We start from the raw sequence: 144,179 nt of genomic DNA, 5'->3' as shown, positions 1-144,179 counted from the left end.
TTGAATTGCGTTGTTCACTTTAGGTTTTAAATCATGACCATAGCATAGGTACACATTTCATAAACAAATTGTGCAGTGCAGTGACACAAGTTGCTTTGCTGAAGTTGCATGAGAAGGAGAGAGCAGGACTGCAGCATATCTACAAACAAGCATTGGAAATGCAATAGGTCTCGCATTTGATTGAGTTAGAGTTATTGGCGGTGTGAATGATAATGTCTTTTACCTAATAAGGAAGGAGGGAGGGAGGAGTAGAGAGACACAGAGGTAAGGTCTTATGCCTGGAACAAAAGGGAGAGGAGTAGAAATGATATAGAGGAGTAGAAAGAAAAACAGGGGTAGAGGGTCAGAAAGTAGTGGGCGAAGCGCTACCGGACAGTTCCTTGTCGGTGCTGGAACAAATTTCAGTATCCTAACAGATTAAAGATTTTTGATGGTGCAAACTCCATTTGCACAGTTTGAAGAACAAGTGCAAGTGTTCTCTGGAGTTCAGTTCAATCAGAATATCACTACCATATTTAAGAGTTAGGTACCATCTGACCAAAAGCGGCGTAGACGTGCAAAAAAGTGCTTTCTTGCATTACACCGAGGACCTTTGGAGTGGAATGTCACCCTTGTGCACTATACAGTTCAAAAGTCACATTGGTTCCACAGAGTACAATTACTCCTGATTACGCAATGCAGTCACACAGAAAAGGGGCGCTACTATCCGTCTCAAAGTATTACTGGCCTCAGTGCACTGGAGCATCACATTCATGCACATCAGTTCTGAAAAGAAATGAGACTGTCCCATTGAGGGGATTCCTGTATCATTACCGGAAGTCGCACTCCTGGAGTACTCATTTACGTACTCATTGAACCCTTTGTAAATCAGCCCCAAAACGTCCAACTCCCTATTAGTAAATGTGAAAGAGGGTACAGTCTTTTCTGTTTGTACTAAATGTCTATAAATATTTTCTGAATATTGCCATTTTATTTGCATTTTAGATATTTTGTGGCAATTCATAGAGGCATGTAAAAGGACATAAGAATGCTATGTGTCTCAAGCATAATCTAAACAAAAGCCTAGGATCCCTTTCTGAAAACCTGGACAACACCAAAGTCATGTATGGAAATGCTTGACCTAATATAATCATAGCTTTAGTGCTGCATTTTTGCAGACCAGCCACTTAATCGGTGATTCCATAATCAGTTTTTCATGACAGTATAATGTGGTTAATATTTCAAAGGACATGCAAGCACCACCACCACCTCATTGTCACCCCCTTGCAAAGCAATACATTAAGAGCCCACGTTACCATAGAAGCAAACTTTGAGCAATCTATGGCCCTTGAGACATACTGCATGGCTCGATAAATAGTCAAAACCAGTGATTCCTATCCAGCTATAATGAATACTTGTAGAATGCTTATATTGCCATTGGAGCCATAGAGGCATTCCAAAAAGAGAACAAAGGCTCCAAAAAGAACATGTTTTTCAAAATATTTCTCTTTATTTTTGAAGTTGTGGAAGAAAGTTTGTTCCACCTCTCAGATCCAAGAGTGATTTCATGCCTCAGCTGGTGCATCAGAATTTGGGAACAACAAAAAGGTTTTATTTACACAATATTAGAAAAGAAAAAAGCCAAAAGGTCTCGGCAATCCAAGAGCTATTGGCATTGTTAATGACAATGTATTCTAGCCATGTGTTAGGAGAGAAGTGGGTGGGTGTGGTGTGGAGTGGAATTATGTGAGTTGGATTGAAATTGTTTGTTGTGGAATTGTGAGTTGAGTGGAGTTGTGTAGTGGAATTATGTGGCATGGTGCGCAGTGGAAATATGTGGATAGTAATTATGTGGTATTAGATGTACAGGAATTATGTGGAGTGGTACCATGTGTCATGGAGGAGTGTAATTATGTGGAGTGGTATTATGTGTTGTTGAATAGCATGTATTGGAGTGGAATTATGCAGTGTTGTGTTGAATTTTGTGGTCTGATGTGTAATTCTGTGGTATGGTTTGGATGTATGTGGTGGAAAATGAACAGTTCCTATACCTCTAAATGAAGCAGGGGAACTATGACTCTGGTGGGTCAGGAGCTCTGCCAAATCATACCAGAGCTCCCACTGTATCGTCCTCTAATTGAGGTCATTGGTCAAGTTTGATGACAAGGGAGTGGGAAGGAGGATAGAGAAAAAATAAACAGGAAGAATGCGTCAGAGGGGGTATGTGGAAGGGCATGGAGGGATGGTGTTTCCTTGGTGTTTAGATGGAAATTTAAATAGTCTAATATATGGACATGTGTGCATTACAGTGAGGTGGAGTGAAGGCTCACGTTCATGTGTTCCTGTGAATTGAAGGTTTGTTGACGAATGTATGACGATACATAGCATGCCATTACTTCGCATGCTTTTAGTGCGATGTTTTTACATCGCAAATGGCATTAGTACGCATAATATTACTTCACGTACCATAACTTCGCAAAAGCTTTAATAATATAACAAATGTATTTTAATGCGCAGACCATTACTTCGCATTCCACTACTATACGTACATGCCCCTACACTACACATACATGACAACACTACACTGAAACCTTTAACACTACACACCACTACTCTTCCCTAAACCCTACATCACTACCGCCAGCACATCCCCCTACACTACAAAAACACAACACTCCCCTGAACCCTAATACACTACTCCCAGCACGACCCCCTACACTACATATTAACCAAAACACTACCTTAAACCCCTAAACCATAATACTCTACCCCAGTCCGACTCAGAACGACCCACCTACACTACCCTTAACCCTAAAGCACTCACTGACACTACACATACACCACAACACTACCCTAAACCCTAAAACACTACCCCCAGCACGACCCCCTACTCTACACATACACCACAACACTACCCCCACTATGACCCCCTACACTACACATACACCACGACACTACACTCAAACCTTAAACACTACACATACCCCTTAACACTACCCTCAACCCTTAAACTGTACCTCCAGCACGACCCCCTACACTACAAAAACACACTACATCCCCCTTACCTCACTCTCCTCGTGGTTCCTCTCTCCTCCTGGGACCTGCCTCACGTCGTCTCTGAGGGGCGGTGCACGTCGTTGTGAGGAAACAGCCTCAGTTTCCCTACAACGACATGGATCGTTTTCTTTTCTCGCATACCATTACTACGCATGCGTAGTAACAACACTTGCGATGTAGCAAATAGCGTGCTAATGGTACGCATTGTAACATCGCAAGCGTAGTAACACTTGCGAAGTAATGGTATGCGCAGTAGCAGCCGCGCACTAAAGGCTGTTTACCTTGTTGACTGATACATTAAAAATGAAAATTGCATTAATCCTTCCTAAATAGACAGAATGTGAACAACCTCATGTTGTGATATATTGATTGCAATCTAAATTGTACTTATCGTTTTCATGCAACAGCCTTCTTTTTAATTACACATATTTTTTATATTTATATAATTTGACATTAAATTACTAAAACTGGTACAACTGGGAGCTTCTTCCTGTAAGATTCCAAAATGTTGATGCCCTGCAAGATAAGGCTAAGTGTGTGGAACAACAAGACAAGTGATGACCTTCAACGTGTCAGTAGACTGCAGTGTGAGAATATCGAATAATCATGGGGAAATTATGCATGCGCTGCGACCACTGCCTGTCCTTAAAAAATATTTGCACATGCATTCACAAAGGGGAAGGGGTCCCCCCTGTTTGCGATTACTTTACCACCCTTCTGAGAAGGGTGTTAAACTGCGAGTGTTTTGCAACCACAATTGCGTTCGCAAAGCATTCCTACATAGCTTAAGGAGTCGCTATTAGGAAGGCACGCCCTTGGAACGCCCCTTCCTAATAGACAGTCGCTAATCCTATTTTGTGAGTCTCAAATTTATTTGGAACTCACAAATTAGGATTAGTACATGGGCCACTGTTTTTTTGCGGGCTCAAAAGTGTCTAAAACCCATTTGCGCCCGCAAAAACCTTTGTACATCTGGCCCTTAGTCCTTGCTGTGTGGGTGGAATGAAAGAGAAGAGGCGGGACAAAGAGGCAGGACTGACCACTAGCAAGCAAGGATGTTTAAAGGACACTAAAACAAACAAATCAAACACAGGGGGATGGCTTTAAGACCACAAGATTAATACACTAAAGTATACAAGCGGTCGTACACTTACGCTCCACCTAAAAAAGGGAGCAGCAGCTCTCCACCTAAAAAAGGGAGCAGCAGCTCTCTCCCCATGTCTTGATAAGCAATTAGGCTGCCTTGCACTGGAGTAAAGTGTTACGAAATCTGGCCCAAAAACCTTCACCAAATATGTTGCTTCTATCAAGTTTGGCTTATTTGAAACATTATGCATTATTGGATTGTTAAGAGCCTGGTCATAGCACTCACCAATTAGAAGGCAGCAGAGGAAAATAGCATGAAATTAGGTTCCTGGTATACGTGCTTCATTGAGTAAGCAGTTGTGTCGGGCTGACCTCGGCTTTGGCCCACTAAGGTTTTGCAAGTGATGGGACGGCTAATAGAGGGCACAGAAATTCGCATTTGTCACTCCAGGATTGTTTAGACTAGAAAGATGACAGTAGTAGGTATTTGTCTCTAGCGCATACTCCATAAGCATACTTGGGCACAAGGCACATATACATCCATCACTTACCTCATGTCCAGGCTTTTCCATAGTGATCTTTGTAAAAACCTTCATGACCCTTGGACCTGTGCCACATCTATGAGGCACTTTAAAACATATGAGCAGCAGTGCCTGTGCATAAACAGAGTGACCTGAGAGGGAAATGAGATATTTACAAAGTAAAGAGGACAGCAAGGAAAAACGGCTACCCCTCAAGGTTCATCGAATTAGAATGAGGTGTGTGTCATTGTTGCTAAAACTGGGTGCGACTGACAGGCAAGTAGTAAGGGTCGCTATAAGCTTAAGAAGGCATAATGAAAGGGGCGTGGCAAACCAGCAGAATAGATGGTCGCTACTTAGAGCGACTCTGTAACCCATCTTTCTTCCCCTTCAACATCCGGACAGTCATCCGACCTCCAACCCCGACCCATGAGTTTGTGAAATTGGCAGGCACCTGAAGACACAGCTGAGCACCATATTGCAGTGGATAGCAGCTGCTACGTGCTGCTATAAGAGTGAGGCCTGCGGGGTATGGTGAAACCCCGGCCTCTATTGTGGTTGAGTCGTGACTCTGGGGCCTCCCTGGAGCTGCGAGTCACAGACTCAGAGAGCAAGGCAGTCAGCCCCAAGACACGACTGGAGTGCCCGTGTTGGGCAGTGGGGGCTCCGGCTCACCTACACCTCGCTGGAATTGGCAGACAATCAGAGGCAAAGGCAAAATTTGCGTGGTGCCGCAGGAGCAGCTTCTGCAAGTACTGATCCGATCGCCCCAGGGAGCAATGATATAGACTGGAGTGCGGACAGGGAGGGTTGTGGTGTGTGACTGTCTCGCCCCCGCGCTGCCCCGCATCAAGGTGTGACTGGCTCAGGGTGGCAGCAGAGGACCAGGAAAGAAGTGAAAGCAGACCAGGTCCCATGCCACACAGCCTACAGGTCCAGTAGTGATACCCTTTGTGCTAGACCAGAGGACTAGTGCACCATTGTGAAGCTCGCACCAGGGTTTTGCTTTGTAGGGTGGTCAGTAACTCTGCAATTGGATTAATAGAGATACACAATCCTATTCATTGCCCTCCGGATATGTTTGCTGTACACTGTGCTTCAGTGGTCCCTGAAGCAGATTGCCATTGTGACTTAATGGTGGGAGAGTCTGGGCGAACCAGAAGAAACCTGACAGGCCACAGAGGAACGCTCATGCACCCTCAGGCAGGGAGTACCCAGGTGCATACCCCCCCTCCCTGTTTATGATCTTTCTCCCTTAGGGCTAATGGGGCAGAAGAAACATGAAAGGGACCCACCAGACTCAACAAGATAAATTTGCGCTGCCTATAGTGTTGGAGGGCCCGGGGGTCCCCAGAGATCAAATGTCCATTGCTGCACCTCAGACATCCTGAGGAGACACTTTATCCCTCCATGATATATTGGCGGCGATACAGGGATTTGAATAGCCTTGCAGGGGTGAAAAGACACTGTTACGACAGAGGTTTCACTGATGTGGGCAGACTTGCGTATTATGGGAACCAGAATTAGAGAGGTCGAGGACACAGCAACTGTTCTTCTTCAAGACACCAAGGCCCTCACAGACCAAATGAACAAACTCTAGGCGACCAGAGCGAACCTGGAAGTAAGACTCGAGGATTATTAGGGCAGGTCACGTCGAAACAACATCCACATCCTGGGAGTCCCTGAATGGGGGGAAGGGCCTGCCACAGATCTGTTCATCATCAAGCATCTCCAGCCCTGTGATCTGTCCATGTTCTTCTCCATGGAGAGGGTACACAGGGTGCTGGGTGGTCGATCCCGACCATGCGCACCACCGAGACCTATCCTAGCCCGCCTCCTCAACTTCAGAGACCGGGATGTGGTGTTGAAGACAGCCCACGCTGCTCCACCAGTGCACTATGACAACGCCAAAATTACCTTTTTTTCCGGACTTTACCCTGAAGGTGCAGAGACAGAGACGCAACTTCTTAACAGTTAAACAGGCGCTTAGGGAAAAGGGAGCAAATACTCCATGCTCTTTCCACCGAAGTTGTGCATTGAGGCTGAGGGCAATGCATGTTTTTTTGAGACACCAGAGGAGGTGTGGGCATGGCTTGATGGATGGTGAACTTTTGGTGGCCCAGCACCCAAGATTCACCATGGGAAATGGAGAGAGGGAACATCGCACCAAATTGAAATACTGCGATGCGAGAGGAGGACCTCCCAAAAATCCCAGAGGAGAATTAACAACTAAAATCTGTTTGGGTCCAATGGGCGCGACCCACTCCTGGAATCTCATAATACATTGAAACATCTTTATATGTTCGATCTTAAGTGAAAGGTTCTTTAGTAAGAGACCAGCCCTGTAGGCGCTACTGGTTGTTCATGTTCTCTTCTGATAACTGTGGCCTTGATGCTCCAGGACCAGTCCACTCACTCCTTTTGTATTATTATCCCAATAGATGCAGTGGGGGGGGGAGGGAATTCAACCTTTTCGGGGTGGAGGGCTGGGTACGCGGTAGGTCCACTGTCTCCTGAGTCTTCTATGTTGAGGGACGACGACAGGCGCTCTGCTGAGTTGGGGGGGCGAGCAGTTGTGGGTCCGTCAAGCAGGGATGTGGGAAGGGGGGTTTGTTCGGGGGGAAAGGGGGCATGAATGGGTTGTAGTTATGTTATTATACTTACACTATTCTTTGCTTATGATACGCTATGTTATTAAACTAACATTTAATAGTCATCACGTGACACCACATAAGACGGACAAACACACCACCAGGAAGAATGCACCCTCTGAAGTAGAGAGGTTTGACCGGGCTGGAATTCTGAGATCCCAACACCTCAATCTATACTCACTATGGCAAATAGGAATATCAATGAAATCAGTCTAGTGACATGGAACGCGAACGGTCTGGGAGACAGAATCAAACTTGGCAAAGTAATCCAGTTCCTAAGGAGACACTCTCCCGATGTAATCCTCTTACAAGAAACCCACCTTATGGGCAATGCCTGTTGAGCTCTAGACCGATGGGGCTACAAAATTGTGGTACTAGCTGGTTTTACTTAGGGTTGCAGGGGTACAGGGATACTCCTCTAGAAACTACTCCCCCCCCATTGTAGAGAAAGCATGGGTGGACAAGACAGGTCGATATGTGGCACTTTCGAGCACATGGGAGGGGAAAAGGATCGACATCCTCTCGGTGTATGTCCCACTGGCACTACACGGGGTGACACTCCCAGACCTGGGAGCCCTTATACTAGAACTGCCACTGGGACAGCTCTTACTGGGGGAGATTTTAATATGACACCGTGTGACATCATAGACCAGCTACCATCCAGGAAGACACCCTGCACAGACTCGCCTTGCCGAGTCCCTTGACGCGCTTGACCTGATGGATGTTTGGAGAATGCTTAATCCTACCAAAAAGGAATTTACCTTTCACTCGGTAGCACACAGGAGTCTCTCACAAATTGAACTCCTTGTTTCGTTAGCACCACAACTTCCCTGTTTCAGAGATGTGCGACATTTGGCACGGGGAATCTCTGATCACTCCCTACTATGGACGTGATACAGTGTAAAAAGGCGGCCGACCAACAACACCATTGCCATTAATCCCTTGTATACTAAAATACCAACGATTGGGAAGGGACTCGCCAGAGCAACAGACCACTACTTTAGGGAGAATGAACATTTGGTGACCTCGGCAGTGACACTTTGGGAGGCATATAAAAAGGTGATTGATGGACAAGCCCTCTCGTTAATAGTGGGTCACAAATGAGACAAGAGGGCAGCGGTAGAGAGGTTAGAATGCGCTATCTTAGATTTAGAGACATGACTGATAGAACTAGACGACAAAGACACATGGCATGTGTTGAGCCTTAAACAACAAGAATATAAAGAACTGACAACAGCAGCGGCTAGTGCCACAAACAAGATGACGCAGCACTGGGTGTATGATCAAGGAGAGAAAGCAGGGAATCTCCTCATGTGGCTTGATAAACAAGAACGGGCAAGGAGATTGGTGGCATCCATCCAATTGGAGGATGGGGAATGTCTTAGAGACCCCTAGGCAATAGCAGATGCATTTGCAGCCTTCTACGCTCATATTTACACTACAGAGGCAATAGCCACTACACGGGACTCCCTTGATCTCCTTAGGGATTGACCCCGCTTCTCACTTTTACCTACAGACATGCAAATTTCAGACTACGATCTTACGGTGGAAGAGGTGATACAAGCAATCAAAGTAGTAAAATCAGGAAAGGCACTGAGAGCCAATGGGATACCAATAGAACAATAGAAACCTACTGCGTCACACACTGTACCTCACCTACTCAAGATGTATGAAGAGAGCAAGGGTTGTGGCATGCAACCTAGAGACCAGAGACTTGCCTCGATAGTTGTAATACATAAAGAGGGAAAAGAGGCTGACCAATGCACGTCGTACCAACTTATATCATTGTTAAATGCAGAGGCAACAATCCTTGTCAAATTCCTGGCCCTCCGACTCATCTCAGTCAGTTCTAGACTAGTGCATGTAGGCCAATCTGGGTTCATGCCAGGGTGCAAAACTGCTTTCAATGCCTCCATGGTGTCTTAGGACGTACAAGCAGAATCTGGGAGGAAGCGGTGGTCTTGTTTCTCAATGCGTGCATGGCCTTCGACACCGGTCGAGTGGCCATGTCTTTTTGCAGTGCTCCCACAACTGGACTTTGGACCCAGATTTCCGACCTGGATTTGACTTTTATATACTGAACCCCTGGTGCAGGTGGTGGTGAATGGAAGGGTGTCAAGGGTCTTTCCTCTCCAGCGAGGAACCAGACAGAGCTGCCCTCTCTCGCCACTCCTATTTACGCTAATACTTGAGCCCTTGGCCACCTAGATCCGAGGTGATCCACTGATCTGTGGCCTCGGCTGGATGGAGGATTGAGAAGACAAAATATTGCTCTACGTGGACAACATTCTTCTTTATGTAGCGGTGTCCCAGTCCTCTGTAACCAGGATTTTGAACATCTTTGCCACCTTTGGAAGATTCTCAGGATACACAATCAACTGGTCTGAATCAGTGGTTTTCGTCTTGTGTGGACTGGCACCCTGTTTGCCGAGTGATTGTAAAGCACAGATAGTGACGGAAGGATTCTGATATCTAGGAATCTTTATCACAACCAGCCATGACCTATTTACTCTAAAAAATCTTCGCTACCGACTAACCAGACTGAAGTTTGATGTCTAACACTCGCAGTCGCTCCCACTTTCCTTAGTGGGAAGGGCTGCCCTATCTAAAATGATGGCGCTACAGCGCTTCCTTTATGTTCTGAAAAATGCACCTTTCCCTGTACCAGACTCCTATTTTAAAGCCAAACAAAGTGAGGTCAGAGCCCTATTGGTGGATATGGGTGCTTCACGAAAGGTCCTCAATAAAGTAACACAAGGCTGGTATGATGGTGGAATCCAAGCATATTACAGAGTGGCGCAGTTGACAGTTATCTATCAATCAGTGGAGACATGAACCATTGACTGAGGCTGCCTCTCGCATGGACTGCTTAGTTCTCCAGCCAGGGGGTGGGGGGGACCCCAGAGCACTATATACTACACCGAAGCACCTTTTTTGGAGGGGCTGATGGTGCTGGCATTCCAAATTTGGCACTCAACACTCTTTAAGCTGGGATGGAAAAATAGAATCACTCAAGCGACAGCTCTGTGGGATTTCGAGCTTTTGGGTGAAATGGGCAAAAGACAAGGGTTTGACAAATGGGACCTTATAGGTTTCTCAAAGGTTGGAAATGTATCCTCCGGAACAGAGATAATACCCTTTACGACTTACAAAAATCCCATAACTTGTCTCCCACCGAGACTTTTCGACATATACAACTCTGAGACGCCTTGCGGGTGTTAATACCCCATGGAGAGATTCTGCCAGAATCATCCCCCATAGAAGGTAGGTTGCTTGAGGAAAATATCACCCACAGGGCTATCTTGCTCACATACAAAAAACTCATAAACAACTCCCCAGACATGCTAGTCTGATTACGGGAAAGTTGGGAGAGGGATATAATGGACTTGCGAGAAGAAGACTAGCTAGCAGCCTTAGCTTAAACTAGGGAGGTAGCCATCATAACACGTTTCCGCCTAGTCCAACCTAAAATATTACATAGGGCCTACATCTCCTGTCCCACATTGGTAAAGGAGGGTAGGCGATCAGACCCACTCTGTCATAGAGGATGTGGCCAAGAGGGCACTTTCTACCATTTCATTTGGACCTGCCCCAAAATTCAATCCTGTTGGAACTCAAATATACAGTGCTTGAGCGGGATACATGGTGTGGCGCTGCCACTATCGGCCAAGTTGTGTCTGCTAAATGTGTAGGAGGCTACGACCTGGGGAGAGGAGATCAGATCGGGGGTAACCCTAGGCCTGGTGATTGCAAAACATACAATAGCATGTCACTGGGGGGCCGAAGCCATACCATTTGCTGTATGATAGCTGGAAAAACAGTCTTTGAAAACAGAGGCTGCCCCCAAAAATGGGGAAGGGTATTGTTAGACCTGGCATTTCTTGTCGTGGTTACCCCAGACTTTTTGCTTCCACCTCCTCTATTTTTGATGCTGTGATGGATTTCGTTTTGCTGGCTTAGATGCTTTGGGCACTTTGCCACTGCTGATCAGTGTCAAAGTGCAAGTTCTACCTGTATAAAGTGTTATGGTAATTGGTTGTCCATAATTGGTATGTTTGCCTTACTAGTACATTCCCCAGTAGAGTGCACTATGTGTGCCAGGGCTGGTAATGCAAATGTTACTAGTGGGCCTGCAGCACTAAAGTAGCCCTAAAAAGAGATCTCAGGCCTGCCACTGCAGTGCCTGCACGCAATTTAACTGCCTTGTTGTCCTGGCAAGTGCACCCACTTGCAAGGCTTTACCCTTCCCTTTTTATGCACATCAGACACCCCTATAGTAGGCCCAAGGTACCCACCAGGGCAGGGTGCAGTGTATGTGAAAGGTAGGACATGTACTGAGTTGTGTACCATGTCCTGCCAATTTCGTTTTTCACTGTTGCAAGGCCATCTTGCCCACTGGACAGAATGGGGAATGCTGTGTCCCATGTTTCCAGCATATCTTCCCATAGGCATAAGATGGAGAGTTGGAGTTTAGTGTGCCTGGACTCAGAATGTAATAACACATCTTTTTGTGAAGATGGTTTTTGAATTGTGCGGTCAGAAACCACGCTTTTAGAAGTGGCTGGTTTCTTGTCCTAACCATCCTGCATGCCTCTGCCTGGTTGTGTATTGACTGTCTGGGTTTGGATGTGACAGGGTTTGGGAAGTGTCCTGAAACCAGGGAGGAGTAGCCCCTTTGATGCAAAGAGGGCTGTGCTGTGGCCACAAAAGAATGGCTCCACCTCCTGCGGAGTGTCTGAAGCCCAGACTCTGACTATCAAAGAAAGGTGTGCACTGGCAGGAAGACACCCAGGTCTGATTTGGACCGGGTTCATAGCCCCCTGGACACAAAGACTTCAAAGGCATTTAGGGGTATAAATGTGAGAGCTGAAACCCTTGAACTCAAAACTGAACTCAAGACTGAAAAAGGATTGAAACTACTTCTTGATTAAGAGAAACCTCTGCCAAAGAAGAACAGCTCAAGAGACTGAAGAGAAGGATTGGCCTTGCTGTGTGTTCTGGGCCTGGCCTGCAGTTTGCTGATTTTACTAAGGAGAGGACAAGGGACTTTGCTGTGTGCTGTGTCCCCCTGATTGAAAGGAATTTGCTGTGTACTGTGTCCTGAAGTAACTTGTCTCCAAGGGCCAGAGAGGAACTGGCTCCCTGTTGTGGAAACACAGGAACATAAAATTTTCCAAGTGTGTCTCAGTGACGATGTGTGCGTGTGCATTTTGCAGCCTGAGACCTTCATGAGAATTGCCCTGTGACCATGTGGCCCGGAGCAGTCTTGCGCTCTACTTCAATCGACAGCATGACCAGAAGGGCTGTGATCGTTAATGCCATTGGCCCTGACCGTCGTCCGAAGGAGGAGCCGTGAGAAATCACCGCCGCCGGCCGGACCCTGCTTTTGCCAAGGAGAGACCTGTGAACCTTCACCATCGTGGGTCCGAGGTCCTTTGCCCAAGATCAACAGAGTCGCGCCAATTAGTTGCGAGGCAGTCGCCAGGTAGCCCGACTCTCACTGCGAGGAGCAGCTGCCGCCAACCCGAAGCCACACAGCGTGACACCCATGCCGCAAGAAGAGGAGAGAGAGACTGCACCCCCCCAGGTAACGCTCAGCGAGCGTGCGTGTATTGCCACCTGGGGCGGAGTGCGTGCTATGAGAGACCGCTCTTGGCCTTTCCCATCTTTGCAGCGTGATCCTCCGCTCAAGTCAGTATCGCGGCCCGTACTCGCCGAGGAGTGGCAGTACCGTGGTCAGATTGTGGAGCTCTACTTTGTTTCTTTCATAACAGGATTGTGGAGCTGTACTTTGTTTCCTTCATAACAGTATTGGGGGCGTATTTTGGCAGTCGCTGACTGCGAGTCAGCCAAGAGTGGCATAGAGACCTTCACTAGCACCACGATCGGTGCCGAACCGCATTATTACTTGCTTTTACAATCTGCATTAGTACTTGCATTACGAAGTACAATATTACTTGCTTTTACGTTCCGCATTAGTACTTGCATTACGAACTGCATTACTTGCTTTTACCATCTGCATTAGTACTTGCATTACGAACTGCATTATTACTTGCTTTTACGATTCACATTAGTTTGCATTACGAACTGCATTATTACTTGCTTTGCGAACTGCATTAGTACTTGCATTAAGGACTGTCTTATTTGTACATTACAAACTGCATTACAAACTGAATAACATTGCATTAGGACTACATTAGATCATCGTGAACTGCTCATTAATACCACAAGAATCTACAAGTGATTGTTGGCCTAATAACCGGCCAAGTGAAATATTACGAATACGCATATGCTGGATATTTTTTATCGTTTGGTCTCATCATATTTCTTCTAGATAAAGATACCGTTATTTTCCTAAATCCGTGTGGTGTCCATTTGTGGTGTTATCACTGTGTTACTGGGTTGCAAATACTTTACACATTGCTGTGGAGATAAGCCTGGCTGCTCATGCCAAGCTACCGGGAGGTGAGCAGGGGTTATCTAAGCGTGTGTCCCTCCTTTCCCTGACTAGAAGCAAGGGTCCCTATTTGGACTAAGGTACCTACCTCAGCCAACTAGAGGCACCCAGTTCTAACAGGTATGGAATAGATCGAATGAATACAGGGGTTTCCCATGTACCGCCCCTGGACTCAAACGCTACATTCCTTGGTTAATGAAGCCGACGAATAAATGGAGAACCTTGAAGGGTAACGGTGAATCTGTACTGTACTGGGATGAAAGGAGATGGAGAAAAGTATTCTGTGGTATTGTTTTGATGTATAACTGTACGATACAAAATAGTGGTGTATTACAATGTTTTAGCTTCTTTCCATCAATAAAAAGATGTTATTAAAAAAAAGAAGGCATAATGAGGGATAAAGACATGTTTGGGCTTAGGTGAGAAACTGACGATAAGAAAGGAAAGGATGCAAACATTGATCAGATGTTATGTTACTTCAAGTGAAGTAATGTTGCCGGGATGCTACATTTAATTATTTGGAACCTTGGGGCACCATCATGCCATGTTTTCTAATGTGATGCTTTCAGGTGGGAAGTTATGCTATTGTATCTTGTGTTATACCACACTCTTATTGTGAGAGCTTGGATTAGTGCATTGTTGGGTAAATACTCTTTCACTGAGAAATCGTGGACATATCCCTGATAATTTTGGCACAAGGCAAAGCATGTCCTCCAATAAATGCATTGAAAGTATTTACACAGCTCCAAAACAAAAATAAAGTTATACACCAATTCATACAGTTCCTAAACCAATTTAGTAAAAGGTTACATAAACCATCTTTTTGGCTTATTTACCAACCAGGAGACAACGAATACTGTTACATGGTGAGATCACATGGACACTCCAGCTGCGGCCATGGAGAGACCACGCTGCTGCAATCTGAGGGTGCTGCCTTTTCACTAAATGAAATTTGCATGCTCGTAAACAGGCACATTTTCAGATGTGAAGTAGCCACGCCAAGAAGCCTCACCCGTTTGGGAAAGAAAAAAATGTGTTTCTTTAAAAAACGTAAATGGTTAAAGAAAGATCTTGTAACAGAAAAGTTCGATTCCTCAGTGGCAGCTCGTGGTCGTGGGTGTCAGGTATTAGCTCAATGTTTCCAGACAGGTTTCCATTGGACAGGTAGCAGGGAGAGCGCCAACTAACAGGATTGTCATCTTATTTGGGTCTAGTGGATCCATCTCGCCACTGTAGAGACTGCTAATGCCGCACGTCTGTATCCTTCACATTTGCACATTCTGCGCCCGGGTGGGGGCCAAAGCTCTACTTGAAGGTGACTTCGGTAATGTGTAAAGTCGGCTTCTCAGCATGTCAACAATGGATTGCCTTCACATAGGTTTGGTGCACATTTTGGTTACAGCAGTTCAGGCCTGGAACGGTAGTCCTGAAACCATGCTCTGAAGACCGACTTTCCATCCACTGGGGCCTTTTGCACCACATTACTGTGGCCTTATTAAAGAGTTGAGCATGCTCATTAGAATTAGCTGCTGTAAACATGATGGAAGGAGCACAGCATCCCGATGTGCAGAGTCAAAATAGGCCAGGAAATCCAGCCCCAGTAAAGCAAAAATATGAGGAGACTTGGCAGAAGGAACAATTTCATTCCAGTTGTGTTTATGGCATTTTTATGTTATATTAGCTTTTGCGGTTTCCAAGTTGTATTATGTTAGTTTATACTATGTTACGATTGCAGTGTTATTTTATGTGCAGTTTTGTACATTTTGGTATGGTGTGGTATGTTACTTATGACATAGTGTTCTGTGTGGTGGTGAGGGATGGAATGTAGTTGTGCAATGTATTGTGTAATATGGTATTCTGTGATGTAGTGTGGAATATTGTGTAATTTATATGCTAAACTGTGTGATGCAACTTTATGCTCTGATCGTGATGGCATGGGATGATGTGGTATGGTTATGGTATTGTTTTCGTTATGATACTGGAAATACAAAGGAGAAGGTACAAATGAGTGGAAACATGCGAGAAGGCACAGATGGCATGGCAGAAGGCGCTGATAGGAAGACAGGGAAAGAAGGCAGGGTGAAGAAGGCGCATGCAAATGGTAGACTTATCCCTTCCAATTTTACTAAATGCTGTTACATTACACCAACTGGTTGTTTGGTTGTTTCCTTGGTAAAGTTTAGCATTACCCTCTCTGATGGACCTAACTCCAAATCTAAAAAGAACTGCACTAAACCACCCACATTAACTCTGGGCAATAACATCAGTGCATTGTCCACAGTGGAAGGTAAGGTATACGAACAGCTAATGCAGCCTTACATTTCACCCCTAGGACTATACTGAGACAATAATACACAAGTGTCTTTGGGGCGCAATTTGGTATTACAGAAGGGGCCGCAGACGCTTGTGCAGTTGGACATATAGCTCCAGCGATGTCTCGACAGGGCATTCCGTAATTGCATGGGGGCGTGGCCTCATACAAATGAGTGAATTTCTTTCCCTTTGCGCCTGTGCCATGTTATGGACATGGCCCCAAAGGCAAGAAAGCACGGTGATCTCTTTCCCCTCTCTAAAGTGCTGGAAGGTGCCACACGTGGTGAAACAGAGTGCAGCTGATTAAAGCAGCCACTCCATATTTCATTGAATGCACTGCCCCCAGGGCGGCCCCAAGCTCTTGTAATTGGACACACTGCTCATTTTGCTCCCGGCACACCTATTTAAAGGTGTGCTGTGGCGCAAACTTAAACAGTGCGCCTGATACAAATCAAATCAAATAATCTTTATTAGGGTATTAAAAATATCCATAAAAGATACATGTTATGAACAATCCCACTTCCATTAAAAATTCGAACCAATATACACATTTCACATAAATACAATAATAATAAAAACCCAGCAATATGAACGGTTAAAAACGGGACGATTCTATACAATATTCAGCTCGTTTGGCCGTGTAGGGTTTCCCCCATGGCATGGAAGGAGAGACCATATAAAATGCATAAGTCTCACTGCATAGATTGCTAGACCAGTCTAAATAAAAAATCTTTGAGCCCTTCCACCCTTTACTGAGTTCAGCATGGTTAATCCTCTCCTCTGGTCTTTCTTAGTTTAACTGCCAATCGTAAAAATTGTACTGTACTAAATAGGGTGAAAGGGTCGGAGGAGAGTTTAAGAAATAAAAGGGCCACTTTAGCCTGTCTAATTTTGGAGCGTCTTAGGATGGTTTTTAAGAACAGAGACCTTGGGTGAGCATAAAAAGGGCAAATTAGGACAAAATGGAGGGTATCTTGCAGAGATCTAAGATCGCAGCCGCAACACCCTTTTAAGCTTGCATCGTGTACAAAACCAGTTGGGACTGACAGGATGTGGTGCAGAAGATTTAATCTAAATCTGGTCATTAAAAATCTGTCCTGTCTATTGTTCATATTGGAAAGATAGAATTCCATGCCCAGACATGCTTTTGTGAGCTGATATGATCTTACTGTAGTTTTCCGCCCTTCTCTGTCCTCTCTAACCCTAGCTGAATACCGCATGAAATCTGCCTTTATAACACCCTTGTCTCTGCTAACTAGTGTGCAAGGTTCATTAAAGAAATTTTCGTGACCCAGACTGCTCAGGACGTCCCTTACGTATTTAAGCCAGGGTATTTAGGACCCCTTCTCCCCTCTCATACAATCCTCTAGAATTTGTCTGCTTAGACTTGCCTCTGGATTTGTCCAAATTTTTATCCAGCAAATAATGGGTTTAAGGCAAGCCTTCTCGCTGAGATAGGTGATACCCAGCTCCTCATGGACAATGAAGGAGGGGGTACATTGAGGCACTTGCAGAAGCCTTTTTAAGAACTTATTTTCCTCCAGTTGGATTTTTTCTACATCTGTAAAACCCCACACCTCACTCCCATACAGGGTCTTAGCGCAACATACCGAGCTGTATAGTTGTACTATTTCATTGGGTGACCAGCGGCCAAGTCTAGTCGGATAGCTCATAATCGACCCCACCGCGCTAGGCTACATTTATGCCTTACTAGTGGTTTAAAATTAAGATCTTTATCAAATACAATCCCCAAATAATTAAAAAAATGTACTTTTTCGAGTTTATGTGCTCCTATTGTAAAACTGCAGTTCTTACATGGCGTTTTGCCCACTTCCATGATATATGATTTTGAGAGGTTGGGCACTAAATCTAAGTCCGCCATAAACCTAACAAATCCACTAATAAGAACCTGTAAACTCCTTCCCGTGCGCGCCAAGAGGACCGCATCATCTGCATATAGGAGGACAGGTATACTTCTCCTCCCAATGCAGGGGCAGTCTGCCTCCAATGCTCCAAGCGCCTTATCTAGCCCATTTATGTAAAGCGTGAACAGAAAGGGCGCAAGGGCGCAAGGATACCACCTTGTCGCACCCCACCCCGGCACCGGAAGTCTTCCGTGAGGTCCCCATCATCAGTGAATCTGACCCGTGCCGTTGTGTTATAATGAAGCGTTCATAAAACGTGTATCAATCCTGGATCCACACCTATGGCTCCCAAGGTTTCCCACAGCTTTTTCCGTTGACGCTGTTGAAAGCTGCTGAAAGGTCCATGAATGCCAAATACACGGTACCTTCCCTAGCCTGAGTGTATTTTGCCACCAAGTGATAAAGATTAAGGCATTAATCTGTCGTGGAGCGCCCATTTCGGAGCCCATACTGGACGTCTGTGATAATATTGTTTTCATCAGCCCAGACCATTAAGCGGTTTAAAATTACTCTCCCCAAAACTTTCGCCGTAACATATATAAGGGATATTGGGCGGTAGCATTGCGGATCATTTCTGTTTCCCTTTTTAAAAATTGGCACAATAACGGCCGTAGACCAGGATCTGGGCATACCTACTTCAATGGCTGTGTTAAATACCCTGGTCAGTATGGGAGCCCAGAGGTCTACTTGACTTTTGAATAGATCGGGAGGAATCCCGTCAGGCCCTGGCGCCTTTCTCATTACCAGGCCATCTATTCCTAGTTTTACTTCCGCTACCGTGATGAGTGTCCAATCGCCAACGGGGAGTCCTGTAACTAAAGTTGGCTGCTCCTCTGGTTCACCCCGGTTGTATAAGCTTGTGAAGTGCGCCATTCATGCTTCTGGCAGAATATGGGACGCCACTTGTACTTTACTTGGGGGTTGAAAACACGGGTCGTTTAGTACCCTCCAGAAGCTGTTCATATCGTGGCGCTCCGCAGCCTCTCTCAGTGACTCCCAAGCCTGGGATTGTAGGGAAATTTTCCGCAATTTGATCGCCTTTTTATACCGAGTCCTACAGGCGACGATCATTCCTCTATCCTTTGGGACTGTTTTGAGTGCCTGCTTCAGGTTCCTGTGGGCCCTTGAGCATTCCTTATCAAACCATCTGGGGCAAAAATCGACCTGCGTATTTGTTTTGCTCCTCAAAAGGCTATCTATATGCTTGGCAGTGCCCTCAAACGCTACGATCAAGTCGCTCCCCTCTACAATGGGGTCCAAACACCTCCAGGTCTGGCTATCAATATTTGCAAGGAGCGCTCTATGGAGTGCTATCCCATCAATCTTGCTCCATTTGATTCTCCTGCCCTGGTCCTTTGCCTTATATTGGCCCACGGTAGTCCTTTTATCCACTTTAGTAGTAAAATCGGTGTCCCTCAGTGACAGTACCAAGTGATTATGGTCACTGAAGGCGCTGGGCACTATCTTAAATGGATAACCCTACCTATTAGTACATTTGATACAAAGATATAATCAATGATTGAGTCGCTTCCCCGTCCCTTAAAGGAGGGAATTATTGTGTTAGGCGACCCACAATCGATCAGATCCATCGTGTGGGTTAAGGCAAAATTGCCCAGAATTGTGCTTAGTGCCATGCCCTCTCTGGAGTGCTCTGTGTGCCATCCCTTGATGGAGGGGCATGCATCCCAAATTCCTCCTTCCCATTTCAAATAAGGACACTGGTGGCTGTTAAAATCCCCCATAAGAATCAACTGGGTGCTTAAATCCCCTGTATCGTGTAGGCCCATCAGTCTCTCCTCCAGCTCGGCCAAATTTGACATAGATTGTCCCGCGTTATAAAAATTTATAAAAATGAGCTTTAAGCCCTTCTTAGAATATCTTATACCCTGGAGACAGCCTGAGTCCCACCCCAAATCTTGCCAACTCCCTTGCAGCGTCAGTGCCACGTACGTTATTAAGCCACCTTTAGCACGGCCCATTGGTGATTTACGGGCCGGGACAAAAAACATTTTATATCCCTCCAAGAATGGCACGCTATTGTCCATCTCCCATGTTTCCTGGAGACAGATGACGTGGTATTTTTTGATAAAATCTAACCATTCTGTGTTTTGGATTTTAGCTGCAAGTCCTGCAATGTTCCAGGAAGTCATCCTCAACTCCTTGGGGGTTAGATCAAGGCCACTAATCCCTCCTCTCATCTTCCTTGGAGGGAAGCACGTCTCTGAGCAAGTTGCTTTCAGAGATGTATCTTCCACATCCCTCTTCCCTCTCGTACCCTACAAAAGTACCAACTTTTGATTCCTGATCGTGTGCCCCTAGTGGGCTTATATCTCCAGATTTCCGATGGGTATCTTGCGCCTGATACATAATAGGGGTCCAGCCAGCCAAAAGTCACTAAAGCATCCTTTCCACGGACAGCAGGCTTCTCCAGAATCTGCCCTCAAGCTGCTGAGGTCATTCTGTTCTCAGCAAAACAGTCTTCAAAACCATTCTACATTAGTGATGGCTCCTTCATTTCCTGCACGTTTAGAACATCTACTACTAGTACTACTACTACTATTAATAATAATAATAATAATACTGTTTTATTGTGTGGCTAAATAAAACGACGACAAGGCAACAACATTTTTTCATACACAGAATACATCTCAATTTAACAACGTAAGATGTACAGATATCAGTTAAATGTAAGCATTGAATTATTCCTAAAATGATGGGTCACCAAGGCCCCAAATACAATAGCTAAAAACAAATTAATCATAGGTGACCGTCAGTCTAACAAGTATTATTTTCCCAATAAGTGAGCACTCAATACGTTTTAATAGATTTTAAGGGTAAGGCAAGATAGGGCTCAAAGTTTGGAAGCTACAATTTTACTACCACCTCCATTCCAGGTTCATGCTCAATTGTGCCAAAGCAGCGTCCATAAATTTTATAAAGCCAATGAGACATTTCCAGATCTGATTCTTCAAGCAGAATATGATTGCTTGGTGACAAGATAGGATATTATATTGAAGAAACATTGGTTTTCACCATGTCCAACAAATCGGTAATAAGTTTGGGCAACCACACAAAACCTCAGCCAAAGATTCCTTTTTATATCCATTTAGACAGGAACTTGTCATAGTTTGAGAAACTTTTCACTGTGGAATGAAGTCTAACGTATGCAGGAAGTCGAATGATAGTAGGAGTAAATTCATCTTTAGAAAAACAAGAAACAGTAAAAAAGTATAAATGGACAGACGTTACCATGTAAGAGTTAATCAGTGACCAGGCATGAGTACTTTTCCTGAAAGCTACAATTTCTTCTATATACGTTATTGACTAGCCCATCAAGTGCTGCTTGATTGCCCTGTAGATCAGTCCAACCTTGTATTACAGTTCACAGCCAGAACACATGATATACTTAAAGAAACACACTATCATCTGCATATTTTAAAGACAAAATCGCTTTGAAAGATAATTTTGAAGTATCTGAGATAGTGCTTTGCAAACATTTGTTCAAATCGGTGATAAACAGGTCAAATTGTAGCAGGGCTAAATCACAACACTGTTTGAGGCTGTTAGTCGATAACATTTTTGGGGACACATGAGAACCAGTACTTAATATTATCCGGGTGTTCGTATAAAGAAAGTGATTGCTCTTAACAGAATGGCAGGAATCTTACAAATAGGTAACATTGACAACAGATAACCCATCTATCTAGTCAAATTGAGAAATCAACAAAGCAGCAATAAAGAGATAACTGTGGGTGTACACTTCTTCAATTAGAACTTGCAAGAATGAGATATCTGAGGTCCCGGTCTTTGGTTGGAAACCAGTTGTCGGGAGTTCTGCCACAGCTCACCTCTCTTGACTATCCCAATATACCAGCATGACTCATATTACTCCTCCCAACACTTATGAATGAACAAACGTCTTGTACCCTTATTTAAAGACCGTCCACACTCCTCCCCTTTGCTTAGCCTCTTTGCCTCCCACTTACCTGTTTCTCGGCTTCCAGGACTTGGTCTTGCCAGCTCCCTTGTTCTTTCCACTTTGACCTCACTGCAAAGGACGTCCCGCATCAGTCTAGCACCTGGATGGAAAAACAAGAAGAAAAGGAGAGGCGTATTAAAAGACTTGACTTCATTACTCACTGAGCTCAGTCGCAACATCGTGCTTGCAGGCAAGGTAACCAGTGTTTTTGTTCAACTTGTACATTTAGTTGGCAGGGCTCTGCCAGAAAGGACTTGGGTGAAGCTAACCCAGTCCAAATTAGCTTGTGGGTTTGATGCTGGAATCATACTCACTACAGTTTCAAAACTTTGATGAAGAAACCTCTATGGACTATCTCAAAACAACTGACATTGCAACTAAAGGATGGTTGAGATATAAAAAGCATTTGTGAGGTGATACCTTAAAAGATATAGTCAATACCAGACTAACGCCTTAACATTTGTTTTTTTATAGATAACATTTCTGCCGCTACCATTCATCAGACTGGTGTGAATGCCTTCTACAATGTTGTGGTTGAGTAGTCGAGCAACAGCATCTTTTTGACTCCACACGGTATCTCCATCCCAATGCCCTTCTCCCTGGAATTTGCCATCAGAGCAGTGTCTCTTTCTGTACACCAAGTGTTAGAAATGGGGGTCTCTAGTTGGCAGAGTTAGGTACCTTCGTCCAAATAGGGACCTTTGCTTCTAGTCAGGGTAAGGGGGATACACACTTTAGATAACCCCTGCTCACCCCCTTGGTAGCTTGGCACAAGCAGACTGGCTTATCCCAAAGGCAATGTGTAAAGTATTTGTACCAACACTTACAGTAACAGAGTGAAAACTCCACAAAAGGACACCACACCAGTTTAGAAAAATAAAATATCTAAACTAAACAAGACCAAAATGACAAAAATCCAACATACCCAGTTAAAATTATGACTTTCAAAAGGTTTCAAGAATTTGTACCATAGAAAACTATGGGTGCGTGAATTTTCACCAAAGTACTTGTAGTTGCGCCAAAGTTCACCAAGCCAAACAGCCGCAGCATTGGAAAACAAAGAGATGCGACACTCCTGAGACCAAGAGGAGGCGAAGCGACAGTCCCGCTGCACGCAGAGGAAGGGTTGCGCTGATTCTGGTCTGTATGTGGAGTGATGCGTCGATTCTTCGTGCTGATTCCAGTCTGCCGGTGATGCGTCTGGAAAGCGTGTCGCACAGGTATGATGCGTGGATCTTCGGGATGCGGTGGCAATCGATGCAACGGCGTTGTGCTGCATCGGTCTGCTTCAGCCGCGATCCCTCGAAGAGTCGGTTCTTGCAGCGATGACAGGCGCTGCGACGGTTTTCGCAGCAGCGCGGCGATGAGTGGAAATGTTTCTCGCGCTGTATAGATGCATCAGAAAAACAGCCGCTAGAAGAGCGATGCGTCGATTTCTGTAGTTCTTTGAGTTTCTTCTCTCTTCTATCTCCCAAACTGCAGCAACAACCTCCGGAGGCCCAAAACTGGCACACGCACCTCTTGGCAGGTCAGAACTCACAGCAGCAGAGTTCAGGGAAGCGGTGAGTCTTTGCGTCCCTGAGACTTCTGAACAGGAGGCCAGCTCACTTCAGGCCCTTGGTGATTTCCTTCAAGCAGGGGACACAGCACACAGCAAAGTCCTTCTCCTTTCCTTGACAGAAACAGCATTTGCAGGGCAACCCCAGACACATAGCAAGGGCAGTACTTCTCCTCAGTCTCTCCAGCTCTTCTCCTTGGCAGAGGTTCCTCTTGAATTCCTGGAATGATCTAAAAGTCTGGGGTTTTGGGTATGATACTTATACCCCAAGATGCCTTTGTTCTCCTTGTGCAAAGGGCTTTGAGCCTAGTTCAAACCAGTTCTGGAGGGCACTCTGCAAGTGCACAACAACATCCATTGTCAGTGTGAGCATTGGCTATCGACACACCACAGGGGGGCAGTGCCAGCATTGTGGAAGGCAGGCACAGCCCTATTCAGGTACAAGTGCTACTCCTCCCACCACTCTAAATGAAGATCAGCCCTATTCAGCCTTGTGCTGACTCCTCCAGACTCCTGGAGCCACTGCACCTCCCCAGCCCCTGTCACTCCAAAGCCAGACAGTCAATCCACAAACAGGCAGAGGCACACTGGATGGTTGAACAAGAAAATAGCCACTTTCTAAAAGTAGTATTTCCAAACACACAATTTAAAAACCATCTTTACTAAAAGATGTGTTATCACATTCTGAGTTCAGGGAAACCAAACTCCAGTTTTCCATCTTATTCCTATGGGAAGATATGCTTGTAAAATGTTACAAAGCATTCCCCATTCTTTCCTATGGGGCAAGATAGCCTTTCAACAGTGAAAAATGAAATTGGCAGTATTTCACTATCAGGACATGTTACACTCACCAGTACATGTCTACCTTTCACATACACTGCACCTTGCCCAGGGGGGTACTTTGGGCCTAACATAGGGGTGTCCAATGTGTAAGAGAAGGGAAGGGTAAGGCCTGGCAACTAGGTGCACTTTCCAAGTCCACATGGCAGTTAACAAACTGCGCACAGGCACCTCGGTGGCAGGCCTGAGACATCTTTTCAGGGCTACTGATGTGGATGGCACAATCAGTGCTGCAGCCCACTAGTAGCATTTGATTTACCCTCCCTGGCACACTTAGTGCACTTTACTAGGGACCTACTGGTAAAACAAATATGCCAATCAGGGAGAACCAATCACAATATCAATTTACACAGGGAGCACTTGCACTTTGACACTGATCAGCAGTGGCAAAGTGCCCAATGCATCTAAGCCAACAAAAACGAAATCCAGCACAGCATTAAAACCACGGGCGGTAGAGGCAAAAAGTCAGGGAAAACCACGCCAAGGATGCCAGGTCTAACACCAAGGGTAAGTCTCAGGAGGATTCGGGAACTAGCGTTGTCGTCCCATTGGAAACACCTAAAATCTAGGTAGGTGGCTTATGACCCCGTCTGATTGAACAGGACCAAGTTCTTCCTGGAAACCCACTCTTTTGCAAACAAATTAGTCTTCTTATCTAAGAGTGCAATTATCTTGAAATTTGTGGGGTCAGTAATGGAACATTTTTTGTGCAATGGATGAAGAATTGACCATTGCCAAGAATTGGGGCCAACCCTGTTTTCCAAACAGTAAAAAATTAGGGGTTGCAAAATGCTTCACCCATAGTCTGAATCAAACTTGAAAAGACCAACCAAAAGATCATTCACTCTGGATGTACTATCTGAACAACTATGTTCAATAATTATGAATTGATCGCGATTCAAATCAGCATTGGGTTCTTGGCAAGGAGTTAAGACTTCAGGGCTGGCTGTTCTCCTGGAGAAATACATAAGCACAACTTGTACCTTATAATTCCAATGTGGTGATATCTTTGTAAACAATAGTTTGCCTCACCTTGGGTGGTTCCTTAGGGGCCCGGTACTTCTACGTCCTCTAGACATTGCATTGTCTTGACCTGAGTCGTGGTTCATATACCACTTTCTTAATATATGGTTTGGTCACCCCCTGGGGTTCACTGTGTATTCTGTGCTATTTACGTGATTTCTATGCAAAGTATTGTGTGCATTGTGCATAACTCCGGGTAGGAGATATCTGAACTAGTTAGAGAGTATTATATAATATATATATGTTTTTAAATACCCTGTGTGGTTCTTTTTCATTTAATCTATACCTATAAGATTGCATTCTGGTAAAATAAGCTGCTTTACACTCCTTCTGGACTAAGCCTGAAGGCTGCTCTCCACAGCTACCACCTAGAGAACATTCTATGGTTGTCTAAGACTTCCTAAATTACCATAAGGGTTGTCTGAACTGGTGCAGGGTGTCCACTTATATCATATACCAGGCCAGCCTCTCACAATTGCTAAATTTGAAGTCAGGAAGCTGATAATGATGGGAGATCAAGAAGAATGAAAATGAATGAAAAATGACGCAATAGCCAAGGAAATCCCAAGGTAAAATGGTAAATTGTGAATATAACTCTCCTGCTCCCACGTGTTTGACGGTGCAAGATGGGCTTTTTCGACAAATTGTTTGCAGGATTAAATCTTTCACCCCTACTCTGTAGACAGCGCAACAGCTGACTATAGCATAGAAGTAAAGCTCTGTAGTCAGTGTAAAAATCAGGTAAAACTTTTTACTGTCAAGGTGAGAGCAGCCATGGGGCAGCTCCTCCAAAATAATTGTGTTGTTGTAGAGCGCATTCTGCTAATCTGTGTGTATGGCAAGGATCGTTTCCTGTCTCTTCACATCTGGCTTGTGTTTTTTAAATGTGTCAAGGTCCTTTCTTCAAATGTGGGTGAAAGTGAATGCAAGAAGCTGAGTGCAGTATTTTTCCATCTGTAGCCATCGTTTGCATACGCTTATGTTTGCAGCCTCATAGGGTGCACTGGCTTATACCACGTTTGCTTACACAGGGGCTAATTTACAAGCCCATTGTGCCGCTGGTACGTCACTTATTAAGACGCACAAGCGGCGCAGTTTGCCTGCCCATATTTCCAACACCCCGTAAAGCCACCTTGCGTGGCTTTTCATGGCCTTGTAAATATGGGCCGCTTTCACTCATTACTCTGCGTGAAAGGGGCATTCCTTGGGTGTTGCTGTGGGTGTTCCCAATCAACTTCCATGGAACCTGATGGACCTATAGTGCATGTGCGCGGGCGTGCGTGACGCGCTTTACTGCGATTACTTTCTCTTTTGTGGACGCACGGCAGCTTTGATGTTTGATCGCGATTGCGATCACTTTCACTTTCGCGGCCGCACGGCCGCTTGACATAGCCAATAGTTGTCGCTTTTGGGACCTTATAAGTATTTAGTTATGCAACTGTTGCATGGCTAAACACTTATAAGGTCCCAAAGGCGAGACCTATTGGCTATACCAATGCTTGTTTTCTTTTTCTATGTGTGTGCACCTGCAGCACACATACAAAGAGGAAACACCTCTCGTGATTGTTTTTGTGTCCCTTCCTGCACAAAAACAATCTCCCTTCCAATGCAGGCTCGCTTGCGCCAAGGCGCAGCGGTGCCTGGGATTGCTCATGGCAGCCCATTGTGCGACAGCACAGGGGAAAAGGTCCGGGATGTGCCATATCTTGTAGATACTGCACATTCCTACCCTTTTCTTTTGGTGCACGAAAGCGCAGCAGGAAGGCTTGCCATACTGCTGTGCATCAAAATATTGTAAATTAGGCCCTCAGTTATGAATAAACATGATGCCTCCAGTGTTGCTACACTGTGCTATTGTACAAGAAAAACACAACACTTGGGGAGGGCACTGAATGTTCCCATGAGCCCTTTCGAAGCCGAGTGCTATTTGCATCAACCTCGAGAGAATCTTCAGGACCACCCTGACATGACAGGGTGAGGGGCGTATTTGGACAATCATTGACCCTGTGACTCCTGTCACACTGTCCTGGCCTCTGCTGACAGAACACCAGCCTTCCTTTAGATGGGTTTCTGGAATCTTTCCCTAAGAAGGTCCACTCTGCGACTGCACCTCCTATGTGAGGAATTTAAGGAGCTCACTGGGAACCCCAATAATCCTCCAGAGAGTAATGCACAAGGGGCACAAAGTCAGCACGTCCCTTTACAGCGTTGTTGCCCATACCCCATGCATTGGCAGCACGGCACGGGGCCATGACAGCTTCATGGGGGTCACTTTGCAAATAAGAGAACCATCACTTCGTATTTTGTGGGTTTAAAATGTGCACCAATGGAATGGGGTTAAAAGAACTGGCCACAAACGCATCGGCTGCTCCCTTTGGTGTTATGAACTACCCCGGGAGTGATCAAAGAGGGTGCCATTGTTTACTGCACTCTCACAACACTAAAGTAGCATCACCCCAGGTCTGGAGTAGTGGTAAATCCTCCAAGTGTTCTGGCTTGACTTCAGAGGACTGACATTTCCTCTTAGATGTTATCCCGAGGAGAAAAGCGTGATGTGCAGTTTTGGTACCTTATTTTAGTACTGAGCCTGGCGGTTTGGAAGTTTAGGCTGAATGGAGTGCAAATGACTCTGGGGCACATTTATCGAGCTTTCATGCAGCGCAACGCAGAAAGCCACCGTGCTGCACTGCGCTGCGTGAAAGGGCAGAAATGCGCCATATTTAACATTACCTTTGTATCTCAACACCCTAGAGTTACTGTTTAAAAAGCTTCAGAAATACATAATTGTGTGAGCTATTATCTTGCCCTAGTAGAACTCGAAAGAACTCTTTAAAGAAACATCCTTGAGATTCGAGTTTACATTTTCATGCTTTCAGGTCTTTTATATGGAGCAACACTGCCATCTGGTGTCTCAGGATGATTTTACAGATTCAAACTTATGGGTTCGTTAGTATGCATCTGACCAGAGCTTCTCAACCTCAAATATGTACTGAAATCGATGGTAAGTGGCAGCCGTACTATCGCGGAGAAATGTGCAGGCAAAATGGGAGAGAACATGAATTAACTCTACACGAAGAAGGTTCAGGCTGGCTGAAGTGTGCTACAACTACAAAACTTGACACAAGTGCTCACCTATTAGCAAGGAAGCACGTTACCACCAACATTGGTGCCTTACTGGGGTAAACTTTAGAAAACATTTCACTCAGTAGATAGTGCATAATTATGTGATATGTTATGCAAAGTTCTTTCTTAATAATGTTGTTATGTATCTGGGCTAACCTTTTCTCAGCTCCTTCGAAGGAGACCACACAAATGTATATTTTACATTGAGCCCTTATTTTTAATTTTCTTGTTAGTAATAATTACTTCATGTTGCAGAGCCAAGATTCTCGGTTCCAGATAGCACACTCTCAATGAAACTACGGGCCTGATATATATGATGGTGAAGAAGAAACTCTGTCGTAGCGGCAACAGAGTTTCCTCCCCACCAATCAGGGCTCGAGTCGGGGTACCACGCGGGTGGACTGGACGGCTTCCCCCTACTTATTTTACCGGGAGCTCGATAACTGGAGCAAATGGAGCCACACATTCACTCTTTGGCCTCTCTGGGGCGAGATTGGAGCTCATTCAGAACGCTGCTCACGTGCTGGCTTCTCTGATGCAATCGTATCTAAGGGATGAGCGAGGGGAGGCAATGAGTCTGATGGTGCAAGCCACCTTTCGTGACGTCACTTCCTGTCGTGACGTCAGCGTCCCTCCAGTTCTTTTTTTAGGACTTGTGCCCTGCCACCAATACAGTGGTCTGCCCCCCAATTTTGATATGGGTGGACCTTAACTTCGGCTACAGCAGTGACTGCTCTGTCTCCACAGTAACCAAACTTCTTCAATGACCTGATGGAGCCAGAGCCGTCAGGGACTTGGCTATATGTCCTTCTGCTCAATTAGCTGTTTTTTTACTAACTGTCGAGGGACAGTGCAAAAAGGAAGAACTCCCCCTTAGTCATGGGAGATTACTCCCACGGCAAGGGGGCATTCTCTTTTTTATTTTCAAAAAGAAAAACCTGCCTCAGGATTTTCTTTTTGAAAATAGAAAAATAAAACAGTTTGGAGCAAGGTTCTGTTATTTTGATGGAACCTTGCACTAAACTTCTAAAAGAATTGACAGGAACCGCCAGAATTTTTCTAAAGCAATGCCAGTGTCCGTTCCTGCCAATGCTTTGGAAGTGACCGCCAGCTTGGCAGTGTCTTGTAAATCAGGCAGATGATGCCTCCACCACGGCGATGAAGTAAACTACTTCTTCGCCCTGGCGTAACAACGAGACTTCCTCCAGTATATAAATCAGGCCATATGTTTTATTGCTGCACTGTAATATGGCTGTATAACCTGTGGGTTCGACCTGGGTGGTATCACATTACTTTAGGTCACAGCTGAACTTATAAGTTATTTTATGTTTAGATCAAAGTGTGTGTATAGCATGGATGCACTAGAGAGTCAGAGCCAGAGTGAGCTGATCATGACTCCCTCATGGCATAACGCTGAGTAATCTTCGCTTTCCTATTGGGCTCGCCTTACATTCTAACTTGGAACGCTGGGTGATTCTAATGGTTCGCAAACAGGCACAAGTGGCTCTCCTTCTGCATGGACATGTGTTACCGTCTTGTTAATAGAGATCATCTCAATTCGAATTACCTCCAGTGGATTATTTTCCTTTGTGGTTGTTTTGACGACTGCAAAGTATTGGCAGCGCTTCAAAAGTTTGTGATCAATACTAATATATGTATTTCTGGAAACTTTTACCTATCTGCTATTTAGTTTATTTTTGAGGATTACCTATAAAGTTGGATTCACCTTCAGTGACCAGCAGACGCGTCTGGCACCTTTAGGTGTCAAGCAGAAAGCCTTCCAGAATGTAAACACAGGCGCGTGCAGCACAACTTGACATGGGTACCAAGTTCGGACCGGCCTACAGAGCAATCAGTCCAGGTTCAAGGAGCTGGTCTAAAGGGTCAGTGTGTGGGTCATTTATTTGGCTGTTTGAAGGCCTGTTTTGTGGTCTGTGGGACCGTTTTTATTGTTGATTTCCCTGATATTAAAACAAACATTGCCTGCTGCTAGCTCAAATGTCTGCAGTATTCCATACCTTGAAAAACACGTACACAGCTTATCTTTGCAATTCAAAAGGGCCCAAATTTGCCAACAAGAGCCACTTTTTACCTAGCTAAGTCACTAATGTGGGCCACTTTTATTTTGGTGCCCAAGAATTTTATTAGTGCCAGTCAGACCCTTCTGGCAGCGGTTAAAGTATAGATGTGGACATTCTCCCTAGGTTGACATAGATTTCTACTTCACTGAAATGTCCACGCAATGATGACTGCGAAGAGTAAGGTATCCTTTCTTCCATTTTCCCTCCTTTTTTAGTCACAGTGGGATCTGGTTGTGTGTGTATATTGCCTCAATTCATGGTGGAATGGGAAAGGCCTTCATTTTTATGAATCCCTTTATAGGCCTGGGATCAGCCAAAACCATTTGATTTTAATACAATTGTACATATATGATATACTTACTTTTAGGGGCTTCTGTCAGCCCTATTCATACCTTGGTCTGTTGTTGTGCTATCCACATGTTTCTTCTGTACCCCGATCATACAGCATGGGACAGTGGGTCACCCCACTTGACCAATTGCCTCCCGTCACCGTGAGCGGCAGCATTTTCCCCAACCACACATGTACAGTCACCCCAACCACACATGTACAGTCACCCCAACCACACATGTACTGTCACCTGAAAAGTAGTGCACTTCAGCGCCAGGGCTTGTAGGCCAATATCTGATTTAATGTATGCTTTTACTTTTTTTCGCTATACCTATATATATTTGTTTTTTTGTGGGCCTATTCTGAGACAGCCTACCCATCACTGCAACAGGTTACACGTATCCAGCAGCTACACAGATAAGCTTCTCTGGCTGTTCATTTGATATGCAAGAGCAGTCATTGCAGCCGAGCTTCAATGTTTACTGTCATACAAGGAAAAAGCAGCAGTGAGACAGCCTTCTTGTGCTGTTTTAATGTCATTTCAACCTTCTCCAAGAAACAATAACAGCATGTAGTGTTGCTGAGTCAGATCGGTAGGAGACTAAGCGCATGGGTATTCATTATTCCTCCGTCATCCATACATTAGCCCGTGGTGTTCCTGAACATCTCTGACTGCTACACATGTCCTCTTATTCTGCATTGAGTCCCAGGCCATAGGCTATTGCAGCCCCTTGCAGCCATGGGTTTCCTAACAAGAGTCCCTTCCTCTGTAAATATTGTTTTTAAGGAGCACTACATCATTCTATCAGGGTTGGCTGAATACTAGCTTTTAGATACAGATGTTTGTTAATTCCTGCTGCGCGCTGCACTTTTCTTACGTTTTTAAATACTATTGTTTGCATTGAATATATTTTTAACTTACTTTTAACTGTCAGAACAGACTTATCTGTTGGGCATTAATCTTCAATTGTTTTGGGAGTTTTTACTTAGTCACTTTCTATATGTCATTTTTGGGTATTTAGCTGTCTAGTTGTTTTCTGAGAGGCAGGACTGGAGGGAATGACTGGGCGAATAAAGACACAAGTGACACGGAGGAGCTAGCTTTTAGGTACAAATATTTGGTAATTCCTGCCGACACTGCAATTTTCTTAAGTTTTTAAAGACTCTTGTTTGCCAGTCAGTCAATAAGTCTTTATTCTATTAACATCATAAAAGACATACTATACATATAAAAAAAAGAGAAAGTTCATATAAATACAATATCATATCACAATACAAGGTAAGAATATTAAAATCATGTAAGATATTTCATAGTAGTCAAATGATAAAGACATGATGACTAAGCATGGTAGAATTTAATAAAACACACGCCAATCTAACCTAAAAGTCCATAGTGATGGCGCTAGTTTAAAAACAGCTAAAACCATGTGGGGGACATACCAAGAATTGAGTTTCCGTACCCTAAGAATCCACGCCCAACTAATGAATTTGGCAACACCTATTACAACAGGTTTTGATGTGTCTGTTTTCAAAATTCTACTGGCAACCTGTGCAGATCGGGTGCTCATTAATCTGCAAACGGGACGAAGCCAAACACGTCGAGGAAGTAGGTAAGTTGGACAACAGAAAAGAAAATGATCCATAGATTCGATCTTATCCACACAAAAGGGGCACTTATCACTACCAAGAGGACTCCAGCTTTTAGTGAGACCTCGCAGTGGTAGGACGCCCACTCTAAACTGATGGTACAATTTAGGATCAAGATGTTTCATAATGGTGTCCCAATAACCTTCATAAACAGACTCGTCCTTAAAAGCAAAAAATGTAGCAGTCATGGAGGTACCCGTAAGGGAGGCAAATCTCCTATTCTTAATCATACACCAATAGGCGTCCCTTAAAACATTTTTCGGCGGGAAAATTGCAGTATCTGGGTTGGCCCAAAGGTCACCCATCCCAAGGTCAGTCAACAGGGTTTTAATACCAGACAACCAAGAAATCCTATGCGAACCCTCCAGCTCTTTAACCTCCAAGAGGGCTTTAGCATAAATAGATAATTCGGGAGTAGTCCATAGGCGTCGCCAAAACGCCAGGGGTCTATACCCTGCCAAGTCCTCTAGAGGCTGGATTCCCAAGTCATATAATAATGGAATGCGCGGTGTTGATTGCGGAAGCCCTATTGCTGACCGGAGAAATTTATTCAGGGCAGTCATCAATTTGGACAGGTTACTAAAGCCCCAAATTTCAGCACCATATAAAATGGCAGGAAGAATCTTGGAGCCATAAATCTTCATTAGGGGAGCTATTGGTTTAGTTAAAGAATGTTTATGCTCTTTCAACAGAGCTCCACCTAATTGGGCATGTCTAAGGGCGAGGAGATCCAGCTGATTTGACCAGCTGCAAGTCTCGCTGAAGGTAACCCCTAGATAAGTGAACACAGCCGTTTGATCCAAACTGGCACCACCCAAACATACCCGCGCATTAATGCGCCTGGGGTCTCGAAAGACCATAAACTTGGTCTTCCCAACATTTATTTCCAACTCATGTTCGCGACAAAAAACCTCAAAGCGAGACAGGGCTAACTGCAAGCCCTGTCTCGTCTTCGAGATCAGAAGAGTATCGTCTGCGAACATGAGTAGGGGAATCTTCATTCCAGCCAAAGAGGGTGCATCAGTTGGGTGGTTGGAGAAATAGTCTATAGCCCTATTAATGAATAGTGAGAACAGAGTAGGAGCAAGCACACACCCTTGGCGAACTCCTTTGGATACTTTAAATCTGTCCGTCACCTCCCCTGGTTTGCCCCATCGAACACGGGCATACGTATTGTCGTGAATAATAACCAGGAAGGACACCAATTCTTTGGGCATGCCCATCTCCAAAAGTGCTCCCCATAACTTGACCCTCGGCACAAGGTCAAACGTGGACCGTAGGTCCACGAAGGCCGCGTAGAACTTACCACCCCCCAAGAAAACCTCCTTCCAATAAAGGAGTATAACCCTAAATGCTTGGTCCAGGGTCCCAATATGTGAACGAAACCCTGCCTGAAGAGGGGACAACACATTAGTATCAGTCATCCAGGATTGTATACGACCCAGTACAAGTCGGGCTATAATTTTTTGTACTGCGTCAATAAGACTGATTGGTCGATAATTGGCCGGGGCAGAGCGATCGCCTTTCTTATAGATCGGCAATATCTCTGCCCCGAGCCACGAGTCTGGGACAGCAGCACCACCCGCAAGGCCGTTTGCTAACACAGTCAAGACACAAGAATAAAGACACAAGTGACACGGAGGAGCTAGCTTTTAGGTACAAATATTTGGTAATTCCTGCCGACACTGCAATTTTCTTAAGTTTTTAAAGACTCTTGTTTGCACTGAATTTGAATTTCTTTAAACTAACCTTTAACTCTCAGAAAAGTCTTATTTGTTGGGCATCCATCTTCCATTGTTTGGGGAATTTTTGTTGGCCATTTTTACTTAGCCACTTTCTACACGGTATTAGGTGGTCTAGTTGTTATTTGAGAGTTGGGACTGGAGGGAATGACTGGGCATATAAAGATGCTAGAGGCGTGGATGTGCAGTGAGCGCAATGCTGGAGCGTCAAAGGTGCACCTAAGGCAAGCCAGTTTGCAACCGTTCGTGTCCGGCCCGCATCCAGCGCCAGCCCCACTCCAGTTTGGGGCCAGAATATCTGCAACCCCCTCTGCTGCTACTCTGCTCATGGATGAGATTTTAAATAAGCTGCCCCGTTGCGATGCAGCTTTTAATCTGTCCGATGTGGCCTGTCCTATCTCCTGCTTAAAATGTAAGTCCGTTTTTGTGGGGAAATGGGGAAGTAATGTCACAATGATTTTGCTTCCAATGCTCAGCAGGTGCTGTATCCCCCGAGAATTACTTCAACCTTTTCAAAGAGTAAACCCGGCATTTGAAATGGACAAAATGCTCCTGCCTGGTGGCGACTACAATCGAGCGCTCTACACTAGCGTGCCCGATTCCCGCTTGACGGGACCCACGCGTGTCATGGTGCGAGTATGGCACGCGGCTAATGCAGCTATGGGATGGAAGGACCGTTTGACCCGGGCGTCACCGTTGTACGCGTCGGAGAGGCTTGGCTCTTTGTGGACCTCGAAGGGCTTCGAGAGGTGGGACATGATAGGCATCAGTACAGTGGGAGATCTCTGGACGAGGGGAGGATTCAAGACATTCGAGACGCGGCAGGCGGAGTTCCAGCTGCAGGGCAGTGAATACTTTCGCTACCTGCAGGTCCGTCACGCACTGGGTTCCGTCTTCCCAGACGTGGCCTCCATCCCGGAGTCCTCCCCCCTGGAGGATAGAGTGCTAGATGGCCACGTTCCGGACAGCACGATCTCCCTCATTTATAAGAAATTGATAAATGACCGCTCGGGCTTACTGACTGGCCTCCGCGAGGCTTGGGTTGCCGATGGGCTGGAGTTGGACGACGAGGACTGGATTTCCGCGGTGGCCTCTCCGAAGGAGGTGGCCATCCCGGCTCGCCTTCGCTTCGTCCAGCTTAAGATACTCCACTGGGTGTATGTGACGGGGCCAAGGCTTCAGCGTATGGGCTATGCCGAGGATGGATTGTGTAAGCGTGGGTGTGGTGCTTTGGCGACTTTTTTACACATTCTGTGGGAATGTCCGAGGGTGGAGCGATTCTGGCGTGGTGTGCATGAGGTCCTGCGAGCGGTTACACATGTCGCGCTGTTGCCTGAAGCGAGGAGATGCCTGCTGAATGTGTGGGAACCGACTGATTACTCGGTTCCGCAGACGCGATGGGTGACTCTGGGATATATGATAGCTAAACGTGACATTGCTCAGCTGTGGGGATCTCAGAGACCCCCGGCGGTGTCGGCTTGGAAAGAACATATGGATTGGTGCATGTTCCGAGAAAAGGTGGTATATGTGGCGCGGGGTAAGCCTGGGGCATGGGTGAAGATATGGGGCCCCTGGAACGCTTACCGCGGGGGTATTTGCGAGCCGCCGTTGTTGCCTCCCGCTTCACCAGCTCCATCCCCATAGTTGACCCCTTCCCTCAGCCCTGGGCACATTGCTCTCCCAGTCCTGGATCAGTTTCCCTCCCCCCTCTGGATTTCTTTAGATGGTTGGGGTTCCCCACTTGAGGAGCACATGTCGTCATTTTTGATCGTGGGTTGCCTTGCGGGTGTGGTTTTATGTTGTTGTGTTGTAGAAAACGAAACCGTATTGTGGGTTCAGAGTTATGTGGCCCACGTTGTTGATACCTCCTGCTTTATCGTCTATGCAAAGCCAAGTGCCTTATCGTATGTATGTCATTTGCTTTTGTTACTTTAGCGGCCGGCCGGAAGGTTGTAGGCCCATACTTGTATATATTTGAGATTGCAATAAACGGTTTAAAAAAAAAAAAAAAAAAAAAAAAACCTTTTCAAAGAGTACTTTCCATGTTGGCTTCATTAATGCGCGCTTTCTCTGCAAACGTAGCCAACAAAATTATGACCTCCTTCCTGACCGCCACTTTGACTTCTTATTCATTACAAAGTGGTGGCTTAAGAGCTGGTCTGATCCAGATGTTGCAGCTGCTCTTCTCCTAAGATATTCCATCCTTTGCTGTGGTACGTCAGAGCTGAGAGATGGGTGCTCAGCCATTATTGTTTACGCCCAGTTTCAGTATAAGACATTCACAGTTGAGGACGTAAAGCGTGTGGAGAGTTTTGGCTTCTGCTTTAAATTAAGTCAGTCAAGTTCTTTTTCAGGAACATAAGTTCATTGTTCACCAGGGCCATGCTCTAACTTCCTGAGCTCTCTAGGAGATGCTTTGTCTCCCCATGGGTTACACTCCTCCAATATTATAGTGCTAGTTAATTTTAATTGTCATATTGATGAGCCTCTCAATCTAGAGGGCAAGAGTCTCATGGACAATTTTGCAGTGCTCGAGCCGTGTCAATGTGTGATGGGCCCAACTCACGTTGCCAGCCACACACTTGATTTAATATTTACTAATCACCTTTTGCTTTTTTCTGACACACCTGAAGTTCAGGTGTGGTCAAATTATTTGCTTATTCCTTATAATTTTACTAGCAAATAATGTTTTAACAGTTACTAGCTACACATGTTCCAGGAACCCTATTATACGGTAATGGGGTAAAATACCTTGTCAAAGTATGATCAGTCATCTGACTTGGTCCCTTCCACTTCTCACTGGAGAGTTATCTAAGCACCTGGGTTCATTTATTTGTTGGATCCTGAATGCAATGGGCAAAGTTGCCCCTATAACTGAAATTTTGTCCAGAACAGCTTAGTTAATTCTTCACCATGGATTACACCATCTCTATCTAGAGAAGATTGCATGCAAGCAGCTTGAAAGACAGTGAAGAATTCAGTGTAGATTGAACGACAAAGTGGGATATAGAGCTGCTTTGAAAAAGTATCATAACTTGATCAAGGAGGCAAATAAGTATTTTTTTACTACATAAATTGAGTATGCAAATAACAACTCTAAGAATCTCTTTAACCTAAAGCCTCTGGGAGTTATATCCTACCATCTAAAGCTTTATGTGATAATGTCTCCAAGTTATTTGAAGGAAAAATTCTCTATATTCAGATGATTTTTAACAGTAACCTTGATGGGACTGATAGTCCCCAAGGTCCAGTACAGGATACTTCGCCTTCAAAGTACATCTAGGCTACTTCCCAACAGTTCTCATTTCAGAAATCAGAACACGCTACTTACTTTGTACATCTGACTGCCCCTTACACCCATGTCCCCTGATTGTTTTTAAGAAACCAATTGAAGTTAGTAACACTCCTTAGGGTACTTAAGGGCTTACCTGAGGGTGGGTCCCTAGATTCGTCATGGGACACGATTCAATCCAGACACCACTTAAACTTCGACCATCTGGGCACTCGGGACTTCACTCTGAGGATCAAGGCTGCAACCGGGAAGACTCCTGCTGCTCCTGATCTCTTTGCCCTGCTTGTCTGCTGCAACGTCCGTGCCTGTGCTCCATACAGGAAACCGTCCAAGGCCTGTGGGCATTCGAGACTTCTGAAGTAATCTCCCTTAAAGTGAAGGTGTCACTTCCCTGTATTTGCAGGAACCACAACTAAGCTGACCGGTCTGCTGATCCTGGGCTCCCATGGACTCCAGAAGGCTCAGCAACACAGGTGGTTCTTCACATCCCTCGAAGCCATCCCTATCGTCTCACCAAGTTTGAGGCCAGTATCTCTCGTCGGAGCAACAGGAACCAAACCCCTGTGCACCTATTCGACTTGCGGTGACAAAGGCTTGTTGGCTTACTTCCTTCAAGATCTTCGGGCCCCAAATAGCCCCCACCTCAAACATCTCCAGTGACCAAGATCTTCGCCCCCACCACATCACTTGCACCTTGGACCTGCTTCTTTGGTGAGCTGCTTGAGGTCCTCTTGCGACTCCAGTGCCTCTGGCCTGTGGATCTGTTGAGGATCACCTTAGAATTCTTTGGACTTTCCTGATTGCTCGGGGCCTGCCCTGACTCCCCTGCTTGTGGTAAGTCACCTGGACCGTGGTATTGGTGCTCCCGACAGACTCCAACCCCTCAACCCTCCACATTGGATGTGGGACAGCTTTTGAATGGCTCCTGGTCATCCACAGCGTCGCCTGGTCCTCACAGCTGCAGCTTCAAGGTCACCATCATCTTCCCTGCAACACCCGACATTGGTGGGCACTTGTCTTCCGAGCCCCCTGGTCACTCCGAGTGACCTAGACTCTGCCTCCTCTGCTTGCAGGTACTCTTCACCTCAAATCCACCTTTGGGTTCCACCGGACACTTTCACCTTCTCCAGCAGCGGCACCTACCTGAAGTCGCCCATTGAGTTCTATGACGGTTTCCGACGCCTCTTCACACATATGATCCCGGCTTCCCTGGTGCAGGTAACCTGGTTCCAAGGGTATCCACGGGAGGGGTGGCTCTCCAACCTCTTGTCTTACACAGGGTTTCTTCAGGGTCCACTGGTAAGGGTCCTCTTCCTTTAAAATTGCAACCTCAACTTACACTGTGATTTGTTCGGAAAACGCAGTCGTATTCCCACACTGCTTACGATCTCCGTGGGGCTCCTAGATTCTCACCTTGGGTGGTTCATTGGGTCCCGACACTTCTACGTCCTCTGGGTATAGTATTGACTCGAGTTGTGGTTCGCATACCACTATTTCAGGATATGGTTTGGTCTCCCTCTGGGGACCACTGTGCATTCTGTGCTACTTCCTGTTTCTATTGAAAAGTATTGTGTGCAGTGTGTATATATCGGGCTAGGAAATATCTGTATGTGTTAGGGAGTGTCTTATAATAAATACATATTTTTATAAATACACTGTGTGGTTCTTTTTCTATTAATCTAGACCAATAAGATTATGTTCTGGTAAAACAAGCTGCTTTACACTCCTTCTGGACTGAGCCAGAAGGCTGCTCTCCACAGCTACCACTTAAAGAGCTTTCTAAGGTTGTCTAGGACCGCTAAAATCACCATAAGGGTTGTCTGGATCAGTGCAAGGTGTCCACTTACATAAGTCTACATCATATACTGAGCCAGCGTCTTCTTCTCATTATTTCCTCTAGCAAGAGAAAATGTCTCAAAGGATGTTTCCTGCCTGTCACAGTCAGAGGCGCTCTTACACCAGGAAGCAAGGGTGCTTGAGTTGGCGCTTCACAGTGCTCAGTGCACCAGCATTGGGAGAGAGCAGAAATGCATCATATCTTAGTAGATATGGCACGTTTCTGCCTCCTCCCTGTCATGCAGAGCAGCACAGCAAGTTGTCTTGCTGCATTGCATGACTTTTTGGTAAACCTGACTCTCTAAATGCAACAATGGTTCTCATTGGTATCATTTAGTAATGAATGTAAAATTGGGAGCTAAAGCAACCTCATAAATGAATGCCATAGTCTCACGAAAATCACAACGAGCACCACAGTTGTAGTAAATGAAGAACCATTTTATCTCTTCAATTATTGTACTCATACAAAAAACACAAAACAAACAATCAACTTCTGCAATGTGTCCTCAATGTGACACCCACCACAAAAACAATATACACCAATGAAAGCATACAAAAAAGGCTGACGTGTTTGTGACAAACAACGACTTAGAGTCAGACCGTTTTAGTAACGTATAGTAATTCTTTTGTTTGTTTTTATACTCATCTATTTTGACGATTGTTATAAATCGGGTTTCTGGTTGGCAAACGTACTCAACCTGTCCAAGCAGTAACCACAATCCTAGTCAGGGTAAGCCAGATACACACCCTAAATTAACCTGTGCTAACTCTCTGGTAGCTTGGCACAGAGTAGTCAGGCTTAACTTTGTGCAGCAATTTAAACAGTAACACAGTGAAAACACCACTAAAGGACTCCACATCAGTTTAGAAAAAAAGCTTTTTTTTTTACAAACACGATCAAAACAACAAAAATCCAATAAGTATATCTGGAATTGTGAATTTTTACGAATAACTGGACATATAGTGAATAAAAAATTAAAGCGCCAACCGGGGCATCTAGTCACGCTTGACCGAGGTAAATCCAAAAGTTCAGGCTGAAAACGATGGAGCACGGGCCGGATGTAGGGACCAGCCTTGGCCCACTGAAAAGTATCTGGGATGCGTCGTCAACAGAGTCGAGATACGAGAAGCAAAGAGGTGATGCGTTGGCGCCTAACTGCTGCATCGAAGGCAATGTGTCATTGTCAAGCAACACAAATCAGAGATGCGTTGTCGTCTAGCCGCAGGATGTAGGTGATGCATTGGGAACTGGAGGTGATGCTAGCGCAGTCAGTGATGCGAGGTCCACGGTATGTGCAGCAGCAGTGATGCCTCAGCATCAAGGGAGATGCGCCAGCTCTAATCGGCTCAATTTCGGTGATGAATGGATTTTTAGCAGTTGTAGCACTTTATACCAACTTCCAAGGGCCCTGGACTGTATTGACAACACGTCACAGGACAAAGTCCCGGTGCTGTAGCAGGTGGGTGAGAAGTCTTTGATGTCTCTGAAACTTATAACAGGGGGCAAGCCAGCATGCCCTTGGAGTTACTTTGGGTTCAACTGAGATTACTTCAGTCCTTCCACAGCAGGGCTCAGGATAGCAGTCAGCAGGGCAGCACAGCAGAAAAGCAGTTCTTCCAAAGCAGCAGTCCAGCAGTGTGGCAGTCCTTGTAGCAGCACAGAAGTCCTTACTCCTGGCAGAGTTCTTCACAGGTATAGTAGCATCTGATTAGATGGAGTCAGAGACACAGTACTTATGCCCAGATTTGCCTTTGAAGTGTTGTGACTTCTAAGAGGTCTTTGAAGTGCACAGAGGTCGTCCTTCCCATTTATGGCTCCAGGCTCACTACAGGGAGGTATGCAGCCCTTTGTGAGGGAACAGGGCATGGCCTATTCAGGTGTAAGTGTCAGCTCCACCCTCACTTCCAGCCTAGGATCGCCACTCAGTCACACCTAAGCTCCCTTTGTGTGTGGCTGTCTAGAGGAAATACACAAAGTCCAGCTGTTGCCAACCCAGATGTGTATTGGAGACTGGCTGCAGGCACACAAGGCTTAGAGCAGAAAAATGCCATCTTTCTAACAGTGGCATTTTTAAAAGGGTAGTGATATATTCATCCTAAGGAGTAAAGAGGATTTATCATTACCATTCCAATGATATGAAACAAGAAAGAGCCACTCCTTCCCAATTAGGAATTACAGCTTGTAAGTGTAATAAGGATTTCCCAATGTTAACCTATGAGCGGGGTAGGCCTTACTGTAATGAAAAACGAATTTGGGATATTCCAGTAACATGACAGTACAACTGCACACACAGGATCTGCAGTGGCAGGCCTGAGACATGTTTAAAGTGCTATTGGTGTGGTTGGCACAATCAGTGCTTCAGGCCCACTAGTAACATTGAATTTACAAGTCCTGGGCTCATGTAGTGCAATCCACTAGGGACTTGTAGGTAAACTAAATGTGCCAATTGTGGATAAGTCAGTCAAACAATGATTTAGGGGAAAAGCACATGCACTTTAGCACTGTTTGGCAATGGTAAAGTGATCAGAGTCCCAAGGCAAACAAAAATAAATCAGCAAAAATATGAGGCAAGGGGGTGAAAGGTTTGGGGAAGACCACCCAAAGGCTGTCAAGTATAACAGCGATGTTTTAACACTTACTAAGGATACAGGGGTCCGCTACACACAAGATGCACCGTGTTGCAAGCCGTCATCACCAGCTGACTGGACTACGGTAATGCCGTCTACGTAGGAATCATCGCACACCTTCTGCTGTGACTTCAGACCATACAGAATGCTGGAGCCAGACTCATCCTAGGCCTTCCCAGATGAACCCACCTCACAGCCCAAATCAGGAATCCCCATTGGCTCCCTGTACAGAAGAGATGTCAAGTCAAGCTGCTGACCCATGCACACAAGGCTCCACACAACCAAGGACCCACCTACATTAACCACTACCTGAACTTCCACCAACCAATGAGAGGACTATGCTTCACCTCCCTTTCACTTGCCCATACTCCACGCATCTACCCAAGCAGAAGTTGAGGATGCTCCTTCTCCCACATCACAGCAAATACATGGAACAGCTGCCCCACGCTCCTCTGGACCATCACCTCACTTCTGGAATTCCCAATGGCCTTCAGGACCTGGCTGTTCGAATAAGTCTCAGCGTCCTGGAAGAGTCTGGATACTCAATCGGGTGATTAGCCACGTTTTATGAATCCTGATTGATTGATTGATCAAGACAATGTGATATTGGGACATATGTAATGATTAATAAAAGATAATTAGGAAAGTCGGTGATCTGTATTGGACCAGACATATATGTCAGTGAAGGAGTTTACCTGATATCTCCTAAATAATAGGAAAATGCACTACAGTGTGAGTATGTCATTGAGGCAACAGCTATACCTCAATAAGCTGTATGAACAGGTGAGGTAATTAAAGGAAGTACTTACTCAGGGGACCGGTCCTGTGATGGTATGATGCTCAAAATTATTAAAGCATCCATAACAAAATAGTTCTAGCTTGAAAATCCATTGATATTTCAGGCAATAAATCGCATCTTTATATTGTAACCCACGGAGAGAAACACTCTTTTGTTATATCAGATCTTCCATCCATTGTCTCTCATGGATGGTCTCCCATATGGCCAATTTTTGAGACTGAGACGTATCTATACAAATAAAAATGATAACTTTAAGGCAGCCCTTACACTAAAAGAAAAATTGCTGAACAGAGGTTACCAAAAGAAAGTTGTGAGACCTGCACTTAAAAGGGCTTGGTATCACCACTGGCAAGATCTTTTAATAACTAAACCAAAGACAGAGCGCAATAAAATGGTGTGTGTTACCCCGTTTTGTCCACCTAGAAATAAGATTACAGTGTTTCTCAGAAAACAGTGGCACATTATAGAAACTATAGACGTTTCTTGAGAGTTACCACTGTTCTCCCTCAAAAGGGGCAAGAATATTCAAGATCACTTCGTGCATTCAGCAGGCACCGGGGTCCCAGAAAACGATACCCTCAACACTCTTGGGGGCCTTCCCCCGACCAAGGGTCATTATAAATGCAGTGGATGTGTAGTTTGTTAGTTACAACTATTTTAAAATTCTTTGAACACGATGTAATAAATTTGGAATTGAGAAACTTTTCTGACTATAATACAACAAATTTGGTCTGTTGTATTTGGTTCCTGCTTTACTTTGGAAAGATGACCCAATAGGTAAGATGTGCATGGGGTAAAAATGAAGCAGCATCCGCTGTGGAGTAATAACTGCTAATTTGGTAACACATTACATAGAGAAGCATCCTATGCTAACGACATCAGATGGCAGCTACTGGACAAGACACCAGAGAGAGGAGGAGATATGCAAATGCAAATGGATTACCATGTATGATTCAATTTTCAAATGGATTAAACTCTCTTGAAGAATGGAGGGGACTTGTTTTCTCTCTCCAAGAGTGAGATACGTTTATTTTCCTGGAGATGCTGTATTATTTCACACTTTGAGGGATAGAGATGTTAGTAGCTTGAGGAAAGACTTCAATTTCTAATTTAAAAAATAAACATTATGGACTTTACTCTTTTGAACATAATGTGTATTCATGGTTGAATTGTTTAAAATTGGCATGCTTTATTGTTTTCCTTCCCTGCCTCTCCACCTTTCTTTTCCTATCTCCACTAATCCTCTCCTTCCCCTTCAAGCATTAGATGTCAGGCTGAGCCATTAAGCATCTGATGACTGGCTGAGCCTGCCTTTATTCTTTTTATAAATGAAAGGGTTGGCTTTATTAATGCCATCTCTTTGTCCTCCTTTCCTTTTGTGTTCTTCCTTTTTAATATTCTTTAATACTAATTGGGTGCCCGTTATCGTTTTGCTGTCGTTATTCTAAATGCTGCCTCTCACATCTGACAGGCAGATCACACCATATGGGTGGATCGAGGCATAAAGTGCACACCGCGTTCCAAGCCTCATTTTAGAGTGAATCCGTCTGAGCGTGCGATCTTGCTCACACCCTTTGACAGGGACGATTCTCCTGTGTTGTCCTTCTTCCTATCGGAGCACTGCCTCCTCACGTCAGGCCTCACCATAGAGAGCATATAATGGAGCATTATCTCCTGGGGGCAAATCTTTACTTCTAAGTCATACCTGCCCTACATTACCCCGTGTTTGTTTGTTTATTTTTGAGGTACCCTCAAGGGTAAGTCCTCATTTTCATAATAAAAACGCGTTACTCCAGGGCGATAAAAATTCCAGAGATAGCGAGGTTATCGCCCTTTTGCAGGGAACATCGCTGGTTTTCCAGCGATGTTCCCTGCAAAACGGCGATAACCTTGCTGTTACGAACCTCAGGGTCCTATCAACATAATCCACCCCAATGTTGGGGATTGGTAAGTCTGCATTTTAGCAGACGTTAGTTTTTGGAGAAAACAGCTGTTTTCTCTAAAAACTTACGTGTGCTAAAATGCTGGGGCAGCCTTGTAAATATCGCGATGTGCACATCAGCGATATTTACAAGGTTGTCCATCTGGGATACGCCCAGTGACGCCCACTTTGCATCTCATTAGAGATACAAAGGGAGGCGTTGGGTAAAAGGGTGCTAACATGCGATTATGCATGTTAGCACCCTCTTGTAAATAGGGTGATAGTTTTATCCCCGCTTTTTGGTGTTTTTTAGCCAAAAAAGCGGAGATAATGCCCTTGTAAATATGCCCCTATATACTCATGGATGCTTTCATAATGTTGCGCATCTTACCTTCACATGTACGGTTCCCCTTGAGTAAGTACTTTCTCTACTTACCTCACCTATTCACTGAGGTGTAACTGTTGTCTCAACAGCATACTCATGCTGTAGCTGTTTTTCCTATTAGTAAGCACATATCAGGAAAACTCCTTCACAGACACATATCTGGTCCACTAAAGACCACCATCGTTCCTTAATTCTCTTTTGATAATCATAACGGATGTCCCCATATCCTAATTTCCTGATGAGATCCTTGAACACTTAGTAAGGGTTGAAGTGGTTGTTTGTTACAAACACCTCCGCGTTTTTTGTATACGTTCATTGGTGTATATTGTTTTTGTGGTGGGTGTCAAATTGTGAGCAAATTGCACATTTAGACTTTTTTTGTTTTGTGTATTTATGTACGGAAACAATAACTGAAGTTACAATTGTTCTTCCTGTACTATAACTGTGGTGGTCTTTGTGAATTTACTGACACTAAGGCATTCATTACATGGGGTTATTTAACCTCCCAAGTATACACCCTTTACTAAATGATATAATGAGAACCATTATTGCGTATAAAGAGTTTTATACCCAGGTTTCCATGGGTTCAGGGGGGTCGTCTTGTACCCTTACAAGACTGGTCGCACAACAGTCAATTCTTCTCAAAATAGTAGGGCAGATTTATAAGCAGGTGCTGCAGCGTGGCACCGCAAGCCATTTGGCTGCGCCACGCTGCAGCACTTTTCAGAGCACAGGAATGCGACATATTTACAATGATATGTCGAATTCCTGTGCCCTCCCCTGCGCTGGTCCACAAACAGCTGCCATGCGCCGACGCAGGCACCCTTGCACCATGGTGCAAGGATGCCTGCATCATGGGGAGATTGTTTTTGTGCAGGAAGGGGCACCTTCCTGCACAAAAACAATCCTTACAGGCATTTTCCTCTTTCAATAAATACTGTAGAATGCAGCACGCATTGAAAGAAGGAAAAAAAAAACAGCAATAAAAAAAATTCTCCTAATAGTGCCTCGCTACGCCAGGGGTGGCGTAGTCTACTGACGCATTTCCAGGTTTACGAATCCTCGTAAATCTGGAAATGTGGTTGGTTCCAAGAGTGTTGCGTGGGAACACCCACAGCAACACCCATGGAACGCCCCTTACACACATAGGTGCCGATTCCGATCCTGTAAAACCCGGGTACAAATGGTCGTACGGAGCGTTTTCTCCGTACGACTCGTACCCGGAAATTCCACCGTACAAACCAGCAAGTACGATTCGTACAGAAATATCATTTCCTTACGAATCGTAAAAAACACCGCACGGCTAAAAAATACATACAATTCCGATCCTGGACAGCGCGTACGCGACGTCCGCACGGAGTCATGCAGCGTTTTACGGACCAGCAAGTACGATTCGTACCCACAGCACTCCGCACAGGTATATTTTTACGGGAGCCAAAAAGTGCCGGAAAAGCTAAGTACGCCGCGATGCACGAGGAAAAGGGGGCCCGGTACGCGCCGTACACGCCATCACCCACATCGTACGTGTCATCATGTACGGTGCATACCCCAACATTGCATATGTATGGACCGTACCCCCACCCCACCCGCGTATGTACGCGCCTGATACAGATCAGGGTACCTAAAATATGCCCACTACCATAGATAGAGTAATTTCGCAGTTGCACGCACATACATTCATCATACACTAGGGCCCATTTCACTAACATACGCTCCAATACTCTACCAGCAGCAAACCTGTGGGAAGAAAACTCCTAAAGCACCCTGCATCTATATCTAGGCGATAGGACCAGTTTAGTGGTTGCCTAACATAATATAAACAATCTATAAACAATAATCAAAAAGTATTCAATAAACAACAAGGAAAGAAACAACCAATACCATGTTTAAAAGTTATATTGCTTTATCTAAAATTAGTCAGAATAAAATCAGAATAAATCATTTCTCATAGTTACCTATTCTAACTAGTGTCAGAACGGGTCAGGACCAGTCTCTCAGAAAAGTCTTTTCAGGATAAGGTCCTTAGCATCAGTCCTCAGCAACGCAAGTTCACGCAGCAAGGCGACGAAAGAAAGTGTGTGAAGAGCCCTCCCTAAGCTAACATTTTATAATACAAAATACAATGAAAACACACATGAATTTGACAAGTAAAACTGTATCACTGAGCAGAACGAGAAGGAAGGGATGTAACTTTGCAACATCTTGAAATCTCCGCTCAGAAAAAGTCATAATACGCAAATCACGGAACAGGAACCAAGAACTAGAAACTATTAAAGTATCCATCTCGCTCATTTCCCTCGGCAAACCGGCTTTAGCACAATGTTTTTTCTGAGGCTCATTGTTCACCAAGGACACATCATTTCTTTTGGAGATCCTCCAAGCTTGCTGATGTCCTCCCGGAAATTTCCATATAAGGACTACCGTCAGTTTTTCTGTTAACTGAACTCCAGCAGGGGTCTCCCTTGTCACATCACAGATTTTTGCCGGCACCACAGCTCAGCCAAGCTTCAAATTATTCTCAGTTATTTCATGAAGGCCTCCATAGGCCACAATAGACCATCTTTAATTAAAGAGACAAAATAAAGATTACTACATCATAATGATTAAACAGTGTTAACCCCACTAACACCCTTATGTGTATGCGTTTATCTAGCTTTGCAACATATAAAGCATTAATTCAGACAGCGTTTTGTGCTCAAAATAAATAGCACACAGCAACGTTTAAACATGAAAACTTGCACGATATTGTGAATACAAAAACAGCACACGCATGCTAACCCTCGTGTAACCTTCTCTTGTATTAGGACAAACAGGTTGATTAGTATAACGCACTTGAACAAGACAAATAATTAGTCGTTAATTATTAATTAATTAATAAGACGCATAGACATGCCAGAGCTTCAAAAGCCCCAGAATTTTCTAACAGAAAACTCTGCTCCAGCAATCCCCCCTTTGGTGATTTTATCACCAAATAAACCCAAAAAAAAAAATTAGTGAAAATTTAGTCCCATTTTAGGAGAAATCAGAAATGTCTTTTCCCCTTACACAACATTAAACACCAGTCACTCTTTCATCATCTCTCTTAGTCTCTAAATAAACACTCTCCCTCAATTCTTCTAATTCAATCTCTTCTGGTTCTCTTTTCGAATTTTTCGAATTCTTATTTTTTAAAATTTTCTCTTTCCCTCTCCTGTTTTTATAACACACACACACTAATCTCAGTATCAGCAAAGCAACAATTATACAAGACAAGGGAAACAATATTCTACCTACGATAGTACTACCTATTTTTGCAATAAAATCCTTAACAGCTATCGTTTTATTAGCTAGTTTAGTCCATAAACTCCCAGTTTCAAGTGGTACTAAATCTTCATGCAAATCAGTAATATTTTTGATATAGACCTTCAGGTCTCTACTTTCATCAGGAATGTAAGTGCAACAATGTTGAACTTTTAAAATTCCACAAACTCCACCCTCCTTGGCCAAAAGAATATCAAGGGCAAGTCGATTTTGCATAGACATGGCACGTACGGCACTTAACTCCGTATTTACCAAAAGAAATCCTCCTGCGGTATTTGTCGATAAACGATCAACCACTGTGGACAATTTCCGAATTCCATAAGCATTTAAAGAAATTCCCACTGCTGGAATCAAAACCCCAAAAATATCACCCACAATTTCAGACCAAGTTTCTCTCTTAAAACGTTTTAATAGGTTAATATCTTCTACATCACTTATTTTATCTGTATGAAAAATTTTAGGGAAAACTAAACCCACATAACATGTGCCATACCAATGGTCAGGCAACCTGTAATAAGCCTTGTTCCCACACACATAGTACACTCCTGGAAAAATAGTATCTTCTCCACCTCTGAAACCCCAACCAGTCGCAACGAAGTATGTATCATGGCACTCACTAGTCCCTACAAAGTATGTATCATATTGGGATTTCCTTCTGGTAATGCATAGTTTACCCTTCTGCGGTGCATCTAGAGCTAAAGTTGGACTAGCCCCATTTCTCAACTCTTTTCCCATTTCAATGTCCCAAATTGTCTCACTCACTTCATATTTTCCTGCTTTCCCATGCATGTTCACTCTCCTTTCCTCTACCATATCCAGGAAAGCTTTCTCCTCTTCTTTCAAACTACAAGTTAAATTATTCTTAAAAATGTAATCTAATGTTAGTCCTTTTTCTTCAATAAAAATCTCACCAAAAGTGTTAGCTTCTTTAGCTGGATTCAGCTCTTTATTCATTGGCAAATGCCCAAAAATACTATCTCTGTTAGACATGTTATAATCTATTTTCCCTAACAAATAGAAAACACTACTTAAAATACTACAAGAAATACCATATGTAGCTGGTAAATGATGATAAGTAACACCCTCTGAAACGGATGCAGGTAACTGCATGCAAACATAGCAATCCCTTACTTCCATTGTCTTCACATATTCATATAACAGTTTAGAAAAAACATTACTAGAAAAATTATTAATTGACCTATCCTTGTGTATGTAACTATTTCTAATTGGAACTACTTTTTGTGAATTCTTCTCTATATTAGTCATGTTTTCTATATCCATTCCAAATTCAACCTTAAAAGTAACTAATAAAACTAAAACACCCCATAGAAGCATTAATATTCCAGTACAACAGCAGCACATCTTGCACCACCTTCTAAAGAAGGCACATCTATTTGGGTTATTTTCTATGTTAGCCATTCTGCTTTAACTTCTACTCCACTACAGTAATTAGAACTTCAAATCTCCAACGTTTGTTCCAAACTCTTCAGCTTCTTCAAAGATCCTTCCGTTCACTTAGTCCAAGTGAATCCTTTTTACTCAGTTTGGATACTCATCATTTTTCACTCCAATTTCTTCAACATCAAATTGTATCAGATCTCCAACATCGGAATCCTCAGTACTCGACTCTTCTCCAATGTCAGTCAAGAGTACTTTCAGAATTTCACCAGTATCTTCCTCAACCACTTTTCTCAAGACCACTTCCGGATTATCTTGAGTCACTGTTTCTTCTTTTCCTTCTTCAGACAGTGTCACATAAGACCATTCCGGTGATCTGTACTTTTGGTTGGGTCTCTTAACTCTTTTTATTTCTACTGGTTCTTTTGTTCTCTTTGATTCTCCTTCTTCAGCCTTTGAAGTTTGACTGGATACCTCATTCACTTGTTCAGCTTCCGATGTATTTGCTTTTATTATCTTGTATCTCAGTCTTTTCACTCTGTTGTTAGGCCAACGATCTCCTTTCACAACCTTTTTCGGCTTTTCTTTAACACTCCTTTCTCCAATCGAAGTTCTTTTTCTCAGAACTCGACCTTCTGTTTGTTCATTCTCCTCATCCGATTCTGTTTCAATTGCCTTTTGCTTTCGTTTCTTAGCAGTTTTCTTTTCTTGCACAGATTCTTTCACCACTATTTGAGACTTCCCTACTTCTGTCCCTCCTCGGGTCTCCGACACGCAATCTTCTTGCTGTCTATTTGTCCCTTTACCTAGCTCCTCATCAATGTTCCCTACACCTCCTCGGGGGTCTTCCGCAATCTGTCCCTCTCTATCTTCTTCTGACCCTGTTTCTTCAAGAATAATCTCAAGTGGCTCTTCAATCTCCTCCTCTTCTGATTCAGGGGTTGTCTCAATGTGTTTTCTCTTTTCTTTTCTTTTTCCTCCACTGCTATTCGAAACTTCAGGCTCTTTCACAGAATCAGAATCTGATCTTCCTTCTGATACTCGCAGTGAATCTCTTGAAGCTCTCTCTGCTTCTTTTCTCACTGATTCTGTATCTTCAGGATCTTCACCATCACTGGAATCTGACTCTTCATAATACTCTTCACCAGTTCCTTCTCTCGGACTTGGAATTCTCAGAGTATGACTTGCATGTACCCAGTGTCTCACTCCAGCACACTTTACTGCAGTCGTTGTAGTCAGAATAACTTGTCTTGGCCTTCCCCACCTTGGAATCAAGCAATTTCTTCTTCTGTGTACCTTAATCCTTACCCAGTCACCTGGACTCAGATCATGGGCTTGCTTCTTCTCAAGTGTGGTAGCTTCTTCTCCAACCTGGTGAAACACAGAATGAACTGCGTCAGCCAGGCCTTTACAGTAATCCAAAATCATGTCATCAGTTATTGTCATCAACTTATTCACAGGCACGAATGCATGGCGCATTGCACGTCCCATAATGATTTCATGCGGACTCAATCCTGTAGTTCTGTCTGGAGTAGATCTCATAGTCATCAAGACTAGAGGCAGAACATCTGGCCATTTCATGCCAGTGGCTAAGCACATCTTTCCAATTCTGTTTTTGATTGTGCCATTAATCTGCTCAACCACACCAGAAGCCTCTGGTCGGTAGGCACAATGTAGCTTCTGCTGTATTTTTAATGCTTCACAAATCAAACCAATGAGTTCATTTTGAAAGTGTCTACCTCTGTCAGATTCAACTGTAACTGGAAACCCAAACCTAGGAATCAACTCCCTCAACAGTAACTTTGCCACTGTTAATCCATCATTCCTCCTTGTCGGGTAAGCTTCCACCCACCTTGAAAACAAACAGACTACCACTAGGACATACCTCAGTCTGTTCACTTGGGGCATTTCAATGAAATCAATTTGCATTCTTGTGAAAGGACCTCCTTCTCTGCCAATTGTCCCTAAACTCACCACTGTCTTTTTCCCAGTGTTAAACTGCTGACAAATTAAACACCTTTGACAGATGCTTTCCGCAATTGTCCTAAACTTTGCATTGTACCAGGTCTGTTTAAAGGACCTAATCATCGCGTCCCTCCCCAGATGTCCCTGGCCATGATACATCCTTGCCATTGACGACAAAATTGAGTTTGGCATCACTGGTCTGCCATCTCTGTAGACCCAAACATGGTCTGTTTCCCTTGGAGCACATCCTGCCTTAACCCAATCTCGTTTCTCTTCTTCTCCTGCCTCATCCTGTAACTGTTTCACTTCATCCCACGTTTCTAGGACATTAGTAAACATCACAGAAGGGAAAGACATTTCTTTTTTTTCTCTATCCCTGTTAATTGACTGATTTAGCTTCGCACAATACTGTGCCACATCGTTAGCATATCTATTGCCAACAGTGATAAAATCCTCTCCTGAAACATGTGCTGCACATTTTACAACTGCTAACTCCTTAGGCAGCTGTATCGCCTCAAGCAATTTTCCAATCAGTTCAGCATTCTTTATCGGAGTTCCACCCGATGTCAAGAAACCTCTTTGTAGCCACAGTTGGCCAAAATCATGCACCACTCCAAACCCATACTGGCTATCAGTCAACACAGTTGTTCTCAAATCTTTCCCAATCTCACAAGCTCTCGTCAATGCCACTAATTCAGCAACTTGCGCAGATTTTACTCCTTTCAATGGCGATGCTTCCATAACCTCTGAAACTTTGCACACTGCATATGCTGCACATAGCACACCATTATCATTTCTCAGGCATGATCCATCCACAAACAGCACATGATCATTCTCAGGCAAGGGAACATCCTTGATATCTGGTCTTGGTTTCGTACAGTACTCAAGCACATCCAAACAATCATGATCATCTTCCATCTTTATACCCACATTCTCAATATCCGGCAAAAGTGTCGCTGGATTCACATTCGTACATCTTTCAAGAGTCACATTTGATGCTCCCAAAATCACTTTCTCATACTTAGTCAACCGACTATTTGACATATGCTGAGTTCTGCTTCTTGTCAAAAGAATCGCCACATTGTGAGGTACGAATACCCTTACAGGATACCCCATTATTATTCCCTCACTCTGTTCCAGGCTTTTGCATGTTGCAGCCACAGATTTTAGACAACCTGGTAAACCCACAGCTACAGGATCAAGCGTCGATGAGAAGTACGCAATAGGCCTTCTCAATTGCCCATGTTTCTGGATTAACACTGAAAGTGCACATCCATTTCTCTCACTGCAGTACAGTTCAAATTCTTTTTCATAGTCTGGCATACCCAGAGCTGGAGCTTCACACATTTTTGTTTTGAGCTCTTCAAATGCTGCCAATTGTTCGGCATCTAGATCCAATGGATCTGTCATGTCACTTTTTGTCAATTTAATCAATGGCTTTGCTATCAGGGAAAAATTAATTATCCACTGACGACAATATCCCACCATACCCAGGAACATTCTCACTTCTCTCTGAGTTTTTGGAGCTTTCATTTCTCTGATTATTTTGATCCTGTCAGTAGTCACTTTTCTCAGACCCTTCTCAATATTATGTCCAAGATAATGCACCTCTTTCTTGCAAAATTGTAATTTGGCTGGGGATACTTTTAACCCTCCATCTGCCAGATGATTCAGTAAAGCTATGGTATCCACTTCACAAGCTTCACGTGTCTTTGATGCCACAAGCAGATCATCAATGTATTGCACTAGCACTGAGCTTTCAGGCATGATCAGACTTTCCAACGATCTTTTCAATAACTGATTGAATATCGAAGGACTCTCCGTATACCCCTGTGGGATACGACACCATGCTAAAATACGCTGGCCAAACCTAAATGCAAAAATCGGCTGGCTGTCATGATGCAATGGAATTGAAAAGAATGCATGACACAAATCAATCACTGTATACCACTCAGCGTCATGTGGAATTTGATACAGAATCACTGATGGATTTGGCACGATGGGACAACATGCCACCACAATCTGATTAACCTTTCTCAGGTCCTGCACGATCCTGAACTTGCCATTAGGCTTTTTCAGTCCCATTATCGGTGAATTACACGGCCTACTCAGTAGTTCTCTTAGGACTCCTTGCTGAATCATTTTCTCAATTATAGGAGTTATCCCTTCAATTATCTCTGGTGTCATTTTGTACTGAGGAATGTTAGGATATGCAATTCCCTCTTTCACTGCAATTTTCACTGGATCTACATTATTCATCAATCCCACATCCTCTCCTGTAAAATCCCAAACTGCTCCTTTCACTGTGTCTCTCAGCACTTGAGGCAGATCCTCCGGATTGAACACTGGAAATGTACCAATTAATTCATTTTCTCTATTTTCTAGAGTCATCCGGTAGAAAACATCATCATCTGGTGTCTCAAAAGCTATTCCATCTGGTGTACAGAAAATTGTGCAGTTCATCTTGCATAATAAGTCCCTACCTAACAGGTTCACTGGGCTTGTGTCACAGACAATAAATCTGTGCATGTCTGAAAATTTCCCTATCTGTACTTTCACTGGTTCAGTAAGACGTGTTCTGATTTGTGTATTGGCTACACCAACTACTTGGATTGCTTCATCCGAGAGAGGAAGATTTCTAACATCTGTTGACCTGACAGTTGATCTTGTCGCACCTGTGTCTACTAAAAAAGTAACACTCTCTTCATTTATTTTCCCATCCACAAATGGTCCTGCCTGGTCTATTTCTAGAGTTGCACCAAGTATGCACTCTTCTTCCTCTCCTCGGCACCGTCAATAATCACCTTCAGACTCACTTCCTTCACTCTTTAACAAGTACTGTTGTACCTTGTTAGTACGTCTTGGTTTGTTTACCTGTTCATCATTGAAGAATCCCGAATCCTGACTGTACTTTTGTACCCCTCTATTCTGCGGTAAAGGTGGTTTTGGCTCTTGACTCTGCTGCTGTCTCACAACTTTCTGCTGTTGTTGCTGTTGCTGCTGGTTATTCCCTTCATTCTGCACCTGTTGATTTAAGGATTTACCCTCATTTAATGGTGGATTAGGACATTCCGATCTCCAGTGTCCCAGTTGGCCACAGTTGTGACACGGGAACTTTTTCTTTGCTTCCTCAAGACTTCCCCTTCCTTTACCTGCAAATCTTGGTCTATTTCCTGTATTATTTCCTGGATTATTTGCCTGTTCCACTAACTGTGCTTCTTGTCTTTCTGCAACTTTCACCTGTGCCCACATTGCTTTTTCTTTTAGCTTTCTTTGTTTTGCTTCAATTTCATCACTGAAATATTTTGCATGTCTCAGAATCTCATCTACTTTTTTACTCTGCCAATCCACTGTGTGTTCACGAATTCTCTCACCAATTTCAGGTCTAAGACCATATACAAATCTGTATACAAAATGACTCAAATCCTTGTCACCCAGGTGTTCATCTCCACTGAATTGTTTAAAAGCCAGTATCAGCCTTTCGTAAAAAGCATGAACTGATTCTTTTGCTTCCTGTTGTGTTCGATCTATTTTAACCCAGTCTGTCTCTTTTGGAGGAACTTTACTCTTCAGGTATACCATCACCTGATCGTACTTCCTCATCACTTCTGGATCTGGTGCCCCTGTTCTCGGATCTCTTGGATATTCCTCACTAGGCCAACTCACAACTATTTTACACTCAGTCCACAAGTCTGCTGGAACAATTATATCAAACAGACTATTCAGGTCAACCCACAGCACTTTTGACAATTTCACAAACCTATCTACCTGCCTATACCACTCGACGGGCTTTTCTCTCAATCGAGGGAAATCATTCGTAAATGATAAAATATCCTGTCTGGTCCATGGAACATGTACATATCCTCCTCCAGGTATTTCTCTCATAGGAAACTGCTCCACTGGTTTCTCTTTTTCTCTCACTGGAAATGCTGAGTAAGTTGTTCTATCTTCAGATTCATCCCTCTTCTTATACCACCTATCCTTCCACTTTTCTACATCACCCCATCTACGCAATAATGCCACCATTTCTTTAATCTGTCCTGTTCTACCAGAATTATTCAAATTCTCTATGTCCTTCTCTGTGAAATCCATCCTGTACGTTTTCTGTAAAGCCTTTACTTTATCAATGTCAACTCCTTGCTCATTTGCTATCGCTCTCAGTCTATCATGTGTACTTCTTGCCCTCCATGTTATGCTCTTACACATGAACAATAATTCACCATCATGATGAGTTTTCAGGATTTCTGTCGGAACCGTTCCTGTCACAAGCTCTTCTAATTCTATACGTAATTTAACCACATCAACAACTTGTGAATCTTTATCCTTTTTCTGAAGTACTTTCATCCAGTCATTTAGGTCGTCAACTGTTATTTCCGCAGTTTTTCTCGCTGAAACTATTTTTCTCTGCGGTTCTAAAATTGGCATCCCTAAACTACTAGAATCACTAACATTCATGAATTCATTACCTGTCTCATGTCTTGTTTGTCTCAGGTCATTTCTCCCTGTTCCTTTACCTGAATCTCCTGAAGGACCAGCTGAATTATTTGCAATATATGGAACTACCAGCCCATTTTCACTTACTCTCTGTCCATCAAACATAGGAATTACCGGACCTATAGTAACAGGCACTGTAACAGCTTCCATATTCATCGTTAACTCTCTAATTTTCTCAGTCAGTTCTGTTGTCGTCTTTGCTAATTGTCTGGCATTCCTGGCATTTTCCTCTCTGAAAGAACTATTATTTCTTGATTCAGATGTCATTTTTTCTTTCTCAACTGTATCTCTTATCGGAGAAACAACTGGTGTACTCTCTTCCGATTCTGATCTATATGGAGGTGGTCTCTTGTACATCATATCATTCAAGACCTCATCTTCAAACTCTCCATATCTTCTCCTATCTGTCTCAGAAACCCCTTCTTCTGAAGGAGCCGAAGCTTCAACTGTTCTCATAGGATATAATCCATCTGACATGGTAGCATCACGCCATCTTTTCATTCTATCTTGATGTGTCTCACGATCATGTCTCCTCCCAAACATGTACCTGTACTGACCTCCAGTTCTCTGTCTTTCTCGATTTAATACTTCTTCTTCCCATTCCACTAAAGCCTCGAACTGTGTAGGTCTCGGCTTCGGGTCCAGATGTACCATCTTTTCCCGTAAATTTCTCAACACGGCCAGATTAAATGAACCATGTTCTGGGAATGCTAAAACACCATCTTCTTTAGTATAGCCAACCCAATTCTGCAACCATATACAGGTATGTAATCCATATTTCGCAACCATGAAGGATGCAGGTGTTTTCGCTGGAGGTAGCAACTCACCCTCTCTTGTCTTAACCTCTTTATCCTTGCTAAACCACTTCTTAACCTTTCCAAAGAACGTCTTTTTCTTTTTCTCTTCTTGATAATACATCTTAACAAGCACTTATTAAACTCTCTACTTTTCTAGGTTGAAAACTCAATTTTCGCTAACGCACCAGTCCTGGAGCGTCTACGTCACTAAGCAGCTCTTCCAATCCCTGCGCGACTCACACTAATGCACCAATCCTAGCGCGAACCCTATTCTGAGTCACTATCCAATCAGTGCGCGAACCTTCTGACGTCAGCAACCGCTGCAGTCTCTGTCTCCTGTCTCTGTCACTCGTCTACCCCTCCTTTACAAAAAACTCTCAGTAGACTTCGTGTGTCAAAATTTCTACAAAATCTATTAGTTACAACATGAAAACATCTCCATTGTCTGCTTCGCTAACCACAGAATAGTAAAAAGAGAGTCTATTTCTCAAGAGTCAACAATTTTACATACATCTCATAACTGTTTCCTCTAGGACGTATCCAAAAGAGTCTTACAATCAATAAATGTATATGCATTCACGCACATTCATACGAGAAAAATATAGTACATGCATACAAAATCCTGTTTCTTGAGAACAGCGCACAATCTGCCTCTGTACAGAATTATAACTCACAACAACTAAGCAGCTTACCTCCGCCCAGTTCTGCAAACAAGCTCAGAGAATACCTATTACTCCTCCCGCAATAAGCTTTAACGGCAATCCTTACGGATCCCTGGGACTTAAAACCAGAGTTTCACAGATAACCTTCACTATGATTCACACTCCTTATATACTAGAAATGTCTAATAGTAACATACAACAATGTCACCGATTCCGAACCCAGACAATGTGAACGCGCAACTTCTATTGTCACACGTAATTCCTTACAATCCCGTCTTTCCCGAGAGCAGCATATACACCTTCCTCTGCCCTACTACGGAACTGCTTCCACAGCTTCCAAGTTCCAGAAGCACTACATTTAACTCAACATAACGACTCCAACATTTAGTATTAGTACATATACCAAAAACATCAAAATAGATCAATAATCAATAAGCTAATTTACAAGCAATCTTATCTTATCAGATCAAGACAACCATCTAAACCATCCTCTGCTACCAGAGAAATTGATACAGATCAGGGTACCTAAAATATGCCCACTACCATAGATAGAGTAATTTCGCAGTTGCACGCACATACATTCATCATACACTAGGGCCCATTTCACTAACATACGCTCCAATACTCTACCAGCAGCAAACCTGTGGGAAGAAAACTCCTAAAGCACCCTGCATCTATATCTAGGCGATAGGACCAGTTTAGTGGTTGCCTAACATAATATAAACAATCTATAAACAATAATCAAAAAGTATTCAATAAACAACAAGGAAAGAAACAACCAATACCATGTTTAAAAGTTATATTGCTTTATCTAAAATTAGTCAGAATAAAATCAGAATAAATCATTTCTCATAGTTACCTATTCTAACTAGTGTCAGAACGGGTCAGGACCAGTCTCTCAGAAAAGTCTTTTCAGGATAAGGTCCTTAGCATCAGTCCTCAGCAACGCAAGTTCACGCAGCAAGGCGACGAAAGAAAGTGTGTGAAGAGCCCTCCCTAAGCTAACATTTTATAATACAAAATACAATGAAAACACACATGAATTTGACAAGTAAAACTGTATCACTGAGCAGAACGAGAAGGAAGGGATGTAACTTTGCAACATCTTGAAATCTCCGCTCAGAAAAAGTCATAATACGCAAATCACGGAACAGGAACCAAGAACTAGAAACTATTAAAGTATCCATCTCGCTCATTTCCCTCGGCAAACCGGCTTTAGCACAATGTTTTTTCTGAGGCTCATTGTTCACCAAGGACACATCATTTCTTTTGGAGATCCTCCAAGCTTGCTGATGTCCTCCCGGAAATTTCCATATAAGGACTACCGTCAGTTTTTCTGTTAACTGAACTCCAGCAGGGGTCTCCCTTGTCACATCACAGATTTTTGCCGGCACCACAGCTCAGCCAAGCTTCAAATTATTCTCAGTTATTTCATGAAGGCCTCCATAGGCCACAATAGACCATCTTTAATTAAAGAGACAAAATAAAGATTACTACATCATAATGATTAAACAGTGTTAACCCCACTAACACCCTTATGTGTATGCGTTTATCTAGCTTTGCAACATATAAAGCATTAATTCAGACAGCGTTTTGTGCTCAAAATAAATAGCACACAGCAACGTTTAAACATGAAAACTTGCACGATATTGTGAATACAAAAACAGCACACGCATGCTAACCCTCGTGTAACCTTCTCTTGTATTAGGACAAACAGGTTGATTAGTATAACGCACTTGAACAAGACAAATAATTAGTCGTTAATTATTAATTAATTAATAAGACGCATAGACATGCCAGAGCTTCAAAAGCCCCAGAATTTTCTAACAGAAAACTCTGCTCCAGCACGCCGTACTCCCAGCCCCGTATGTACGCGCCGTACCCCCAGCACCGTATGTACGCGCCGTACCCCCAGCCCCGTATATACGCACCGTACCCCCAGCCCCATATGTACGCACCGTACCCCCAGCCCCGTATTTACGTGCCGTACCCCCAGCCCCGTATGTACGCGCTGTACCCCAGCCCTGTATGTACGCACCGTACCCCCAGCCCCGTATGTACGTGCCGTACCCCCAGCCCCGTATGTACGCGCCGTACCCCCAGCGCTACGCGGGGGTGGGGGGTACGGTCCGTACATACGGGGGTGGGGTGGGGGGGCCGTACGACTCGTACCCCGGGCACAAGTGTACCCGGGGTAGGGGTCGTACACAGTTCGCTCCGTACGGAACGTTTTCCATACGCTTGTGCATTCGGAACGCCGGTACGGATCGGACTTGTGCGCTCAGACTTCAGTTTTACGACTCGTACGTAAAACTGTCCGGGGACGTCTCGTAGACTTTTCCTGAGGCGATTTGTATGTATTTTTCCTGTACGAATCGTACTTCACCGTTTGTACGGTACTTGTACGATTCGTACGTAAAAAAATACAGATACGAGTCGTACGGGAAAAAAAAATACAGGATCGGAATCGGCCCCAAAGTGTTTCGTGTAAAGGATCTGTATTTACAAGGCCAGGAAAAGCCACGCAGGGTGGCTTTTCCAGTCCTTTTAAATATGGGGCAGAGAAATGTGCTGCCAGTGCATCACAAAAAGTGACGTACTGGCAGTGCAAGGGGCTTGTAAATCTGCCCCATTGTGATTAAGGGGCAATAGACCATTCTAATATGGACGCTTTGTTCGTGAGTTGATTATTAAAAGAGGCATCGCCTTTTAGTCTCTCTTTTATTTCGGTTGCCACTCTTTGAACTACCCTGGGCTGTATGTTCATAAATCAAATGATAGGGAAGAGGTGCCAAAAACAAAAAGCAATGGTAAAAGCAATATGTTTCGCCCATGTGATTAAAAATGTTTTTGCTGTAAGTATTAGCTTATTGAGCAGTTGTGTAATATAAGTTACTGAAACTCCACAAAAGTGTTATTACTAATTTATTGTGAAAGGCAATATATGTAGCCTTTACTGGTGGTACTATAAAGTGGGAAGATTATGTAAAGGGCGGAAGACAAAGATAAAATAACATGTATCTGACAAGCATGAATGAAATGTGTGCAGCCACTGGGAGATTAGGTGAAAGGCAGAGGTCAACCCAAACAAGCGCTGTGCAGGAAAAACCTAAACAAGAAAAAGAGAACACAGAGCGTGCGCACTACGTAAACAATGGGAGATGTCGAAACAAGTGTGTGTGTGCTAAAGCTAGGACGAGATGAATGCATTAATGGTAATATTATTACTGAAGGTTCTTTTATACAATAATAAGCAACCTTAGCAAAGTTTGATGGAAAGCGCCACAAAGTTTGCTCCCCACATTTGTGTGAAAATTTTGACTTGAGAGAAATCACTTTGAAAGCTGAGTTTGCGGACAAAAGCGCTGCATGCATTAATAATCATGCATTGGAAAGCCCAGCAAAAGATATGTATGCATTAGTCAAATGAAATGCATGCCTGGAAACTGCTCAGTGGCCAGCATTTAAACCTGTGGCGCGCAGGTTACAGACAGATCAGTGTAACAATCCCTACATAAGTACTGGCAAAGCCAATAGGTCTGGGCTATTTTAGGTGAAATCGTTATTTGTTGTAATGGCTGTGTGCTGTGGGGTACATGTGGATACACAAATATGGAATACATGCAGACATAAATGCATATTATACCTGAGGTAACTCAGATGTGATAGTCTAATATCATTGTGTTGGACAGCACGATGTTTCCAAGACAGACACGGCAATAGGTATTGATTCTAAACACCAAGCTGTCTGTAATGGGAAATTGTAACTTGATTGTTGGACGAGTCCTCACGTGACAAACCAATATTCAGGTTATTGAAATCTATTAGGTGTCAGCTTCTTACGTAAGAGTTATCTTCCAGGTCCCACAAACCTCACAAATGAAGGCCACATACCACAGCTAACCACACAGCAGCAAAGACAGCACACAACTCATAGGTTCGACCCAGAGTGAGTGGGGATGTAAGCATGCCGGTGCCTGAGTTAAGATGTTTGCGAATCCGAAGGGGGTCGTACGTTATTGACTGAGCGATAGTGTAGCGCGTCATTCTGTGAGATATGAAAGAGCTACTGTGAGTTAGAGGCTTGTAAAAGACTGAGAGCGAGTGATTGGCATTGCTGTGGGTGGTGCTCATGTGAATGCGTGGCTGGCTGAGGTTGTGGGTCATTGGGAGAGGGTGTCTGAGGCAGGGTGCTTTATGCCCTCTCTGGTGGCCGGGACTTATTCTGCCAAGAAGGGTTTGAACAATGTCACTGTTCACACCTTTGTCAGAGTTGCTTGAATCTCAGCTTGCAATGCCATAGGTCTACCGGGAGTTAAGGAGGTGACTTATGAGAAAAGGTGTATGTAAATGTCTAAGAAACAACTGACATTCAGCTTTCTAGTCCCATCAAGTACCTCCCTCCTCTCAAGACACTGGCCCAGGACTTTTGCCTCAACAACTAGCATAGTCCTGGTTGAGCAAGAGAAACGGTGCCAAGGAGAAAAGTCATCTTTCATCTAGAGTGTTCCACTTTCTTGTGATGTAAAGCACCATTAAGCAGCTGCAAGTTAGATCTGGAAAATAAAGATATTTTAGGAGTGTCCGGCCTTAGTATCATGAAATTTCAGCTTTGAGCATGCAGCAAAGGTCCAGTGGTCTTTGACGAGGTGTGTAAATGGGCAGCAACGTTTTTAAGTTCAGTTTTAACATGGTCACCTCTCAGGTGAACCGCTTCCCTGTGTTAAAGAAATACGCTCCTTCGAATTTACAAGGGATTTTATATTTGTACATGGTGTGCATTTCATGTCAAACATTTCCATGGCTCGGTGCCAAGCCATACCCTTGGCTCGCTCTTTTAATTTGTTGGCTCGCCCAGCTCTGTGTTAGATCACTGGGGTAAACACGCGGGGCCTCATTTATGAAGTTGAGGTTAAGAAAGGATGGTCTTGTGAAAGTATTCTAACATTGGTGGGACTGGGTGTGCTGGTGACTGAGCCAGGGGCCTTCAATCTGGACCTCTGTCTTTAGGTCTACAGCCAGCACATTTAAGGCTAGATGTACGAAGTCTTACCGAATCAGTAACCAATCGCAAATTGTTTACCGCCCACAAAAACAGCGTTTTCTAATGTATCAAATGCATTTGTTGCGCTATTTTTCAGAACCGAAAAGTTACAGGATCGGTATTTTATATCCAGAGTTTGTGAGTCACTGTTGCCGATTCCCAAATACTGATTCGCAAATTGTATGTATCAACCATTCGCAAATACCGAATCTTCGCAAAGTGTGGATTTAGCATGTGCAAATTAACACTAACTCCGATCAGGTGGTAACCAGGTGCAATCTATGTTTTGAGGCCCAAAATGCATCAGTGTGCTCCACAATGGCAGCACTGTATGTGATTGTGAGGAGGATGCGGATTCTCAGGAGGAGGAGACAGGAACGGATATTCAGCGTGAGGCTGACACCTTTCCCACAAACAGAGGAGGACACGTTTGGTAAGTACAGGCTGAGTAGTGCAGTCATTCTAGACCTAATTGCAGAAATGATGCCTCATCTTGGGAGAAACACTCTAGGAAGCAAAATCTGGACGTCTGGTTTGGTGTGGATTTGAGATTCCTGCCTCAGATTAGCAAACTAGCGGATGTGTGCTTCGGCATTCTTAAACGCCTTAAGAAGTTTTTGCCTTTGCTTCCGAAAAAGGCTAAGGAAATGGTAACCCGTGCGCTCATCCTATCAAGGTTAGATTATGCTAACGCCTTGTACATTGGACTACCGGCTTACCAGCTAAAAAAACTACTGATTGTACAGAACATGACGGCTAGAATTTTGCTGGACCTGCCGGGTAGATCCAGTGCTAGTCAGAACCTTCGAGATCTACATTGGCTCCTGGTTGAGCAGCGAGTACGGTTTAAGGCCCTGACATTAGCCCATGGTGCTCTTTACAAGACCGGGCCTCAATACCTCAGAAGGAGTTTCTCATTTTATGAGCCGTCTCGACAGCTTCGTTCGACTGGTCAATGCCTTGCCGTGGTTCCCAGGTTTCGTTTGACTCGGCTAGGCGGCTGCTCTCTTTCTGTTAAAGCGGCCAGGGCCTGGAATGCCTTGCCCTTGGAATTACGAAACATGGAGAGCCTTAGGTTATTTAAAAAACAATTAAAAACCCTGCTATTTAATTAACCTCCAGTTAGGTCGTTTCCCTCTATGTCATTTTTTTTTCCCACTTCCTCTTTTATCAGCTGGCTTTCGCGCTGGGACACTTTCTAGTAGCCGTGCGCGCTATAAAAAGAGGTTAACATAACATAACATACCCACCCACATGCAGGTACTGCGCTCACTCCATCTTTTAGCCTCTGGGAGTTACCAAGGGGTCATTGCGGCTGCAGGTGGAGTATCACAGTGCCCTTTCTAGTTTTTTTTATGATTTTCTAGATGTGATGGTAGAGAGAATACGTCACCATATTACTTTCCCCAGCAAAGCAATGGAGCTGCAGGTAGCAAACTATTATTTTTACCGCATTGCCCAATTTCCCCTCATGTAATTGGATGTATTGATGGCCCCCATGTTCCCATATGTCCTCCCTCACACAATGAGAATATATTTAGAAATAGAAAAAGCACCTGTTCACTTAATATTCAATTGCTGTATGATGCTAAACATATTAGCAAAGTACCCTTGCGGTACACATGACTCTTTCATGTTCAGGCATAGCGGCATTTATGCACGTCTTCTCAGAGGAGAGTTTGAAGATGGCTATCTACTTGGCAAACATGGCCTATGTATACGACATAAATGTCCAAAATGTTTAAATTGTATATAACGTAACAACATTCCACAAATGTTTTCTAGGTGACAGGACATATTCCCTGAGGTCCTGGATATTAACACCATATCCACATCCAGCAGCCAAAGGGAGGGACGCTACAATGCAGCACACAAGCGGACCCGGTCTGTGATAGAAAGGACATTTGGTCTAATGATGAGTAGATTTCGGTGTCTTCACAAAAGGGGGGTCCCTACAATATTCCTCAGAGACACGTTGCAAGATAATTGCTGCCTGTGCAATTCTACATAATGTTGTAATACGGAGAGGATTGCCAGAGATAAGTTCGGACTCAGATTCTGATGAAGGAGAACAAAATAAAATAAACAGCACAGGCAACACAGGAACATACATTGGCAGCAGAAGGAAGAGCCAGATGTATGGCTATTCCAAACAATTACTTTCAGTATGTGAATGATGCTGTGTGTTACATATTGCACAAAGCTAAACACAAGAAGTGCAGTGTTAAACTAAATAACATTTATTTCTCAGGTTGTAAAGGGAGGTGTTACATACATTTCACTTCTCACAATGTTCAAATGCAAGTACAGCATCAGTACGCCTGTTACTGAAATAGCAAAAAAAGACAATACATCGCTAATTCCGATTCCTTAAATAGCAAATGTGACGCGTATTGAATTGGTAATGGCCAGACGCTCACATTCATACATTCCAAATACAAATTCGTAATTTGCGATTCGGTAAGAATTGCAATTTACAAATCGGTATTCTTTTGCTTCATACATGTAGCCCGAAGTTCTGTTGCAAGAAGTAGTAACTTGGAAAAGGTCTCATCACACTCTTTACTCTTATAAGTCTCAAAGTTATTGGTTAAGATGTTGATGTGCAGAGAATGGAGGTCTTTGACAACCAAAAGCTCTCTGCACCAGTTATGCAGTTGGCTTGCAGGGAGATTGGTGTCAAGTGTGTAGTTTTGCCTGCTCCACATGGTGAAGCAGTGACTACGCAGTAATTTGTCATGGTTGGTGAAGTTCCAGTTATTCTTCCATTTCCATAATCATTACCATCCTGATCCTACTCTTTGTGTTGACAGTACACTAGCTATCATTGTTGGTGGAATTTGCACTTGCTGTAGAGCACTGGCTCCACCTTGGTCTGACCACCCAGTGGAGGCAGGACAGGCCCTGGGATGCCTCATTCCTGCTTTTCACCGACCTATATTGAAACCTGACAACCAAAGGTGGTAAAACCCATTGTAATGCAGGTGCGGGTGGATGGCAAAATCACAGCACAAGAAATAAGTACTGACCACATTCATCCATCATGTGACTTCAAAAGTGGGGAAGCTGATAAAAGACATGGTTGCACTATGAAATTGTACTGCAGAGAGGAGCCATACTCAGTTCACAAAACCACTGGCACATAGTGGTACATAAAGCACACCTACATGTGGTGGACATGCAAATAGTATATAATGGAAGCAATTCACAGTAGTACCAACATGGACACAATTTATTTTCACACTAAAACTATATGTACATTGAGATAGCAAATTTGTACACTGAGCTTTTGTGAGTTCATTGTTGAGTCACCTTGCTGCGTGAGATCCGGGCGATATATTTGGTGGAAGCGTCTGATAGAAAATTACTTGCATTTAGAAAGCCTTGCAATCCGGTGTTATGTTACTGACATCACTAGACTCACAACTAAGTTTTCCAGGTATCACCCCCAAAGGTACTATTGGCTCACGCCTGTATCCTGCTGAACTATAAGTACTTGAACTAGTGGACATGTACTCTTAAGGGTGTTTTTGAGGGGATAGAGGTGTAAGGTTCCTGCCTCTGTATTATTTACTCTGTATCTAAGTTGCCATATTGGTGTATGAGTTGTTATGGCAGAGTTTGTGCCAAAACAAAGAAGATAATATAGTCAGTGTTTGTGTGGCATCGGTTGTATTTCTTTTTCCCCCCGGAGTTTTATATAGCGTCAAATCGACCCAAAGGTATCAGAGCGCTTTACATGAGCAGCAGTTGCGTTACAGACGGGCACAATCATTTTTGGCACGGGGAGCGTAAGTGATTTGCCCAGAATCACAGAATGTTGAGCGTCGCAGTCGAGACGCGAACCTGGTTCCCCAGATTTGAAGTCGCCCGCTCTAGCCGTTATGCCACATCCTCTCCCCACATTCTCTCCCCCTGACATTGTCTGGGGCAATAATTGTATAAGCAGTGCATTTGGTGTACTAATAATGCATAATTTTGAAGTTAATACATTTGGGGGCCAATTCCAATCATGGAAAAAGGCAGTACGAATAGTCGTACGGAGCGTTTTCTCCGTACGACTCGTACCAGGTAAACTCATTCTACAACCTAAGAAGTACGATTTGTACAGAAAGCCTTTTTCTGAATGAATTGTACAAAACACCATACAGCAAAAAAATACCCACGATTCCGATCCGGAACTGCTTGTACGCGACGTCCGTACGGATTTAGGCAGCGTTGTACGGACCAGCAAGTACGATTCGTACCTACAGCACTCCGCACGGCTATTTTTTTACGGGAGCCAAAAAGTGCCGGAAAAGCTAAGTACGCTGCGATGCATGACGAAAAGGGGGCCCGGTACGTGACGTACACGCCATCAACCACATCGTACGTGTCAGCATGTACGGTGCATACCCCAACATTGCATATGTACGGTGCGTACATACGCGCTGTTGGGGTACACACTGTACATAGGCCAACAGTGCGTATGTATGGTGCGTATGTATGGTGCGTATGTCCGCACCGTACCCCCCCACCCGCGTATGTCCGCACCGTACCCCCCACCCGCGTATGTCCACACCGTACCCCAGGCATACCCCAATTCTCTCGTATGTACAGTCCGTACATACGTGAGGATTGGGGTATGCCTGGGGTACGGTGCAGACATACGCGGGTGGGGGGGTACGGTGCGGACATACGCGGGTGGGGGGTACGGTGCGGACATACACGGGGGTGGAGGGTGGGGGGCCGTACGACTCGTACCCCGGGCACAAGTGTACCCGGGGTAGGGGTCGTACAAAGTTCGCTCCATACGGGACGTTTTCCATGCGCTTGTGTATTCGGAACGCCGGTACGGATCGGACTTGTGAGCTCGGACTTAAGTTTTACGACTCATATGTAAAACTGTCCGGGGACGTCTCGTAGACCTTTTCCCGATACGATTCGTATGTATTTCTTTACGTGCGAATTGTACTTCACCGGTTGGACGGGACTTGTACGATTCGTACGTAAAAAAATACAGATACGAATCGTACGGGAAAATATTTTCCCGGATCGGAATCGGCCCCTTGGTGTAACAATGATACATAATTGTAAGTATTAAAAGAAAAAACACGGCATTTGCGCACTGAAATCATGGTTCGCATCTAGTATCAATGGTACATGTCATTTTATAGTAGCCAGTATTGCACTTCAGTGTCCTTGTTTAGTCCTCTGTATACTGTGTCAAATTTGATGATGAGAACGCTTTCTTTTTGGTGTTACCTCAGCTCCAGATTATCCACTCGGGGATGTTGTTTCCGTTTTTTCCAGTCTGCAAAAAGAGAAGGTGCATTGGTGAGGGTGATGTATGTCAAAGTGCTCCACCATCAGTATTTTTTTGGTCATTTGTATGGATGTTGTGAAAATGCTCTTGAATTCTCTGTTTTAATGGTTTTATGGTGCTACCAATGCTATGGTTGTTGCATGGACACATTGTTGAGTAGACTATGTTAGTGTTCGCAGATGATGAAATCCCGCACTTTGTGTTGTTGGCCATTTATTGGCAGTCCCTGCATTTTTGATTTTCCAAGTTTTGATATGGAGTAGTTTTTGCAGGCATAAAGACCTGTTGTTTGTTTCAGGAAATGTATAATTTCTTTATTTTCTTGAAGGAAGGAAGGTCATAGTTTCTCTCTTAGGCTAGGTGCTCATTTAAAGCTTAGTTGTGGAAAGGGTTTGATGTCTTCCATTATGGTGGTATTGCTTGTGAGAAGTGACCAGTGTTTATTCAGTGTCTTCTAAATATGTTGGTGACCATTGCTGTATCTGGTGATGAAGTGAATAGCTGGTTTGCTATGAGCGTGCTTGATATTTAGGAGAAGAGAGTCCTGAGTTGTGGTTGAAATTGTTGCTGAGTTTTTTCCTGTTTTTTGAGTTCATTTCCCCTTTGGCTTATTCTTAATTTCTGTTGCTTTATGGTCATAATCTTCTTGTTTGATGCCATTTCCTCTAGCTCTTCTATATGCCCCGTGGGAAAGTTGATGATGGTGTCTTGAGGCTATCAGCTTGTAGCATCGAGGATTGAGTTGGCTGAGGTGGGTTTTCTATGAATTCTTGTTTGTAGTCGATTTTAGTCGATATATAATGTGAGTTCCAGGAATTTTATTTCCTTCTTTGAAATTGTGAGGTCATCGTGATACCCCATTGGTTAGGAGAGAAACTGTTGATGAATTGTTTCAGATGTGACTCCATGCCTTGCCAAACGAGCAGGATATCATCTATGTAGCTTCCCCAGGATATGATGTTGCTAGTGAGGTGCTCATATTGTTCATTCCATAACCAGTGTCTTTCGGCCTCTCCTGTTAGGAGACAGGCATGTGGTGGGGCGAAATGAGCTCCCATCACTGTACCTTGTTGCTGTAGGTAGAACTCAATTTCAAGTAGGAAAAAATAGTTTTTCAGGCAAAACTCGAACCTTTCAATGATCATTACATTTATTTCAATATAGTGCACAGATCTCGTAGCTAGGCATTTCCTTACTGTCTCTTTGCCATCCTGGTGCTTGATTGAGGTGTACAAGCTGACTATGTCTATGGTGGCGAGTACGTAGTCAGGTTGCCAGTCAATGTTTTCTAATTTTGAAGAACATCTTATGTGTGACTAATTAAGTGAGAAGGCCCTTCATACAGTGTCAACTGAGTGCTAAATGTTTTATAAAACTAAGCATGAATGTCATCAGGTCCTGGAGCCTTCCCAGAATTAAGTGTTGCAGTGGCATTTTGAATTTTAGCCAACAGTATTGGAGTGTACAAGCACAATTTGTCATCTTGAGATAAAACTGGCATATTGGATGATGACAAACAAATATGAATTATTTTAAAATCATTTTACAAATATTAGGTTTGGAACTCATCCAATATGTGTTTAGGAGAAGTAAATTGCTGACCAAACATTGAATGAATAGTATACCATCCAAGGGTCCAAGGAAGAATCACACGCAGCAGGTTCCAGGTAAATGAAGGTTTATTTGAATAGTGATAACAAGCTCCTTCTTGGGAGAGAAAGCCCAGGCTGTCACTTGCTGGATTCTCAGTGCGTCACAGGCTCTTCATTCCACACTGAGATTCCAGCCAGAATGCCACAAATAGCATGTTATCCATGTTTTATCACTCTTAATGCGTAAAAAGTAAGCAAGCTTGCTACCAGATTTATTGGTTTGAAAATATAATTTAGCTTTAGCATTCAATACTTGTAAGACAACCCTCTTACTAAGGATGAAATTATATTCATAGAAAAGTTTTTGTTATTGCATTTTATAGTTTATATTATTTGAACTGATAAAAAGTCATTTGTATTTGGAGATAGCCTTTCCTAGTCCGATATGTTAGAGTTAAATAATTTGTTTTCATGGGCAACAATAGATATGCCAGTGCCTCTAATAATGACTTTGAATGCATTCCATCTAATTATATATAAGAGGTATCAGTTTCTTTATCATGGGTAAAAAAATGAATAATAAACTGTAATATTTTAGTTTTATTGTCATCTTTAAGCACAATGTTAACATTCAGATCAGATCAGATAATACTTTTTTCGGCAGTGAAACACAGCCATAAAAGCATGTTACAAACATAAAAAGCATTATTAAAAACACAGCTCATGATCATCTCAATAAAACAAGTCTAAAAATAACGGGTAAAATTATTAGTGAAAATACAATCAAAGTCCCTCTCAAGCAAAATATGGGAATCCTGCCATGCGGCTCAATGCCCCACAATCATCATATAAACAGATCAAACTGGCAGGATCAGGCAGTCAAAACAACATTTGTTTTCTCCTGGCAATAGCACCCTTTAAAAAAGAACAAATGGAGATGCAAAGTGTAAGGGAGTTTAACCCTTGCAAGTAAAACAAGGCCTCGGCGAATCTTCTAATACTGCAAGCTTGTATTAAAGGAATTAAAAAGATTTTGGAGAATACCAAATAGAACTTCCAGAAAACAGTCAAATGAAGCAAACTCTGGGGCAAAGACTCATCACAAGGACAGATTAAAACCTTACTCGGATCGAACTGGCCCAAAGGAAAGCTCAAATGCCACCTTATGATACTGAATCTGGTTAATAGGACTCTGTCCCATGTGGCTTCCATCCAAGACAAATATGGCTTTTATGGACAAATATGGCTCCACATTAGGGTGGTCTGCAGAGGCACATTATCCTGGGATGCAATGCTTTTTTTACACAGGTAATGTCAGCCTTGACAATAGCAGAGGGGAAAGAAAAACGTTCTGGTCTCCCCAAGGTAAACAATTCCTGCTTAATATATTGTAACCAGGGTATGATAAGGCCTCTGTCACAGACTATGCAGTCAAAGATCGCCTTCCTATTAAAACCTGTGTGGAAAATACCTCAAATAGTGCACCACAACACCAGGGGGGCCAGTTTAACACAGTCTTCAACAAACTCAACTCCCAACTCCTGGTGGGCAATGTAAGTGGTGCACATAAGATGCGTCGCAGGACCCTATGCTCTTCTGTCTGAAGGGTGGCTGCCTCTTGCCTCCAAAGCGGCTCTTTTCCCCGCCAGTGGCTCTGCGGCGACCGCCTGCTGGTGCCGGCCATCACCCCCACCCTCTGAATATCGCGATGACAATGAATGCAACTTCTCCCTGACAAGTGCTCGGCGCCCTGGTTGACCGGAATCCCGCCGCCGCTCTCACATCTTCAGCGGCCGCGGCGCGGTCCCAGGACTCCAACTCCCAGAGACCCTAGCGGCAGGAAGTCGCCACCGACGCCGTCTTTTCGCGCCAGGAGGCGCACAAAAACCGGCTCTGACTCCGGCTGAGCGGGCAGTCTACCTACCTTCCCTGGGCCGTGGTGGTGACACGCTGACCTTCTCCCTGACAAGTGCTCGGCGCCCTGGTTGACCGGACTCCCGCTGCCGCTCTCACATCTTCAGCGGCCGCGGCGCGGTCCCAGGACTCCAACTCCCAGAGACCCTAGCGGCAGGAAGTCGCCGCCGACGCCGTCTTTTCGCGCCAGGAGGCGCACAAAAACCGGCTCTGACTCCCGCCTCGCGGGACGCGCGCGGGTGGCGCCAGGAGAAGCCCGGGACAAGGGCGGGACCGTCTGTGGCCGTCCGGGGCCGACGGAGGCCGGGCTGGGCCACTCCCCGTTAACCCTTGCTAGCCTTGCCCACAGTCACTGGCCTGGCACCACGGGGACACGATATTGAGCCTTGCAGAGCTTTCAAGACATCAATTCCACTGTCGTCAACATGCTGAAATGGAAAGCTGGAGACAAGGTAGTAGGCACTCTAGATGCTTTCCTAGTACGTGCAGAATCAGTGTTGATACACAAAATTGAGGCCACTGAGAGAAGATTATCATTGGATCCTAGGCTGTTGGGAGGGGGGGCCACTTCTAACACCCCACTTTATGCCCCCAGTCCGCTAAGGTCATCAAATGACTCCCTAGACCAGTCCCTGACTCCTGCTAACAGCGTTGCTCCAACTGTTCCTGTATCTCCCCCCGCTACTACCATTCAGAGCAACCAGAGCAGATCTGTAAGGGCTAAGACTAAGGGAACGAAAGTTGCAGGGAAAATTGTTAAGGACCAACACACAAAGGCTAAGAAAGGCTGCCACACACCCAAAATTACTAGATCCAAATCAAAAGCCTCTGCCACATCCGCTACTAACGATCCGGCCAACACTCCTGCCCTAGGTGACTCAAATACTTCCTTTAACGAAGTCACAGCTAGCGACCCAGCAGTGGCAAACCCTTTACTAACTACGAGGGATTTTATCTCTATCCTAGAAGAAAAGCTAGCTACCATTTTGGAGCCAATATGCAAACGCCTTGATATGGTAGTCCTAAGGCTAGATAAAATAGAGGAGGCCTGTGCTTGTGCAGCGGAAGCGGCTACGCTTAAATCTCGTACTGAGGCAGTAGCAGAGGCGCCCTTATCCCTGCCACCTGCCAAGGAAAATCGAGACAATCAGATCAGGGTCATTCCTTCTCTAGACCGAATGGGGTGTGTGGGAGATCAAGAGGGGGTAGTCAGGGCAAAAACACAGCCACCCATATCCACCATGGTAGCACCATCAAACAACGGAACTTCGACTCTTATGAAGACTCGAGGACAGGCTACCAACAACAAGACTGGCGATTGTCCCAGGTGCCCCTTTCTTCATCTGCCACCTCAAGCAACCCCATATACCATTATCTTGGCAAACGTGCCCATATTACCACACAATTCACAAGAGCACTGGTCGTCTCTCAAGAACAAAGCCCTGCACTATTTAAACAAAATGACAAATATAGGCAATAGGCTATACAGGGACTTTAAAATGGTTAGAAGGATAGATTGGGTAGGTCACTCTGAAAAATCTTTTGCTGGGGACTGTGTGGTTCTAAGCTTTAGGTCACCGGATCTGGTCTATGATATTCTCGAATCCACTGGATATCTATCATGCGATTGGTCATCAATCCGGGTATTGCCATTAGGGTATTTCTATAAACAGGACACAGTAAGACACCAAATAAATGATCAAACCTTTGGGAGAGCCACATCAGGCCCCGAGCAACGATTTGTATCTAAAAATCGCTTTGAAGCACTGTCTTCTCTCGAAGACATAGATTGACAAAGAACAGGTGGCCCAAGAGCACATATGGAAGGTGCAATTATTACTACCCCAGAGGCCCCAATAAGCAACCAACCTCTACGGCCAAAGCCCGTTGCCCAATCTAGGGCAATCCATATAACACAAATAAGCCCCGATAGACACCCTGTTGTGCATCCAAATGCTGCAGGGAATTCGACCAACCCAGCCACAAGCGATTCCATGGCCATCGCCTCTTGGAATATCGCCGGCCTGGAATCCAAGGTTGACATAGATGACTGGGTAACCCTAGTTAATGAAGTGGATATATGGGCTTTCCAGGAAACATGGGCTATAACGTATATAACGTTGGATACTTGAACTTCTCAAGACCCGCGAGAAAGGGGCCTAGGGGAAGACCGGTAGGGGGCTTGATGTTTTGGGTTAGACAAACTCTCGGGGTCTCTATTGAAGTAATCCCTATAGACAACCCGGACATCCTGGCTATTAAACTCAAATTCCAGAATGGGCCAACACTATCCTTAGTTAATGTATATGCCAGGGGACAAGCGGGTGGAAAGAGCTCCCAGACCATTACAGTACTGGAATCCCTTCTTGCGGAAAGCTCCATCAAAAACAACTTGATCATCCTGGGGGATTTCAATACATGTTTTGAACCCCTGGATGGCGACGATGGTAGGTTGAGCGAGGAGGAGGATGCCCTTTGGGGCATCCCCTTGCTAACCTCCAAACCTATAAACAAATGGACTGAGGCAGCGCTTCAGCTTAAAGGGATGTGTCTGGAACGGGGTCTTAGGGCAGCAAACGGAAGAACAAAATCTGATGCCCAGGGAGCACCGACCTTTAATAACGGTCGAACGAAAAGCAGAATCGACCACATTCTAGTCAACCTGGAAATCTGGTACATTGTGTCTGACATGGTTATACAAACTAGGCCAGAAAGTGATCATAATCCACTGATTTTGACAGTGGATATCCAGGGATTTGCACAACAGACCAGTGAAAATTCAACAAAAAGTGGTGCCCCATTAATAATTGGCAATGACTTTAGACGGGTTAAATGGGACAAGGTGGCACTGAACGAGACCAAGGTGCTAGGTGTTAGGGCCCTGATATCAAGTGCATTGGGCGAAATAAACACCTGTAACACACAAGAGTCCCTTAATGATAAATTGCCAAAAATCCACTCGGACCTTATAAATAGGCTTAAGACATATTTCATTAACACAAAACCCATGGGGAGTAAAAAGAAACATGAGCCCATTACATGGTACAACGCTCACTGTAGGTCCACCCACAAAGCCCTCTTGTCTGCTATTAAATCTAGGTCTTATGTACTGATCAAGCAGGCACGGATAAATTATAAATCCACCATAAAACATGCAAAAAAAGAGTGGGATGAGGGTCGTTGGAAGGACCTGCTGGAAGCCTGTAAAGGCAGGAATATGTCCCATTTCTGGGACTTAATAAGGCGGGGAGATGGACGAAGGCCTCTAGCCCCAAACAACAATGTGGAACCTGATAGCTGGGTTGCCCACTTCAAGGCACAATATCAACAGGGCCCAGTTCGAACTCCTAGTCCCGCCATCTTACAAATAAATATAGAGGTTCCATTAAGATTTAGCACCAAGGAGATTGAAGCGGTTCTGAAAAATATACCTAGTGGCAAAGCCCCTGGTCCAGACTGCATTCCTGCAGACCTGTTCAGACAGGATAAGGATCTTTGGGTCCCCTACATTACTAACCTAATGAATTCCCTGGCTGGGGGAACTTCCTTCCCCGAATCCTGGTCGGGCGCTGAAATAATACCGATCTTTAAAAAAGGTGATCGTGCTGCCCCAGGGAATTACAGGCCAATAAGCCTTATTGACGCACTGCAAAAAATTATTGCTCGTGTCATTTTAGGTAGAATACACAGCTGGATTGATGATAATAAGATTTTATCTATCCTCCAAGTAGGGTTTCGAGCACGCATGGGGACACTGGATCAGGTTTTTAAATTTGTTCTAATTTACTGGAAGGAGGTCTTGTTGGGCAAGGGCCTCATTTTTGCAGCTTTTGTGGACTTAAAATCCGCATTTGCCCTCGTCCCAAGACTCAAACTATGGGAAGTCCTACTAAGGCTAGGGATGCCCAGGGAGTTAGTTGACTTTGTGGTTAAGCTCCACAGCTCCAACTATGCCCAGGTTCGGTGGGGGAAACCTGGCGAAGTCACTAATAGATTTAAGGTCGAGAAGGGAGTCCGGCAGGGGTGCGTCCTGGCACCTACACTGTTTTCGTTGTTTATTAACGGTGTAGTACACTACTTTGAGGACCACCCCACTGACGCACCAAAACTAGATGGACAAAGGGTTCCTCTACTCATGTTCGCTGACGACACCCTGATATTATCTAAAACTCGTCAGGGACTATAACGGGCGTTATATCGCTTTGAGGCTTTTTGCAGTGAACATGAGTTAGAGATTAATGTGGACAAAACTAAATTTATGGTCCTTCATGGGGCAGGTGATGTTGTAGCAAAAGTGTCTATGGGGGGGAAGCCACTAGAACAGGCCAAGGTTTTTACTTATTTGGGCATTACCATTGGCGAGAAAATGAGCTGGGCCCCCCAGATGAAGCTTTTGGCTTTAAAACATTCACAGTTGGCGGGAGCACTATTAAGAGAACACAGGTTATCCATCAGCAAACCTATAGCCCCAGTAGTCAAGTTGTACTCAACGAAAATAGCCCCAGCCGTTTTATACGGTGCAGAAATCTGGGGGAATTGCAACTTGTCAGACCTAATACTGGCCCAGAATACATTTTTCAGATCGCTAGTAGGACTCCCACAATCGACCCCACGAATTCCCCTACTGTTTGATCTTGGCTGCAACCCAATTGAGGATGTTGTCAAGCTAAAAATGTTATATTTCTGGAGAAGGTTGTGGACGAATCAGGAATTAGTCCAATTTTCTAAGGCCCTACTCGAAGTAAGGGGGTTGGACCATCACAATAAGATTTCATGGCTAAAAACCATCAAAAACCTCCTTATTGATATGGGCATGAGAAACCTCTGGTTTTCTCCGTCATCTACTGTTATCCCAACAAAATCAGATTTAAGAGTGGCTTTCTGGTGTTTGGTCAAATCAAGAAGGAATAATACACTATTGGACTCTCCTTTGACTAGAGCCATTTTGGACTTTAAAGACGAACCTTCTCTTGAAGCTTATTGGGACCTGATCACCAAGCCCAGAGATCGTAGGCTGTTTCATCAGTTCAGGGTGGAAACGCTCCCTTTAAGGGATTTTACCAGAAAATGGAAAACAGGCCTGGGAGACAGGTGCCCGTTCTGCCCTGATCATTCTGAAAACATAAGCCATCTCCTCTATGTCTGCCCAGCTTACCAATTACCTAGAAACACATGGCTCAAACCCTTGTGTCGCTCACTGGGCACAGCCTCTGCCCTGTCTGCTAAAAAGTTGTTAAAAATTGGTGACAAAGACTTAATTATTGTTGGAGTAGCCAAATTTCTTAGTTGGTCTTGGGCAATCAGGGAAAGGAGCGGAGGATTGTAGCCCAACTTAGCTTCCCTCCATTTTTACTTATAAAGCTGATTTTATGACCATTTTATATTTAATGAATTGTGTCACCACATTTTAATTATGATGTTATTAACTTGATTGTTGCATTTTAAATCGATTTGTATAGTATGTCTTTTAAGATGAATAATCATAAATAAAGACTTTTTGAATGAATGATGAATATCCCCCGATACCAGCCCCATAGATGAGAATGGATAAATATGTGCTCCTAAAGACCTCCAAGAGGAAAGCCACAGGTTTTTTTACCAGCATGACTGACTGACTGAGACATTTATAAAGCGCACTTATGCCGTGGCGTCTTGGCGCTGGAAGAATTGAAACAGACAACGACGGATCTTAAGACCTTCGAAAAAGCCAGGTCTTTATCTTTTTCATGAAAAGAGCCCTGTTAGATTCTAGCCTGACTGTCTCAGGGAGGGAGTTCCACAAAGTAGAGACTTGATAAGTGAACCCAGTTCCTCCCCATCTAACTCTTTTAATTCTGGGACACAAACCAGCCCTGTGTTGGCAGACCTAAGCGCACGTGGGGGCTGGTACAAGGGAAACAGAGTTTGAATATGCAAGGCTCCACCTCCATAAATTGCCTTATGCAGTAGGCAGAGGGCTTTGAAATTCACTCTCTGACGCACTGGAAGCCAATGCAGTTCTTTGATCACTGCCGACGTCGGGTGGTGTTTAGGTAAGTCATAGAGTATACGGGCTGCCGCATTCTGGAGAGATTGCAGTTTTTTGATCTGTCCCTTACATATACCAAGATAGAGAGCATTACAATAATCGATTTTGGATAAAACAAGGGCTCCGATCACCGTTTTCCGGACTGACAGCGGAATAAAGGGTAAAATCTTCCGCAAGATTTTCAATGTGAAGAAGCAGGCTGAGGTAACTTGGTTGACTTGGGAGGCATAGTTAATAGTTTGGCTCCAGATTGAGGGGAGTTGACCAAACTCTAGAACCTCAGTCTTTTCCGTGTTTATATTTTAAAAGTTCCTAGTCATCCAAGCCATTACAGCCGTAAGGCAGTTACGGAACCGCTCGGCTGTTAGCCCGACACTTTGAGACAAGGAGACCACTAATTGAGTGTCGTCGGCTTCAGATACCAGCATTAGGCCATGATCTTTGATTACCTGAGCTAAAGGTCTAACATACAAATTGAAGAGAGTAGGAGACAGTGCTGAGCCCTGAGGGATGAGGTTAGGTTGTAGTTAAAGACTTGAAGCATTGGAAAACCTTTGTGAGGTTTTATATCTGCAGGGGCCCCAGTCACCCCTGGCATCCAAAACCACACCCAAGTAGGAAACGTCCTATGTAGGAGCAACAGGGCGGCCCTACAGAAACACGCTATTCATCTTCAAGGATTTGGGGCCACAAAACATGGTGAAGGTTTTAGAGCGATTTGTGTCTAGCCCCAAGGATTCCATGAAGTTAACAAACACTGAAAAAGGGTATTGAGGTTCCCGTGTGTTTTCCCAAGCAAAACGGCGTCATCCGCATAGAGTAACACCAGAACTTTTTCTTACCCAAATATGCTACATCTGCCGCACAGATAGACAGCACCTCCTTAAGGCCATTGATGTACAATAGGAATAGTATAGGGGCCAATACACACCCTGGTCGTACACACGTCTCCACTCTAAAGCTCCTAGTGCACTCCCCAGCTGGGTTTAATCTTACGAATGGCGAAAGATCAAACGTTCACAAAAATTGAACAAGTCCTAAGTCCACTCCCATAAACTCCAGCTAGGCCCACAGTTTAGATCTTAATACACTGTCGAAGCCACTCGACAGGTCCATGAAGGCTAGGCAAAGGCAGCCCTGCTTTGCGATGGTATATTTGCTAATAAGCAAATGCAAATTTAAGCATTGCTCCACAGTGCCTAGTCCCCCTGGAACCAAAATTGCACCTCCGACAGCAGGTTCGTCTTCCTGATCCAGAACAACAGGCACTCCAACATCACCCTTCCGGCAATTTTTACGGCAGAGTCCAACAGGGAGATCAGGCGATAACAAGTAGGGGACTGCAAGTCGCCCTTTTCAAAGATTGGCACAATGGTAACAGTGTGCCACGAGTTGGGGAGGCCAGTCATAGTAAAGGCATTGAAACAGTTGCACAATAAGGAGCCCTTAGTTCCAGGACTGATTTGTATATAGTCATAGGAACCCCATCTGGCCCTGGGTCCTTACTAGATGGGGACTTCATGATGGCATCCCAGATCTCTTCCAGTGTGAAGCTTATGTTGACTGGTAATTCCAACGCTGCCTCTGGACCTATTTGGAACAAGTCAGAGTGATATAAGGCACTAAAATGAGCCACCCAAGCCTCTGAGATAATGGTGGTAATAACACTTGAGCCCAGGGAGCCAATGTCCTTAATCACCTTCCAAAACGTTGTGGCGTCCTTCAACCTACAGGACTAAAGCAGCCTCCCCGAATACTCTGTTTTTATCTCTTTTTTCCTCCTACTCAGGGACCATTTCTACTCAGCTCTAAGCACTTGGATCTCTGGCTATCTCTAGGGATCTCCTTCAAAGCCCTATGCAAAGTGTAGGCGGCCTTCCTACAGGAGTATTCGAACCACCTTGCCCCTGGGGTAACTGGTCTAATTTGCTTTATGAGAAGATTCCAATGGCCAGCCCTACACTAGCAAAACTATTATCCTCATTCCGCAAATCAACCAGGGAGTTTAGACAATCCAAGAGTGGATCAAGATGGTTGGCACACAAATTGTTCATCACGGCACCCAGATCAGCATGCCTCCAAACGAAGCGGAGCCCCTTGGACTTGACTATTAGAGATGAGGTAGGTCTGTCCCTGACCATACATACCCCTTTATGGATACCAAAGCCCAGCCACAAAGGATTCTGGTCACTCAATACCATTACAAAAGTGCCACTCACCTGAATCCTTGCCATTAGGGCCCAGGATACAGAAATATAATCAATAATTGACTCATAATCCCCCCTTCCAAAGGTGGCATTCAATAAATAAGTAGGATCAACCTCGACACAGGTATTAAAAAGATCAAAAATGTTCACCATATTTAAAATAGCCTTCGTTTTCAGGTCCCCCTGCTGGGGTACCCCCAGGACATACTTTTTCCAAAATACCAAGTTCATTAGACTGAGGCAAGTCAGCAAGTTTAACATTAAAATCACCACCAAACACAATTTGAAACCCTGAGGTCAAATAGGCTAATTCAATATCCCGGCCCAAGATAAAACTGAACAGTGTGTTCATATTAGTACATGCCTCTGAACCATAGGACCTATTATAAAAATTAATAAAAACAATATTTATGCCTTTAGGCCATGTCAAAAGGAGGGCTTAGACAGCGGGACATCAAGTACAGTGCGAACAAATTTTGCACTCCGGGGTGACTCGGATGTATGCAATTAGACCATCCTTGGCTCTCTCAGAAGAAGAAGAAGGTGTTGCCAGGACCACATAGGCAACAAAGCCATTCAAGTTCATAACTTCTGTGACCCAAGTCTCTTGCAAGAATATCAAGTCATAGATCGAAATTAAGGCAGCCCAATAATCATCTTCCTTTTATTAGATAACCCAGTGATGTTCCAGGAGAGCATTTCCAGCTGATGAGTAGGTGAACATTCATTCTCCAACAAGAGCGAGGGGTTGGGAAGCCATCTGGCTTAACAAAACAAAACGCCATGGCATGGTCTAAAATATCAACCTTGGGGTGAAGATCTTAAATGGCATAGATTTCTAGATGATAGTAAGCAATCAATTCTAGAGTGTGATGAATGATGATTTGAAAAAAGGTTAATTCTTTATGGGAAAGCGAAAACCTCCAAATATCTAACAGGTTAGTAAGTTTAAACAAGCATTTGCAATGCAATCGGTCTCGCATTTGGGAGAGTGAGAGCTATTGGCGTCATAAATGAAAATGTCTTTTACCTATGTGTTTTGGTTTGGATTGGGGTGGATGTATATGGTGTGGAGTCAAATTATGTGGGTTGTATTGGAATTGTTAGCTGTGGGATTGTGTGGTGTGTAGTGGAATTGTATGGAGTCTTGAATAGATAGGGCTGAGAGCTACACTGAATAGAATGAAAGGAAGCTAGAGAGGGATAGGTGGCTTGTGCATATATTCCAGACAGATGAGCAGAAAGAAGTTGTGAGAGAGAAAGAGGGGGAGAGCAGGCCACAGACGCATAAAGAGCGAGCACAATGATTTACCACTTTAGCAACGCTGCGTGCCTTCATGTATAATTTGAGATTTAATTAAGATTACACCCTCTGAAATCCCTCTTAAATTATTATTCACAGAAAACAATGGATTCCATATCCTCCAGTGGATTGTGGCAGTCCCATGGCTTTAAGTAAGGACATAAATGAATCTCCGTTTACATGGCATCGGACACTGGCTCCCCGATGGGGTTTGCGTTTGACACACGTGCTGTTTTCTGCAGGGAGCGCCCTCTACCCACTTCAGCAGATCTATGGGACCCAGAAACAATACTGAGGAAGAAACAGCGTGGAGCAGGCGGCACCCCACTGCCCTTACGTTTCCGATGAGGGGGCCACTGCAGTATGCTACAATGATCCCCCTCGTGAGGGCTGTCAGCCTGACACGCAGGTCTCATATATGGCTACACCTTACAGATGCTGAACAATGTAAAAAAAAAAAGTCCAAGCACTGTGATTTTTGTCGGGTTGCCTGTTTTTGTCTGGTGTTTTTTTTAAAGACAAAGGGGCAGATTTATGTTTGACTTGCGCCTCATTTATGCCGCCGTTGCGTCACTTTTGTGACGCAGCAGCGGCGCAAATCCTGCGCCATGGTGCGGGGTATTTACAACGTGACGCATCTGGGAGAAAAGCCCTGCGCCACATGTAGGCGTTTCAGGATAGGTGGGGGCGTTCCGGCGCAGGAACGCCTCCTAAAAGTGGCTGAGTGAAATCTACAAGATTTCACTCAGTCACTTTTGAGCCCATGCTGCGTCAAAACCCTGCGCCTGCTTGAAGCAGGCGTAAGGATTGACGCAGCATTGTGCAGACAGGGCCCCCCAGAGCATTGGTGGAGCTGCGTCGCGCTTGCGACGCAACTCCAGCAATGCGCCACTTTTACGGCACAGATGCGTGACGCATCTGTGCCGTTTTTGCCCCATGGTGCGCCGCATTATAAATGCGGAGCATCCATGGTGGCGGAGCTGGGGCGCAAAATAACTGGCGCATCCCTGCTGATATGCAGGGATGCGCCAGTTATTATAAATATGCCCCAAAGCATTTTGACAGTTTATGATTGATTCTTTATATTTTTGAGGGTTATGACATTTTTGATGTCAAGGGTTTTATTTCTGTGGATAATTGCGAGATCTGATTAATATTTTCGGGCTTTGGAAGTGACAGGTGCTATAATCTTCTCCCTGGCAGAGTCAGACCGCTGCACAGTCTTTGCCTGAAAGGGCTAAAGCGCTCCTAATGAACAATAAATTACATTTGATCATAAAATGTCAGGCCAATCACTTCTCGATTCGGCCCCTCGGAGACCAGCTCAGCAGCTCTCTGCTCACTGGTGGGTGCTGCCGAGCACGTCGTTCCCTTACTCAAGAGTCCACCCTCACGTTAAAAATGCCAAACAAAACCCCTTAAAAGTCCCGCTTTTATTGTTAAAACAAACTACCATAGTAACTAACCCATGTACCTTAAGTTTGCTAGATTTCCCATTTAAAAAGAAAAAAAGAGTGCAGCAGTGCTGGGGGACGCTTCCCCTGTCTGTCAAAGGTTGTGTATCGTTTTTTTTTGTTGCAGTTTTATATAGCAGGGCACGGGGAGATTAAGTGATTTGCCCAAAGTCACAGGATGTTTGAACAGTCGCCGAGACTTGAACCTGGTTCCCCAGCTTCAAAGTCGGCTGCCCTAGCCATTAAGCCACAACCCATTGCACTAGAAGCTTGCAACCTACTTTCTACTAAAAAGAGGCAGGCCACGAAAGAGTTAATCCCCAAGAACGTGCATTTTGCTCTTAACCTGCCTCTCTTTCTAAATTGTGGCTGATGGAAGAAGGGGATACTGGTGGCTGGAGGAGGGGTGACGAGGAACTTGGTTTAGTTGCAGATTCCTTATAGCTGCTTAGGCTCAAATTAAAAATGGAGTCTCAAAGGTTAACTAACTCGTAACTCAAACCACAAGACAAACTAACATGCTACGGGGCATATTATCAACGGCCAGCGATAATTATCGCTGGCCGTTCATAGCGATAGAAAAATTATCGCCAGCTATCGCTGAATATTATCACCATGATAACGCTATATTTACAACGCATAGCGCTATGGCGGTAATATTTCAGCGATAGCGGTGTTTTCAATGGAACATCGCTGGTTTTCCAGCGATGTTCCATTGAAAACAGCGATAACATTGCTGATAGGACCCTGTGGTCCTATCAGCATAATCCATATCCCATTAAAAGTATGCCTTAGTCAGGAATTTAACAGGTGTTAAATTCCTGAGTTAAGGCTGAGGTAGCGCGATTTTTTTAATCGCTGCACCTCCTTGTTAATATCGCGAAGCTGCCTTCACGATATTAACATATGCTGTTTTCACAGCCACGCCTCTTTTGCATCTCATTAGCGATGCGAGGCGAGGCTGTGAAAAAACGGGCTCTACATCAAGGAAACACGCGCTAGCGTGTCCTTGATGATATTGCGATATAATTATCGCCGCTTTTCGCCCCAAAACGGACGCTAAAGCAGCGATAATTATATTGCCAGCCCTTGCTGATATGCCCCTACGTTCCTAAGCAATAGCGGCAAGCCCTGCCCAGTATCAGTCCGAGACACACTGAAGTGTAATAGCTGGCAAGCTCCACCCCATGAGGTGTGTCAGGCTCAGAATAGACCAATCCAGCGCAGATCATGTAGCCGAGAACAGCTCAGGAGAAGGTGAGGTCTTCGGAAAAGTTGTAGACTATGAAGGACGGGTGTTGAAGTCATATACGCTTGCTCAAAAGTGGGGCCTGGGGCAAGCATGTTATGGAGGTGCATTTCAAATTCCACATCGCACTGTGATCACACACTGACCATTGGAGGATGTAGTCACATTCCATCCTGATTGCCGAATTTCGCTGTGTAAAAGCCCAATAGACAGGTAAAAGCACAACTTTATTTAGAATATATCCTCTGCGGAATACATCAAACACATACAGACTGTCATTAAAGTTCCCACAGTAAAATTGATGCATCAGTGCGCATAATGCACCCGAATGCCGTTTTGCTTTTTCTAACCTTTTTCTCATAAATGTAAAAGATTCTTCCTTGTAAAATGCGCATTGAAAAAGCATGTCTGGAGTGCGGTATGTTTGCAAAACTTGCAACTTGATTCAGATGCAAACTGGTCTTTGTGCCCAAATCGGGATTCCTGATTGATGATGAAATAATGCCATAGTGTCAGCAACGTTTAAAAAAAAAAAGTTCCCCAAATAACAGATGACGAATGTAAGCGTAAGGAGACTGTGATTGGCAGGTTCTCCTTAGATTTGACCAGAAGTGACGTATGGGCTCCGTTGGCAACTTACGAGACAGAAAAGAAGAGCGACATAGGAGTGATCCAATGGTAAGTAGCAGGCAGGATTTCACTCCATGTAGTGCTTACAGCAGGTCTTGCAGACAGCGTATGCGTGCTGCCTAGGCTCGACCTAAAAATTATTGAAAAGCAGAAAATGTTAAGGGGGTCTGAATTTGGCTAAGGATAGTCTGGCTAGTAATAGATCTCTAATAAGATTAAAACCTCTACCAACATTTAATAGGACATTATTTAATTTAATAAATTTGATGGTGATATCTTTCCAAAAAGGTAGATAAGATCATCAGTTGTAGGACCATATATTTTGACTAAATGTAGAATAGCTATATCAATTTGAAGTTTGACATTAATCTACCATCAGTATCACAACGCTTCTGTAAAATTTGAAAAGTGAGTTCCTTGGAAAAAGGAATGGATACTCCATTCTTATTACCGTTCACTTGAGAGGAAACTTAACTATCAATCCATCATTTAATCATAGAGGATAGGATTACATCACTAATATCAGTTTCGTGAATTAATCAAATATATATTTTTATATCTAAAGAGGTATTCACTTATTTTGTTACGTTTAACAGATGTCGAAGTCCTTTAACATTTAATGTAACAATAGTAAATTGATAATCAGAAAGTATTTATACAATTAAAGAAGATAGGTGATATTGAGCAAAGAATGAACATGAATGAAAAGTAGATTAGAAATAAAAACAAACCAAATTAACACAAGCACTCCAAAACACATATAACAGATATAAATATAATAGAAACATGCAAAGTGTGTCCTAATAGGACAACTATGAGACAGACAAGTAATCACAGCACTTTCGATTGCCCTAATTGAATTATAACACAGGGTACCTATTCAGGTTAAGTATTAGGAATTAAAGAGTTGTATTCTCCTATTTCTCCATACTGCTAGGATGGTTTTTGGTATAGGAAATATTTACACCCTTGGATGATTTGAAAGATTTTGTTATGTCATCTTTCCACTTCTTCATAGTTAATGTTTCAATCAAACCACATTCATAACCACAATCTTTAAGCCTATGTCGAAGAGAAGTAAATTGTTTGTGAATAGTAACTGTTTCCTTTGCAAAGTCTTGGTGAATGTAGAAGTTGTTACTTTCTACCATTAATGATGGTATTTCACAAGCCACCTTCTTTATCATGAAGAGATGTTGATGATAATGATGCCGAACTTTAAATATGACTTGACTTGGTCTAGTTTGTTGAGCCTTTCTTCATGATGGAAACCGAAGGGCCTAATCAATTTCAAACGGCTCAGTAAATTTAATCTTCAAACACTGAGGCAAATTATTTTTCAGATAAGCATGACGATTTTGACCCTCAATATTATTCAAAAGGTTGCAAATTATACAATTTCGATTTTATATGTCCAGAATCATTTTAGAGAATGTACTTTTGATACTGACACTGTTATTTGTATCAATTTGATTTGATTGTCTCAAATTTTTATCTAAGAATCGAAGACTTTCATAGAGAGACCAGCAATATATTTTTGAATACATTTAATATCATGCCTGTTGACATCTGTGTTTATGCGTATTGCTTGGACTTCTTCTAAGGTTTGATTGGGAGAAGGTTCTTGTGGTTGATTAGATTTAGCATTAAAAGGTGCAGGAGAGGTCACTTGTTGGCATTATGTCCAGATTTAACTTCCACCTACATGTTTATATTATCCATTAGTAAAGATGTGTGTGAAAATTGGTACTAGTCGATGCCAGTAAATTTTTATTAAAAATAGCGTAGAAAAATAAAGTATGTTGAATTGCACATCAAATAATGGCAAAAAAGCAGTTTCTCCTTGAAATAAGCAAAAGGAAAATATCAGGTGTCTGTTTTGTTAAATTATTGTGCTGTCTCCACAAGGACGAATGGGGCAGGCTGGCCTAGTCACACCTGCACCCTCTCCAAAGCAAGACGCGGCCTCTCGGACAGGGAAGGCAGGCAAAAGAAAAGTGTCATATCTGTAAGCAAGACTTGTGCACATTGATGGACTATGAACGTGGCAGCAGGAAAACAAACAAAGTCTTTGATACAGGAGACATTTTCAATACTTGGAGGGCAAAATATATGATAGAATATCTGCTGGTCAGCAATGAGGTCATCCTTAGCACGATGTCAGGTTAGAGCTATAGCAAGGCACCCATCTAGCAGCGTGCCCTTGTCAGAATCTCAAACGTTATGCATTTTTGATCTTTCGCATAGATCCAAAAGTACGGTGGTAAGTAAGAGTGGTACGGTGCCATAGCTTTGGCTTTGCTCTTTGTGACACCAAGGCTGAGTGTTGCAACCATTGTCACGGAGTCACTCATCCTCCAGAACTTAGATCTATATTTTATAATAGTAGGAGTTTATTTTCAGTAGTCAACAGGAAAATAATAATAAGCATGTGAGGTGGTCGACACACAGGAGTAGAATGGGAGAGGGTTTTGTTGGTCTGGATTGGAGAGTTTAGGCACTGACATGTGACTGTGGAAAATAGCACTGTCTAATCAATGTTTAAAGCTGGAGAAAGGAGGAGAGTGGACAGTGAGAGGCACCTTTCTCCCTTAGTGAATGGGCCATTTGAAGTCACACATTCTTCCATTATCTCTTCCACACTATGGAGACGACAAACACACTCTGCAACAAAAAGGCAGTCAGATATTTAAAGTTTGATGGGATGAATATGTGTTTGGGTGGGTGATTTTTTACTGGGCCATAGATGAGGAATAGAAAGGCTTGAGCATGAAGATGCAATTACTCCATTCTCAGACTGGCTTACTTTGGTACTCTTTTACCACTAAACATGTGCTGAATCGTTCTTGAATCTAATCTGTGTGTAGTGTCTTGCTAATTAGAAGTGATGGTGGAACCCTTTTGGCTCCTGATGGACTCCGTAGAACTGTGACACAAGTGTTAGAGCAGAATGTAATGTAGGATGGTTTAGAATGTTGAGTTTGATATTACAAGCAGATGAATAAAGACATCTAATACTAAACTCTGTGTGTGATGTATTTAGTGGCAGCTACTATGCTGGGGAGGATTCTACAACTGATGACGAGTTAGGGGATAAGTAACCCGAAAATCGTCAGTGCTCTCCCAGAGAGTTTGCTGTGGTCCAAGCAAACTGCTTGTGCGTGCCACGTGTGTTTCAGTCAAAGTACGGCACCAACGCCTAACACATGTGGAATCAAAGCGCAACTTCAGCTGCTGGAAAGAAGTTGAAAACAATGAATGCTTTACAAATAAACCTTCATATCGGTGACCGAGAACCTTCTGTTCAGACAGTACATAAAGGTACCGCGCTGCTCTGCAATATACAGTCTTACGGAATCCAGAGTGTTAACGCTGAAGGCAGATACAACCAGGTTTTTAAAGAGCAGCTCCTGACGAACACAAATTGCAAAATAAAGTTAACTTTGGAAAGCGGTGAAGACAAACAGAGCACAAAGAGCCGCCACAGGGTAAAATAGTTATTTACTCACGAGAAACTGAGTAAAGTGAGCTGGCATGACCTCAGCACCAGGCGCCGCAATGAAGACCAAACACAGGGGTTGTGTTTGGCAAGTGCACGACAATCACCCAATCTCTGATATTTCGGGATACTGAAAAGAGTTCATGGAGGCGGAGACTCTGGCTGTCTTTCCAAAAGTCACGAAGGAGGATCCAGAGGCCACCACATCTCAAGGCATTAGTGATGGCTCAGACAAACAGGTTCAAGATGAACAGCCAAGGGAGCCTGAGAGAGCTCCACCCTCAACGTCAGCCACTTCCATAAATGGCTACAACGCAGCCTCTTTCCTGAAACCACCACCACCGTTTGATACCACCAAAAAGCTAAATATTGGCAATATATGGACTGCTTGGATAGAGACATTTGATGATTTTATTATTGATGCCCTTGAAGAGATGGATAACAGAAAGATTATCTAGCATTTCAAAAGTCTTCCTGGAGATGGTGTAAATGAAGTCATAAAGAAAATGCTGCAAACTGATGAAGAAGTCACATATTGTCAGATTAAAGATGTGTTGCATCTCAAGTTAAATCCAATGCCAAATGTTGCTTACAAATGGTACATCTTCAACCAAGAACGTCAGAAAGTTGGTGAAACCATTGATGAATGATTAATTCAGAATGGACACATGAAGTACTGGGTATTTTAGACCCAGCGGTGCAGGGGCACACACCCTATGACTTCGGGGTTTCACCCTGTTCCGGACCTACAGAAACACAGAGTCTTCTGGGTGAAGTCAAAGAATCGTTTATTGGCTGCAGACCAATGACAGATATCCTAGAAGTACAACAGCGTGTATGTTCTCAGGAGACTGCTGAAAATCATAGGAACGGACTTCTCCTTAAGTACAAAATATCATGCTCCAGGCACACATTCCTTGGTTTACGATATGGTCATATAAAGGCATACATTACAAATGAAAAAGCAGAGTCATGATGACCATCCCACATTCCAGTTCGGCCAGCCCACAATGATTTACACAGGAAGGTTCAGATCCCATGTTTGAAGTAAATAGACCCCCCAATAAACATGAGCATCTCCTGTTTTGGGAAACAAGTCATAAAGCAAGAACAAGCAGGTGTGGAAGAGATTAGCCGGGGGATTGTGTAGAATGAAAGGGTTTTATGACGGGTCAAGCCCTGATACGAATCACAGGTGGAGAGAGGAAGGGGAGCTCGTGAGACCGGTTTGACCCGGGGCAGCAGAGCCAGCTGCCCAGGTCACAGAGAAGTCAGAGGGAAAGCCCATGTACTGTGAGGCCCGTATTAACTCCATCATAGCCTATGTGAGGGCAATGACAAGATGGCCACTGCTTCCAAAATGGAACCCGCGTAGTTGAGCAGAATACGTGTACACAGTGCATTCGTAGCTAGAACGGCACATGAAGCACTCGTACGTGCCGCATTTACCATTTGCGGTTCGCTAATACCGAGAGAGACAGGGGTAGGGCCCTGTCCCCTACGCGGTTCCGAATATCAAAGTACGACAGACCCTCCTTTTGCCCTTACATAGGCAATCACTATACTCATCTTAATCCGAGTCTAGGTCAATGTTCACGAAGTCATGGAGATGTTGCTGTAGCATCATCCTATTGCTTAGCTCGTCCCTCGATACAGGCTTCCTTACACATAAGGTAGCACAGAGACCACATATCGTGGGAGCACACTGTATGCACAGACAGAACAGGAAAAGAATGGCTAAGATCATTCCAATGACCATCAGAACTTTCCAACCCCAGGCAGATATCAATTCCCAGAACCATCCCATCAGTGACCAATCTCCCTTATCCACGTGTATGGCTTCAGATATTTTATGGAGTTTGGAGATGGCTTGATACACTGTTGGAGCATTATCCGGTATGAAAATGCAGCAACTGGATTGGATAACCCTGCATACCCCACCGCGGTCTGCAAGAATAACGTCTAGGACCATGCGGTTCTGCAAAGTCATAAGGCGATCCGCTTGGAGCTCAGCTGTCAAATCACTAAGGGCACCAGCCGTTACATTGACGGTGGATTCAACCACACGAGTCAGCTGTCTCAGGTTCCTACTATTGACCATAGGTCCCCAAAACGGCAGGAAACCCAAGAAGAAGTCTCCTGCTTCCTGACCGGCAGTGTCCTCCTTACTAATCACACCTCTCACAACTCTGGTCTTGTGATAGTCAGAGGCGGCAGTAAATGTCGGCGGTAGCAAGTTCGCAATATAACATGTGCCCGAGAAATCAGGGGGCAACCATGTATATGCTCGGTCATGACAGATGAAATATGTGCCCCCTAGCAGCCAAAAACGCAGGGGAAAACTGTGACGGGAAAGTGTACGTTTCAGTACAGTCACTTCTTCCCAGTTGAGCCCTTGGATTCTGACCATTACCCTGTAAGCAGAACCGACCCATGTGGGGTACGACCCAGATTGGGGATGAGATTTTTCGCTGTCTTTCACCCAGACTAATACTATACCCCGTCGCGTTCCATCCTACATAAGGTCTCAGCTCTTCTTTGGGAATGGATGAGTATGCATCAATATCTCTACTCATATCGGCAACTCCTTTCATCAAAGCCTTATTATTGGTGATGGGTCTGATGGAACGCGGTGGGCGAGGGGAGTATGTATCTAGAGCGTAGAGAAACATGGTTTGGAATGCCCATGACGATCCATTGTAACTGTACGGTAGCACCAGGTAGGGAATACCCTTGTTAGTGGTATGGGGTATTAACCCACAGACCCAGCAATTAGTCGTATTCATTACCAGTTGGTGCTGGTGCAAGAGTTGGATAAACGAGTTATTTACGAACTCTGATCGTCTGGTCTGTTCGTGCTCAGGCAAAGGGTGAAAAGAGTGAGAGGAGGCAGTAGAAAGAAGTATAGGCTGTTGAGTGGGTGCAATGGGTTTTTGAGCAGAGAAAAACACACATCCTACAATAAACATCATGATACTACACAGTGTAAAAAGGCACAAGAAGACAAAACATTTACTTTTTACAATTCTACACATTCTGGCTTGAAAGTTCATTTCCTCAATCGGTCTCTCCATCTTACAAAACTCCATCCTCTACTCGGGCCGCTCGCGGTGGATGAGTTTCTTCTGCTAAGGAGTACGCCTGTCAGTCCAGGGAAAACGCCCTAGACCAACCAGAACCGTTGACCTAGCGTCTTCGGCCTGTACCCCAAAGTCTTGGCACCGCGACCCTGCGGCAGAACCCGGATGGTGGTTCGAAAAACAAAAATCAAGAAAGTCCTTCAGATGGGAGAGCAAAAAATGTCAAAAGGGAAATAATGAGGAAATCTTTATTTGTCCATGGGCCTAGGTCTCAAATTATAGCGGAGACGGCCAGGTGCCGTTTGGTCTTGAAACAAAAGTTCAGGCTCAGTGGTGTCCAGTCGATTTGATGGCGGCACAGCTTCCTGCAGAATATTGTCACTCTCTTGGACTGAAGCTGTGTCTTTTAAGCGGGCGTCACTGAATGGTACAAAGCGAGGTACAGTGTCTGTCTCTGAGTCGGCGATACCCTCTTTGACCCACTGGTCATATGGCAAAGGCAAGGGAACTACCTTGCAGTGAGTACCATGAATCCAGTGCTTCTTCCCTTTCACTCGCACTGCTGATCTTGTCGAAAGAAGAACAAGATGAGGGCCAATCCAGCGAGGTTCGTCGTTGCCCTTACGCTGGAAATTCCGTACCAGGACCCACGAGCCAGGGTTGATGGGGTGTCCAGGAGGTTCAGAGGCTTGGGGAAGAGTATCATGTACCTGTTGGTGCAAAACACGCAGTTTAACAGTCAAATCATACAGGTAATCGAGCAGTACTGGATGCTCTATTTCGCTGAACTTCGTAGGCCTTGGCACACCCCATACGTTGGCCGGGCGGCCAAAGACTATTTCATAAGGACTAAGTCCCACTCGTGAGTGTATCGTCATTCTGGTGGACAAGAGTGCTAGGGGCAGAGCGTCAGGCCATTTAAGACCAGTGCTCGCCTGAATTTTGGCCAATTTGAGCTTTAAGGCTCCATTGTAGCGTTCAACCAGTCCAGCCGATTGGGGGTGATTTGCAGCGTGGAATTTCTGCCTTATGCCTAAACCTTCACATACATTCTTCATCACTTTACCCACAAACTCACTTCCATTATCACACCATACCATTCTCGGCATCCCAAACCTGGGGAAAAACTCCTTCACAAGGGCTTTGGCTGTGGATAGGGCAGTGTTATCTTTCAGAGGATAAGCCTCTACCCATTTGGAGAAAGCACAAACAACCACCAATACATATTTCAGGTTGTTGCACCTTTCCATGTGAATAAAGTCCAGCTGCAAAACTTCAAATGGACATGATGGGGGTGCAAAGTGACCGGCCGGAGTTGGGGTTCCCCTACCAGGGTTGTACTTCAAGCATACTATACAATTCTTGACCACATTCTCTGCACACTTGGGAATCCCAACATTCTGCCATACTGGAGCCAACAACTTACAGATACCTTTCGTACTGATATGTGCCATTCCATGCGCCATAGTAACCACTGGAAGCACATATGCATCAGGCAACAACCATCGCCTATGTTCTGTCAGGTCAATCCAACAACCATTCTCATCCAACTTACCCATACTCTCTCTCCACTTGCTTAACTCTTCTTCTGTAGCTTCAGCCTGAAGCGACTTCACACTCTCTATTGTGTTCTCGCACATTCCCACATCATTAACCCATCTTGCGGGACCTGCAACATACATTCTAGTCTTCACATTCTGTGCGGTTTCTCTCGCGGTCTCATCAGCAAACGCATTCCCACGTCCAACATCATCGGTGACTTTCTTGTGCGCACTGCATTTCATGATCGCAACTTGCAAAGGTAGGGTCAGTGACTCAAGGAGATCATTCACCAACTTGCCATTCTGAATTTTAGCTCCATGCGACGTCAGGAACCCACGCTCTTTCCACAGTCGCCCAAAATTATGAGCCACGCCAAAGGCGTACTGGCTATCTGTGTATATGTTCACTCTCATTCCTTCAGACAACACACATGCTCTCGTGAGGGCGATTAATTCCGCTGCTTGGGCCGAATTATGTGGCACTCGTGCAGTTTCCACGATCGTATGTAAAGTCGTGATAGCATATGCAGCAGTCGTGTCACCATTAGGGAGCTTGAAACATGACCCATCTACCCATAAAGTGCCATCACATTCAGTCAGGGGTGTATCTTTGAGATCTACTCTCCCTTTCGTCTCTTCTTCTGTTCTGAACAGACAGTCATGTTGCTCAATCTCATCTGAGTCTGCTGGAATCGGCAATAATGTGGCTGGATTCAGCGTATTGCATCTTTTTATGTGTATGTGATTCGCTAACAGTGTGAGTTCATACCCTGATAATCGCGCACTAGTCAAGTGTTGTGTCTTGGTTCTATTTAATAATGTGTCTACAGCGTGTGGAACCATAACGATCAATGTGTTGTCCATTACCAGACCAGCAGATTGTCGGATAGACATCGCTGCAGCAGCTGTCGCTCTCAGACAGCTTGGCAATGCCCTCGCTACAGGGTCCAAGGTGGATGAAAAATATGCGCATGGGCGCGGTCTGTCGCCAAAAGGCTGTGTTAACACTGACAACGCACAACCATCTTTCTCGTGAACATACAATGTAAAAGGCTTGCTGTAGTCAGGAGTGCCCAACACAGGAGCTGAACACAACGCATTACGCAATTCCACAAAACTTTTCTGGCACTCTTCAGACCATGGGATAGGATTCGGTGTGTCTTTGCATGTTAAGGCTACTAAAGGTTTTGCCAACAAAGAAAAACTAGGGATCCAATGCCTACAGTATGAGGTAATACCCAAGAAAGCACGCACTTCTCTCTGTGTCTTTGGCACACTCAACTGTGCAATGGCTTGAATTCTTTCTAGGGTCAGTTTCCTTCCCTCCTTTGATAAGAGATGACCTAAGTAGGTCACTTCTTGTCGACAATATTGCAGCTTAGAGAGAGACACTTTGTGATGGTGAGCGGATAAATGGCGCAACAGTGACAATGTGGCTTCTTTACAGATCTTCTCAGTATCCGCGGCGATTAGTAAATCGTCCACGTACTGGATCAGGATAGCGCCACTAGGTAAAACAAGTGCATCAAGCTGCGCTTTCAAAGCTTGACTGTATATGGATGGACTCTCGCAGTAGCCTTGGGGAGCGCGTTTGAAGCAGAAGCTTCGGCCTCCCAGACTAAAACCAAAAATGTCTCTGCTCTCTTCTGCAATTGGGATACTAAAGAAAGCGTTCTTTAAATCGATCACTGAAAACCATGCAGCAGAGGCTGGAATCATCGTTAACAAGGCAGTTATATCGGGGACAACCGGAAACTGAGGCACAACAATCTTATTAACCTCTCTAAGATCAATCACAAATCTGTAAACAGGTGGCTGTGAAGGGTCCGTTCGTTTTAAGACAGGTAAAATCGGGCTATTGCAAACGTTGCCTCTTGTCTCTTCAATCACACCCTTATTAATCAAGTCGCTGACAATGTCTAACAATGCTTTCTGCCCTTCATTAGAGATTTTGTACTGGGGAATACGTGGCAGTCTGACATTAGCCTTTAAAGTCACCACATATGGTGGTATTTCCAAGAGGCCCACATCATTGGGACCAGTAGCCCAAAGGGCATCCGGAAGGGATGACAATTCAGGTGGCATCGTGTTTTTAGACAAATACATTGGGGAAACCACTTGCTTGCCTAATGTAAGTTGTACTCCTGAAGGAGAACAATACAGTGTAGCGTGCAATCTTTTCAACAAATCTAATCCCAGCAAATTCTCACCACAACCTGTTGTCAGGATCAGGGGTGCTTTCAGCTCGCAAGGTCCAACAGAAAGTGACATGGGACTGGAAATCGGGTTCCTAACTGGGGCGCCAGAAAAACCTACTGAAACATTTATATCGCCAGACAAAGGTGCGCCAGGGAGTTTTGAATGCATGATTGAACTCTTTGCAGCACCAGTGTCTAGCAGAAAAGGCTCCGTTACATTTGCTGTAGTCACCTCAACATACGGTCCACTCTGATCCACTGGCACTGAAACAACTCCCTCTCTCTGTCTATGGCTGTCCTAGTAACCATTATTTTCTGCATCGCCATCCTCCACATAATAATCATTATTGTAATACTGTGCCGTATTACCAGTCGCGTTAGCTTGCTGATCAAAGCTATTAATGGCGCTTTGGGGCGGAAGAGGACGCGCGTTTTGGGGAACACTTCCACGCCCTCTGCCTCTAGGAGCTTGCTGACCACCTCTACCTCTGGCGCCATACGTATTACCGTTCCGTTGCATTAATTTAGGGCAACTGTATTTAAAATGACCTTCCTCTTTGCAGTATGAACATTGGTTGGGACCTACAGGGACACGTGGTTGATAATACCCATTCATTTGCTGATTGTTCTGAAATTGTTGGGGTTGGTGATAGACACCTTGGGGTTGTCTATAATTATTACCACCTCCACGTGGTGGATAGGCCTGCTGTAAAAGGACCTTTGTCTTTAGTTCCTTCGTTTTCTTCTCCGTTCTATCTTTCTCGTCTTTATCTCTGTTTTCATAATACTGTGCAGTAGCCAGTATTTGCGCTGAAGAGGAAACGGCCCAAGAACTCTCTGAATCTTTCAACTTTTTACACAGGTCAGGGAGTAAATTCTGCACAAACTTATCCACAAACAACCGTTGTCCACCCTCAGTACTCATATCTTGCCCACTGTGGTCAATAAACGTTTCTTCAAACCTAGTAAAGAAGTCTGACACCGTCTCATCTTTCTTCTGCTTACATGCAGATAACTTGTCCCAATTTACGCGCATCGCAGGCATTATTGTCTTCATATACGTGATGATTCTACCAGGCAATTCAGCTACTAAAGGTTCTGGTTTCGCACCACCCGTTTGTCTAGCATCAGCAGCGACAATGTTAGCCCATGTATCCCCTAGTTCTGCATTGTGATCTACATTACGAATTGATCCCCATAGAGGCTGTGGAACAACATTACCAAACAACATATCTATGTCGGCCAGATTCATAACGCATGACCCTGCCGTCTGTGACAACTCTTTATAATAACCTGCGGGGTTTTTACGGGGATCAGGCAATGTCTGCTTAAGTGCTAACACCTCAGAGCGCTTCCATGGAACATGCACCCAAACACGTTGGAAATGCGCTGGCACAGCGGGGTTATTGCCGACAGCTGCAACTGCTTCTTTCCATACCGGGGGAACTTCTCTCATAGGGTATTGTCGCACTTTTGCCTTTTTCCCCACAAGGACCTCTTGTTCAAACAATGACTGTTGGCAATCGTCATTCCTTAAGGACAATACAACCGCAACTGCTTTATCTACTTCGCGGTCCACAATTATACCAGTTCCAAAATCGCACCTCACTCTACACAATTCCTGCGGATTCGGATTTCTACCACTATCCTCCAATTCTTCACAGAGAATTTCGCACATTTTCTCAAATACATATCTCTGTTTCGGGGCATCCCATTGATGGAAAGTGTTAACAACCGATTCCACATCATACAGTGAAGGAAAAACGATCCATCTACGCGCCATGTGATCTATTACCTTTTTCTCATCGGGGTTAGGCAATTGGCTGCGCAACTGCTTACGCTGTACACCAGGAGTTGCACCTGATGACCCAAAGAGAGGCGACATTAATGTAGTAACCACATTAGCTAAACGCTGTCCCGCTGAAGGGGAAGCTGAGGCGAGAACAGGGGGAAAAACAGAGGGAAGAAAAGAGGATGTAGAGACAGGTACTGGAGTGGTGGAAGAAAGAGTGTTAAGGGAGGCAGTTACTGGATTAAGCAAAGTCGCAGAAAGTGCGGGGGTAGTTGGAAGCACAACTGGCGGCGCTTGAGAAGACTGCGCTACAGGAATAGAAACTGGTTGCAAAGCAACTGGCGGTTGCGGCAAGGCTTGCAGTATATGCACTGGAGGCGGCATATTTACAAGCTGGGGAGGCGCCGTGGCAGTTTGAGCATACGGGGGTGGCGAACTCAACAAATGTGACATCAAGGGATCTTTCTCCTTTTCTTCTGACTCATCCTGCTTAGAATATGGCAAAGCTGGGTAACATTTGTCAATCCCTAACTTACGCTGCCTGTGCAATTGCTCATTCATTTGCTCCTCTTCATTGTCTTTAAATTGTACAGCTGCTTGCATTACTGACATACCTCTCTCTCTCTTATTCTTTTTCGCTAGCTTAATTTCCTTCTGTTTGGCTTCCTTTCGCCATAAGCGGAAAGAGTCAAACATCGCCGGCCGGGCTTTCTTCTTAAACAATTTAATTTCCAGATTATCTAGAATATCGGTATCAAAACTACCATTTTGGGGCCATTTTAAAACACCGTCTTTCCTGGTGTAGTGGATCCACACTTTGTTATATGCAATGGGGCCTACGCCATGTTTCACATAGAGCTCATAAGTTGGAGTTCCAACCGGAGGAACCGGACATGATTCCTCTAGCTGGAAATCTTTTCCACAACCCAAACAGAATAATCTACCAAATATTCTAGAACCAGGCATCTTCGCTCACTAGTCTAGATCCAAACGTCAAAGGATTATCGATTACGATATTCTCGTGAATACACGAGTCCTCTGGCTTTGGGGTTTGCAAACACCAAATCACCAATTACCAAATCAAACCAAACGATCCCGAGGGATACCAAAACAAATGGGAGACGCTCCACTTATACTTAACTGAATATTGCTGATCGATGACGTCACCAGAAGACTCTCTCGATTGTTTCGCTCTCTCAAACTCACACACTCATAAGTCATTGTAAGTTCAATAAATTTAATGATGAAGAAGCTTTGCGTCTGAGAGTTATTGATGTATGCTTTTGAGATTAATTCATAAGACGAATGCTGAAAGAAACTTTTTGTCTGAAGCGAATGCTAATGGCTGCCAGAGCTGAAGAGCATGCTGATAGACAAGCTGCTGACATTGAGGGTGGAGGTGCCCAGAATGAATTTGTCATGAATGTGAAAAGTAAGCCAAAACAAAAGACTGAAGGACACAAAGTAGTGTCTACATGTAAAAATAAGTTGGGTTTTAGATGTGGATTTTCATTTCCACACAAAGGTAAATGGCCCGCTCTTGGACAGATATGTAAAGGGTGTGGGAATAAGAAGATTTTTTGTGATGTTTGAAATGCAAAGGAAAAACACACTCACAAGGCCAAGTGGCGACATCAGTTAAGACAAATCACACACTGAATAAAGTTGATTGTCATCTAAATCATCTTCAAACAGTTCTTCTGTATCAGTACCAAGTGAAAATTATTAAAATTATTGTGCCATGTCCATTTTTAACTCAGAAAAGCGTGCACATGTTGGTTTGGCTGCTTGTGAAGAAAAATGCCAGTCAAAGAAAGATCAACATGCCAAAGCACCACGGTCATTCTTCAAACATTTTCTGAAGATTGCTCTGAAAGTAAATGGGTAATTGATACCTTTCATTATCAACAGTGATGCATTGATAAACATTATGCCCGAGGAGAAGTACAATGAATTAGCTCCATTGCCGTAATTTCTGCCATTGAAAACCAAAGTGCATGCATGGGCTGCATCAACACCCTTAAAAAGTCAGGGTTCATTTTTAGCTAGAATAAAACACAAGAAAATGAAGGTGCAGGCATCAATCCATGTGCTTCAAGGCAGGGCGAGATAAGTGCCTGTTTACTCAGTTTCAGCACAGCCGCTGATACTTAGTTCCGTGAATTACAAAATGAATGATCACCACAAAATAGGAAGTCAATTCCCTTTGTTATTTCATAGTTTGAGAAAGCTTAGGACTATGAAAATAAAATTACATATTAATGAGGACGTCCATCCTGTTGCTCAGAGACATAGAGAAATTGCTTTCCAACTGCACAAAGGGATTGAAAAAGAACTTGAATTGTTACTTAAGTATGATATTATTGGGCATTCCACTGGCCTAAAGCCATGGGTTTCTCCCATAGTAGTAGTGCCTAAAAAGGACAGTGAAGGAGTTCTAACCATATACGCTAAAATGTGTCAGGCAAACAAGGCAAACGACATCCAGGGCCACACATTGCTGACATGATAACGTGATTAAATTGTGTAAAGGTCTTCTCTCATCTTGATTTAATTAAAGGCTATCATCACTTAAAACTTGAAGAAGATTGCAGGTACATTACAACCTTTCCTACACATGTTGGTCTTTTTCAATACAAAACACTAAGGGGCAGATTTGCAAGAAAGTGACACATCTGTACAGATGCGTCACATTCCCTGAGCCACCCTGGGAAACTCTTGTGCCAACATGGATGCGCCATATTTACAATACGGCACACCATGGCACAAGGGTTGACAGATGCGTCAGAAATTCTGACGCATCTGTTGGCGCAAAAATCATGCATTTCTGGAGTCATGTTGCAAGCACGACGCAACTCCAGCAATGCATGGCGATGCCTATCCTCATTGTGCAGCATCATTCCTTATGCTTGCTCCAAGCAGGCGTAAGGTTTTGACACAGTGGTGTCCTAGAAGTGGCACAGTGAAATCTTTTAGATTTCACTGCGTCACTTTTACGAGGCTTTTTTGCGTGGGAAAGCCCACCCTGCATACATTATACCTGACACAGGTATAATGTGACGCAGGGCTTTACAACATGACGCATCTCTCTAGATGCGTCACGTTGTAAATGGGCCGCATTTTTACGCCGCCGCTGCGTCACAAAAAGTGACGCAATGCCGCCTTAAAAATGAGCCACGGGGCTTGTAAATCTGCCCCTAAGTTTTGGTGTGTGATCCACTGCAGAACTGTTTCAATATGTCATTCAAATGATCATACAGGCTGTCATGAATCGACTAAATTACAGTAATTACATATTGTTTTTTGAAGCTACACAAAAAGAGCACGATAATGCTCTCATACAATTATGTCGTTTACTGCCGAAGCAGGTTTGACTAGAATGCAGACAAAGCTGAAGTTCTTTGCCCATATGTTTTATGATGGGGGGTATGACACCAGATCCTGCTAAAGTACAAGTGCTGTCAAATGCTAATTCCTCACAAGATGTTTCTATAGTGCGTTCATTTCTTGTCATGGCCAGTTATTGTTCCAGGTACATACAAAACTTTGCCCTGTAAGTGCTCCATTGAGAGAGTTGACAAAAAAGAAAGTTTCATTTCATTGGTCACATGAATGTGGGAAAAGTTTTAAGAAAATCAACAAGCCATTGAGAATGCTACTGAGATGGCATATTTCAATCCTAAGCTTCATACAGAGGTTGTTGTTGACCCTAGTCGGGTTAGGCGCCATCTTTCCACAGCACAGCGGACACCCAAATGCTTGAATGCATATTGTGGCATATGCAAGTAGGAGTTTGTCCCAAACAGAACATGCTTATTCACAACCTGAAAAAAGAGGTTTAGCCGTGGTACAGGCTTGTGAACATTTTCATGTATTCCAGTACGGAAAGCCTTTTATGCTGGTAACTGATCATTAGGCTTTACTAACTATATTTGGCAATCAAAAGGCCATGATTCTTCCTCGCATTGAACGATGGGGACTACATTTACTAGAGTACAATTATAACATTATGCATCATCCAGGGAAGGACCAGAACACCGATGATTACTTTTCCAGAGTGTCTTTCCAAGGTTAAGGTACCCCATGCAAAACGTCTGAAGCTTATATCAATTTCATTGTAAAATCGAACACACCAGCTGCTATTTTGTTAGCCCAGATTATCTCTGCCATGAGCCATCATAGGGACTTGCTAAAGTTGAAAGAAATAATAACACATCAGCCATGGAACTAACACATTTGACTGCTTACCAGTGATAGTGAAAATCAAAAATTATTTTTTTTGGGGCGTGATCAACCGCCGAAGAACATGGCCGCTTGCTAAAGTGTCTCCGTGACCCAGCACTCTTCCCCCGAAATATCCGGACACTTATCCGTACATCCGACCCCTACCAGTGAGCTCAAACGTTGGTGGGTGCTAGGGGGCTGCCGCCGGACACTTCATTGGAGCAAAAATCGTGCTTGTATCGAGGCGGAGGAGGTGCGGCCTCAGAGTGTCAGCAGAGCCCAGCCCCAGAGTGCTCGGCAGACATGACGTATCCAGAGGGCCACGCCAGGACCAGCGAGCGGTGAGACGGCCTGCCCTGGAAGCATCCAACGATCCTGGTGCTGCAGCGGCCCCACGATGCTGCTCCTGGGCGAAGTGGGGCGAAAGGAACAGGAGGGGTGCCTATTTGGCGAGGCTACAGCAGAAAAGAAATGCGTTCGCCTGGCACAGGCGGGGGCCCGAAATCGACCAGATTGATCATGCAGGGAGGGGTAAGGGAGTGTCACGCTGCTCTCCCTCCCACCCCCCACTCTGAGCCTGATAAGGACACCGGGCCAACAACGTCTGGTAGAGGCTCTACATCGCAGCCAGTAGTCTCCGAACGGCCAAGGGCTGGATAGCCCCTAGGTGGACACCAAAAGTGGATTGTAGCACTTTGGATCAGTGTCTGAACGTCCAAATATTAGGGAACTAAAGCACTAATTCTTGTCCGATGTGCTACTGTAATGAAAACAAGTGCCTACAGATAATCTGGCCTGCCCCCGCGGTGATCTAGAGTGGGGAGGATTTGGGGGAACCAGGAGAAACCTGACAGGCCGCACAGGAATCGCTACTCTTCAGTGGCAGGTGGCAGGGAGTACCCTGGGGCCCGTCCCTCCCTACCAATCAGCCCTCCTTTATTGAGCAAATATGACAGGGGGAAGAGGGATGAAAAGTACACTTCAGATAAAGCTTGATAAATTTGCCCTCCCCAAGGGGTAGGAGGGTCCAGAGAACACCGAAGAATGTGCGTCTTGTGCAGTGCTTAATTTGTGCCGGTGCTTTCCGGGGCTTAGCACCGGCACTTATTTATCAGCGCCGGATCTTGACCTGCCTGTGACTGCATAACGTGTGTCACACAATAAAATAAGGGTTCACATTCTTACTTTGTCTCCGAGTCTCCGTGAAGAGCTGTGCCAGTAATAAATCCATTCCCTTCAGTCAGTGCTGCCGTTAGGAAGGCCACTGATTGGGCTGGATTTGGTCATGTGGGACTGCGTGAGGCAGCGTGCATAACCTTTTTAGGTCTCGCATAGGGCAGCGCATGCGCTGCCTCTACGAGGCATTAAGTAATCAGCATTGCTAGTTAAACTCCACCCATTGCATTTCTCTTTACTTCCTCACTTACCATTGGTGAAATCGGTCATTGCTCTTCTTAACGTGCTCTTTGTTGGCTGGTGGTCCGTCACGTAATTTCCGTTTTCTTCCGTTTCTGGCGGAAGCAGCATCGATCAACTACTGTTAAATTGCGCGGAAGGGAGGCATCTTTAAATGTAGGCACTACTTTTTTTTTTTCCCATGGCGCCTGGTTCGCGCCCCTCGCTCCTTGTTGTTCTCAGTAGGCTGAGGTCTTCCAGCCTGTACAGGGACCCGCGCCGGCTCGGCTCCTCCAGCCGCCTACTCTTGTTACACAGCCAGTCGCCATGACCCCTCCCACTCCCTAAGCAAGGAGGTGGATACGGGAGGCCGTGCGCCTTTCATATTTTCTGCACAGCTGTGCTTGATTACTTCGAGCTGCGTCTACATTCTGCACAGCGATGCTTGATTTCTTTGCGCCGCGTCCACACCAGGAGGTAAACTGCTGACACATCAGAGGAGACAATGGGGCTGCCGGCAGAAGCACGGGGCTTTGCTTAGTGTTTGGGGAGGGGAGAGCCCGTGTTGCTGGGCTGGAGGGGAAGCAGTGAGAAGGGCGAGCAGCGACAGCATTGCTAGAGCGCGACATGGGCTAGCCACTTCCTACAGTGTGTTGATCCGATTCCACCTTCACCCTGGGCTGGTCCTGCTGCCATCTTGGAATGGGATAGTCACTTTCCTTTGGTAACAAAAAAAGTCCCCTTTCTATGCCCATGTATCCGTTTCCTGTTCGGCTGCTTCAGACACATGGAACAGAGTTGAACACGGGCTTTGCGGCCGCCGGTTCTGGTCAGTATTTGACTCGTCTTTCAGTCTCTGATCCATCCCACCTAGTGTGTACTTCCTCTCGAAGAGCAGCAATGAAGCTCTGAGTCCGAAGCAGTTTTGGGGTTCTTCCAACCGAATCCGCTGCAGCCTTGGGACTCTTCTAACCCCGGTAGCACCAAGGTCCGATCTACCTGCCCCCCCTACAGCCTCAGTGCCCCTCTAACCTCTGCCCCGCCTTCCCTTCCCTTCCGCCTGCCACTCCTGCACCCTCCTAGCCCTCCATGCCCCCAGTTAGCCTTTGAAACCCCTTTCCAGCCTCAGTCCTCCGCTCACCCTTCTACTGTCCCTGTGGTCTGCTGAGCCCCTTCCAAACCCAGGGTCCCCCTGGCCATCAGGGACTTAGAGGTGTGAAGTGTGTTACACTGTTACACAGAGCTTTGTCATCTCTCCTGTCAGTCTTAACTAACCGGGTTCTAGTGCTCTCTTACTTTTGACCGGTTTCCGGTTGCTGCCTTCTAAAATATCAATTTCAGCGGGAGCCTCAGAGCTGCCAAGAGTTTTCATAGCATACATGAAACCTTCAATTACTTTTCACGTTTAAATAATCAACAGTACGTTTAATCCAGCGTTCATACACCTGCAGTGACTCCCCTTTATAGGTTTAGGCATACAAATCCCGGCATGCAGTGCTGTGTTGGATAACGAACTAGTATAGATTGAAGCTGTCCTGTATGATCTTGGCCACAGTAGGTATGGAGGTACTGAACGAGTGGCCAGGTTTTTGGTGCATTTCGCACGAGGTGTGCCGAATTGGAAGACTAAGCAACCTCGGAAATGGCACACTCAAGGCATTGTGTGGATTGGAAATGTGCGTAACACAGAAGCTGGAGAGCATGGCTTGGTTTTTATTTTTGGAAATGTTTTACGGAGTCCGGAACAGGAACGGGCACGGTTCTTTGGCAACTGTTCATGTCAAAGTAAGAAGATCCGGGGCTAGGCACTTGAATAATGGGTGTTACAGGGGCCATACGGTGTAGGGAAAAAGCAGATCTCTCTACCCAGTCTTACATTTATGAAAGTCATCAACAATAAGCATTCTAAAATGTTGCTTTGTTTGATGTTGTCAGCTGGGGGTTTGAATGATGTTGTGACGTCATTCACTCAGGGCTTCATTTGAGCTTGTGGTGTCCTGTGCAGGGCACCATCTCTTAATTGTCAACATCGGCGCTCATAGCACAAACTCGACCCAAAGATATTGGAGCGCTTTGCACGAGCACCAGTTGAGGACACATTAATGTTTTTGGAGGCACAGGGAGAGTAAGTGATTTTCTCAGAATCACAGGACGTTGAGCCTACGCCAAGACTCAAACCTGGTTCCCCAGCTCTAAATTCGGGAGCTCTGGCCGTTACGCTAAATCCTCACCTCACTTATAGGGTTTCATGGTTAATAGTTCTATTATAGGCGGCTCTAATAGGGGCAATGGGCTGGTGCAAACTGCCTCCTGACGAGAGCCCTGGCACATATTTTTTCACACATTAACCACTACATTCACTGGAAGGCCACTCAGTGTTAGTTTTACTGCCTACTAGAATGATGAAACGTTGATCCATGCTAACAGCATTTGTAGTTGAAGGTGCACAGAAATACCTGCAACGTGCTTGGCCTGTCAAGTTATTTAAGCAGTTACATTTCCGCTTTAGCTCTGGTACTACTGCCTTGTTATATTAATCTTGTTTATGTTTTACCTTTGTTCCAGTACTGATTCAGGTACTGTTAGATCAAATGGTACCCCTACCACTCTTCCGGTGCTGTTGGGTACTGTTTTGATACTGCCACTGTTTGCATTTATAACAGTCCTGGCAGTGTTAGATCATGGTCCCTAGCTTATCAGGTTCTGTTCCAGTTCTGACACAGGTCCATTGTTACCCATGGTTACTGTTCGATTTCTTTGCAGTTTGCTACTCTCCAGTTTTGTTCCTGTTCTATGGTTTTTCTCGTTCTTTTGCCTTCCTTGCAGTCTTTGGCCCTGTTCCAGTTCAGCTTTCTGTTCTGTCCATGCCTCCTAGTAAAGCTATAGAAATTCTGTTGTGTGCAATACTTTTTATGGGCTTCTATTTTAGCAGGGGTACTTTAATAATTCACCCAAACAGCCAGAATGGGATAGTATACTGTTGTACCTTCTATCCTAGACTATTTGGGAAAACTGTGGTTTTTGTTAATGTGATTACACACTATGTATGTTGTGTTCGGTCAGTACAAGGATTAAGATGGGGCCAGCCGCAATGAGGTTCGAGCTAAAGTGACTCATCTCCACAGTGTCCTGAAGCAGTATCCACAGCAGTAGACATAACAGCAATCCCAACAGCAGTGTGTGATTTCTGGGTATATGCTGGGCAGTTTGTAGCGAGTAGGCCATTGGTCACTTTTTCCCACTCATCATTGCACCTGGCTCCAAAGGTCTCACTTTTTTGATTCCTTCTGTCCAATCAGGGTGAAGCTAAAGCCAGCAGAGCAGGGTGTCCCCACACCTTTTCCCACATTCAGTAGCCCATCACGGCAAACAAAGTTAGTCTAAGCATGTAATTTCACACGGTGCAATTCTTTTCTTGGCCAGTATTTTTCCCAATGTAGAACATTTTGTGCCTGTGCGGCCCTTTGTTAGGTCTTACCTAACAGCGAGCACATGCACTGTTGCTGCGGGGGGTATTGTATAAAGTAAATACTTAAACCCACCCATTACTTACCATTTGATGGCTTTTCTTTCTTTTTTTTTAACACCCAAAGACACAGATCTGGAGCTGGGCTCCTACCTATTTGTTTTTTTTCGACACCAAAAAAGCTAAGCTATTCACACGGTTCCGCGCTACACAATTCAACTGCACACCTTTCCAATCCACACCACATAATTCGACACCAAACCACATAACTCAACTCAACAACCCAATTATACAACACACCACATACATCAAAAACACAGCACATAATTCCACATCATGCCACAAAATTCAACAGCACACCACATAATTAACTACATACCCCTCTAGAAAATAAAATACCATCCCACACAATCCCACTCCATAACACACATTCCCCCTCCAAATAATTCCAGTACACTCAATACCACATAGTTAATATCCACATAATTACACTGCACACCATGCCATACAATTCCACTACACAAATCCACACCACACCATTCAACGCCACACAAATCCACAACTAACAATTCCGATCCAACCCACATAATTCCACTACACACCACATACACTCCATAAGACATGGGTAAAAGACACTGTCATTTACAACATCAATAGCTCTAACACAAGCAAATGCGAGACCTATAGCATTTCCAATGCTTGTTTAAATTGTCGCCGCTGCCCGCCTTATGATCAGGACACACGCATGATGCACAGGCAGTGCGGCACTATTAGTTGAAGCTGCGTGTCGTGCAGCAGCTGGTAACCAGTAAGTAACCAACAGTTGATATTCTTGAGCATGGTGGTTTGCATGAACGTTGCTGTTACAGAATGCAAGATTAGGGCTGAGACAGTTAGTTATGTGCCCGTTAGACTCCTCTTCGCATCTCGGAAGCAGTGAGTTGTTCAGAAATAGAAAGTGTTGGGAAATCTGATGCTGTCCCACGGCAGGAAAAACGGGAAAAACAGCACCCCACTCAAATATGATTTTGTTTCTTTGCTCTCTGATTAACGCCTTGTGCGCTGAAGGATCACTTACTACCCTCACTCCCATCCTCGGTTTTGGCCCTACTGTGCATTTGCACTGGAGTTTAATGTACGGGAGGCACTTGCCCCTTCAGTGAATGTAGTCAGACTGTCGAGCGCTGCAGAATTTTAACACACATTAATACAAAACAGTCCCCGGTGCTATAAAAAAAAACACAACAAGTTTTGTCAGAAACAAAACAGCATATGTTTTGCAGATTATATTAAAAATATGAACCCATGAGGAATAATTTAACTTTGCTATTGACTGCTGTTTTGTTAACAATGTGGTTTTGAGTAAACGTGCTTTTGAGTAAAAAGGCGGCAGGCTGTAACTCGCCCGATGCACAAATATTTCAGACCTCCTGGCCTTGCGGACAATGTCAAACTGTGGTTAGTTTCAACTGTAGCCAGGGCTGTTGAATAACAATGGCAGCTTGCAGTGAGTCCAGTATCCCGGCGCAGTGGTGGGTGTACTGCCTGGCATGGCCCAGATGGATGTCAGCCTTTGTTTTGGGCACATATAACTGCAGCAACATTTCTGACCTTGGAATTCACCTAAAATGGGCTGAGGTGGAGAGAGGAAACTGAAAGCATCCAGGTCTGCAATCCCAGGTGAATCCGTGTGCAGCCAGCTCTTAAGTGCAAATTCCACGGGGAAGTCACTGTCACAGTGAGACCAGGGTTAACTACTGGCCTGACGTAAAGTAATGGCTCCCTATTACCCCATCCCTCCCAAACAAGGCCCAAAAGAGGTGACAAAACCCAGCTTAAAACAGGAGCCTCATGATGAAGGTGTTCACTGACGGAGAACTCAGCTGTGCTGCAAGAGTGTGCACCAAGCAGATCACATTAATGTATTTTATGTGCATAGCTCTGTGGGTTACTACTTTTGTCACAAAAGATCCTTTCGTTTCTGTACAGTTCACATGTTACAATAATAATCTAGCTCAGTGAGTTATGAACTGCCATCAAAGAGCTGCATGCAAACTACATGGTACAGGTGACAAAGTTATGTTTTTTTCAGTCTTTCATTATCTTAATGTTGCTAAAAAGGGTTTGTTTGGGCAGAAATAAATTTTTATTAGTAAATGTAACCCTAACCACTGTGTTACGTTTTGAATCCCAAGTTTGTGCTTCACCAGCCCAAGCACTCTTAAAAAATGCCTGCACCTGGTAGTGCCCTTGGTCTTAGGTAACATTTCCTATACACTGACTTACACATATATTATTCATTGTCTTTATGTGTGTTTGATGTAAAGTGCCCCAACACCATAATCTGGTATGAGAAGCGCTATAAAACAAATGAAATACATGAGACAGGGGCCAAGGGGCGGGGGACTTCCTATCAAAACTTTACTTGAGGAAGGCTCCTATGCTGAAATTTAGATTGCGTATTACATCTGGCTTTCAGCAGTCCCAGTTAAGGATGTGGGTGGAGCCAATAGAGTGAGTGGGTAGAGCCGGGGAAAGTGGGTGTTGGCCTCCGACAAACATTTGAAGACTTCATATTTTACAAATTAAGGTCTTGTGCGCCCCCTCAATCAACTGATGGCGGTACCATATCTTTAAATGATATAATGGCTGCAATGCAGTGGTCCAAACTGCCCTGGAGGCCTGTATAGACAATGTTACGACAGAAGTGTCCTTGATACGTGCAAATATCCAGAACATGAGCTCTAGGATCCAAGAAGTAGTGGTCACGACAACAGATCTGCTGCAAGACACCAAGACTCTCAAGGACCAAGTCAAAGAACTTCAAACAACCACTGAACACCTTGAAGTGAGAATTGAAGATTATGAGGGCAGATCACGGCGCAACAATGTACGCATTTTGGGGGCCCTTAAGCAGGCAGAAGGGCCTGTTACAGATCTATTTGTTACAGATCTCATCCTCAAACACATCCAACCTAGGGGTCTCTCATAATTCTTTTCAGTAGAGAAAGCGCAGAATGCCGGGAAGCAGGCCCCGGCCCGGCATACCATCCAGGCCTATCCCCACTCGTCTCTTTAATTTCAGGTATCCCAATGTAGTGTTGCAGTCAGTCCGCTCTGCCCCACCATCCAATGTGAAAATGACCCAATAACCTTCTTTCCGAACTTTATCCAGAAGGTACAAAAACAAAGACATAACTTCCTGGTGGTTAAACAAGCACTGAGAGAAAAAGGAGTGAGATATTCCATGATTTTTCAGGTACAATTGCGCGTGGAGGACATGGGCAAAACGTTTGACTCACAAGAGGTGGGGTTGGCAGGAGGCTCCCCGTCAAAGGCGCACTGAGGGAAGCAAAAGAGAGGAACATTTGCCCTATCTGGGAACACCGCAGTGGAACTGTTGCAAGGGGGGCCCACCTTGACAGGTCACTAATGAGACTGAGGTTGCAAAACTGACTTGTGCCTATTCGTCAAGGAACACTTTCTTGTGGTGTACTGTTGGATCAAACGACCTCCCAGGCCTGGTTAAAATTTATGGGCTGCTGGGTGGGTTGTTGACTGGCTTGATCTGAGATTAGGTAGCGGTGACAATTGAGGGTGCTAGGGCCAAGCTAACCAGCACTCTGATCTATGATTATAATAGTTGGGGTGATAAGAAATCATGCTCTTCAGGTGGAGGGCTGGGACTGCGGAGGTACACAGCCCCCCTAAATGTTTTTTTTTCACATACGGGGAGAGACGACAGGCGCTCTGCTAAGTTGGGTGAGGCAGACAGTTGTGGGTCCACCAGGCAGGGATGCGGGGTAGTGGTTTGTTTACGGGGTGAGGGGTTAGAAGGGGTTTTTGTTCTCTCACATTGTTTGTATATTATAGCATTCAAGTTTGGCCTGATTGCACCACCACCACTAAAAGTCACCATCTTATTCCAAAAGCATCGGATTTATACATCTCTTGAATCACTTTCCCCACTGGGAGGGGGACTTCTTATCCCAGAATCCATGAGAAATCTATCTTATAACCTTCACTCCCCATAGCCAACAGAAATATCCCTGAGATTCGCTTAGTGAAGTGAAATGTGAATGGCTTGGGGGATAAAATTAAACGAAGCATAGTCCTTCAATTCCTAGAGCGACCCTCCCCGGGGATAGTCCTCCTGCAGGAAACCCATCTTATGGGCAAAACTTGGAAAGCAATAGACTGATGGGTTTACAAAATGATGGTCCACTCGGGGTTCAACTCGGGATCCAGAGGTAGAGAATAGTCCTTAAGAAGCAACTCCCACTCATAGTAGAAAGAATGTGGGTAGACAAGGGGGTAGATATGCAGTGCTCTCGGGAAGATGGGAGGGGAAAACAATAAACATAATCTTGCTCTATGTCCTACCGACACTCCATAGCACTATTCTTCCGGATCTGGGAACACTCATACTGGAATTGCCATTGGATCACCTCCTCTTAGGCGGGGACTTTAATATGACACTGAATGACACAATAGACTGACTGCCAGTGAAAAAGACACATGAGGCACAAACACGACTGATGGAGTTTAAGAGTGTCATGGGACTGAATGGCATCTGGAGAGCCCTGAACCCAGGCACTCAAGAGTTCACTTTTCACTCTTGCGTGCATGGTAGCCTTTCAGGAATAAACGTCTTTGTCGCGCTCCCATCCCAGCTTTCTGGTTTTGGGGATGTAAGACACTTACCCCAGGGAATATCAGACCACTCCCCCATATGGGCGAGATATAGAATTGGCAAGCAGCAAACCAGTAATACAATAACCATTAACACCTCATACCTAAAAATCCCGAAGATTAGGGAGGACTTGATAAAAACAACGGACCACTATTTTAAAGAAAATTAGCATTCTGTGATATCACCGGGGACACTCTGGGAAGCATACAAAACAGTAATCAGGGGACAGGCCCTCACTCTAATGGTCAGACACAGGAGAGACAAGAGGAAAGAGGTAGAGAGATTAGAATGTAGCATTTTAAACCTTGAAGAGAATTTGTACAACTAAACGATGAAGACATGGGACATTTGTTAAGCCTCAAGCAGCAAGAGTACAGAGACCTGATGACTGAAGCAACCAGAGCCATGATTAAAATGACTCAGCCCCAAGTATATGAGCAAGAGAACAAAGCAGGGAAGCTTCTCGCCTGGCTCAACAAGCGAGAAAAAGCCAGTCGGTGGGTGGCCACCATCCAACTGGCGTGTGGCGAAAAACTCACTGACCCTCAGGAGATAGCGGACGTGTTTGCGGCCCAATATGTGTGTGTTTACACCTCGGAGACAACAAATACCAGACAAGATGCTTTAGATCTCCTCAGGGATCGACCCGTCCCTAAACCCACACTGGAAGACATCCAAGCCTTAAATAGTGACCTGACATGTGAGGAGGTGAAGCAGGCGATCACAGCACTTAGATCAGTGAAGGCACTGACTGGGTCCCAATGAGATTCCAATTGAACTATATAAAATAACGGCTACATTTACTGTGCCTCACCTGCTCAAGATGTACGAAGAAATCAGATAAACTGGTTCTCTGCCCAGAGACCATCCCCTTGCAACAATAGTGGTAACTCATAAGGAGGGTAAACCAGCTGACCAATGTCAGAATTCTCAACATTTTGGCCACATTCTAGCGATATTCTGGATATGCGACAAACTGATCTAAGACAGTGTTTTTTGTCTTAACCTCTTCTGTGCCCATGACGAGATAGTCTTGTCATGGAGCACGGTCGCGCTGTGCCCATGACGAGACTATCTCGTCATGAAACCCGCCCACTAATGTAACGCCCGGCACAGGAGGGGGAAAGGGCGTGGCACAGAAGGGGTTAAGTGGTCTGAGGCCGTGAATGCCAAAGGAGTGTGAGGCACAGGTAGTAACTGTCATGCCCCGCGGTCATGCCCCTGAGTGCAGTGAGTATTTAAAGGGCGAAGGGCGTGCAAACGCCGCTTCGCGTTCTTTCACTGAGCCCCATTTCCGTCCCGTATGTTTATGCCTGACTTCCGGTTGACGTATTTCCTGTTTCTTGTTTCGAGTCGCGGACGAGTTGAAGCGGACGTGTCCCGGCTTCTGTGTTGTTCACGCTGTTGGTCCTGGTGAAGCGTGGCGCTGGCGGTGTTCTATCCCTAAGAGCGGCTGCGCGTGTTGCGCCCTCTTCCTCTGGTTGGTGTGGAGGCAGACGAAGTACTTTCCAAGTAAGGTCTGCTTGTTAGTTGGTAGTGCGGGGGTCCCCAGTCACTCGTCACTCCTTACATGGGAGTCAGAGGTTGGTAGGTGGTTCGTGGGTCCCCATCCCCAGCACTGCTTCTCTTGTTGAATCCAGACTAAAGCCTTATCTGGCTTGTGTTTTGTTATGTTTAGCCTGCTGTTAAGGCGACTCCATGTCTTGTGAATGGTTGGAGTCTTACTTTGTGTTCTTAACACGTATTAAGTATCTTTTACCTCCTTTGCTTATGCCAAGAATAAGCACCTCCGCATCGTATCCCTACCCTACGTTCTCCTGAACACGTATCAGGTATCAGGTGGTGATTACTGCGAGGACCATTGAGCAGTGGGTTAGGTTTCCCATAGTTCTTCATAAGAAGCACGGTACTTGTTCTTCCTAAACATCTTATATGAATGTGTGGAATATTATCCCTCTTTTTGTTCATGATTCCTACCTATCTGTTTTCTGCAGCCCTAAAAGTGACTACTTACGCATAGGGAGATCGAGTACTACGCTTGGGACTTATCACAGGTGTTTCGTATAAAGCAATACATACATATTCCCGCAGACTATTACCAGAGCGGCTGGCGATAACCCTGGTAGGTTCCTGGGGTTTGAAGATCAGAAAGGTCAAGGGTAGTGGTACATAGATATTCCTATAACCATCTTTGTGTTACAGCTGGGAGGCCCTATCATTCTTCCTGCCAGGATCCATCAAGTTCCTGCTGTTCCTCCTGCCAGGATCATCCGTCAAGACCTACCTGTCCCCCCACCTATCCTTGTTTTGTTTCCCTGTTTTCCCCAGCGGGTTCTCCGCACTCTAGAGTTTGATACAGTCGGAGGAACGTGGGGGACGACTGTGGACTTTTCTCCAAGGCTCCGGACGCTCCTGCAGAACATCCGCGATCATTACAGAACGCGAAGCCTTGAATAGTATATTCTGCCCGAGCGTCATGGAACTAGGTGTGGTTACGCTTGCGGATGTTGCCGGCATGCTAGGCAACTTACAAGCGGAAACCCAGGCATTGTCTGCCAGAATAGATACCCTCCAGCAACGACAGGAGACGGGGGCTACGGGAGGGAGAGTTGACGCAACCAACCCTGTGATACAGGTCACCACCCCTACTTCCATCCCGTTAGCTCCTCCAGAAAGGTTCTCAGGTGATGCTTCTCGGTGCGCCGCCTTTCTTAGTCATTGCCAGCTACATTTCTCTTGTAAGGCCACCTGCTTCCCTACTGATCAGGCCCGGGTTGCGTTTATGGTTTCCTACCTTAGTGGGGCGGCCGCAGACTGGGCCATACCTTTAGTAGACCGTGATGACCCATTATTGTATAATTACCTTGCCTTTAAGAGAGAGTTCCGCAAGCTATTCGACAGGCACATGTATACACACTCCGCAGACTCTGAGTTATTGGCCTTGAAACAGGGTAGTCAAGACCTGGTGTCCTACATTACTACATTTCAGAGACTGGTGGTTGAGTCTAACTGACCCGAAGAAAAGTGGGGTACACTGTTTTATAGAGGGCTGCGCGATGATTTAAAGGACGCCCTTTCGCAGCCTGTCCTGAGCTGATAGACCTTGTAGTTAAGATCGAACACCGTATTCAGGAACGGAAGCAGGAGAAAGAGAAGGGTGATTCACGATATGTTCCCACCAAAGTAAAAGGAGTAGAGGCGGTTAAAGGTCCTGATGAGAGTGAGCCTATGCAAATAGGTATAGTGAGAGGGTCGTTAACACCTGAAGAAAGACAAAGGCGAAGAACCAACAGACTTTGTCTCTACTGCGGGAAGGCCGGTCACTTTCTGCGGTCATGCTCTGTTAAACCAACTCATCCCAAGAGTTCGGGAAACTAGAAAGCCTGGGATGCGTGGAGACAGGAATCCTGGGCAATTCTGAACTAACAGTCTCCTCCTCCTCCTCTGAACCTGAAACCAGACCAGTTAATCATCTCTAAGTGTCAGCTTACCTCTCGGTGGAACAGCTAGGTCTACATGTGGCCATTATGATCGATTCCGGGGCCTCTGGTAATTTTATGGATGAGAAGTGGGCAAGAGACAATTTAATTCCCTGTATCAAAAAAGAGGTGCCCAATACGGTCATTACGATAGATGGTCGTTCTCTCGTTTCAGGCCCAGTAACCCACAGGACATTTAGTCTCCACATGCATATAGACCCAGACCATCAAGAAACAATCGAATTTGACTTAATCCGTTCACCTCAGATACCAGTCCCCTTAGGCATCCCCTGGTTGCAGACACACAACCCTATCATTGACTGGCAGGCAGCCACACTCACGTTTCGTCGAGTTGCTCCTTTTGATTCTAGGATAGCAGCAGCTCAAGCTCAAACGACCCTCGTGGTAGACCAGAAAGAACCCGTACCTGAGTTGCCCTTCTGTTACAGTGATTTGAGCACAGTGTTTGATCCCAAGGAGGCGGACGTCCTTCCCCCACATTGGGTGTACGACTGTCGAATAGATTTGGAGACAGGAGCCCGAATCCCATGCAGTAGAGTGTACGCCCTCACTGAGAAGGAAAATACATACCTCCGAGAATACCTAGATGTTATGTTAGAGAAAGGGTTTATCAGGCCTTCCAGATCTCCTGCCTCTTCATCGCTGTTTTTTATTGCTAAGCGTGAGGGGGGTCTTAGGTGTTGCATCGATTACAGGAGATTGAACGAGGTCACTATTAAAAACAGATACCCTCTGCCTCTGATTACCTCTCTCCTTGACAGAGTACGCAATGCTAACTTTTTCACCAAACTAGACTTGCGGGGCGCCTACCATCTAGTGCGTGTCAAGGAGGGAGATGAATGGAAGACTGCCTTCTGTACTAAATACGGATTGTTTGAGTATTTAGTAATGCCCTTTGGGCTTTGTAACGCTCCAGCTGTGTTCCAGTTCTTCATAAATGAAGTACTCTGGGATATGCTGGATCTCCATGTCATCGCCTATATTGATGATTTACTAATATTCTCCTCATCTATGGCCGAACACGTGGGCCACGTCCGGCAAGTATTAGAACGCTTACGTGCACATAATCTGTATTGCAAATTGGAAAAATGTACCTTCCATACACGAGAAGTGCCCTTTTTGGGCTTTATTGTTTCCCCGCACGGACTTCGTATGGATCCTGTTAAGGTTGAGGCCGTCCTCTCCTGGCCGGCACCTGGTACCGTTAAAGACCTACAGAAATTCTTGGGGTTTGCCAATTTTTATCGGCGTTTTATTCAGGGGTACTCAGAGTTGGCACATCCTCTTACGACCTTATTGCGAAAAGGGGTTCCATATGTCTGGTCAGCAGCTGCTGACTCGTCCTTTCAGAGCTTGAAGGAGGCCTTCACGCGCACTCCTGTCTTACGACATCCAGATCCGGCCTTGCCCTATGTGGTCGAGGTGGACGCCTCTCAAGTGGCAGTGGGAGGGGTGCTGAGTCAAACCGATCCGGAGACTGGGGTGTGCCATCCTGTAGCTTATTTTTCCCACAAGTTCACTCCTGCGGAATACAACTATGCGGTGGGAGACAAGGAACTCCTAGCGATCAAGAAGGCCTTTGATGAGTGGCGGCAATACCTCTTAGGTGCGCGTTTCCCGGTTGTTGTATACACCGATCATCGCAACCTCCAATACCTTAAGTCAACCAAAGCCCTGTCCATGAGGCAACTCAGATGGACTCAGTTCTTCTGCGAATATGACTTCACTATCAGGTTCCGCCCTGGGAGGAGGAATGGTAAGGCCGATGCCCTGTCCCGGTTGGGATTTCGGCTTCCCGATGAGCCAGATGACGTGCCCCCTGTCATCCCCGAAGGGCGCATCATAGGTGGGGTGTTCACGGAGGACGTTTTCAGGGATCGGATTCGTCGAGGTCAACTCTCTATGAACATGCCTGACTTTGTGGGGTCTGAGGATTGGGTCAGTAAGGATGGTTATGTTTGTGTTCATGGGGGGGTGGTGTTGCCCACTTCTGACTTACAAGCACAGGTATTGGATTGGTATCACTCACACCCTTTGTCGGGACATCCGGGCATTAAGAAAACTACCAGGCTTATACGTGAGCGTTTCTGGTTGGCCACTGTGTTGAGGGACATAGAACGGTATGTGAAGTCATGTCGTGTCTGTGCGCAAACCAAGGTTTCTCATCCGAACTAGGTGGGCCTGCTGCTCCCACTCGCCTCTCCTCCTGGCCCGTGGCACACCGTGTCCCTTGACTTCATCGTGGAACTACCAGTTACCAAAAGACTGAATAATACCTTGCTTGTGGTGGTGGATCATTTTACAAAGACCGCTCATTTTGTCCCTTTGACGGGGTTACCCACGGCAGCAGCATTAGCCTCTATATTTTTGCAACATATTGTCCGTCTCCATGGTCTTCCCTCGGTCTTGATCTCGGATAGGGGGGCCCAATTTGTGTCTCGGTTTTGGAAGTACCTCTGTGATATGCTGCAGATTGACGTTAGACTCTCTTCCAGTCATCATCCGCAGTCGGATAGCCAAACCGAGAGAGTTAATCAGTGCTTCGAACAATATGTGAGGAATCAAGCCCTACACTCCGCAGCTGATTGGGATGAGTGGGTGTGGGTGGCAGAGATGTCATATAACAACAGCCCACATTCTTCCACCCTCCATACTCCTTTCTTTTGTTCTCAATGTTTTCACCCCAAGCTGTTGCCTGTAGGGATTCCTATTGACAGTCCGACTCCTGCTGCCAATGATTTATTACGGAAGTTACACGACATACATAAGCAGACGTTGGTAGACCTAGATTTGGCCAAAGTGAGATACAAAGAGGGGGCAGATTTACAGATATGCTCCTGGGGATAAGGTGTGGCTTTCCACGAAACACATAAAACTCAGTGGTCCTCGCAAGTTCAATCCTAAATACATCGGACCCTACAAGGTCGTGAAGCTGGTCAATCCGGTGGCGGTGAAGATCGAACTGCCTGCGTCCCTTAGAATCCATCCTGTATTCCACGTATCATTGCTTAAACCTATTGAACCTGGTACACAAATCCCTAGGAGGCCCGCTCCGGTTACCATCCAAGATGCTGAAGAATATGAAGTAGAGGCTATTATAGACTCCCGCTCCGTTGGTGGATCACTCCAGTATCTACTGCATTTGAAAGGCTACGGGGTGGAGGAACGTTCTTGGGTGTCTGCTTGTGACGTGCATGCTCCCCGGTTGGTGCGGCTGTTTCATCATAGGTACCCGCATAAACCTAAGCCAGGGGGAGGGCGTTGTGAGGGGAGAGTGCTGTCATGCCCCGCGGTCATGCCCCTGAGTGCAGTGAGTATTTAAAGGGCGAAGGGCGTGCAAACGCCGCTTTGCGTTCTTGCACTGAGCCCCATTTCCGTCCCGTATGTTTATGCCTGACTTCCGGTTGACGTATTTCCTGTTTCTTGTTTCGAGTCGCGGACGAGTTGAAGCGGACGAGTCCCGGCTTCTGTGTTGTTCACGCTGTTGGTCCTGGTGAAGCGTGGCGCTGGTGGTGTTCTATCCCCAAGAGCGGCTGCGCGTGTTGCGCCCTCTTCCTCTGGTTGGTGTGGAGGCAGACGAAGTACTTTCCAAGTAAGGTCTGCTTGTTAGTTGGTAGTGCGGGGGTCCCCAGTCACTCGTCACTCCTTACATGGGAGTCAGAGGTTGGTAGGTGGTTCGTGGGTCCCCATCTCCAGCACTGCTTCTCTTGTTGAATCCAGACTAAAGCCTTATCTGGCTTGTGTTTTGTTATGTTTAGCCTGCTGTTAAGGCGACTCCGTGTCTTGTGAATGGTTGGAGTCTTAATTTGTGTTCTTAACACGTATTAAGTATCTTTTACCTCCTTTGCTTATGCCAAGAATAAGCACCTCCGCATCGTATCCCTACCCTACGTTCTCCTGAACACGTATCAGGTATCAGGTGGTGATTACTGCGAGGACCATTGAGCAGTGGATTAGGTTTCCCATAGTTCTTCATAAGAAGCACGGTACTTGTTCTTCCTAAACATCTTATATGAATGTGTGGAATATTATCCCTCTTTTTGTTCATGATTCCTACCTGTCTGTTTTCTGCAGCCCTAGAAGTGACTATTTACGCATAGGGAGATCGAGTACTACTCTTGGGACTTATCACAGGTGTTTCGTATAGAGCAATACATACATATTCCCGCAGACTATTACCAGAGCGGCTGGCGATAACCCTGGTAGGTTCCTGGGGTTTGAAGATCAGAAAGGTCAAGGGTAGTGGTACATAGATATTCCTATAACCATCTTTGTGTTACAGCTGGGAGGCCCTATCATTCTTCCTGCCAGGATCCATCAAGTTCCTGCTGTTCCTCCTGCCAGGATCATCCGTCAAGACCTACCTGTCCCCCCACCTATCCTTGTTTTGTTTCCCTGTTTTCCCCAGCGGGTTCTCCGCACTCTAGAGTTTGATAGAGTCGGAGGAACGTGGGGGACGACTGTGGACTTTTCTCCAAGGCTCCGGACGCTCCTGCAGAACATCCGCGATCATTACAGTAACGGAAGGATTCCGTTACTTAGGAATCTTTGTCACAGTCAACCAAGACCTTTTTAAGATCAAAAACCTTCTCCGCCCTTTAAATCGACTGAAGAGCGACAAGCAACACTAGGGGTCCCTGCTGCTTTCCTTATTAGGTTGGGCGGCCCTTTTTAAATTACTGGCACTGCTACGTTTTCTATATGTCTTACAAAATACTCCCTTCCCTGTGTCTGATACCTATTTCAGAGACATACAGAGTCAGGTCAGAGCCTTATTGAGGGATGGGGGCTAACCTAGAATTGCTCTTAATAAATTAACTCTGGGATAGTTTGATGGTGGAATCGCCCTCCCTGACATCCAGACATATTATCATGCAGTGCAACTGATAGTTATTAATCAATGGGCTCACCAACCAATGACAGACCCGGCCTACCGTATGTACAGACTAACATTATGACCAAGGGGATATCTACATGCGCTCTATACTACACTGAGGAAACAAACCCTGGTTGGACCAACAACACTGACAGTTTAGGTCTGGCACTCTACACTTCAAAAGCTGGGATGGAAAAATAAGCCACACTATTACACCCTTGTGGGACTCTGACCTCCCGGGGGACATGGGGAAGAGGCAGGGATTCAACAAGTAGGACCTACTGGGACTCTAGATAGTGGGCGATGTTTACTCAACAGTAGGAATAATACTCTTTACATACCTACAAAAAACGTATATTTTGGCTCCAGTACCTACAACTTTGCCATGCCCTGCGCACAGTAATACCCAGAGAAGATGGGCCGCCAGAATCTTCGCCCTTAGAGAATAGACTACTTGAGGAACATATAGCCCAAAAGGTGATCTCGCTAACATACAGAAAGTGAGTAAATATCGCTCCTGATATGTTAACAAAGCTTTGGAAGAAATGGGAGATGAGGCATCACAGACATACAAGAAGATGATTGGCTTGAAGCCCTATCTTCCCCCAGAGAAGTAGCTATTAGTTCCTGCTTCCACCTCATACAGCTCAAAGTGCTTCACAGTACCTCTATCTCATGCACTGCATTGGTAACGATGGGTAGAAGACCAAATCCACTCTGTTGTAGAGGATGCGGTCATGAGGAAACATTTTTCCACATAATATGGGCCTTCCCCAAAATCCAGTCCTACTGGGCCATGATAATACAATGTTTAAGTTGTCTATACGGAATTGAGTTGCCAATGTCTGCCAAACTGTGCCTCCTTAATGTATGGGAGGCTATGGATCTGGGGAGGGGGTAGAGAATTGGAGTGATCTTGGCCCTGATAATTGCAAAAAGAAATACAGCACGCTGTTAGGGCGTGGAGGAAGCACCGTCACTGGACGATTGGAGAAAAGATATGGATTGGTGCATGGTGGCGGAAAAAACTATTTATGAGAACAGAGGCTGTCCTCAAAAGTGGGGAAGGGTCTGGAAAAAATGGAACGAGTACAGACACCTCCTGTGCCCTGCCCCTACGGCCCAATCGAGATGAGAGGGGATGGAGGATGTAAATGAATAAAGGGGCGCCTGGTTGGGGGGAGATAACTACACAAACTACACAATGTAATAAAGGGAATATAGAAGAGTTGATGCGATGTGATGGTATGTTCGAATAAAATTATATAATAAATGAGTGGTGTAATGCAACGTTTCAGCAAAATTGTAATAAAAAGAAGTTTTTAAAAAAAATACAAAAATGTCAAGGATGAACTGTCCATAACTCAGGAAGGAGTTATACTACAAGGGTAAAAAATTCTGATTCCGGAGAATCTGCAACAAAAAATAATTGAAGTGGCCCATTAAGGACATCATAGAATCGTTGCCACAAAACGAGCTCTCCGAGATCGAGTCTGGTTTCCCTATCTTGATGACAGTGTTGAAAAGGCCTGTCAGCTATGCAACTGCCTTTCTAGAAAAACTACACACCACACTATGAAAATGTCAAAGCTCTCAAAGCACGCATGGAAGAACATAGCTATACTTTTTTGGTCCATTGAACAATAGACATCAGCTGCTGGTGGTTATGGACGAATACTCACGATTCAAATTAACTGAAGATCTTTCATCTACTACTCAAGAACGAATCATTGAAAGATTAGATTGGAGCCTTTGAATATTAAAGCATGAGAAGAGCACACCTTTCTGGCTGCGGGCCAACAGACGTGTTGAGCATTTTCTGAGTATGCTAAAGAAAGTAGTCCAGCGTGCTACTCTTGAGAAGCTCAATTTGAAAACTGTGTTGGAGTCTACCTTCAGGGCTTAATGTTCAACCCTTCACTCGACCACAAGTGAAAGTCCGGCGACATTGATGCTTGCCAAGTTACCTCAATGGACCAATCAGAGAAAGAAAGACAAGAAAGCAACTCATGAGAAGGACTTGGTTAATAAACAAAAGGTGAAAGCGTATGCTGACAAAAGACGACATGCGAAAACATTGTCTTTAAAAAAGGAGATCCATTGCTCGCACAAATGTGGAGAAGAAAATCTGATGCTCCATTTGATGCAGAACCTTTTCAAGTGATGTCTATCAAGAGACACATGGTGACTACCCCGCACCCCGGAAAGTCTATTACCAGGGACTTTCCTCATTTTCAGCATTTAGCTCATCGTTCATCAGATTTAACTGTTGAAGGAGAGACTGGGTCTGAAAGCTCAGTGACTGCTGTTGCCTTTACAACTTTGATGCAGATCCTGGACCCTGGTGGTGACAGTTCCCAGTTGCCAAGAACAAGATCAGGTCGTACAATTAAAGCGCCAAACAAATTGATTGAAGAGATTTGATTGCATATTCTTATACATATATATTTTGTAAAATATTGTAATTTTGTATTTAACAGTTGGAAGATATTGTCTTGCGAGTTGGAAATGATGGGAACCTTTTGGCTCCTGATGGACTCCATAGAACTGTGACGTAAGTATTAGAGAGGAATGCAATGAAGGCTGTTACACGCAGAAAAATAAAGACGTGTAATACTAAGCTCCGTGTGTGGCGTAGTCATTGGCAGGTACCCAGGCTGGGGAGGACGCTGCACTGTGTATTATAGTGAACTTTCACACAAATACGAAAGATTGCAGATTGAAACAAAACCATGGCTCTGCTTATTGCGGCATCAACACTTAGACGCATAACCACTGTCACATACCTTCACACTATCAATCATTGGTGCATACTGATAAACATTTCATCATAACTGTGCAAAAGAAAGATCAAATGGGAAATAGACATTTGTGGGAGGCAGCAGGCAGAAGAATAATAAACATGTACAGTGGTGGATTGATTGAAGTAGATGACAAGAGGAAGGATTAGGCTCTTAGATGTGAATGTGGTAGAGTGCATTACTCTTAGATGTGAATGTGGTAGAGTGCATTGTTATGGTGGAAGTAGAAGAGTTGAAATGGAGAATCATCTTTCCCCTGGAATATGTATTGAAAAGTTATTCATTCTCTCACTATCCCTTCCCCACTACAGTGTTGAAAATCACACACTGGGCCAATATAACCTTCAGCCTAAGAACGCAAGCCAATAACAGCAGAACAAAAGAAATAAAGGCAACACAAAAACATAACCTAACACAACAACAGACCAAAACAATAAAACATAACACATAACAGTACATTTGTGTTTTTTAAAACTATGCTGTTATGAGTTGTGGATTTATGTTTTGTGGGTATTTTCTTATAATTCTATTGTGTTCTTCTGTTATGTTGTGTGGGTAAATTGCTTTTTATTGTAATATTATATTGTTGAGTTGTATTTTATTTTAGGAGAATTCTTTTTTTCATTTCTGAGCTCTGTTTGTGTTATGTTGCATTGTATTGTTGTGTTAGAGTGTTATTATTTTGTGGTATATAATGGTTTTGTCTAAACGGCAGACCTTATATTTTAAAAAAAGCACATATTACTGCCACAAAATACTGCTGCCACAAACTCAGTTTCGTAATACAGTTTCCAAAAGGTTTGCCCCAAACTTTGCGAGTGCATATATTACCACCAAACACAATTGTTTTGTAACCCTACGCAGAGGTCGTACCAGTGAAGGACACATATTTACATAATTATATATTAACTGATGAGGATGCCATGAAACGCAGGCCTTTATTGAATCTGATTCAGATGCAAGCCAGTGATGCGCCGGCTGGAATCTGTCAATGGCAGATGAACCCTGTCCATGCCGCCTTTAACTGGAAGGGAGTCTTCCCACTCACAATCTTTGTTTAGACTCATCCTTTACAAGGCCTCTGCAGCTCTAGGGGCACTCTGGGATTCGATTATGGCGAAACACAAACAATATTGCACATTATAACATCCCCACCGTGTTCCTTGGCGCATTAGCAGTAAGTGTGTTTTGGGGTTTGATCAATGGTGCAGTCAGCGCTGATCCAATTACCAGGTGTCTGCGTTTTCAAGGTAATCATTAGATCAGACTTCATTGGTCAATTTTATTTTAATAAGGAAAAACAAGCACAGAAAGCGGCAAATTATCCGCTGAACTAACAAGCAGCTCTTTCACATTTAGGTTGTTGTTACGGGACAATGGAAACGAACAGGAAATGGTCCTGTAAACAGCACGTACAAGATGTTACTTTCAGCTGAGGTCCCTGCTGAGCAAGTTTGGATTTGTCGCAGAGCCTAATGAGTGCGGTTGCGCAGGTAGACAGAACTGGAACACATTTTTGGGACAAAACGTATTTGTCGTAATCAGTGGAACAACCGAGCAAGCGAGGGAAAGGCAGACAAACATAGAATAAGCCTTTTTCAAAGCCCGAGAGGCCGGGTTTAACTTTCTAACGCATGTGGCGTAAGCACATAAAGCCAAACTTAAATTAAAAGTGAGCTGTGACGAGGCCTCCATTGCCTTTATTTAGTGCTATTTTTGATTGTATTTCAAGTAAAGTTCGGATGGCGCTCTAGCATTCATCTGTCTGATTCACTTTGTATGAGTGAAACAAAGGAAAGAGCATAAGAAAGGATGTGTTGCTCCCTGACCTTCTCTTGACCTTGCAACAGAGAGAGGACATCATTCAATAGTTTGCATTGGTCTCTGTGGAACAAACACAAATACCTGACACTGTGGCATTGATGAGAAGCAGATGTGAGGCAATGATGGACAGAGGGAAGAAGGGCAGCCCTTGATACTGATGGTTGGGTTAGACAGGGGAGATGAGAAGTGCACGGGGGAAACAGGAATGCCTCCTGGGAGTTATGAGAGGATGGTAATGGAGAGTGAGAGAGGAGTTGGCCTAACGGCTAGGGCGCTCGACTGGGGAACTGGGTTCGAGTCTCGTAATGACGCTGAACATCCTGTGATTCTGGGCGAATCACTTAATCTCCCCGTGCCTAACAAAGAATGAATGTGTGTCCTCATGTAACGTAACTGGTGCTATGTAAAGCGCTCTGATACCTGATTGGATTCGGGTCAAGTTTGCGCTATATAAAACTCTGCAAAAAAAAAAGTGCCCAGGGGAGAGATGGGAGATGTGGAGGGAATCAGGAACAAAAAGTGCACAGTGGGAGTGGGGTGGGGCTGGAGGGAAAACAGAAAAGAAATAGAAGTAGAACAAAGCGATACACATGCCAGGAAGCCAGATAAAGAGCATTATAGCCCATCATGCAGTTCAAGCACTCAAATGGAGGTGGACGAATACACCCAGACATCCAACTGCATTAGGTGAGAATGCTACACTAGGCTGAGGTAACATTTCATTCACAAAGTCTCAAGCCAATTGCTGAAAGATAATAGTCAAATGAAATCAATGGTTGAAATGGGAAGACCCAAAACCTCACTGTAAGCAATAAGTCTGTTTGGCAGCTTCCCGGTCAAACAGATCTCAACATTGGGGGGGGGAGAATGACTCATCTACTTACAGTTCACCCCGATTAGGAATCCCTCTAATGACAGTTTTCTAACCAATGCGGCATACCGTCTCCCTGACAGCCCAAGCACGCACTTCAATACACACGTTTGTTATACATACCATAAGAATTTTCTCTGTCTATTATCAAACATCATATAAATAGTCCCTCCCACCAGCCCGCCTCCAGTTGCAGGAAGAGGCCAGATAATCAATGGAGGTGCAACAATGGGAGGGATGGAGGGAAATGAATTGTCAGATGAAGACTCCTAATTGGGGTATGAAGATTACTGGTAAGTAAATGATTCACTACCCCTTCATGAAGACCTCTTCGTCCCAGTTCTAACCAATAAAGATTTCGCAAGCAAAACTTGCGTCACCATTGAAATGCAAGCTTTGTTTATTCTGTTCAACAATTACTTCATTACTGAAGACAGTACAGTTGAATCAAAATGATCCTGCATTGAATCAGACAAATCAAGCTAATAATGTTTAAAAGAAAGTATGAAATGCAGACCATGTAGCTGCTCTACAGATCTCCACTAAGAAAACATCTGCCCAAGAGGTTGACACTGCCCTGGCAGAACACCTTTGCACCTGGAAGAGAGACCGCTTCATTAGAATAGCCTGCTCAACACCCCTCTGGCCTTCGCTACAGATCTGCGAGCCACAAACTAGAATCTCAAAAAGGCTTTGCACGATCTAAACAAATCGGCAACGCCCTTTTGACATCCAAAGAAAATGGAACATTAGAGGCTCTCTCGTCCTGCAAAACTGGTAGCACTACTTCTTGGGACAAATGAAAGGAAGTAGAGACTTTAGGAGCAAATTAGATTAGGGGTCTAATCTGAAAACCACTCAATCTCGAGAAAATGAAGATAAGGATGTGAGATGGCCAATGCATCTAACTCCGCCAATCTCCATGCTGATGTAATCGCCACCAAAGAAAGAGTTTTTGCTGATAGCCATAAAAGACTTGTTTGCTCCAAAGGCTCAAATGGAGCCTTCTGCAAACCTTTGAGGAAAATCATAAGAAGCAAGGAAAACCAAGTTTGCCTGGGCCAGTAAGGAGCTATCAGAATCACCCTGATTTTCTCTGCTCAAAATTTCGGTAAGACCCTCAGCAGCAGGGTAATAGGAGGAAATGCATAAGGCAGCCCTGGAGGTCATATGACTGACAGAGCATCTATCGCCCATGCTTGAGGGGCCTGTACCCCTGTGCAGAACTTTGGACACATTGTATTGGATGTGGATGAAATAGATCCAACCATGTGGACCCGAACTCTTGACTATTGAGATTGAACTGCTGGACATACAATTAAAAGTTTACTGATGATTGTAGATTTTGACTTAGACTGTCTGCCCAATAATTCAATTCACCTCTGAGATATACAGTGATATGCTGCTCTCAATGCCAATAGATGGAGCTCTGCTCACTGTAAAATCTGGGCTGTCAAATGATTTAGATAAATGGATTTTGTTTCTCCATGGCGATTAAAATAATACTGTGCCGCCTGGTTGTTGGCCTTGATCAGGACGTTCCTGCCTACTAACTGAGTTTGAAAGTCTAATAAGGACCTCAGAACTGTACACAACTCCTTCCAATTGGACGACGGGATCCTTTCCCAGGAGGACCAAAGAGCTTTTTCTTTCTGACTGTAGGAAGGTGGAATCTGACTACATGGTTGCCCCCACTTTTTTCCTGGTGTTTTGGTTGTTTTTGACTTAGTTTGGCTGGGAACCTGCTAGTCAGTTCCCCAGCCTATCTGCTTTCTCTTACAAATGGATTCCTAGTACCTTAGGTACACAACAGATTGGATGCTGGGGTGCTCTTATAAGTCCCTAGTATATGGTATACTATATTCCCAGGGCATAGGTACCCCAGAGGACTACCAGGGGCTGAAGCATGTATTATGCTACACCTGGAAAGACCTCCAAAATGACACCACAGGTCTGCTACTGCAGCCTGGGTAAGGTGGTGCATGCACCCCTTACTGAGAAATAGGTTCACTATATCTCACCTATCACTGCACATAGAAACCTATCGGTCACCCCTATGGCAGGCCTTATCAATCCTGAAGGCAGGGTGCTTGGTTATATGTGAGAGGGTGCCCAGGCATGAGCTTAGCCCCTCAGCAGCCTTCGGAATCTATCCACCAGGATTGTCAGTAGTGCAGCCTGACTATATACTCTTAAGTGCATTATAACTAAACGGTTAATGCTAACTTTGGACTGGCTGCACGGAAACATGTTGTGTTTGGCATCAAACACCTTGGAATGATACCCCCACACCAGTAATGATCCCACCCTTCTAAAGGGAGAGACATGACAGCACCGGTATACCCAGTAGCAGTTTAAAAGAGCCCTGGCATCACAAAATGGATACTGCAGCCACAGACACGAGTCTGGCCTCCTGCTGCTGACCGAAACTCCGGCAGGGGAGGCCTGGACAATAGGTTTCCTGTCTAAGGGAGGTGTAACCACCTCCCAGACAGGCTTTAGTATATTGGGGCTGGGTAGGAGCACTCCAAGAGTGCTTTGAAGTCTGCACTGGGGGCACATTTGGTGTCCCTGTGCATAGTCCAGCTCAAACCAGTTGTAGGGGCTACCAGACCCTGCTCTGGAGCGAAACTGGACAAAGGAAATGGCGGTAGCCACCCCTCTTTCCAAACCCTCCCATAGGTGGGTCCCCAGAGTTAGTCCAACCCCTTCCTTGGGTATAAAGAAGGAACCCCTGACTACAGGACTTTAGATATCCCTGGACGAAACTCTGCAACTGAATCCTGGAACTTCGACGCTCTACTCAAGATTAGAGGACTGAAGAAATCTCCCTTGGGGTCAAGGAGGGACTCCCCTGCTTGGCAGGCACCAACAAAGCATTTGCCGGTCTGCATCTCCGTAGCTCCTGACGGACTCCAAAGTACCTACAGTGCAGAAAGAAGATTTCCAGACTTCTCAGAGGCCGACCCGAGTCCCCAGCAAAGCTGAGACCTGCAACCCTCGTGAGTGGCGTGGAACTGGACCCCATGGACACCGTGCACAGTTGCAAGTGCATCAGCTTCTCGACATCCCCTGAGGCTGCGCATTGGATTACTTGTAGCCCACACACAGAGCAGAAAATCCACCAAAGATTATTGGCCTAGTCACTCCGAGTTACCCGTGGGCTGCCATTTTAGTGATTCCTATTGAGGTTCCTTCGTGATCCCTGGTCCATCGACTGGTGGGTCCCTGTGAAGGCAACTCTGATTTTCCTTGGGCTTCCCTGGTTGCTTCAGATAGGCCCTGACTCGCCACCATGTGGTGAGTCCCTCAGACCTTGCTGGTCTGCACCGAAGCATCTTTCTTCTTTGTGCGTGTGTTGCTGTTGCCAAGGCTTGTTGTGTCCAATCCAGGCACCGACACTGCAGCACTCGACATCCATTGTGGGACAGCTTGAATCCAGCTCCTGGTTGTCCTCAACGCCTGCTGGTCCTCGTGGCTGAAGAGTCAAGCTTCACCTTTTTCACCTAAAATCACCCGACATCGGTGGGCATTAGTCTATCGTGCCCCTGGTGACTGGCTAGTGACCCAGACTCTGTCCCCTCTGCTTTCAGATTCTTCTCATCTTTGATCCAAGCTTGGATCTCTTCGGACACTCCGCATCTTCCCGGCAGCAGCACTTTTTCGCCAGATCCCATAGAAAACGACAACGTGACCCGACACCATTTGACACCTATGAACCCGGGTACCCTGGGTGAGGTAACTCGAGTACTCCTATGTTCCTGTGGGTGTTGACCCTAGAACTTCCTAAGTCAAAAAGGGTTTGGTCCTAGTTCATCTCTAAGTGTCCCTAATCTTTAAAAATCTAACCGCGACTTTCCCCGTAGAAGCTAACGGGAGCTCGCGGCTGAGTTCTCACACTGCACTGTGGGTCCCCTGTGTCACTACCTTGGGTGGTTCCTTGAGTCCCAGCGATTCTACAGGCTCTAGGCCTTGTTTCTAGTTAAGTCGTGGTTCTTATACCACTATTTTAGTACATGGGTTGGCTCACCCCTAGGGCCTAACGTGTATGTGTGCTATTTTACTGTAATATTTCAAGTGTAACTTATGTGTTTGGACCTCTAGCCTCATAAAGAGACCAGTAGGGTGTGTTTAGGTATAAATACATATATTTTATATATATACCTGGTGTGGTTGCCTTTCATTTAGCCATTCAAGAGATTATAGACTGCTAAAACAAGCTGCTTTACATTCCTTCAAGACTTAGCCTGAAGGCTGCTCTCCATAGCTACCACTAGGATAGCTTTCAATAAAGGTTGTCTTTAACCTATCATCAATAAGGGGTTGTTTGGACTGGTGCAGGGTGCCCACTATCACTAGTGGACAGCATATACCAGGCCAACTTCTCACACTGACCCTCAAAGACTGCCCCATAGCTCCACAGATCTGTTGTCAGACCCACCAGCGCTGGGTATTTGTATAATACCCCCTTCATTAAATACATCTCTGTCAACCACAATCACAAATCATGAATGATTCCAGCAGTTACTGGAATTCACTGCTCTGAATCTTCCAAGCTCAGACACCAATGGTCCAGGAAATGATTGACTACTCATTTCAAATAATATGGTGCCCATGGAACCACAACTGTTGATGCTGTCAACAAACAGACCTTATGTTCTGAGCCATGATCTGACTGTTGCTTGAGATTGGGTTGACAACCGGCAGATGTTGGATATAATCTGCAACCTCTGTCGTCTGGCAGAAACATAGCACCCACCTTTGCGTTAAAACGAATTCCAATGGAATGCTTAACCTGTGACAGAGTTAATAGAGGCTTCTGAATGTTCAACAGCATTCCCAGATTCTGGGCAACATGATCACTTTGGAAACTGCTTCTTCCACCTTTAGAAAGAAAGTAGTAGGAAGTAATCAGTCATCTAAATAAGGAAAAGAAGAAACATCAGAAAGTTGTAAAGAAGTCACCACAAGAGTCAATACCTAGATAAATGCACATGGGGGCATTGCACACACGAAAGGAAGGGCATGAAACTGAACATGACCTCCATTCAGGGAGAATCTCAAGAATTGGTCACTGTTCAAGTGACTTGGGACATAAAAAATAAGCGTCCTGCAGGTCTAACCATCCTGAATGGTTTCACCATCACAAAGCTATTCAATCCCTTGAGATTCCAGATTAAATGGCAGTGGCAGCTGGTGACATTTGAAAGTGGTGAGCGTAAGCGTTGGGCATGACTTTTATACAGCGAGTGATGTAAACAAGTTCAATGGAACAAAAGCTGGGGTCCAGGGTGAGCCCCTGTCCTAAGAAAGAAATGAAAAAAAGATTGGCAAATGGTGTATTTTTAAGCAAAAGAATGTAGCTATAAAGCAAGGCTTATAAAGCAGTGGGAATGTATAGTCTTGAAATATTAAACACATTAAAAACTGCCCCATATCGTCCTACATTAATATGTTCAACAGTTACTGTAATTTGCAAATTGTACAGCATGACAACTTTAGCCTTTAAAATAAAATATATGCTTGCTCAGTGTCTTGCACTGCATGCAGCATTAACATTGGAAAAATATGCTCTAACCAGACTTCGAGAAGCACCCACAGCTGCTGGCTGCAACCAGTCATATAGAAATGTGTGCAGACAGGTCTTTAAGTGGGATGAAAAAAGTAGGGGCTCTCTATAAAGGAACATGTCACATACATTTCTGTGATTCCCCTAGTGTGCCACATGACCAGTATTTTGTTTTCTCTCTGAGATGTAGTTGTATCCAGATGAATGACTCAACAACTGACATACACCTAAAGCCTGTCAGTATGATTGGCTTTGTCAATGGGTGTTAGCTGTTTAAGATAAATGAGTAACAACAATGATTTGTTATAAATAATCAACATTGGAAATGTTTCAATTCTGAAACTGTGAGTCTATGAATTAAATAGCACTAAGACCTGTAGGAGAAGTTTCGGCCTTCAGTTATGTGTGCTTTATGTTAGATATGTATCCTCTTTTTTCTGCGTAACTTGTCCATCTGCACATTTTCAACCCCCTCTCATTCCTCTTCAGCATCCTCTTTTCACTCTTCCCCAAATGCACTTCCTCGCATCTATGTCACTTCACCGCCCCAAACATGTACTGCATGGCCTCAAATTTAAGCTCTTAAATTTCTCTTACTTTGCCTTTTAAATATTTTGACATCTATGTACCCCCTTCACACATGTATTCACAAAATTTCACTTGCAAACAGAATACATAAACATTGTTCTGTGTGCTCTACAGAGAGGCCAACCCACTGACTGGCTTCAGCCGTAGCACCTGCGCACTCAATCAAAGCCCCTCATAAACACCTGGCATGGCTCAAGCCTCAAAGTATGCACAGAATAAAATACAGATAAACAACATTAAAATTTAGCTAACCCTTGGTGAATGCGAGATTAAATAAAGCATGTGAAAAAAGAGAGGAACTAAATCGCTGAAATGCATTCCCTTAACGTTTTTAACATTCATTGTTTGCAGTTTTAATGTCATACATCAGAGAGCTGTCCACTGTAAGCACATATTTCTCGCCTTGCTTGACTCGGATATTTTGATCAACTTCGTAAGGGAACAAGAACCCTGCTTGTTATTTGGATCCATTTTGCGGGTGAACAAATACAGCAGCTCCACTTCTAATGGAGCCAGCAATCTGCAGCAAGGCCCGGGGTGTCACAGTGGGGAGGTTAGCATGATGAGGGGTCTCAACACAATATAACACAACATTAGCATGCAAACACTTACCACTACTGAGAACAAGGCACCAGATCAGACGTACTTGCATCCACTCTCACGTATGACGAAAGGGTGGGATCTATGGCTTTGAATGACAGGCGTCTGAAATAACGCAGAAATGAAGTCTCTGATACCTGAAACCATGACGTTGATTGCGTCACTAGCCTACAGAGTGCATACAAACAAAAGGTCTTTAAAACAGAAAGCCTTGTGTCCTACATCACAGTTGAGAAAGCTGATTTATTGCCTGGCTTCTGTCTCCTGCCTCAGAGTGAGGCGGAGCAGACCGCGTGAAACAGACAGCCCAGAGATACGATCGTATCTCTAAATAAACAGATATATTTAATAATTTTTAGCTAAAGTGTAGGATTTTTAACAGCGGCGCAGCCCATGAGCCCTAATGGAGAAACCGCCCCTGTTAAATGGTACCTTCTATCTGGCTTTAGAACCAAGAAAAGAGTGGAATAAAATCCTGAATTTCGCTGGTTGAATGGAAGAGGAATCATGGCTCTTTTGTCCTAGAGAATCTGGACTCCCAGCAATAGCGCCTCACTGCCTCAGGGATGAGGTGTGGTCCCGATCCTTGCCCCAGGTGCTTCTTTGAAAACCATCTGTTAGCCATCTTGGAATATTGATTGGACCTGAGAGTCCGTGATTGTTTGAGATCACTGTCGCAGTCACTTTTGTTCGACAGAGTCCTGATTTTAACCAGATGCTGATCAGGATTTATTGTCAAACACTGCCCCCAACCTCAGGCCAATCCTCGAGGGCCATTTATCCCATTGATGAAATGGAAGTTTAAAAAAAAAAAAGGTTTCTCGTTTGGAGAACACTTGAAAGGTTTTAAATTATTCTTTCTTCCACTGCTTTCTGCATCATCTCTTCCAGTTCTGGGCCAAATAGTTTCCGACCAGACACAAGGCAGCTTGGAGAGTTAGGCCCTCTGGTTTGAATGGCATTTCCTAAATCTCAGCCATAATGCACATCACCCTATAACTGAGGATCCTGATGTTGACGAAGAAGCCTAAACGCTATTGAAAGTAATATCAGAAAGGATTAGTGTCAGCATTTCCATATTGGACAACAAAAATGAAAGATCCTCCTTTGCTTGTAGACACGCAGCTAAAGAAGGGTAATCTTCCAGAAAAACCTGTGTTGAGGAGGCTGCATTAGAACTTGCCCTAGAAGAAGAACTAGCTGCTGCATAAAAACGTTCAAGCAAAACGTCCTCTTTTCTATCTGTGTGATCTGCTCACATGGACTCTTTGGAGCCAAAGAGTACGATGAAGCCACTGATGCCAAAATGGGACTCACTTTTGGTGTCTGCAGAAAATTATCTTCAAAACCATCCATACCTTTTAGAAAGAAATCTGGGGATGGCTGATTTGTCAATATTGTTCCATTCTATCATCATAAAAGATATTATACATCATGAAGTGGAAGAACTTTAGAGTTTGCAGCATTATAAATGTCAAAAAGCTCATCTTCATCTGGAATTTCTCCTCAAAACCCCACAAATCCCGATATACTTGGTCACCTCCCTTAATTGAGAAGGCTGTATGTATCTCCTCTACATTCATCCTCTTGTTCAGGAATATCATCCAATTGTCCCTCTTTGATTGAGAATTTGCAACAGCAGAATCCATTGTCTCCCTAATCAATAATTGCAAATCTGCCCTAGAGATTTGCAACACCTCAGCATTGCCATCTGGTGTTGGGTCTGTATCGTGCAGTTTGGCTCTCACCTTTGTAGCAGTCATTTCAACATTCGGGAAATGACATGCGTCCTAGCAACATTCATTTCCTGTTTAAATATGTTTCCCTGGCAACGTAGTCTTTTCTCACGAGACTTCGCTGCCAGAGAAAAACACACACCCTTGCTTACCCTCTTCCGTCGTGCAGTCATTGCACCGATGAGGGCCAGGAAATGCTCATCAGATAGCTCCAGTGATGCCTGTCACTGGTGCCGCAAAGAATCTCCGCACAAGGGCGGAGAGGATGACAACAAGGGAACGGAGTGAGGAGAAACCGTTCGCCCTGCATAACTCTAAGCGGGGAAAAATACCAACATTAAAACCAAATAGAATAAAAACTGCAAAAGTTATCTTATGGTATGGTCTCCGGCAAGAAAGGACAAGAAACAACAATTGGAGGAGGGTTGGGGGAGGGACTATTTAGATGATGGTTGAGAATAGACATAGAAGATTATTATGGTTAATATATGTATCCATGTCTAGAACTGGAATGAGGAGGACTCAATGAGGGGGTAATGATATGAAAACAGTGACAAAGAGAGAGGTATGAATTAAAAGATCCTGCAATAGTAAGATAAAGATAAAGTATGTGTGGAGGTTTGGAGGAAAGAGGCATGAAGTGGATTCAAGGCTCACCAGCAGCCCTGGCAGCGTAATCATAAAAAAGTTGGGCCTTTGCACGAATTAATTTTTACAAATTAAGCACATGATTCCTATGAAGTTCTTTTATTGAAAAAGGCAATTAACTCTGGAGGTTTGGGACCAATCAAACTATGAGTATATGTAAACTAAATAATTCCCTGTCTGCATTCGTACAGTTTGTATATGTAGCCTCTATTAATTATTGAGTAAATTCAAAAATTGCAGATTGATTACATAATTTCATTTTGTATTAAAAAAGTTCTCAACAATTAGCACATTTTTGCAAAAATAGGCCTGGTCATTGATGTTTTCACTTAGGGGCAGATTTATCAAGACTTTGTCCCTGCTTAAAAGCACACATGATACAAACCAGGTCAAAACGTTTTTGCACTGGACAATAGATCTAAAAGTAATGTGAACAGCATATTGAGGCGCTCCATGAGTGGTGTATGGATGCTCCCATGCTACTATTCATGCTTTTTGAGACAATACCTTTTTTTTCTACTAATCTTAATAGACAGGGCTTTGTGCCAAGAATAACACCTCCTTGGAAGCAGGCGCTAACAAGGAGAAATATTTTTATTTCATTAACCTTTCAAACATTGTACAACATACATACAGTGTGTGAGTCTAAGCATAGCATAGTATGTTGTACTAGAAGGGTACCCCTACAGTTCCGAACCCATGCTAGCCATCCCACATCGTCGCGTGCATGGTCCTAGACAGTCATAAGAGAGCCAGTGCTGCGAAAGAGAGCAGCAGCTGAATATCTTAGTACATATGGCTCTGTGCTGTTCTCTCCTGGTAAAGCAATGCAGTGCAGCACAGCTGCTGTTGTACGCTGCGTTGCACTATATTTTTGTACATGTGCCCCCAAGTTTGGGTCCTAGCCCTGGAAGTAGTAAATGTAGAAGAGAAGATTGAGGGTAAAGCACATCTTTTGGGGTTTACACACCTCAAAATTATGAGCTACTTAGTCATCTAGGCAAGCTGAAAGTGTCCTCTGACATATGTTCTAGGTCAGTGATACTCAAAGTACGACCAGGGGGCCGCTTGCAGCCCTCCTGACCTTTAAATGTGGCCCCCTTGGTGAACAGCAGCACCAGCTGCTGTTTACTTGCTAGCACTAATATTCAGAAAAAATGTTAAATAAATGGGCCAGCATTTATTAACCTGCAAATAAATGATTGCCTGTTTATTTCTCATGTTTTTGAACCTCCTTACACAATCCCTAACCCACCCAGACCCCCTACCGCCACCCTGCTGGCATCCATGTGGCCCTCGGTCCCACCACAAACCGTACTTTGTGGCCCCTGGGCAAATGTTTGTGAGTACCCATGTTCTAGATGATACTGGAAACAGCAAACACAATGCAAAACATTTAAAATAAATTAATGTACAGACAAAAAAGAGATGAAAAACAGGAACAATGTATGTTCTTCATGCAAGTAAAATTTTGATTATATATAACATAAACAGCTTGAACTGTATAATAGGACCTCTATATTGACATTGCGCTAGATTGTGGTTCTAAATCTAAATCCATTGCTCGTGCCCCACTACCCGTGCCAACTTGTACTTTTCTAATGAATGCTTCTGGTTTGGGTCAAGTATCCATTCCAATAATGTTAATAAGAGCCTCAGAATATGATCAGCAGCTCCTAAAAACATACAAGGTGGACCAAGATCATTCATTTGGATGACATCTGCGAAAAGATCTTGACCCAGGTTTTGGTAATATGATTGGCATTTCTCCGTGTTGTTGTTGGGCTGTAGTGCACACCTTAGCATATGCACTCTTCATTTGATGTTGCTTTATACTGACTGCTGTCCGACATTTTCTCAGGTGTGATCCTACAAATATTTTGCTCATTCAAGTGCATATATATAAACAGTTCGTTGTGTGCCAATGTTTAGATGTCAGATTACTATCCCTCGTTAAAAATGTGCAATTCTATCCAGCAACATCACAAAATACAATCATGGACGGAGTGTTGAAACTTTGCAAACACTCACCCCAACCCATTGTTATTTTGCTCGCCAATTCACCCTAGTTTAGACCCAGCTGTATGCAATTCAGTCTTGACCCTGCTCCCCATGGGAACTGTCCAACCCAAATGATAAGCCAGGTCCTCCCTGGACCACAAACAAGCATCCTGGGACTGGTTTCTGGGTATCACCCCTCATCAGTCAGGCTAGCCTGACTGCCACTGTGGCAGTTGCATTGTATAGGTTTCCATTGGCTGCAGCACCCTCCGCAATGGAAAAAAGGGATGTGTAACACATCCCTGTACTATGTGACAGGCACCATCTGGTGCCTGTCACTTGGTACAGGGATCTGTTGGAGGGCACCATAGCTGCCTCACCACATCCCCAAAGAAAAAGGCCAGAGGTGAAACGGGGCCCGCTACGGGCCCCCAATGTCCATCCCCGCCAGCCTTTCCATGGTGGGTGAACAGCCATGGAAAGGTTGGCAATGAGAGACCATCCTAATCCTTACGGTGGCGCCTGGTAGGCACCGCCGCCATTGTAGGGATTTGGAGGCCCTCTGCAGCACCTGCAGGCTCAAAGAGCCTGTCGGATGTGTGGCGGCCGGGCATTCCGCATGCCTGCACAACTGCCCGCTATCAAAATCTGGTGGACGGAAAGGCTGCTTAGGGTGGCGGGGAGACCGCCACTGACAGCCTGTCGGTGTCGGTCTCCCTGCCATCCAAATCAACCCCTGTCATACAGCAAATATATCAAAACTAACGACTAACCAGGCAGCCATTATAATTAAAGTCAAATGAGCATGATATGAGTAGAGTAGAAATGGGAACATGTCAAAAACTAATTTTAAGTGTCTGTATATGACTTTTAGTTTTATGAAGAGAGTGATATAAAACACAGCTCTCTACTTTTGTGACAGATATTTTACCCGCTCCTCCCTGTCAAGTGTAAATGATATTTGAGTTTGAAGGGGTGTGATTTGTGTATTTTTTTACTGTTTACTGAGGGACTGAGTGAGAACACGCACACACGCACAGAAAAACAGCTTATGATTGTTTTTCTGAGAAAATGTTCATGCACATTTTCCTGCAATGAGTAAGGAGGAAAAATATCTATCCTCATTTTTTTATCGGACCCAGCATCGCCAAACCTGTGTTGTCCACAAACATTTATCACCCACTTTATTCTCAGGGTAGAAGTACATCTCAGCCTTTTGTCATGTTATCAACATTGATTTACGACAGTAAAGACACCTGCCTAATCAGTGCTTTTCAAATGAACATCAGCTTTGTCTTCTAAATACGAGGGACAGGCTGTCTTTACTTTCAGTCCAATCCAAGAATACCACCTCCCTGGTGGACAGGATTTAAATCAACCCACTTCAAGGCCCACACAGAATGACCGCCTTCAAGAGACACAAGACAAACCCAAGCTTTTTCTCATAATAGTCACCAACAATAACTCTTAAGGCTTTATGTCGAATACCTTCCAAACTTCACCCGTGGAATTAGCAATCATTTCTGCAATGCGCTTCTTGGCAGCTGACTCCTGTCAGTTTCATTGCAGCACAAGCATCATAATGCTGCCCACATATATTATTTTTAATTATATTCTTTTCTCTTGTGGCCTTGGAGTTCAAAAGGGCAGCCAACTCTTTCAGTAAAGGGATTATGGAGCTATACACAAAACAAAACCTGGAAAAGCATGGCAGAGATCTGCGCCTCTCTGCCTCAGCCTGCTTTAAAGGTGTGTTTTTTGGTTATTCACAAACATGCCTAAACGTATGCCTGGAAAGTTGTGCCAGGTGCAGGATTCCAGTTGTACTTCTGGAAATGTCATTTGACTTTCTGAAAAGGCTACAAGCAGGGGGGAATGGAGCTCTCTGAGCCAACACACACTTGCTTTGACTCAATGGGGAGAACATCTTACCACCTGGAGAAAGTCCTTCTACCGCACCCGAAGAAAAGTAGGGGTGATCCAATCTTTTTTCATCCTGGAAGTGGAGTCATGCCAGCCCTGTGCTGGAGTAAATCTCTGACCATTTCTAGGGTGAAAAGGTGTTGAATACATCTTTCTGAATACCCACAAATGTACATGTTTGTGGACGTTTCCAAACTTTCAAGGCAAACCATGCCTCCAAACACCCTTTTGGCACCGCTGCAGGGGAATTTACAAAGGTGAACATTGCCACACTGGTGTCAGAGCAATACACACTAGTAAATACATTTACAGCTGCCTGAACCCCTTTGTCATTTTCTTGCAAGGAGCCAAATGGGCAAATGAGGTTGGAAACCTATGTTTATAGCTGAATTTGCATTTTTGTGAATTGGCCTCTCGGTGTTTTTGTCAGTAGTATGCAGAGAAGCAGTGGCGGCTCGCACAGGTAATGCTGTGGGGCGGTGAAGTGAGGCGGGGTGGAGCTTAGTGGAATTCGACATACGAGGGGAAATATTAAAGTAAAGAAAGAAAGAAATAAAACCACTTACCTTGCGCTCGTCGCATCGCCGAGTCAGCGATGCGGCGAGTACAAGGCAAGTCAATGAAGTTCATCATTTAGGAGTAGTACCACAAACCATAATTCACAAAACAATCATGCAAACTATAACTTGCAGTCCAAATGCATTGCTCTTGACCTCACCCTTCATGTGACATGTACAATTATAAATGAAGTAAATAATATAGGTGACATTATTGCACCCAACTCACCACAGGCAGCCAATGCCCACTACAAATGACCTTCGGTAATGTGCAGCAAGGGTTGGCCCAAATAACTGGCTGAACTGGGCAGAGACAAGGCCTATGGCTGGCAGCCAAAGTAAAGTTAAAAATAAAGAAGTAGTTAAGAGAGAAGCCAATGTTTTCTAACCAAAATGGTTAGGTCTAACAAGAACCTTTCTATTGTGGCTTGTGTTTTTTGTTTTGTGTTTGTGTTTTTTCAATGGTATTTGCCTTATTCAAATAATTCAAAAACTCAACACCAATTACTTTTTGCACTCAATACAATGAGGAAAAAAATATTCCTCTTGCATCTCCTGGAGTGCCTATGCAGGAACAATTTTGTTATTTTCAAAGAGACTCTGCTCGTCTGTGCCTTCTTCTGATTTCCAGCTCACCTTTTGAAAACTCTTCAGCATGCTTTGCTTTCAGATTTTAATGCTTTATGGAGTTTCCCAATGAATATAGCACTTGTGTACTTGCATCCTCAGCTTTCCCAAGGCCACAGATTTTGCATTTTATCATACTTACATTTAATTTTTTCACTTGCTGGGTTACTAAAAAGTTCCCAGATCAAGTTGATTTTCTCAGCAGCTGTCTCTCAAGTGCAGATGAACTTATCTCCTTCTATACCCTGTAAAGGGCTAGCTCTCTCCCCCATTTGTATTGACTTTGTGGTCAATATCTCCTGAGCAGTCAGAGTAAATCCCTGGCTTCCACTCTCCACTTTGTTCTCCTAATGAGTCAGTAACGTTAGCTCTGTATCCTACTGCATAGCACATTGGCAGGATCATGTTGCAGAAAAATTATAATTTCCAACTTTGGCATCCCTCCCTTCTTTAAATCAATTGATTGGTCTCTAGACCCAAAAAAGGAAGTCTCACCATCACTGACCACATTTCCTGTGTTTGACAGGAAATTGTGTTTTGGGTATGTGACCCTGGGGTTGGGTCTGCAGGCTGGGGTTGGGTCTCCGCAGGCGCAAGCACAGAGACACTCAAAAAGGTCCACAACTTCCAGTCCATGGATCCTTCTACAGGTCCAAAGACTTTTGAGTGTGGCAATAAATGATGTGTGCATGTCTAAGTTGGCAAATCTCAGGGAGGAGTCCACAATCACTGCACCATTAACCATTATTATTTTTTTTTTAACAGTTTTTATTAGAAACAACCTGCAGCAATAATGACAATATATTGACATCCCCGGCAAAGGCATACAAGATTACAGCATTACATTTCAACCTTCAATCAATCAGGAGCACAAAGGAGTACACACTATTAACAGCCTAACAGTTACTATGAGGGTTGCAGCTGTGTCCCCGGGTCAGGAAACCCCGCCGATTCACCTTATCCTTAATTGCCCTGAGTATGTGCCATCATCTCCTCATCTCCCCCTCCAACACCAGGCGTCTCTCCCTCCTCAATTCCACCACAGGAGAAATGCAGATCCCCCCCCCTGTATTTATTCCATCGTCCCCACATGTGATCCCATTTACGTGGACATTCTCTCCCTCAATACACTGTTTTTTCGGCAATCATGGCATGGTCCATATCGTTTGCCCAGTCTCTTCAATGCGGTATAGTGTCCACCCCCCACTTCTGAGCAATATTTTGTTTCGCTATACTCCACCCCATAGTGGCCCACGATTGTTCAGCTTGTGTGAGGTCCGTCGCCTCCAAGATATTGAGGAGACATGGTGTGGGAGATGTCTGTATAGGTTTGTCACAAGTCCTTGTTAATTGTCAGGTGACATCTTTCCAGTATCGTTGTATGTGGGGGCAGTCCCATTGTCGGAGGCAGAGTGCATCGGGTCTTCTACCTAACCTGAATAACAGTGTGGCGTCAAAATATATCCGATGGAGAAACTTGAGCTGGACCAGCCGAAGACGCATCGGGATGGCAACCTCTCGAGGGGAGGCCAGGGCCTCTATCCAGTCCTCATCGATCATTTCTCCCAGGTCTACCTCCCAACTCGCCTGTAGTTTCCGCATTGGGTCGGTCCGGTTATTGATCAATTTCTTATAGGTGAGGGAAATGGCCTTGCGATCCATAGGATCCAGCAATAGTCTGTCCTCAAGAGGAGAGGAATCCGGAAGGGGGGTATCTTTCGGGGGGGCAGAGTCAATAGCATGGCAGATCTGAAGATAGCGGAAGCTCTCCAACGGTGCCAGTTGGTATTTAGTTTGGAGATCCACAAACGATGCCTTCTTGCCCTTAACCCACATATCACCCACAGTGGAAATCCTGATCATGTCCCATTTATCAAATCCCGCACAGGCACTGAGTCATCCCAAAATGTCTGGCTCCCACAGAGGGGTAGCCTCCGTTAGGTGCCCTTGACAACCCATCCGCCACTGCACTCCAAGCCACACCTCCACTGTACGCGCCGTTGGGCCAGTCAGGTGTAGTTTTCTGTGGTTTGAATATAATGCTCTACTGTAGCCCCCCTTCCCCATTAGCCAATGGTCGGTGCGGAAGCTGGGATCGTCATGTCGCCCGAACACCCATTTATTGATGACCGTTAGCTGCGAAGCCTGATAGTAGAGGCGCATGTCTGGCAACCCAATACCCCTATCGTACCATCCCATAGTGAGTTTATGCATGGCTATCTGTGGTGGCCTATTTTCCCAAAGTAAGTCCCTCACTGCTGCCTCGATCTGCAAAAAATAAGAGTTAGGAACTGGATTAGGAGTATTTTGCAGGGCATAGAGAAAGCGTGGTAGGGCGAGCATTTTGAATAAAGACGCACGTCCTAGAAGAGTAAGGGGGAGTGTCTTCCAATGTGTGACATCCGATCTAAACCTCTGTAGCGGCCCCAGTAGATTCTGTTCATAAAATAGTGCAGCATCAGTTGTTATAAAAATGCCTAGATATCAAAAAAACCCTGGGACGCCACAGGAATATCATATCCCCGAGGACTTTGCGGGGGGTCTCCCTAGAATACATCTGGGATTTGGACCAGTTTATCTGGTACCCAGAGTGCGCCCCAAATATATGGAAAATATGTAACACGGGGCGGAGTGAGCGCGCTGGTGAGGCAAGATAGCAGAATATCATCCGCGTAGAGTGATATGCGGTCTTCGTGTTCATTCGTCCATTTAAAGCCTCTAATGTCTGGGTCCCCTCTTATCCAAACCGCCAGGGGTTCAAGAACCAAACCAAAAAGGAGCGGCGATAACGGGCATCCTTGCCTCGTGCCTCGACAGAGGTGAAAAGAAGTGGATTGATGATTATTCACTGAAACGTGTGCCATGGGTTGTGTGTATATTAGTCTGATCCACCCAATGAACTTGGGTTCGAACCCAATGCAGGCAAGAACTGCAAACAAATACTCCCATGCTATGGTGTCGAATGCCATTTTTGCATCTAGCGCAAGGAGGATCGCCTCTTCGTCCAGCGTATCTACACGGCCCAGTGCCCCATGTACTCGATGCAGATTTCGCGCCGTATTCCGACCTGGCATGAATACCGACTGGTCCGGGTGAACTATATCGGTGAGATAAGGAAGCAGACGAGTAGCCAACAGCTTGGCCAGAATTTTCGCCTCAACTGTAATCAGAGATATGGGCCGGAATGATGTGCACTCATCCACCAGTTTACCAGGTTTGTGGATAACCACAATGGTGGCCGCGCGGATATCATATATCAGCTATATAGCTTTCGTTATATAGGTAGAGCAGATGGGGCGCTAGCTCAAAAGCCATGGGTTTGAACAGTTCAATAGGAAACCCATTAGGGCCCATCGCCTTACCCGCACGAATATCCTGAATTGCTTTCTAAATTTCATCAACAGATATGTCAGTGTCCAAAGCCTCCCTACCTTGTTCGGGGATACTTGGTACCTCGATAGTGGCTAGGAGTTCTGCCGCCATCAAAGCTTGTGAAGTTTGCGGAATTCCGTACACTCTTTTGTAATGGTTCGCGAAGGCCTCGGCAATGCCCTGAGGATCGGTAATTAGTTCATTGTCCGGCCCCTTAACTGCACGCACCCATCTCGCTGACTGTTCTTTGCGTTCCAGCCATGCCAATAGTTTGCCAGTTGTCTCTCCTTGCTCGTATACCCGGTGACGGGTGGCCAGAGCACGTCTATTAGCGTCCTCTAGGAGCAATTGTCTATAATCCTGTCTTTTTATATTGAGACGGTGCTAGGTATCAGGATCAGGGCCCTGGGATATGGCGGTCTCAAAGCATAAGATCTCCGTTTCCAATTCGATCACCCTCCGATTGCGCTCGGCCATATGACCCACCATCATAGATAGTGCTCTCCCCTTATCACCGCACCGTATGCACCCCATAGTGTGATTGCTGATTTAACTAACCCTGTATTCTCCTCAAAGTAATAGTCAGTATCTTTCCGCAGAGTTTCCCTGATGAGGGGAACCTTTAGTGCCCATGGCTGGATCATGATGGGACCGGGTTGTCTAGCGCGTTGAGCCCCGAGGACAGGGGAATGATCTGAAATTCCACACGTGAAGCACGTAGAATCTGTAAATTCGTGTATGTGTTGTGCATGGGTAAACAAATAGTCGATGATTGACTGCCGTGTACCCCAGATTGAAACGTGAAGTGTGTGTCATGACCAGACAACTCAACGCCGTCTCCTCGTCGTGCTTCAACATCCTGCGCATGCTACGTAAGATCTTCCGGTGGATCCCCACCGAGACCAGGAAGACGGTCACCCAGGCCCTCGTCACCAGCCGTCTGGACTACGGCAACTCCCTCTACGCCGGAACCACCGCCAAACTCCAGAAGAGACTCCAGCGGATCCAGAACGCCTCAGCACGACTCATCCTGGACATCCCCCATCGCAGCCACATCTCCGGACACCTGAGAGACCTGCACTGGCTCCCGGTCAACAAGAGAATCACCTTCCGTCTCCTCACCCACGCACACAAAGCCCTACACAACCAAGGCCCAGGGTACCTCAACAGCCGCCTCAACTTCTACGCTCCCAAACGCCAGCTTCAATCGACTGGCCACGCCCTCGCCGCCGTCCCCCGCATCCGAAGAGCCACCACAGGGGGACGGTCCTTCTCCTACCTCGCCGCCAAGACTTGGAACTCCCTCCCGACCCACCTCCGCCTGACCGAGGACCACCTCGCCTTCAGGAAGCAACTCAAGACCTGGCTGTTCGAGCAGTAGCGGATGCCCCCCCCTATCGCCTTGAGACCCTCTGGGTGAGTAGTGCGCTATATAAATGCTTTGATTGATTGATTGATTGATTGATTGTCATGGGGGTGCGACCATCTCCAAACATCCAGCATCCCCAAGGCATTAGTGAAATCACAGAGTTGTGTACAGTGTGTCGAGCCACGTCTGAGCGGGGAACGGTCAAGCAGACCATCAATCGTTAGGTTAAAGTCACCTCCCATAACCAGGGTACCCACAGATAAGTTCACTAATAGCGCCCCTACATCCGTCAACGTCAAGCGTTGCAGACCCGGTGGGGTGCAGACAAAGATAATGTTAAGAACTCTGCCCTCCCATATACCCGTACAAGCTGCATACCTACCCTGCGGATCCGTCCAGGTGTTTTGAACCACATAGGGGCAGCCTTTATGAAGGAGAACCCCCACCCCTCTGGAACCCGTGGTGAAACCTGAGTGTGCCACCATGCGGTATCCCTTTCTATTGAGGGCCATACAAGAGTTCCCTACCAAATGGGTTTCTTGAAACAACACTATATCAAGCCCCTGACGATGGATGTATAGTAATACAATGCCTCTCTTAATTTTATTTCCCAACCTGTTGACATTCAATGTAGTAAGTTTAAGTCCCTGACCATTCGCCATTGTCCTCAAATAGTGATGCAATGGTATTCATGTAAAATATATAGTGCATTAAACCCTCCACGGCCTCATCTAGAGCGGCTCCTAGTTCGTCACTGCGAAATACAATGCCTTGAAACTTAGCATCAGTGATCTGGATATTGACGCCAACTAAGATGTACATACACAAGATGTCATTTTGTCCTGCTGCAAGAAAAAACAGTTACTATACAATCCCCAACAAATCAAACCCAAACCTGCCCCTACATTTAGGAACT

This window comes from Triturus cristatus, chromosome 6 (genome assembly GCF_964204655.1).
Source record: "Triturus cristatus chromosome 6, aTriCri1.1, whole genome shotgun sequence".
In the NCBI taxonomy this organism is placed as follows: domain Eukaryota; kingdom Metazoa; phylum Chordata; class Amphibia; order Caudata; family Salamandridae; genus Triturus; species Triturus cristatus.
Note: the sequence above shows the minus strand (reverse complement) of the source record.